The 138,045-nt window shown below is 38.2% G+C and overlaps 6 protein-coding genes and 1 non-coding gene across 9 annotated transcripts in view; 3 read left to right on the top strand and 4 right to left on the bottom strand.

Annotated features, from left to right (window-relative positions):
• The window catches only part of LOC134753577 (calcium-independent phospholipase A2-gamma-like), an 11,546-nt gene extending 2,660 nt beyond the window's left edge, over positions 1 to 8,886 (top strand). Inside the window, exons 3-11 of the mRNA XM_063689503.1 lie at positions 1,221 to 1,358; positions 1,529 to 1,618; positions 1,884 to 2,082; positions 2,405 to 2,491; positions 2,973 to 3,091; positions 3,204 to 3,398; positions 4,711 to 4,942; positions 5,289 to 5,455; positions 6,238 to 8,886. Coding sequence (XP_063545573.1) covers positions 1,221 to 1,358; positions 1,529 to 1,618; positions 1,884 to 2,082; positions 2,405 to 2,491; positions 2,973 to 3,091; positions 3,204 to 3,398; positions 4,711 to 4,942; positions 5,289 to 5,455; positions 6,238 to 6,333 — 1,323 coding nt within the window. The 3' untranslated portion in view covers positions 6,334 to 8,886. The remainder of the gene's footprint in view (positions 1 to 1,220; positions 1,359 to 1,528; positions 1,619 to 1,883; positions 2,083 to 2,404; positions 2,492 to 2,972; positions 3,092 to 3,203; positions 3,399 to 4,710; positions 4,943 to 5,288; positions 5,456 to 6,237) is intronic.
• A 1,009-nt stretch (positions 8,887 to 9,895) lies between these two features.
• Positions 9,896 to 10,985, top strand: LOC134755486 (uncharacterized). The gene is made up of 3 exons (XM_063692040.1): positions 9,896 to 10,037; positions 10,456 to 10,538; positions 10,831 to 10,985. Exons 1-3 carry the CDS (start codon positions 10,008 to 10,010, stop codon positions 10,946 to 10,948), a joined length of 231 nt encoding a protein of 76 aa, XP_063548110.1. The 5' UTR covers positions 9,896 to 10,007; the 3' UTR covers positions 10,949 to 10,985.
• A 4,560-nt stretch (positions 10,986 to 15,545) lies between these two features.
• Positions 15,546 to 16,800, bottom strand: LOC134755485 (U6 snRNA-associated Sm-like protein LSm6). Its single transcript, XM_063692039.1, has 2 exons — positions 16,595 to 16,800; positions 15,546 to 15,749 (listed from the first exon to the last, which is right to left on the bottom strand). Exons 1-2 carry the CDS (start codon positions 16,683 to 16,685, stop codon positions 15,601 to 15,603), a joined length of 240 nt encoding a protein of 79 aa, XP_063548109.1. The 5' UTR covers positions 16,686 to 16,800; the 3' UTR covers positions 15,546 to 15,600.
• A 1,787-nt stretch (positions 16,801 to 18,587) lies between these two features.
• LOC134753573 (GATA zinc finger domain-containing protein 1) lies at positions 18,588 to 20,465 on the bottom strand. The gene is made up of 3 exons (XM_063689492.1): positions 19,946 to 20,465; positions 19,251 to 19,437; positions 18,588 to 18,781 (listed from the first exon to the last, which is right to left on the bottom strand). Exons 1-3 carry the CDS (start codon positions 20,351 to 20,353, stop codon positions 18,615 to 18,617), a joined length of 762 nt encoding a protein of 253 aa, XP_063545562.1. The 5' UTR covers positions 20,354 to 20,465; the 3' UTR covers positions 18,588 to 18,614.
• Positions 20,466 to 23,484: 3,019 nt separating this feature from the next.
• On the bottom strand, positions 23,485 to 102,154 carry LOC134753553 (protein Wnt-7b). 3 transcript variants are annotated; one of them, XM_063689473.1, is made up of 9 exons: positions 102,020 to 102,154; positions 64,444 to 64,750; positions 40,895 to 41,020; positions 40,349 to 40,446; positions 30,609 to 30,720; positions 29,944 to 30,106; positions 26,281 to 26,462; positions 25,578 to 25,720; positions 23,485 to 25,467 (listed from the first exon to the last, which is right to left on the bottom strand). In XM_063689473.1, exons 2-9 carry the CDS (start codon positions 64,593 to 64,595, stop codon positions 25,316 to 25,318), a joined length of 1,128 nt encoding a protein of 375 aa, XP_063545543.1. In that variant the 5' UTR covers positions 64,596 to 64,750; positions 102,020 to 102,154; the 3' UTR covers positions 23,485 to 25,315. The 3 variants fall into 3 exon arrangements, with proteins under 3 accessions (XP_063545543.1, XP_063545534.1, XP_063545549.1); XM_063689464.1 differs by having other exon boundaries at positions 40,895 to 41,023; positions 102,020 to 102,153; XM_063689479.1 differs by having other exon boundaries at positions 29,953 to 30,106; positions 40,895 to 41,023; positions 102,020 to 102,151.
• Positions 102,155 to 103,150: 996 nt separating this feature from the next.
• On the top strand, positions 103,151 to 103,222 carry Trnaq-uug (transfer RNA glutamine (anticodon UUG)). The gene has a single exon. It is a non-coding gene; the product is annotated as a tRNA-Gln (tRNA).
• Positions 103,223 to 125,061: 21,839 nt separating this feature from the next.
• LOC134755484 (uncharacterized) lies at positions 125,062 to 129,317 on the bottom strand. Its single transcript, XM_063692038.1, has 8 exons — positions 129,191 to 129,317; positions 128,453 to 128,566; positions 127,408 to 127,507; positions 126,711 to 126,859; positions 126,332 to 126,409; positions 126,125 to 126,207; positions 125,690 to 125,812; positions 125,062 to 125,415 (listed from the first exon to the last, which is right to left on the bottom strand). The coding sequence occupies exons 1-8, from the start codon at positions 129,237 to 129,239 to the stop codon at positions 125,074 to 125,076; spliced, it is 1,038 nt and encodes a 345-aa protein (XP_063548108.1). The 5' UTR covers positions 129,240 to 129,317; the 3' UTR covers positions 125,062 to 125,073.
• Positions 129,318 to 138,045: the final 8,728 nt, after the last annotated feature.

Below are 138,045 nucleotides of genomic sequence, written 5' to 3'. Positions count from 1 at the left end.
CTTGTTGGACATGTTAGTTATATTTTGATTACCTAATTGACTAAATTTATAGTCAAACAATATTTAAATCAACAATTATGCAGTTCTGCCATTTCACAATATCGGTTATTGGCTATTATAGTCGTTATTATTCCAATTCTTCAAAACAATTATGAGTACATCAAATAAAATTAGTAGAAAATTTGCTCTCAATTTGTAACCAGCACTTTTACAAATGCAAAACAAAGAAAGAATTAAACACGGAAATCAACTGATAATTATAACATAATCTACTTTTACGTTTGCCAGGGGGTCAATTCATGATTCCTATCTAATTCGGTCTACGTAAGCCTGTGTAGCCTCAATATTTTGCGGAAAAGATAAGAAAGGCATAAAAATATATTAAGTAAGAATTTGTTTTTTTGTGGTTAACATTTCTTTAAATAACAACTTGTACATTTAATCTCAACTTTGAACCACGCAGCCTATTTAATTAGTTAAAAATAGCAAAATTAATTAGTTAAACTAATTTAAAAAAGGCTATAACGTCATACAAACAAATCAACAATAACTGTCCCATGACAATGAAACACTAAGCAACAGTCAAGCTAAATTAAATACGAGTACAACAATATTTGCGCAAAATGACTCCGTCACTTTCGTTTGCGATATTAATGATAAAGATGCAACACGAATATTTGAGCACACACGTTCTACATGTTCCAGATAAAAAGGCATTTGATATCTATGTTAACATAACAAATAAAAACGTTATCGCATCACGCGGTCTTCAATGTAATATCACGTACGTCAAGTGCATAATGTCCGCCACACGACTAAGATATATGCAAATGAATGTAAATACAATGCCCTCTGAGAGTGAACGACATGATACTGTATTGCTGACAATGCATTCGTCTAAAAGCGCAAACTATATAGCGTTTCATAAGAATCCATTTGTTTTTGTTACCGCGTTACTATAATAGGTTGTGTAGCTCAAAAATTTTACCATCCAGTTACCAAAAAAACTTATAACGGCCCGGCGGCGCCAGCGGCGAGCGGCGGCCATAGGTTGGAGCGGGACACAGCGATCGGCCTTTCGTTCTCACCTATGGCCGCCGCTCGCCGCTGCCGCCGCCGCGCGCTGTCGTGGCCGGGCCGTAACGCCAGTGTCATTTAGTTGTAACTACAACTCTTCAATAATTCTTTAGTAAAAGGCTTAAATTTTAATATTTTTACAGACTTCCATCCATTCCCGGACGGCATACGTCATATCGGCGCTTGTGACGGCGGAGACGACAGAATGCCTCATGAGGAGGACAGAGCATTTCATCGACCATTTGAAACAATATCCCGAGTCTAGAGACTATGCTATTAAGGTTAGATTTTTGAATTTGGTTTCAGAGGGTCTACCGTGAACATCGGAGTTCGTAAATTAAGGGCATTTTTCTCAATCATGACATGACAATCATTCATGCTTGGTTGACTTGACCATACTACATGCTTTTAGCTCTCTTGTATATTTAAAATGTACAATTGTATTTCGTAGGAGGGTGCAGTGCGAGCTCTTTTAAGGGTACAGCGAAGACTGAATGATGATCAACCAATAACTAAAGAGACTGCTGGCATTGTTAAAGAGGTAATCTATATTATTACTATTAAAACAGTTTGTATTATATTTTTTAGTGAGACAGCCCAAATAAAAACATTCTGAATACTATCCCTTTGACCGCCGAAGACGTCAACACACCCGGGCGGCCACAGCCCAATATCAACCTTCGTGCATTGCGACAAGGTTCATTATGACGCGCCGCACACGATAGGCGTGGCGTCCAAAGGCTTGCTTGATTTATCCCGAAATTTTAATCGAGTATAAAAAATACTAATAATTCTACCCCTTCCAGGCCCTAGCCCTAATGGGTTACACCGGCCCCACCAAAGGCCCCGGCCCCAACATCCTGTCCATCGACGGCGGCGGCATCCGGGGCCTCATCGCCATCGAAGTGTTACGTCATCTAGAAAGGCTCACCGGCAGACGGGTGCAGGACATGTTTGACTATATCATCGGAGTCAGCACTGGGGCTATTATAGCTGCTGTCATTGGTAAGTGGCCACACTATTTACTTGTTCACTCATAGCTATTGAAGTCATCTCGAGAGGCTCACTGGCAGACAGGTGCAGGACATGTTTGACATCATCATTTGCCAGAATAACACAAAGTCCCACAAATCAACATTTTGCGTTTTGACTGTGGCCTCATTCGCGGTAAGTTTCGCGAAACTTCGAGCGGTTAAAGGTGGCCAAACCGGAAAAAATATGTTGGATACAACTCATACAACAAGCTTAACAAGGATAAAACTGTTTTCATATAAAGTGTAAGTTTACAATGAAATGTAATGCTATTAATACATTTCACTTATTACAGGCGGAGGAGTGGGCACGCTTGACACTGCTAATCAAATGTACATGACGCTTTCGAAGGAAATGTTCGGGAACACTCATTGGATTGGAGGTAAAATACACACATAATACAAAAGAAATTTACACAGCATAAACATTCAATAGTTAGGTATACCACAGGAAAAAAATTAAAAGGAAAAGTTGGAGGGGCCATAGCAATAATATTTATTTCCAGCCATTCCCTTTTACTTTTGTGGGTTAACATAATTATTGAAAGTCATAATGTAATGATTGTTATATTATCATTAGTCATAATTCTGAAACCGTTAACTTTTCAGGATTTTCCTCGGGTTATCCTATAGATAGGTTAGGTTAGGTTTGTTTTATGGCAATCCTGACAAGTTACGCGTTTCTGAGAAAAACCAAATTATGACTAATGATAATAATATTATGACTTTCCATAATTATGTCAAACAATAGAGACCCACTTTTGTGTTACCTATTCACCTAACTTGCACTAGATAGGTAAGCGACCATTGGAAATTGTAAATAAAATATTTCTTAATTCAATTGTATTTATTTTGTATTAACAGGTACATCTAGGTTAGTGTGGACACATTCCTACTACGACACAGATGCGTGGGAGGCGTTATTGAAGAGGAATTTGGGAGATTGTACTCTTACGGAGTGCAATAGGAATGATACGCCTAAAGTAAGTACAGTTCATATGGTTTAACAGTAATTGTATTTTATACAATTGCTGAGTTGCCTAAGTGAGGTACGAGATTCAAAAATGATGCTAATAATTGTTATATTCTCCACAGATGGCGCTAGTATCGTGCGTAGTAAACGCCGGCTCGAAACTGTCCCCCTTCCTCTTCCGTTCATACGAATGTCCGTTCCGTGTGCGCTCCGTGTTCCCCGGCACGGCGCGCGCGCAGCTGTGGCACGCCGTGCGCGCCTCCGCCGCCGCGCCCACATACTTCAACGAGTTCCGACTGAACAATCTGTTGCATCAGGTGAGACCATTGTAGGACAGAGAGAGAGAGAGAGAGAACTATCCCGCTTCCGCTCATACGCTACACATTTCTGAGCGTTTCTTTTTTTTGCCATTTTTTTTGTGACCTTTTTTGCCACTTTTGTGTTATTTCTAGTCATGATCACGAGCCCTTTTCATCCTTATAGGAGAAAAAAAGTGTCCCAAAATTTCCATACATTTTTCAAACTTTCCTTTTTGTTACCGCCGTTGAAAGTATATGGGGAAATGGTAACACGATAGGAAATAAAATCGTGATCCAGACTAGAAATAAAAAAGTGGCAAAAAAGGTCACATAAAAAAAATGGCAGAAAAAAGAAACTCTCTTCTACTAATTCCAATTGGATAATCTATTGCATTAGGTGAGACAATAGGGTATTACACTGCATTTACTCATTTTTTTAATTTTTTTTTTTTTTCATTTAAAATAAATTACTTCACACTGCATTTTCATGTACCATATAATTATTACAAAAACATAGATAGCAGTTATTTTTAAACATAATTTCTATTGAAGTATAAAAAGTAGGTCACTTGACGGTGACGTCATTTTGTTGTTTCATATAAATTCCATGTTAACAAATCGTTTTGACAGTTCTAAAATATAAACTGATTTGACTAGTAGGAGAATATTGTGGAAGTGTGAGAGAGAGAACTCTATTCCTCTTCCACTCATACGCTACATATTTCTACGAATTCCAATTGGACAATCTATTGCATCAGGTAAGAATTCTCTAAATTAATTTCATTCCGATTCCTCTGTACTAGTTCAGTTCATTTCATAGGTAAAATTTTCGGGTAATATGTTCAGGTTCACAAGAGTTACGAGTTATCTATTCGGCGAACTAATAGCGTTGATCCTTCCTTAATATCCTTAGTCTAAAAAGATAATTGATTGTAATAGAGAGGTAAAGTCTAAGAAAAAAAACTTGCCCCTAGTTTGTCATCCAAAACAGATGGCGCTGCACTGCGCCATATGTTTTGCGGTCATTGAATTGTCAAACGTCAACTTTTGACAGTCGAGAGTTACCGCAAAATCGCAAAATGTATGGAGCTGTACAGCGCCATCTCGTTTACCTCTCAAATTCGAAGCACGAAATTGTCTTCGATTTTACGCATCTTACTCAATCAATGAATCTTTGGTCTAAGCCAAGGAATACGCTAAATGGTCACTAAATGGTGCAAATAAATGTACTGGACAGTTCGACAAAAACTAAAATGGCAGTATTGTACTAGATAGTACAATTTTATTATAAAAACTAAAACATATTACCAAAGTTAAATTTTGTTCCCAGGACGGCGGCATAATGGTCAACAACCCAACCGGCGTCGGTCTCCACGAAGCCAAACTCCTTTTCGGTGCGAAAGCTCTCCAAAACGGAACAGTCATCTCCGTTGGTACCGGCAAACCTCTTCACAACCACCTTGATTATCAAAATCTAAGCAAGGGACTGCAGAAAGAAGAACCTGGGACCAGTTGGAAGGACAAGTTTAACAAGATTTTGGACTCTGCTACCGATACCGAAGGTTGGTTTTTCTTTACATTTTTTTCTTGTAAAACGTTGAATAGGATGATGATATACGTTGACTCCGGCCTAGCTCTTCTCAAGCACCTCGACTATTAATATAAACAATACTGTAGAACGGTAAAATAGAATCGCCGGTTCTTTCGGTTCTTAAAACAGTTTCCGCCATCCATCTGCTGACTTGCTTTGGCTTTTGTTATTCCTTCTCATTATTAAGACTAATTTCAGTCACTCAAAATCCATTTAACTGGTTGATTCACAGCACAAAGCATCCATAAATCAACATATTTTAAAATCTCTCCAAGTTCAATTTACCAATGACGTGTAACCTCCCCTTTATCCAACAGGTACCCATCTAGTGTTGAACGACCTCCTGCCCCCGGGCAGCTACTACCGCTTCAACCCTCCCCTGATGGAGGAGTGCGCAATGGACGAGATCAACCCCGACAAACTGAACAATCTAGTCACCGACACACAGGCCTACATCCGCCGGAACCAGCACAAGTTCCAACAGGTACAGGAACCCCCTACCCTCACTACAACCCTCCCCTGATGGAGAAATCAAGCTAGCTGGGGAAGCCGATTGGGGGGGTGGCATGTAGGACTCTCTCCTCCCTTAACATCCTCTGCTAGCCAGAGGGAGGGGAGGAGAATACCCACTAACATACCCTGCGGCGTCACCCTCTTTCACGCTATAATTTACCCAAACTCCCGAGATTGTTAACACCTAGTTCTGATATTTATGAACTAACATTCACACACATCTCTCGACTTCGTTTGTTAAACTGTTCCTCTCTACCCTCACTATTTCTATTCTAACTTTCTACCCCCATTTTACCCCCTTAGAGGATTGCATTGCAACCTTTATGCCGAATTTTATTTAAATCTGTTTGAGATGTATTTGAAAGAAAGAAAGAAAAAGCATTTATTAGCACAATAACATAAAACTAAAACTAAGAATAATTACACAAAATGAAGTTGCGCTAATTGGTCATTACTCAGCTTGGTGTCACGGTATAAGCCACATGGCACACTCCGCGACGCTGATTTTCAGTTAGGCCCAGTGGATGGACAAGGTGGCATTCAGTAAATAGATTACAATGTAAAAAAAGAAAGGAAGGGAAATTTACTATAATCTAATTTATTATTTCGTCACTGAGCAGAGCACAAACTTTAATAAAATATTATTTTATTAGTAGAGAAGTTAAAGTTTGAATAGTCTACCACTCACAAGAATATCGACTAATGTATACTGTTTTCAAACAGATAAATAATTCTCTTCTCTTCTTTTCTCAGGCCGCCGCCATGCTGGTACGAAAGCGGACCATCGCGCAGAAGGTAATGGACTTTGTCGACTACCAGAGCCAGATAATGGGCGTCGCGGCCAAGTGACGGTTAAAGTCATCATCATCAGGTCGCTGATGAATGATGAACGAATGAGTGAATGATAGTCTAGTCCAACGAGTGGAGAGAATCTGTTGAGGGTGTTCCAGGGTTCAAAAATATGATTTTTCGATCATATGAAAAGTGCTGCTTGTTAAATGAAAGTTGATTAAATTGAAGCAAGGACTTTAATGTAAATAATCTATTGTGAGGAGTTCCAGGGTTAGAAAATATGATTTCGTGTGATTTTGTTCATACAATACATGATTTGATTCATAATTTTATCATCGGAAGAGATTAAAATATACTTAGCGAAATTAAAGTGTTTTAAACCAGATGGGTAATAAATCGCGGTTAAAATTATGGAAAATTACATAATCGAATCACACTTGTCCAATTGGAAACTTAGGTCATTCCTATTTGTCCTATCCTATATTTTACAATCATGGTCCTAATGAAGAAACGAGTGGGAAATATCCCAAAGCATTTTGTGTTGACTAATGATTGACATGGAATTGATTTGTGTTTATTGAACGAATATGTATGTATGCCAATACGGGTGTAACGGTAATAAACATGTATATACATTTTAATCTTATTGCACTGACATAGGGTGAATAAGTGTATCTTATGCTTTGGATGGTGAACTTGGCACTTATAGTGTCAACAATTTATTATTAAATTAGACGGGTGAAGATAATGGTCACTTTTATACTTTAATATGGACGCTAAAATCCATATCAAATTTAAAACGACTGTTAATATCCATACATTTTGCTACTTTCCTTTATTGTTACGACGTGCTGGTATTGGTGGACGTGGGCGTTTACTATAACCTCGTGAGGCCCGCCATACAATGTTTCTTTATCTTTAATTTGAACCTTGTTGTATAGAAGATTAGGGTGACTTTCGTTCGTTTTAGAAAACAGTGAAACAAAAGAAATGCTACTTAATTCAGTAAGATAAGCTTCAAATTAGATTGAAACAGAGTGTACATTGTAATGCACATTGGGCCTTACGAGGATAAAGTATGAAAGCGACGAATCTTGTGCCTATTTTAGTGATATACACGCTTAACTTGGCTTTATACATTCAAAAGTATAATGAAAAGTTTATGCACGGCTCCTAAGCCTATGATCCCAACCCAGATCGCTTAGCATGACATGTCATGTGCCACTTCAAGTATGGAGTCGCACGTGACAACACAAGTCATGCTAAGCGGTCAGGAGTGGTCAACCAAAACTCACTAGCAAATCTATCCCTATTCTGTGAAACGTAATACTTTACCTTTGTGTAGAAATTCAAGAAAAGAAATTGATATGTTTATGTAGGTAGGGAGACCGAGTAGCGTTTATGGAATCTATTAACAAATAACGAGCTCGCTATAGCGCGCGTTTGTTACTTCAAGTTACGAGCTAACAAACGCACTGTTGCGAGCTCGCTAACAGTTAATTAGTAGGTTCCGAAAAATCGACGATATCACAACTCTCCTCTGTCTCAATTCACCTCGGTCTCCCCTATATGATGCTTAGTGAATTTTGGTTGCCAACTGACGATTGAAAGGCTGATAAAGTATGAAGGATGTGTTAAGGAAAAGGTTTTGCAAAATTACTACGTAATTAACTATGTTTTGTAGATTATATGTCTAACCAACATTGGTTGAGAAGGTTGTATAACATTCGTACTACAAACATTCGAATATAATAATTATAAAACTAGTATAAGAAAATACCAGTTGCAATGAAAATATTATAATGCTCACTATATTGATTTATAAAAAAATATTAAAAATAAATAAAGAATACATGTATCTGTTGATGTCCACATCAAAATGTATTACTCGTTAATTTCATACAGTGCAATTTGTTTTTATAAGATTTAATAAAAATTGTTTGTAGTTTTAGTAGTTACTGATAAAGTTAAATATATTGCATTTCTATAAATATTGTTAATTAATTGTAAGTACTAAACAATGTAATTATTTTGACAAAAATATATCACGAACATTTTGCAATAATAGTTCTATAAGTACCTTTTCCGAAAAATAGTTACATTTGTTTTATATAGAAAGATTCCCAGTCCCCAGACGACCGGTCTGGCCTAGTGGGCCTGTCTACGAAGCTGATGGTCCTGGGTTCGAATCCCGGTAAGGGCATTTATGTGTGCGATGTACACAGATATTTGTTCCTGAGTGAGTGAGTGTGTTTTCTATGAATATAAGTATTTATATATTACCTATGTATATTTTTGTGTGGACCCACAACACAAGCCTTCTTGAGCTTACCGTGGGGCTTAGTCAATTTGTGTAAAAAATGTCCTATAATATTTATTTATTTATTATTTTATTTATCTATTCCCTTTTTAATCATTTCCGAGTATGTAGATTTAACATGTTATATTGTAGAATAAATCATCTAGTCAGTTAGGTACACTACCATAGTGTAGTTTTTTTATGTAGTATTTTAGATACACCATAGTGTAAAATTTTAATTGATAGCAATAAATTTAACATATTTGTTAGTTTTCCACAATGTGATAATGATAAATAAACAAAAAATTTAATCTAACATTATTATTTTTTACTTTTAATGACCCACCTATGAAACTGTAAATAATATACTAATCTCATATCTCATCTGAGTATGTCAAGAGTTGGTAATGTTTTAGTGTAACGTACAAAACTTTGTTCACGGAACACTTATGGGATCACTTCGGTCTTGAAAATCGGTTATTTGATTTAACAGATTCGAAAATCAGCATCTAAATTATAAAATAATAAGAGTTACGTCAAATATCAAATTAATATTGTATTATATAATTTAACGAATATTTACATAAAATTGCAAAATACAGGATCCTCTTTGATACAGGTAATGGATGCTACAAATACCTATAGTTCGTTTATATAGTAAAAGACACGTCAAGATCGCTTACCTTCTTTCTAATGCTAAAAAACGAACTATAGTATAACGAAACATTGTAAAGTTATGTCATAATCATAATTACTTTACGCTACTGTGCATCATGAAGTTATCTGTGCATACAATACAAACCCTACGATTAAGAGCAACAGAGAGAACTGACAATGTGACATGTGCGTGAGCAGGACAACAAACATTACGGTACCGCATACTTTCACTTTATTCGGTGGTCTACAAAGTTTTCTTTGCGCTTCGAAATGTCGCTTCTGTCGATAGTTCGAGTCATGTTCGAGTACAGTTAGTATGGGGCAATATTTAGTTCCGATTTTGGCCACAATCCTGCATAATTGTGAAGCTGCATTTGTTGGTTTTTTTTTTCTATATAGTGTACTCAATATTCATTAATAAAAAAGTTAGTACTGTATTAATAACAGGATTAAAATATTTGTTTAAATATTTGAATAAAAATTAAGTGTTTGTTTTGACTTATTTTATTTTGGTGACAATTTTAACCATTAATTTTGTAATACTTACTAGATTATCTATTCAAACTATTGTAAATGTGACAGGTTTACTAAGTAGGTGACTGTTACCTACCATCATTAAAATTCTAGAATCGCCTTTCCACCTCTCCTGACTCCTCAGTTTTGTAACCGCTACGCAGGGAATCGCACGTACGGCTGTATGTGCAGTGCCGTGGTCGAAATCTTTTTCGAAAAATTGACAACTGTTTTGGCGCGAGTTCAATAATATTAAAAAGTTATGGAGTGCCTAAGGATTGTATTGTTTACGGTGAGTGTTAAATCGTATTATTAGTAAGTGCTCATTATGCAATCTGCATAAGTGTGTTACGAAGTTATTTAGTGGGTCAGAGGATGTAATCCTTGAAGGTTACAGATAGATTTCTAATCTCATAAGAATGTAGGGAGAAGAAAGGCTATGCGTGTGTACAACAATTATTACAAAATGTCCCGCGTATATTTTCTAAATATGCGTTATCTATCGTAAAGTACTGATAATAACGGTGTTGATACGGTTCTTTTTTATATTTTAACATGTTCAATCATAAACTTTCTCTTTCCCGTGCATTTGATATTACTGCCATCTTTTTTTGTATCTAAAATCACAAGTTCTTCTACTCAACAACAGATGGCAGTACTATTGACTATTTTACTTCTTAAAATTAATCAAGGATATTATTTTTTTATAGCTCGTCCTTGTCCTCAGTCTGCTCATCTCGGCAGATTCTACGGTTCCCCAGCCAAGGGCACCTAACTTCCAGTATTTTGAGAGGTAAGTAGTTTACGCAAATACACATGTTGACACAGACATGTTGAATTTTATAACTAAATCTAGTTAAATAGATAGAAAGTGAGCAATTTGTCACAATAAATTGGAAACTTAAAAAATATATTGAAATAGTAAAAAAATACAAGACCTCAAAAGCAAGCACCAGGGTCAAAAATTCCAATTAAATGTTTGTAAGTTGTAAGCACATGCTCGTGCTCCATTTTAGACTCCACTAATCAACACAGTAGGTAAATTAGTATGAACTGTGACTTAACCACTGGATAATTTGTTCCAGGCCAAAATACCGGTATCCGTACTACGACGAGAACGGACGAGGAAAGCTTCTCTACGGCTACGGAGGCCCAGAACTGTACCAATACAAGTCCTATTCGCCCTTAGAAGGAATCCATTGATTTAAAATAACTCGTTAGTTAATAATAAGCTCCCTCCACACTCGTGCGAGTCGTGCGCGAATTGAAGTGTGGAGTCTAGTTCGCTAATCAGCGAAATCGACTCCACACTGGCGTTCGCGGCTTCGCGCCGCGTAGTCTGGAGCGGGCTTAAGGTAGAGTCTATTACTTATTCTGTGGTAGAGTCCAACCACGCTAAGCCGGTTATCAGACTGAGATGCTGTCCGCTCGCCGCGCCGCTCCGATGTGTGTTACAGCTCTATAAAAAGTATATCGCGATGTCCTGCTCGTACATCGCAGCGGCGTGCGGATCCGCATCCAATATGAAGACCGTCTAAGTTTTGACGTCAAGTGCTATATCAAGTGTGGCGCTCCCATACATTGACACTGCCAAGTCGACCCGATGCAAACTTAGCTTAGTCGGACTATAGAACCCACGATTGAACATTTACTTTTGTACCTAATTTAATTTCTATAAATTTAAATTTATTACACTAAAATGTAAAAAGATATATAGCTTTCACATCTTTTGTATCTATGTACCTAAGTATATGAATAATAGGGGGCGTTCAAATATTACGTAACGCAATTTTCGAAGATTTTTGACCCCCCCTCCCCCCGTGTAACGCGCCGTAATGTTTTCCTGTAACCCCCTCCCCCCCTACCTAAAAGTTACGTAACACCAAAGTGACAATTTTTACCTAAGTCACAATTATGTTTAGGAAAGTATAATCATAAAATTGAAGAAATGAGCGACCGTGTATTAGGAATGTTATAGCATGAAAGTAAAGGAAGCGAAAGAGGTATGTCAGGATCGTAGCAAGTGGAAATCCGTGGTCTCAGCCTACCCCTCCGGGAAATAGGCGTGATTATAATGATATTTATTTAAAAGAACATGTTACGTAACGCCTTGTTCCAAACCCCCCTCCCGCCCCTGTAACGCATCGTAACGTTTTACAAGACCGCCCCTCCCCCCCAATTGCGTTACGTAATATTTGAACGGCCCCTTACGTGTAAGTTGTATAAAGTGTTAGTAGATAATATAAGGATATAAGGAAACATGGTGTAGTTATTACCTCATTGTTAGCACTCCTTGACCGTAAACCACTGTGAATATGATCTTAGTATCTAGGTATCTACGTGTTGTCTTGGACTGAATAAAGGTATAAAAGTACAGTTGGCACGATAATCCTGATTAATTTCGGGGACAAACAGGTTTTTCGGTAACGTGGTATTCTCATGTTATTAAATACCCAATGCAAGTTAAGTAACTTTATCCTTTAGTACCCACTCTATCCTCTAGCCAAGTCATCAAAACTTGCCATAGATAAATGCAATTTTGATTCAAAATAGAACTAAAGAGAATTAAGTTGAAATAGAGTGCTCACTCCATACATCAGTTTTGTTACCAAATACTAAATAATTTTCATAGTCGACATCTAGCGTCAAGTAGCGGAATTATCAGTACTGCTACTTGATAATAGATTGCGACGAACGTAGTCTAATTCTCAACGATTTTCAGCTATTTATAACCGGATATTAGTTGTAAACTGTTGAGCGATACACTTCGTCGGTCGCGACCCAAGTGACATCTAGTGTCGAGTAGCAGTACTGATAATTCCGCTATTTGACGACTACCAACGACTACGAAAATAATAGTCTTTTTGGTAACAAAACGAATGTATGGAGTGAGCACTATGTCTACTTAATCTATTGATGCTGACTGAACGTAATTATAATTCTAGATATAACAAAAGACTTCATCTTGTAAATCGTCGCCGTAATCCAGGAATAAGCTAGACTATAGATACAAATTAAACCAAACAAAAAGTACTTAAATAGGCAAGACTATGGTTTTTATGCAACGTATTGTTTCAAGTATCTAATATCATTATGTCTGGAGTTCCAGCTAAACACAATACAATACACCTAAGTGCCCTAGCGGTTATTGTTAGGCCTAAAACAATGGGCTCGACCAACCAACCATCAACCAACCACCAACTCATGGATATATCAATATATTTGTAGCTTAAGTGGGTAGGTATTCCATTTTAGGCTAACCTTTACCAAAGAGGATATAATAAGATAGAGCGGTACTGTCATATATATCTATCTTTGGTTAAAAATAATCATTATCAAGCGATGCATCAAATATAACACTTCCACCCCGCTTCTCACCCTCTTAATCCTGTCCTTCTTAGGACTCAAACTATCTCTATACCAAATTTATTTTATTACTACTTCACTCTTCTGCGTGAAACTCCCCGTTCATATATTTTAATTGACCGAGCGTTAGCGAAGGTCTCCGTTTCAGCTTGGGCAATGCTTTCGTACCTATCTATGTTTGGATGTGATACAGGTCGCAATTCTCAACCGATTCTCGTGAAATTATGTGAGCGGGTTCGATAATTAAATAGATTATTATTGTCGATTCAGTAATTATTTTTTTCGAAACATTTATTCAATTACGAGTCCGCTCCGCCAACATTTATTCAATTACGAGTTATGCTCGCGAGGTGTACAGCACAGCTCACAGCGCCACTAGTTAAATAATAGACAACATTTGAGGCTAACGACTAAATGATAAAGACAGTCCATCTCATTCTCAGCAGTGGCGCCACTTAGCGCCGTTTAGTGACGTCTCAGGGCCATAGATTTTGTTTAGCGCCTTGGCATTCGCTGATCTCCACAATACACAGCTGATATATTTGCAGGAATTAAAAAAGATGGTGGTACTTAACAAAGGTCAAAGCGCCATACAGAGGATATATCGGGTGGAACAGTTGTTAAACAACAGGCGGTCTTATCGCTAAAAAGCGATCTCTTCCAGACAAACTAGACTGACATACTTAGATTATATTAATCTCTACTGGCAGCGACTTAGGAACAGTCAAACATTTTCGTTCAACATAAACAAAGCCAACTGTACGTACACATCAGCTAGCCTTGGCATATGTTAGCTTTTAAATAAGTCTATTTACTTACTTGCGGAATATCTCACTCGTAATCTAACATCGATGGAAACCAGTCACAAAAATGATAAAAACCTTAATATTTATATCAGCCCTAGTGGTGTGTGAGAGTCAGTTCTCTAGTTTTTGGGCGCCCCTGTTCGACCGGAGTATTTTGAACTACAGAGTGGATGCGAGTTTTGATACTAACGCGGGGAGGAGAGATAGGAATGAGTATGTGAAGAATTATGGTGTGCGTGGTGAGAAGCTTATAGCGGATTTGGGGAACGGTAGAGGGCCTAGCGGTGGTAGGGATATGGTAAGTATGTAATACTAAATAGTAAAAAAAGCGGTTAGTTCCCGATTCGCCGGATTTACTTTAGTATACGTCACACTCACAATCCGAATATACGAGAATCCGACGAAACAAGAATCCGGGGAATCGGGAACTAACCAAAAAAACTTGTAAGTTACACGAACCTAGCCGCTTTTACGCTCTCATTTTTAAAACAATATGCTTAAATTACATGAAACCGTCTTAGTACCAGTAGTAGTTTCTAAAAATTGTTACTTATACAGAGAAAATAGAGCGTGTAGAAGTTTTGTATGTAAAACGCGTAACTTAGTTATTTGTGGTATTTCCTATAAAAAGGGACCTTATTGTCGATGGCGCTTACGCCATTATAAACAATGCTCCGATATAAATACAATGCCGCGCGACGCTGTGCGGCGTAAGCGCCATCGACAATAAGGTCCCTTTTCATAGAAAATGCCCCATTTAGGTAGTAGGTGAGAAGGTGCCAAACACGGGTCGGGTGCTGGCACTTGGCTAGTTAACCCTAAATATATCAATAAATTGAATGAATTTTGTATTGTTTCAGGTATATGATGATGTAAAATTCTACTATACTTACGGAAGAAATGATGTAGACTATTAAATTATAGAAGAAACGCAGTTTTTTATTGGACGTTATGTTGGAACTAAAGTAATAGGTGATTTAACACCTCACCCTCAGCTGTGGAAAGTTAATAGTTTACATCAGATCAGGGGTCTTTGCACAGCTGAGGGGCTAATACTTTCTAATCAATGGAAACAAGACCAAAGTTTTGTACGGAATTGTACAATCTATTATATACTTAGCGTAGATCTATTATAGTGTAAATTAGGCTAAGTCTGTAAGTAGTTAAATTTGTAATTTCTTTTTTGAAATAGTAAATTTTTTTTTTAGATGAACAGTGAACAGCAGTGTTGTAGGAATATTTGGAATTATTGGGACTATAAAGTTAAAGGCTAAATTAGCTTAAATGTAGTGATTAAGTTGTGGAAGATTGACTATAAATACTCTAGATTAGTCTAGATTGACTATAAATTAACCTCTAGCTGCCCGGACATCAAAACTAGCCAACACAAAGGCTATTATGAGTATTTTGATTCGTCAAAATAAAGATTCTAATTAGACAGACCTTTTTATAGGCCTCTCGAGTGGCTAGATGGTCCCCCATCCTCCTTCTCAGCGAGTATGCGCCCACTGTTGGGCATACACCTCTCTAAATCTCCTTCAAGCAGCCTGATTTGCTGCTTCTCTCCTCCAGAATGGGCCTGCAATCTAGATGCTATCAATGGCTAGATAGTAAAGTAATAAAATATGTTTTTTATAAGAAATATTTTATTGTATCCTTACACCCTAATTAAACAAACCATGACTATATCCTTCGTTTCTGAGTGCTGATATACAGAACATTGTTTCCTCGGATAAAGGCATCGCCATACTTGTTCTTTAGCTGACCGTTGACATACTCTTCCGTTTGTTCTAAAGCTATGTTCATGTAGCCATCTAGACATGCTAGGACACCTGTAATTGTAACAGTAGTATTGAAATATTTGAAATCCCACTGTTTTAAGCCGCGTGTTTACTGAGTGTTATGAGAAAACATTTTGTTTTGAGCAAATGTTTGCTCTTCCCATTTACTATTGGAACAAGTGTTTCCATATATCAAACGAACAAACAATTGCTCGCTCAGAACTGTTTAGAACACGAAAACGAGGCTAGGTCTAGCTAAGGGTGGTATTTCACCTGTCCAATATTTGATCAAATGTGCATTGAGTCTCACTCTCTCATTAAGCAAAATGTGAGACGCAAATACAAATTTGATCAAATATTGGGCAGGTGGAATACTAACCTAAGACAAATTTGGAAATGATCTCAAGAAATATTGATGACAGCAGTAGTCTAGTTTGCTTATAATAATAATTAATTGATTAATAATAATTTATTATAAAAAACCTTACGTAAGAAAAATAATAAATAAAGAGTATATTAAATGATAATAAGTTACGCCATGATTCCAAATAACGGTGTTAAAAATGTCAAAAAAAAGGTTATTTAATAAAATAACATAACCTAGAATATGTTTTAACAATAATTTTAGTCTCCCTTTGTTTAGATCAGTAAATGGTGATGTACTAATATAATATCAATCTTATTTAAGTGTTCATAAAGGTTATTAACACGACTAATGAAGTTTTTCTGAAAGTTTGAAGTCGAAAGAATGACCGGTTTTCGAAGTGCAAAAAATGCATTTAGATTTTAAATTAAAAAATAACTTTAACTATATGTTGGCAGAACATTACTGTTCAATAGTTTTATAATCATTAACACGCTATTATTAAAATAATAAATGAATAACAATGTCTTACCTCGGTAATCAACACCGCTGTTCAGTTTAACGACCACAGGTCGCCCGTGGATTTGTTGGATGAAAGACGAAAGTGCTTCTTTACGACTCATTTTTAATTAATTGATAAAATTATTTTTGCGTTGTATTTGTTTGATTTTTACACTATTTTTCAGTATGATGCCGCGAATGTTTCTATGGAATCAATTCAACAGTGAGTGAGCAGAGCCAGTGACAGATCAAATCAGTGTTGCCAGGTGAGCGGAAGAGAATTATCGTATTTGATATGGATGGTATAGAAAGGATGCCAATCTCTTATGGCAGAATTGTTGCAAAAGTGACCGCTTTCAGCTTTAAATAATAGTTCCTAATCTCTCCGGTGGCGCTAGTTAGGCTCTGGGACATGAGTATAACATGAACCATATAAGGCAACAAATAACCCGACCAAATTACGTAGGTTGTTTTTGGTAGTATTTCGGTGTATGGTGGCGCCGCCTAATTACTGTTTTTTGATGGACACTTTTCATACATAGAGATTTGGCTCCTTTATATAGTCTCCATGGTATTTGAGTACAGTTGGTCAAACCAAATTGTCAGTAAATAAAAACAAAAAAAAAAACTATACTCACCCTTTTTTCTTGGGTGCTAGTACTAGTGTAAGACAAAGATAGTATGATTCTCTCTGTCTATGTTTGAAATGAGACAGTCCTTTGACAAAGTATATCAAAATTGTCGTACCAATGAAAAAATTATCATACGCCTATCAAAAAGCTTAGAGGATATAACCAAACGGAGACGCCTTGTCTGTAATTTTCTGTACAAAACAGTGCCGATTTTTGCGTTGAGGGGCACTTCAAATGTATATGTAACGAAAAAATAGCCATGTCAGATAAACGTCAGTCCATACATTGTGTATGCCCATTGGCCGCCTATTTTCGACAGAGGGAACCGTCTCCTATATATTATACTACTCTTTGGGGAACCGCCTGTTAATGGCTAAGATGGCTACTCCGTTTGGTTATATCCTCTTACGTCAAAAAGGCACTAGGTACGGGTACGTCTAATAAAAATTTCTTGCAAAATAAGCTCACATGTCCAATGTATAATTGAAGAAAATGCAATTTTCTTCTAAATTTCGCAAAAATCAGTTTTGTATTTGTGGTAAATTTGTGATAGATCCAAACGGTTTACAGGAAATTTCTACATTTTTGACTTACACTAAGGAGCGGAACCCCCAAATGGTGCTAAAGTATCATATTTTGCTTCAAATAGTAGAGCTGAAATTATCGTACTTTTGCGTAAGAATGCTCTCTGGAACGTACATCGTACCGGAGCCCAAATTATCGTACATTTACGATAATTATCATACGCCTGGCAACACTGGATCAAATGAAAATGACAGTCCATGGTCATGAAATAAATTAAAAAAAAATGAAAATGACAGTTGTTTATTTGCGTTTTGGTTACAAGCGAAATTATTTCTCCTCTTGGTTTTACATTGCGGTAAAAACAAAAAACTAATATTACTGAGAATATTACGACCGTTTCACTAGAATCACCAAACTTTTTTTTATGTAAGGGTCATGTATATATTCTTGCATTCGCTATAAAACGCCATGCAGACGCTTAATTTTATGTCCTTTACACATCTTGGGCTAAGGAGCGATAATTAAGGAGGAAATAATAGGGAATATTACGAAAAACTTTACGTAGAGGGTGCCACTAGCATAAACTGAGGGCCTATCGCGAAACACGTAATTTCGTTATCTGCCTCTCTATCACTTGCATATTCAAAGTTCAAACGATAGAGGCAGATTTTCGCGGTAGGTTCTCTGTAATCAAACCACCTTGACGCATCAATGTCATAATGAAAACTTGTCAAAAAACTGTTTAAGGTGTTTGGGCATAGTACTTATGTATAAGTTACTCTATGGTTTACAATTTGTGCTAGTGCTGCACTCTGGCGTCAGAACATTGCAGTAATACCCCTATTATCATGTAATAAAACCAATATAGCTAAGAAAAAAAACTTTAATTATAATCTATGTCCTTTCTCTAGGCTCAAGTGATGTCCAAATGTATCCGGAGTAGTTGTTGACCTCATTGTCGGTCAGAGGATAAGGGCTGTTACTAGCCTTATAGTAGTCTGAAGGAGCATGCATCACAAATTCCATTACATCAAGCTTCCTCGCCAGCTCTTCTTCTGGACCTAAAAACAAGAATAACACAAGTAATTATACAAAAATCATTTCCAATTTTGTATTTCATGTTTCCTTATATTTTTTACACTTCGGCATACACTTTTCTTTGGTCATGATCAGTGAATTCAGTGTTGGTTATGAATGTAGGTATTTATTGCATAGAAAAATATTTTTTTATTTTATAGATGATATCAAACTGCCATTTTAATATTCTTAGCTCCATAATTATTTACCCGTGGAGTAGTTTATTTATTTTTTTAGTTCTATATAAATTTTAATACTTTAACTCTGGCATGTTTCCTATTTTTAAAGCCAGCCAGTTATTAACAAATTCACAGACGCCTAGTGACGTCATGTGTCATAGGCCAAATGAAACAAAAAACTACATGAATTTAGTATTTGTGTCCACGAATGTGTTAAAGATATTGGAACAAGTAGGGCAGAAGGATGAAGAAAACATTACTTTTCATGTCTTACCAATAATGTAGGTAGCAGGGTCAAACCCACTCTCTGGAGGTGGGCTGGCTTTAGTTGGCAACAGCCACGTGACAACAGCACTCTTCTCACAATACTGGTCAGTCATGAAACCTCGGATCTGAGCGTAGTAGGTGTCTCCATCAATGTCGATCATTGAGACTATGTCGCCCACTTGCATGTAGTTGCCCTGTAAAGAATCTTATTAAAAAGGTAATATTAACTGGTTTTATAATGGTGTGTTATTATGGTTTAGGAATTGTATTAGAATAGTGCAAGCAATATGATAGGTATTAATTATTATTTTGAATACTTAATTGTGATTCTTATTGAAAAAATAGAAAATGCTTTTTATAATCTTTATTACAAGTAAATTAACTAGCGCTATACTGACACATATCATGTTATAGTTAGTGATTGGTAACAATGTTTTAATTTCATGGCAGCGTTGTTAAGGGAATCTGTAATGTAAAATTCAGCTAAAATTATTAATTAAGGTTAATAAACCTTAATATTTTATATGAACCTTAATTGACGTCCTGTTTCAAAATTGTTACTTTCCTATACTTTAACTTGACCAAGCTGCCATGAAATTAAAACGCTATTACCGATCACTATTCATAGTTTACCAATGTTATGTAAACTAGTACTCGATAAAGCGAATATGTATAAAGACAGAAGCCACAATCAAACTTTACCTTATAAAATACTGAATCACTGGTCACAACAGTGGCTGTGGCTGTCGGCGCCTTCAAAGGCTGTCTCTTGAAGATGCTTCTGCGGCCTCTTCCGCGAGGCGCCGTGGATTTAGGAGCCACTGACGCGGGGGTCTTTGGCTTGTATCGAGTCGCTCTTGTACTCTTCCTAGTACCTTTCCCAGTCGCTTTTGCGGGTGTAGTCTCACCCTCAGTCTTTTCATTTTTAGTTTCTGGTTCGTCTTTATCCTCGCGTTTAACTTCCACTTCAGTTTTGAACGTAAAAGGTGGACTTCCTTCTTTAGTAGTAGCGTTTGAGAGGTGACATTCGTTGCAGATCTGACCGTTTTCTGCACTCCGCCAGAGGAGAGAATCGTTTGCACCGCACTGAACACAAGTTGGTTTCGGCATATTTATAAAATCTTCTTCAATATATTGCTGATAAGAACGATAAATAATATTTATTCATAGTGCGATACGGTACGCGAAACAAGACGCCACAACAGTAGTTTTCCGTTTCACGCAGCTTGACAGATTTCACCTTGGTATAAACGCGCTCATTTTATACAATACCTAAAACTGCAAGCATGAAGATAAAACTATAAATTATGGTTGAAGTGGGTTGAATATAAGGTACTGCTTTGAATTTGATAAAATTAGTTTAAGTTGATAAGGTTTGTTATGTTTTGAGGTTTGTTTTTATTTTAGCGTGGAACGAACCATGTTTTAACTGTCAGATTAACTTTTAATACCGCCCTCTGTTGACAAGTAGCAAAAGTAAATTTATAGTGACATCTATTGAGAGTATGAGTAGTGTGTACATTGCCAATGTGACCAATAGATGTCGCTACTAGTAAATTAGTAATTGTTAGTAATTTCACTCAACTTTAACTTTTCGTGGTCAAAACAGTTAAAACGTTCGCTTATTCTGAACATTTCTTAAAAATACTGTATTGACCATTTTAAATGTGCACACAACAATCAAGATTTTTTTGGATGTTTAAAGTTATTGTCATATTTCATAATTTGTGCTCCCGTTTATATTAGTTAATTTAATCGTATGTAACCAAAACGCGACTGATCTAATAAATCAAGCAGCAACAAATTGCTGTAAACGTTGGTAATTTAGAGCGTGTGAATTTGCATGAAACGCTCGTTGGGCGCTATCAAACGGCATGTTTGGTTGAAACAGGCTTTATAGCTGCCAAATTGTCAACATCGATTCATTTTGTAAGCTTACGGGCTGGCAATAAAATGTATCCATAGCCAGAGAATAAAGTGTATAGAGTTACCAAAGACCTGTTCACGAGGAAACCGAAAGATTTTAACCACGCTTTTCTGAGGCCAAAAGAAGGAAAAAATGGAATGTTTAGGTCAAATTCACAAAAAAAAATTTTTTTTTTCTTTTTTTCAGATGTTTTTGTACATAAAAAGTTAATATTATTGGTAAACTTGTCACTTAAAATGGACTTTTACTTTTTTTTTCGTAAAACGTAGTTTTTACAAAGTGTTACTTGATGTTGCTTGATGGTCGTACAGTGGCAACATCGACATCAAAAATGCGTTTTGCACTATGTAACAATAAAAACTTGTTTTTTTTTTGGTATTCACTCTGAAACTAGGCAAATTACAGAAAAGTTTATAGGACATTTTAGTCTTAAATATGATCAGGAATACGCTGTTAAAATTATTCGGTATCCTCATGTTACACCGTGTAAGATGAATAGTCTAAGGAAAAAACCTGCCTCGGTAATCAAGAAAATTTTATTCTCGCACAGATGCCGCTACCACCAATACAAACCTTTGGCCGAACAGGCCAAAGGTGTGGCGCCATTTATCCGAGATTCTCTTTTTCTTGATTTACGAGGCATGTTTTTTCCTTAGACTTTATTTATCTTATACGGAGTTATATATATCTTTGCTATAAAACCTAATAAAAGCGTTGTTCTTGAGATCTTGAGGATCTTAAATAGCCAAGTAAAACCCAAAACTTGGCAGTGTTTGTCGTTCCATTTCGGCATAGAGTTACTTATACTAGAGCGGTACTGTCATAGTAAATTTTGTAACCCCAGTAAATTCACTGCCATCTGTCGACATACTTTAAAACTAAAAATGAAGATTTATAAAAATACGATAAAATGTATTTAAATATGGATAAATGATTTTTTTTATTTGCATTAATTATTTTTATGATTTTGACCCATGTTCTTTCACTGATATGCGTTAAAATTGTTAAATAACAAACAAAACCGTCAACGCCATCTATACGACAGTAGGCCAAAGCTAGTAGCGCCCTCTGAACGAGAATCAAACTTTCTTGATTTTCGAGGCACGTTTTTTCCTTACTGTATCCATCTATTACGGAGTTATATCTATCTTTGATTTCGGATACACGCTGCCCCTGCTGGAGGAACTTCTAATTTGGTTTATTTTTTTAAGTTAATGTAATTTTAGAAACACATGCCATATTTAAGGGTGGAGTCAAGTAAAACGTTGTTTTTAATTACTTACCACAACCCCAACCTATCGTGATAACTTTTTTTACAAAGTTACTTACCTACGAGTTTTCGCATCGTTATCCAGATAAGTATAACGAAACTCAAACTAAGCCAATTAAAACTTTAAAAATCCATACAAATGTCATTTGTAAAGATCGAATACGCTTTGACGCGAACTTTTAACGAGTGAAATCCGCTGGGAGCTCTCAGGCTCACATTCAGCGGAAAGGATTCAATTTCTTCGACATTTAGTAACTTTTGTGAGAAAAGTTTAAGCTACTTACTTATTTTTCAGCGTCGCTGTGCTTTTACTGTATATATATTTGCTGGATATTTAGATATTTACTAATTTAATATTTGAGATGAAGAACCTAGCTACCTTTAGGCACCGACATTGACGCGATGTTGTTGGGTATTTTGACGCCGCGTCAGGTTCTGTTTCCGTTCGCAAATACAAATTGGGGTAAATTCAATATTTTAAAACTATAATATAGATGTGCATCTGGTTTTTTACGTCAATTAACCTTTTGGACGCCAATGACCGATATATACGCACCGTAGGTTCAACGCCAAAGACCGATTAAGCGGTCATAGACCACAGAGCAACATAGACCTACATGCGTATGTATAAAGTTCAATTTCAGTTTTGACACTTCGGTGACGTGGCGTCTGGAAAACAGCTTTTGTGTTTGACACGGCGTCGAAAAGGTTAATAATAAGTACATATAAATTTTTTGAACTTTCTGTTAGCTACCTACCTACTTTTTAATAGGCATTGCCAAATTTAGGTAACTATTCATCAATTATTGATGCATTAGGCAGGTCGTCATCATCACTTTTCTGATCAAGACTATACATATATATATATATACCTATGTTCTGCGGGGCACAGGCCTCCTCTCATTGTGCGGGAGGGTATGGACTATAACTATACGCCCCTTTGTAGCCATCTTTAGCTCACAGTAAAGCCATTGTTATTACCAATTTACCAAACTGTGGGTCAAATGGGATAACCTTCGAAATATTAATTAAAATAAAAATACATTTCAAATGTGTCAAACTTTTATTCAAAAAAATCGCAATATTAAGTGAATAAGTTAACTTAATCTACGTGGAATGTTTAAGACGAGTTAAGTACTTATTAAATTTAAGAAACACTTAAAAATACTATTTTAAAGCCGTTGAGTCTTACTTTAAATGCATGAAAAATGGTTGTAAGGATGAAAACGTGTACATGTGAAGTTTATTTACATATTATTACAGCCAGCATCAGAAGTAGCTTGATGGGCGATATGTTTTCTAAACGATTTACACACGCGTTTATTACAGGTGCATCAACACCGCATCTAACTTTTGTCGAGCAACACTGTGTAACACGGTAACATTAGGTAATTTACCTTGTTACATAGGCACTGCTGCACAGTGTTGCTCCACAATTGCTCCACAAAAACGAACTGGCGGTGTGGATGCACCTTTAGTTTATCTATATGTCTATATATCTAGTCAACTCTTCTCTGAGAGAAGTTCTCTCTCCACCAGCCCAAGCCGAAAAGTTCACGTGATAATTGATATTGTACTCTCTTAGCAACAATGTTGTATTGAGTTTTTTTTTGGTCGCTTAGCCCGCTTAGTTACTCCTGTTGCTGACTGTACTGCAAAATAGATTACCGTAAGTGGATTTGGACGGCTCTTCGTAAGAAAATACTTTCGCACTAGCTCGCACTAGCTTCATAAGGTTCCAAACTAGTTTTTGACCCCATGCCCGAGGAAGGACATAAGAAGTAGTGTCTCACCAAAATTTTTAGTTACGGCAGGTTTCAGCAGAAAAATCATGTTTCAGCCGAAGGTTCAGTTTCGGCCAAAAGACTGCAGAACCTTTCGACCGCGCCGAAACTGTGATACAGTGATACAGTGATATGTTTCGGCCGAACGTTTGGTTTCTATTCGACAGAAACTAGAGCAAAACTGAACCTTCGGTTTCGGCAAAAAACCCAGTGTCGGGCGGACACCAATAAGTTACTATTACTTAATCCTTAGTCCTAATTGTAATACTTTACATTTCAGACCCCAAAAAACGATTTATTGTTTACAGCTTTGGACAGTTTGAAACTAACTATGCTGCCATTTGTTTGTTAAAAAAATACGTCGCGGACCTTAAAAAGCTATTGCAGTTACTGGCATAAATTTTAGTAGGTAGCGTAATCACCTACAAAAAGGAATACAAGAATAAGAAGTGCGTTCAAAACAAGAAGATACCTTCATTATGAATAGGAGGCATTTATACAGATCAATTAATAATATTTAATTAAGTATGATAATGTAGACATTATATTAATGTATGTACAAATGCTTATTAAACACCGCAGCTAAAGGGCTTGTTTTTGAGGTTTTTTGTAAAATTGTGTTTAATCATCGGTGGGGTGAATTTCAGAATATGGCAGTAGTAAGCATTGATAACAAATTGATAAGTAATGATACTAATGATAGACGAATATGTGACAGAAAATAGTGGACAAAAGGTTCTGTCATCATCGAACTGACTGAATTTGAATTGTAAACAATCGCTTTAAAACCGGGTTGCCTGAATAAGCTGATTGATTAGATATATTTAGGTACAAATTACAAAACACATTCAGATATTGTACAATGAGATAATAGTGCGATACCTACATAGTCATTAGCAATCACTCATTTCCGTTATATTTTATTTTCAAACCCAGTCAGTCAAAAAGCATAAGTAATTGGAATCGAAGGCAGAACGGATGCTTGAAGTCTCAGCCCATCGTAGCGCGGACGACGTAGTTGGCTATACACACGACAACAGCAATGGATCCAACTGCAGTACTGTTGTTAGTCGTCTCAGTTGGTTGGACGGTTATTTACATACATGCGTCTCAGTACGGACGACGCAAGTCTCACAACTGACGCGACAGCACCAGTGGAAGCGACATCGGCATTGGGTGGCTTTGACTGCCCGCACGGTGTTGTAGCCTCGGCCGCAGCAGAGTGTCTCACAGCCGTCTTCACCTGCAAAAATAATTGGTTAAACAAATCTTGACCTTATCCTGCCTTTCCAACGTTTACTTTTAGAGTCGAGCAGGCCATGCCTAGACCATGGATAGACTTGTGTATTTTACCTCTAGAGGTTCTGTTGCATACTCTTCCGTGTGTGCCAAGGGACCCCGAGACTGCATCAGGTTCGCAGTATGACGGGGATGGCTCCAGGTACACCAGCTCTGACTTTCGTGGTTGCCGGCCCACCGCCATCGTTTGCTTTGATCTGGACATTAAACAACAATTATTGAAGACTGGCGATCAAGTAAAATACTCGCATCTTCCATGATTGCAAATCTTCGTTTCACCATAGATAAATAAGTAAAGTAAGACCAAGAAAAGTCTGCAGCGATTTTGTTAGCACACGCAGTGCAAGTATAATTTATACGTCATAATTTCATAGAAGTTTGACGTTTAAAATAACACTTGCACTGCGTATGCTATCAAAATCACTGCAGACTTTTTAAGAACATCGCATAAGTTAAAAATAAGTAGGTATCTACTATTACTTGAACTATGCTTTAGCGGTGTTGTTATATTAGTGACAAAACTGCCTAACATGATTTGCCTTTCTTTCTTTGTAGCACAATACTGAAGATTTGACCCATTCTTTCAAGATACCTGCGTACGGCAAGATGCGATTGCAGTAGCTGAGTTGCGACTAATTTGGTCCTTCTGACTTCACTCGGAGCGCGGCTTTGAACTGGCAAGGCTCTGTAGCAGTTTTTCATATCCCACGAGCCAGACAGGTCTCTGTACTATTGTAGATGTGATCTCTCAAATTACCTGCGTATGACCAGATGAGACTGCGGCGGCTGAGGTGCGACCAGCTTGGCCTTTCTGTACTTTTCTCGGAGAGCGGTGGCCACGGCTTTGTACTGGGGTAGGGCTCTCCAGCAGGTCCGCATCGCGCAGGATCCAGAAACACCATGGCATTTGCACTCGCGGCGGACCAGGTCTTTCACCATCTAAGGAACAAGAAGAACTTATATACTTTTAATTTTTTTTTAATAACCAAAAAAAAGGCATACCTTAGACATACTTTTAATTGTCAAACTTTACCTTTACTTTACTTTTCTTAACTTTTTTTGTCTCTATTGAGTAATTCATAGTAGTTCTGACTGTTAATCGAACAAGGAAGTTTGTATTCGGATGTATATTCATTTCGTAATTTCTTGTTATTAATTTCTGATAGATATGACCTGAGCTATCAAAAGTGACATTTATGGTTTCTGGTTCCCTTCGAATCGAAATTCTATGGATACATATTTTTTGGTTTCATATATTTCATATGTGGGGGTGCATACGAACTTACATTTTGATATCAAAATGACTTGTCATATAGCATCAATATCATGCATCAATATCAATATGTTACACACATATATATGCACAATCATTTTGTGAACATTCTGAGGCAATCCGATAATCGCATTGGAAAAAAGGCAATGCAACAATAAGAACTTTGGCCTTATGCAATGATTTTAGGTTTTGACATTGTTTTCACTTAACACATTCTGTAAATTAGCATAATCAAGTTATCAATATCTTGCATTATTTCTGTAAAAATATACATAGAAAATCTTGGGGTTCTTCATAACATGCAGTTAGAATGCCACATAAACATTCATTCATGCAAATGTTTCTTCGCATTAGTAGAAACGGATACTACTTAACATGGCTTAACTGGTTCTAATAGATACTTAGCACTAGACCACCACGACTGACAGTGACTTTAAGCTCAAAAGACCTAAAACCACTATAATTTCCAAAGAATCTCCTGGTATATTTATTCCATTCGACTTTCCACTTTAACTTAATGAAAATTAAGCGTGTAATGCAAGAATTTTAACTTCAAGTCCATTTGTAATTAAGACTTTATTTTACAGTAGTTAAAGTCGAGAATAAAATGAAATGAAAAGATACATCAAGATTTCCAAGATGTGATACTACCTATACGTTTTGAATGCAGGCAGGTGATCGTCACTGATACTACACATTATACTCCGATTACTTCGTCTTTAATGTTAAACTTTATACCAAGGAGTTAAGACTGGTTTTTGAATAACCGGTATGCCATTTGGCTAGAGGGTGCAAATAGACATTCAGAATACCAGGACACGCATTTCAGAAAGACATTTGTCTTCAAAGAGGTTTTCAGGATTACCTGACGCATACAATACAAAGTAGCTTTACGATTGATACCTAGGTTACCTACTCTAATCAACAAAAAAAAATCAAGGCGTAAACCTTTTTTTGACTGGGTTTAATGATATTTTGTGAGATTTCAACCACAGGTTACTTCACCGGTTCATCGGTTGCTTCAACAAGCATACAATTTTAGGTATAATCAGAGCATCTTTTGTGTTGTGCTCGGGCGGATTTCTGATTTGCCAAGAATTCAACTACTATATGACTTCAGGCGTACGGCGTACACCGTAGACCGTGATGTGCAGTACCTATATCAACGGTAGATTTGGTTTACAGCTTACAGCACGAGTTGACCATGCCCATAAGACAGATGTCGTTGGCAAGTGCAGAAAGCCGGCAAATAGTCGATTGATTGAAACGGTCGTGCAACACAGTAATCGGTACCTAATGTCGCCCCCGACATTTCTCGAGCGCCTTGGGGTCCAATTACGGTATTGTGCGAAACGACCGGTTGCTGGCAATTACGCCGAGAGCGTTCGTGATTCGGTGTTTTTGAGCCGTGTGAGTGGGGTTCCGTGGGTAAGGGTGCAACATTTGTTTTCCTTATAGGAGGAATAGTTCACACCCAAGACTCGCTAAGTATTCATTAAGTATGTAATTTGGGGTGGGCCGTTTGTATGGAGAAAAATAATAATTAAATAATAATAAATAATTAATATTAAATAATTTACATAAACTTAGGGGTTTTTTTTAAATGTGGCACCCTAATGTACTTCTAAACAAAGATCGCATTGGGAAAGAAGCAAAATTAGAACACACACTGTGTATTGTATACTTATAAGAAATAATTATTTTTCTTCATGTCCTGACCTGACTGACTTTCTCATTTAGGTGTGTGCCAATATTAGATGGTGAGAAAGTCAGGGAGAGAAACTATTCCTTATAGATGATATTTGATCATGGCAAATATAATCGCGATGTGTGTGTTAAAAAAAGCAAAATATTTATACGTTACGTTTTTCAATGCATTTTTCCGTTTTCCTTTCAGTGGTGTATATCTGATGGCATAAAAATATCAAGTACGTATTTTCTAATCCTCATAAAATCAATATATTTTAATCGAAATTTTACTTTATTAACAATACAAAAACTGATATATATAACAATTTAAAAACCTAGAGACCCCTCGAGCTAAGTAATATTTGACATTTGGCAACACCATCAATACTCGTAACCGTCACATTTTCATAGAACGGACCAATGAAACTATAAGTACTAATGTTAAAACATTTTGTAATTTCTGCGGAACCTTCCACATAAACCAGCAGTTAAACAGTCATAACAACGTATAATTCGAAACAAGTGAGGTGGTACTTAAAAGAGATATTAACGCTCATCCAGAACTAGTTTTAACCATATCGACACATTAACGTTTTGTTTTTAACCGCCGTTTTGAGCGGCCGCCATTTTGCTTTCAACTTTTTTAATCGACCGCCGGCATGCGATGGCGTTTATTATGTCTTAAAACAATAATCAATAATGTCTTTGTAATGTTTGTAACATCATGCAGGTATTTTGTGTTGCGGTAATTTAATTAGTTGCATGTATACCGCTGTAAGGAAGGAATAATTAAGGAAATAAAAACAGATATATGACTATGTACGTAAGTTGAAATAAAGCAAAGCTGTTTTTGAAGCATTGAATTTTCATTTTTTTTATATATACTCTTCTTTTCTTGATGGACTTGAGGGCGGTGTTGCCCGTAGCCAATGTCACGTAAAAGGGTAGGAACAAAGTAAATGCTCTTAGAGCACGACGCTGTTCGGTGGTTGTTGTAGTTGTCTCGTAAAACCGATAGCTGGATTTTACGAGAAGCACGTGGACTACCGGCCGTTGACTCCAAAATGGTGGTTAAACACGCTTTGAGATTAATTCTCCATTCACTGCACACTACCACATTAGATTATTGTATAATAAAGCTATCGATATTACACTTTAAACAATATTAATGAGCAAAAAACAAAGGAATTAATCACGAGGCTACTATCAAGATGGCGTTCGAACCGGAAGTCCTTATATATACTCGTAAATTTTGCAAAATGAAGAAAACAATGTGTTGTTTGATACAGAAGGTCCCTCACCTCTCTGCTGATGCGATTCTAGTGCCGATACACCCGGTGCCTCCGGCGCAGATTGTGCAGCTCGGAATCTTAGATCCCTCCCACCACTGGAATTGTCTTGGCGTAGACTCTACTCAGTAGAGAATTGGGTATCCTGTCTATTACAGAAGGTGTATACCTCGCTCACCTTCCTGCCGACGCGGTTGTTGTGTAGGTTCATGCGTCCTCGCGCGTCTGCATCCAATTCTCTTGCATCGAGAAATCTACGCGCAAATCTCGCTCCGTACGCGGCTTCTCCGCACCCACCCCATTGGAACTGCTCTGTCGATGGTCGCCTCCTGCTAAAAGAAGTACTTGGTTAGTTTGGGTGTTAGCCATGAAAAATGGAAACTAGTTTTAATAATATAGAATATATCGCAGTTTCATAATTTAGGTACTTATTGTGATCAAACACTCCCTACTCTGTATTTATTCGCGTATGCAGTTGCCATTTAATACGTGAATGCATCTTTCCTCGTCACAGTATTAAAACACAATAAACCTAGTTTTCTTTTACTCGCATCGATGTATAATAGAAGTACCATCTAGCATACATTGTTACTTACCTAATGGATGCACAGCCATGCAGATTACGCGGTGCACGTTTGCTTCCTTCATCACTGTGTCAAAACATCGCCTATACTCCTTTTACTCGCATCAGCTTGTAACATAAACTAGCAACTGGCATTTCTTCCTCACCTGATGCAGATAAGCAGACAAGATACCGCGACTGCACGCGCCACACAACGCGTTCATGAAACCAGCTAATATGACGGTGTACGTGAATACAGTTTTGATCCTTACCTGTTAGCTGCACAGCCGCATGCAGGCAGGTCGCCACGCGCGCACGCCGCGCTCAGCGCATGCGTGACGCCAGCCGAAGTTATGGCGTACGTGAAAGCGGCCTCCTTAGTAGCTGTGCAAAAAATTTGAGATTAGAATTGTGGCTAAGGAACTGCAGCTGCTATGCCTGCTATGCGGTCCATCGGTCAATCAGTTAGCATTTTTAGGTATCTATCTGTATATTATGTCGGTAACTGTGTAAAATAACTCTTTGTAAAATTGTGAATTGCTTTGCTGAAATCACGATTCGCGAATTACCCTAAATGTTTATTCTAGGATATATTTTACTCTCCGTATGTTTACTTATAGTTAACTATAACTATATTTGTAACATCTAATGTGCAGTCAGCATCCTTATTACTCTTATTAGCAGATAAGCGTCAAAATCTACCATTCTCTAATTTATTCTTTACAAAAAGAAGTGTGTCTCTTTATACATGTATAACAATTAGAGTTTAGCGGTTATAAGTATATGATTTTGACTACAAACGGTAAATATAATGTCTCTATTTATAAAACAAAGAACTGATGCTGACTGTACACTGTCGCAATTTATAGGTATAGACATATTAAGTGCAAGGATCCTTTATGACTGCCTACTTAACTATAACATAAAAAAAACCCACACTTTAAGTTTTAACTTCTTAAAATAGAATAGAAACGTTAATTGAATAATGCAATTAAACGGTCGAACGCGATCACAAGTACTAACACTTAAGTCTGTAGATTAGGCGCAAATGTTTGTTTTATAATGTTTATCCGCGCGATGGCATAATTTCACAATAATATTTACATTCGTGCCCGCAGCTGTCAGCTGATTGAAATGTAGCCTCTGACTGAATAACATTAGAGATAAGAGCTGTTTCAGACTATCTTGTCTGAACTTAATCGCTTATAGTACATTGACGCGCGTTGCTCGCGAGCTTTAAGTTAGTACCGCTATGAGAAAACTTCAGCCTTTAGAATGATTTTATGATACGATGGGAATTAAGAGGGTAGGATAAGGTGTAAATGACAGATGTAAGTGAATTCCTATACAATCTGAAGCCATCAGCGTATCTTATATTTCAGGCTGCACGTGTAGAAAGTCTGACAGTAGCCTCTAAAGAGCGTCATTTTAACTGCTTCGTTGTTGTTACATCGTGCAAACCTGCGGGTGAGCATGTTACCTCTCACTGCCGTCGCCCTTCTCTCTCTTTCCAGATCTAGATCGTCCTTTAAGTCATTCGTGAGCATATGCCCCAGATACTTGACGCGATCGACAACTTTTAGGGTCTACTAATATCTACTACAAAAGCACTAGAACCCGGTAGTCCACTGAGACATAGAATTCTACGAACTCGTTAAAATCGCTGAAGAATCGCAGGCAAAATGCCAGTGTGTATATCCCCTAACGCTATCTCTCGCTGACAAGTAAAATCACTGGACAGCCTAATACGTTAATTAGTTCACTACAATCGAGGTTATTTAAATCGCAGAACTGCAGGGAATTTTCCAGGCAGGCCTGTGTGTAAGGGCCCTAACGCTATCTCCCGCTGACAAGTAGAAGCCCTGGACAGGCTAATGCGTCAATTAGTCCAGTCAGATAGACCCGCTTATTCCCTACTTTGATGTAAAAGGTTTTGAGTAATCGATGATTTGCAATGGTAAGAATGGTCATGAATAATAATCTAGTGAGAGGTGATACTCAGTTATTTGATGTATAAATGTATTAGGGTCCTCAGTTATATTAAAATATACAAGCAAATGGATCCAACAGGTATTGCTGCCACATATTATAGAATGGTGGTGGTGAAACACACTGGTTAGCCAACACATACTTAGAACAGAAAATTATACTGTGATTAACTTGATGTTATTTTTCTTATTTTTTGATATATCTGGTTAATAATTTGTATACATAATGAACAGGATATCTACAGTCATTTGGTATACAACTTGAAATAATGCATTCAGTCGTTTTCAATTCAGAGCAGTTCAAAATCAACTCTGGATTGTCAAATTTTTTAACGTTTTCCAATAATTTGTTAGACCAAGTAGTGAAAATGTTATAATATGTTATATATTTGTAATGTATTTTATAGCCCTTTCATTTCATACCCCACATGGTATGTTTAAAAGAAAATTAAAAAAACTTTGTACCGCCGATTTTATTACGTCATAGTTACTACCTCCACCATTTTCGCACTTGTCATCTCACATATTGTGTTCAGGAGATCATACTGAATGCACTGATACCAATATAACCATATCCGAGATGACTTGAACGAGTTGAACGGTAAGTAACCTAAAACCTGATTTGCCACCATATCTGGACACCTTAAAAAACAGTCAGCTGAACCTACTAAAATACCATAAATACCACGACCAGACCACGCGAAAAAGTACCTACTATTCGCTAATATCATTCTCAATGGATACATGGATACGTGAATTGTAAATCTATTAACCCTTAAATGCATAATGATGTATATATGCATCGTATATTTGATGGTCCGTGGCTCAATATGCAGCTATCCAAAATATTATTCCCTCAATCTATACAACATGACACATCTATTTCAATTTATTAAAAAGTTATACAAAAAATCATGCATTTAAGGGTTAAATTGTGACTTATACTTACCGGACTGTGCCGTGATTAATATTACCCGGATTAATGTATTAACAAAATTATAAACTAAACAAGCACAGGAAAAAAATCTGAAAACTATAAATTCGTAAAACATAAAAAAAAAAAAATTTGTACGGAACCCTCGGTGGGCGAGTCCGACTCGCACTTGGCCGGTTTTTTTGGAAGTCTGTTAGCAATAAACTTTATCGGAACTTGTAAATACTTAAAAAACCAAATAAAGAAGTAAAACAAACTAAAATTTAGTAAAGAAGCCTTGCTTCATAAACTTCCACATAAAAAAACCTCCAAATTAACACGCCTCAGCTACATTTATGACCGAATCAGACCGCACCCGTCATATAAATGTAAACAAACGAGCAACGTAAACAAACAGCCAATTAACGCCTGCCGCTATAAATAATAAATAAATAAAAAGTTAATTGACACTCCAAGGGTCTTGGAAGTGCACAATACGCTCATAGAAATAAACTTACGGAATCTTGCACATACCTATAGGCCAATTCGAGTTTTAGTTTTTTTAATAGCTTTCCCCTCTTGTGGGTTATGGCAGGAGGGAATTTGCCCATGACGACGTTCGAATGACGACGAATGTTCGGCGAATAAAATAATTTTGATTTTCTAAAAGGTATTGTGCTGGAGTTTTAGTTATTCGATCTGTTTCCGATATGATACTGATCTGTCGGTGCCAAAAGTGACGTTTTTGGTCTTCGCTTAGCGTCGCTTTGCTTTTGTTAACTGTAGTTACTTTAGGTCACACTTATTTGGAGTCGGTTTGGAATGAGAATTTTATGTATTGGAATATTTGGAATTAGATTCGAGAAGTTTATTTAATTATGGTCTCATTCTAATAAGGAATAAGAATAAAATGTTAATTGGATTGGTTTGCAGAATAATTCATACTGTGATCATATTTTGCAGTATAAAAGCACATTTTGCGGCATTTTAAGTAGGTATAACATGATCAAGATAAAATACTGCTTTTGCCGCATAGTGTAAAGGGGCCCACTGACTATCAGTCCGCCGGACGATATCGGCGTGTCAGTTGTTCGGAACTGTTAAATTTTTGTTCTAACTAACAGGCCAATATCGTCAGGCGGACTGATAGTCAGTGGGCCCCTTAACAGGCAGGCCAAATGTAGTTAGGTAGCCGGGGACCTATAATGTAGATTTGGAGGACCATTTTTATAAAGCTACACGTTTTGAGCTAAGTAGTCTTTCAAAGATACTCAGGGACCTGGGGACCGGAGAGCTGGCAGTTAGCTCGCTCAACGCATCGGTCTGGCAGTTCAGCGGGGTAACGGGTAACGCAGCCAGCATATTAGGGACCTTGCCGCAGGGGCCTTTTTTAGATTTAGTTTAGTTCAGTTTAGTTTTATTTTTATTTAGATTTATTGTAATTTTAAGTTGTTTTTATTTATTGTTTTTTCACCTTATATATTAACAAAGATAGATATAACTCCGTAATAGATGGATACAGTCTAAGGAAAAAACGTGCCTCGAAAATCAAGAAAATTTGATTCTCGTTCAGATCAGTTCAGTTTGTTGACGGTTTAGTTTGTTATTTAACAATTTTAACGATCAGTGAAAGAACATGGGTCAAAATCATAAAAACAATTAATGCAAATAAAAAAAAATCATTTATCTATATTTAAATACATTTTATCGTATTTTTATAAATCATCATTTTTAGTTTTAACAGATAACAGAACAGATGGCAGTGAATTTACTGGGGTTACAAAATTTACTATGACAGTACCGCTCTAGTATAAGTTACTCTATGATATTAATTATAAAATAAATAATACAATAAAAAGAAAAAAAAGTATAAAGCTATACACGTCAGAGGGCGTGCATCTCCGAAAATACTGACACAATACAAATCGTCGTATAGCACCATCTAGTTCGGCTTTCAAACTCGGTCACTTTTTCTTAGACTTTACACATCCTATACAATAAATCTTTACACGCGCTTAAGAGGAAAGGAGACGACGACGAAGTCTCCATACAAATGTAATGCTCATTTTCCTCTCTGGATATTGACATTATGTTTACACAATTTGATGTGCGTATAAACCATAACTATGCCCCTTCTTTTGACTTATTTCGATTTTTTTATTATTATAACAGTTAGGAGCAAAAAACAATGTCCATACAAATTTTTGAAAGCTAATTCTTATAATAATTATTTTAAGTAAGTTTTTGCCAAAAATATCATTTTTAGTACAAGCTTTTATCGCTGACTGTACTTTTTTTACCACAGGCAACTAATACTCATGAGACAATTTGAAAAACCCCAAACACAATTAAGTTGCATTGTTTCATCCCAGGGTTCCTGTCCTATGACCACCTTGTGTCTCCATCATCAGATCAGCTCGATGGTACCATAATATTGCACTGTCACCCGACTTACATCATGTAACGAAAATTTTCAGCTCAATCGGAAAATGGGAAGTGGGTCAAATTTAGCTTCCAAGATTTGACCCACTAACAAACCAACTAACGTATATAACTAACAGGGCAAATGAAAGCTTGTCAAAAGGGGCATCGCTGTGGTTAATATACACAAAATCTTATAAAAATATTTTCTATACCTAATGTTTAAGGATGGATCGCATCCGAAACACTACACTGCGCTCCAGAACAGGCATTGCTGACGTAGGGGAGAAGACCGCTAGGCTGAAGTGGGACTGGGCAGGTCACGTCTGCCGCCTGCGTCCGGATAGGCGGGCTAGTATAGCCACCAAGTGGATGCCGCAAAAGAAGCGCGGACGTGGCAGGCCCAGGCGGAGATGGCGGGACGACTTAGACACCTTCACTAATAACTGGCCGGAAACAGCTCAACAACGGGAGTCATGGAAATCAAAGGGAGAGGCCTTTGCCCAGCAGTGGGACACTACAGGTTATTAAAAAAAAATATGTTTATTTATATCCAAAGGAAAATGGGGTTACGTTTGTATGAAAATGCGGTTTGGCGTAGTCGTCCAAAGTCCGTGAAGGCTTTTTAGCGACGTATTTTTAGACTTTTAAAAGTTTAATTTGTAGTTGCTTAAACCACGGTCCTGTAGACAGACATAGTCGTATTGACACGGGCCGTCAATTAGTCCCGCCGTATAAATCACGGCGTGGGAGTGAGACGGCTGTCGTTTATTTGCCTGGTACTGAGCTTTTTATCCCGCCACGGCTGTTATGCCGGCTGCCATACACAGGAAACAAGTAAAGTCAAAATAAATTAAATTTATGAATACGTAAAGGCAGGGAATTAACTGGTACACGTACCTACGCAAGGTATGCGATGCGTATCTAATGTCAATCTGAACCGTGAATCTTGTATACTTGAAAACTTGCGTTGCGTAAGTATGACAAGTATTTCTAAGAATACAAAATTCAGGGTTCATATTTCAACCATAATGTTTGATTATTAGCAGTTACTTCACAAGTTCACACCCGAAAGGACTAAGCGCAAATTCAGAATAGCGACTCTTCAGGTGTTAGTAAACCGACTTTAAAATATATAACCAAAAAAATCATGAAATTAATATCATCATTGCTTACATGAAACTGTCCTATATGTTACATATTGAGCCTCAATACTCGTTCATCCCTTTTATTTGAATCCTTATCACTGCCCAGACTTGTTTTTGTATGGGACACTGATTTTAAACAAACTAGTCTTAATAAATAAATAGTAAAGTATCGATCGGGTTCGAAAGAATTATGTTTCTGGAAACGAGATTATCACTACCTGTTATTGACACAAAAAACCTATCTCCCACCAAACTCATTGGAAACTCAACTTTATGGAATAAGAAATAAGGTTTTAAATTTGTGTAGCACCTAGCGGGGCTTGTGACGTAATTTTGCTAGTTTAGCAAAAATAGAGCTCAAGATTTATCTGTTAAAGATTATGTAGAATTTAATTACGAGACTGCCTTAAGAACAGGATGGGAGTTATAGAAACTATGGCGGCTAGAAGTACAGTTAGGAGAAATAGAATAAACCATTTTTTTATTCTAAATGAACCCCGTTTAAGGCCTGTGCACACCGGATCCGTGCGCGTTGTAATATACAGACCCTTATGAGAGACGGCACACCGCTTGCGTGACATGTGCGTGTACGGCTCTAACATTTTAACGCACGCGCACGTATATGCACACGCAGCCGGTGTGCTCTGGCCTCAAATGTTAGTTAGTGCTTGGTCTCTATACGTGTAACAGAAAAAGCGCAAAAATAATATTAAACGACAGTAAAATCAATGTTATTTTATTTTAAGTATACTAATATGTTGTTGTTGTCAATAATGACATTGTCAAGTACTGCCATAGACAGTAGACAAGATGGCGCTGGTCGCTGCTGCAAAGGCTGCGTTCAGCTTATGGTTGGGCCGTGTCGTACGGCTGCGATCGTGACCCAAAATGGTCCCGCCGGAAGATCAGCGCTGACCTTCGGGTCAGCATTAATATGCTGAGGCGAGACCATTTCGTGGTAAACTTCAACTCCTACCTATTCTATAAGTTCCTATAGCTTTAGTTATACTTTTGTATGTAATTTTAGTTTTAAGTTTATCACGAATAAAACATTTGATTGATTGATTGATTGAATATGATAAAATAGTATTTAATTTGATGTTATTGATGAATTAATATTTGTATAATTTACATACTTAAATTACCAGTGTTTGGCACTGACCCAGTAGGTGATACCTAACAGGGTACAGAATGATCTTTAAAGCCGGGTTAAACAATAACTTTGATTAATGCAAGAAATGTTCTACGATAAAACATATAAGTATACTTAGTGTGTTATCGATATCGTAAGCAATCAATTTCTAAATCATAATTTTAGAAATTGATTCAAGACATTCGGACAATAATTATAACACTACATCATCAAACAATAACCTACATCAAATAATAATTCACTTCATTTCATTATAAATACGATTTTATATTCTTACGTCGTAATTTTGTCGACATCCTCATTATTTTGTCCTCGCACTTATTAAACGTCAAACCAAATTGCACCTGTCAAACCGGGGTATGTAAGGCAATAAAAACATTTAGTTAAATATTAATATGATAATATCTAATTGTTAATTATTAAAGCTGTCAAATGAAAATGCACAGATCAGTGTAAACATGATGACAATGGCGTAATAAACTTTAGTTTGATATTATCTTACTAAACTATTAGAATTATTTGTGAACGCGCATTAATTATCTGGTACAAGTTAAACGTTGCGGCGATTTACTGATACTGCTAATATGAGAACATCGGTTTTAAACTACGACTGATGATCGCTCAGCCAAGAGAGACTGACACGGCTGAAAAGACGATTTGGAAAAGCCAAGCGAGTAGGAGTAGGTATTTACTTCCGTATGTTCACCAAATTGAACTTACGAACAGTGTGCTCACTGCTATATTTAAGTTAAGCAATTCTTTAGGTAATGAATTATGTATTTCGTGTACACAATAGACATGCATGCACTTTAACGAACAAGTATTTTTTTTTAATAAAGGCGATTAAAAATTAATAATATGATGAAAATGTTCTACGGGTAACGTCGTTCAACTAGTTCACAATCTCGTTTCGATTGTTGTCTCTAAGCGTGCTTATTCTTTTACCTAAGATATAAATTTAAGACATGGTTAAACATATTTTGTCCAAATATAATTTTGAATGAACGGCATAAAACAGTCTTCATACTACTCCGGTGAAGTCCGGTGTGCAAGCGGGTCATCGCTATATACGTATATAAACTGATTTATAATTAAATTCCAATAATCTAACTTCACTTTTTCTCTTTTCCGTATGTTTTAAGAAACTAAGCAAAGCTAAAAGGAAACATCTATATTTATTTCAAATGCTAGAGTATGCAAAAGGGAAATTTGAGTTTACTTCTTTACATATTTTCCATTAATACGAAGAAAAAGGATCTAAGTGAGGTTAGTTTTTTGGAATTTAATTACAAATCAGAGTATAGTGCCGCTGCCGTGCCGTTTTGCTCACACACCTGACCGTATCCACATTAGTGTGATAAATAATCGCGTAGAGTCAGACCAAGCTAAGTTGGCAGCGATTTTGATAGCCCAGACGATGCAAGTGTATAATAAACGTCATAATTTCATAGAAGCTTGACGTTTAAAATAACACTTGCACCTTCTGGGCTATCAAAATCGCTGCCAACTTAGCTTGATCTGACTACGCTACGCTACGCTACGCTACCGCCTTAGCATTACACCAAACCAAACCAAACCCAGGACGGTCAAGTCGAAGTCACGAACGGCGATCTTTATTGCTCAATGATCGTTGTATCGTATTATTGTTTTGGTCATTGACATAGTCATTTATGTTGCATTAACATGACAATCGTAATTTATTACTTAGGATAGCAGGATGGTATACTGTTAGGATAGGTTGTAATTTATTATGATTGTACCTATTTTGATTTTATATCAGAATGAGATCATGAATGAAGTTGAATCTACTATAGAACCTGAGACTCATTATGACTTCTATGAATTTTAGCAATATTTATTACTAAATTCATTTAATCTCATCAAGAATGTCCCTAATCATAGTTATCATATATTGTCCAGATAAGGAGCCATACGAAAAAAAAAAAATTAGAAACTAAAATCCGTTCTGAGCCATGCCGGGTCCAAAGGTCCCCATCACACTAGCAGCGTTACCCCGCTGTATGGCGATGGAGACCTGTTGGACGAGCCATGACTCAGAACGGGGGTCACTCCCTAATATTTGATCTATGTAAATATAGGAATTTTATGTTGGTGATAGTGATGGGGTAGAATCAATCTTAGCGCTAAAATTAATGTCATCATCTTCTCTTTGAGTAAGCGATTGTTATTAATTGTTTCTTGCTTTCTCTCCGTTCTCGAAGTTCCAAGATAGTCATTGCATCTTAGAAAACTTCAGGTGATTATTCTATTTCAACTTTAATATCTTTTCTCTTACCTATTGTAGAAATTGATTGTCAATCAACACGAGATGTACGCCAATTAACATTACTAATAAATCTTGGAGATATGACAGTACGAGTACACGAACCTAAAGGCATGACGTGTCCGAAATCGTTGCCGTCGCCCACTCCAGAACAGTTCCATCGGTGCCCCGACAGCTGCTGCCGGCACTCTGCATACGCCATTCTGTGAGAAAATAGACCTTAAGGAAATTGGCATAAGGTGCAAGGTGCAACACAAGTATACATTACAAGTATTGGCTGCTAAATCGTAACACTTTCAGAAGGATATTTATTATTTATTATATATATTTGGGGTTTGGGACCATTTAAAACTTCGTCGAGGTTAAATGGCACTGTAAGTCGCTATTAGTAAAATGAAAATGTGTGTTTGCTGTTTATAAGCCAAGTCTGAATGTTCAAGATGCAGACTTAATGCTACTCCACCAGGTTTCGTGACAGCAAGGCAGCATTGGGCTTCTGTCAGTAGAGTACCTGAGTGTGACATTACCTGAGGCCATCCCCAACGGCAGCGATGGCAGCAGGTGTGGCGCGGCACATGTTGCGTTGCTGGTCGGTGAGGCCTGTGACAGTGACTGACGCCTGTGTCAGTAGGTACCTAAGTGTGACAGTACCTGAGGCCGTCCCCAACGGCGGCGATGGCGGCGGGCGTGGCGCGGCACATGTTGCGCTGCTTGTCGGTGAGGCCGGCGACGCGTGCGCACACGAGGTGCGCGCCCAGCGATACGCCGCTCCTGCTGCTTCTGTGGACAAGATTGCAACGTTATTTATGTTATTAGAGACTCGACTTGTCATATGAACGTTTGGACGTTTGGAATTTGTGCGTGTTCACGCTAAAGTCAAAACTTATCGAAAACATCATCAGGCCTTACTTAAGAGGTTTGTAATTTTTGTACAAAAGGCGATCGAAAAGTCTTTTGATATACCGAAGATGAAGAGTATCATTATATCTAGAGATGAGATACTTGAACTAAATATGATTAATACCTACGATGAAATTCATTACATAGTTAAATATTCATTATTTCACAACGAAGCGCCGGTAGCAAACATTAAAAACTTAAATATGGCCGCAATCAAGCTATGTTTAGAAAGTATCATTACTTTATTAATTAAAATACCATAAGATGAGCGGTTGTAAATTACATATATAGGTATTAATAATGTATCTTATATTGATGTTTCATACGTGGGTTGTATGTTGATTGTAGAGAAAGTAAAATAATTCATAAGTTTAACAATAATAATTTTATAAAAAACTTGGACTGGTACTTCCATGCTTGCAAAAAAATTTCCCAGAAAATAATTTCTGCGTTGAGAAAACTATTTTGTGTACCAATTTTGTGTGACTTCATGACAACTAGGTATTTGCGTTATATTTATCTCATACTTAATGTCACTAAGTTAAATAAAATAGAGTCAGACCAACCTAACTCTTCATGACACTTCGCAATGACAAAGTGTGGTAATGTCAAATTTCTATAAAACATTCCCTCACTTCGTTCTGTTCAAGGCGGTTAGTTAGCAAAGTTAGCTTACAAGGACTCCAGAACGTTACTGCGTTTAAAAACTGAAATAAAAGTCATAAATGAAAAAAAAAAAAAATTTCCATTGAAAGTAATTTAATTTGTGACCTCTAAGTATCGTTCTGGCGTTTTTTTTTTACCAAAACCCTTTACAGCTACCTTGCCTATTCTTGTCCCCGTCCCATATGATAAAGCCGATAAAGGTCTCTCTGTGTTCGCAGAAAACTTAAGGCGTCACCCTCCATTGCAGAACAGACACTAATTCACACATCCTCCAGCTGGCTGGAGCTGTATTCGAACTTAAAAAAACTCTACTCGATTTGATATTACTTGCTCTGGATGTCACTCATACTTGAGCCGATTTTTATTTCGTTGTCGATTTTTATCGTTACATTTTGATAACATTTGGTAAATGAGGAGCTGCTCAGATTGGGGTCAAAATGTATGTAATTGTCCGCTGAGTTAGGAAAATTACATACGTTTTCCTAACTCAGAGGAAGATTTAATAAGACACACACCTACGGTGAAATTGCGCTTATATTGTACAGAATAGGGAATTCGATCTACCTATTCACAAAGTTTCATCGAAATCTGAAGGGAAAACACGACAAAAAAATATTGGTCCATTCATACTACCAAATACCACTCATGGGCACATAAGTATATTTTGACCTATAGGCATACTCTGCGAGTAAACGTACCTACGTTAAACGACTTTTACCAGACACAAGAACAAATCGCGAAATAATAGTTGGCTGTCCCATAAAACATTAGTTTCGAAGTAGTTCTCACAGTCTTTCTGCCCTTCGTCCTGCTCAGTTTTCTCTATAACGAACATTATAGATTATGTGGTTCCTGTCCAGAACTTCCGAAAAAACAATCGAACCTTGGGATAACCCCGTGAGTTCCTTTGCCTTGCATGCTTGGCTTTTGCATGCGTGCATAATGAACTGCGAGAAATTACAATCCCTACTAATATTACAAATGCGAAAGTAACTCTGTCTTAAGTACCTCTTCACGTTCACGCTTAAACCGCTAAACCGATTTTGAATAAATTTGGTTTGGAGATAGTTTGAGGCCCGTGGAAGGACATAGGATTATTTTTATCAACCATCATCATCATCATCATCCCACGCAAACGAAGTCGCGGGCAGAAGCTAGTTCAATATCAAATCAAGGAGAAATTGTCAAAGTCCGAAAGCGGTCCCCGGTAAGATTTCTCAAGCAGAAAGCTTCATTAATACGGAGGCGGTAATGACGGACCAATTAACGTAGTCCCGACGACGCCCACACGCAACAGTCGCTGTCGCCACTGGGTTAGAAAAACATAACCCTCCTTTTGGCAGTCGGGTTAATAGAAATTAACTGTTCCTGAAAGTATGAGGCTTATTCTGATTGTAATAACAGATTTGAACTGGATTTGTTACATGGATATGATCTGTCAGTGTCAAAAGTGACATTTCAACCAGAAACGTTCAACGTACACGAACAGTCAGCTGCAGAGAGAGGTGACCCCCCCTGCAAACAAATTTCTATGCAGGGGGGGCAGGGGGTCACTGTCTGCAGCTGACTGACAATCAGAAAAAGCCTCGCGACTTATTTCTGCTTGTGACATGTATTTGCAAAAACTTTCTTGAAGCGATTGGTCTGTATGTAAGTATGAAATTTGTGGCTAATTGGTTTACCAGTGTTTTTAATTTTTAAGAATACAAATTCGAACTGAATGCGATTCTTCTGTAGGTATTATCACGCTTATATAATCTGCATTTGCTGGTTGTAATGTGTTACACCCAACTGCAAAAATATTAAAGAAAATTGTAAGTGTAAAAAATAGGCCAAGTTCTAAAACTATCCAATGCCATCAATCATCAATGGAGGATAAGGGGGTATTTCCCAATTGTGCCGTGGATATGTTAGGTAGATTTAACCGATAATCAATTTTTTTGCAGAAATATACAGTTATTTCGCGCAGTAGTGCACGCGCGCTGCACATCGTACTGAATATATATTATTTCCCGCACCTGAACTAGTGTTTGAACTCTGATTGGCCCGAAAATTAACTGGTAAAGAATGCCTTCAGGCATTAATGTCGCCTTTTGTACAACATTTACTGTGCAATAAAGTTTAAACAAATAATTGTCAAATATAAACTACTTGAAAAAACCCATCAATGCAATTCTATGACTTTGCACTAGAGAATGTCCCAATGTCACAACGTTGGGCCAGCACCCGTTACCCGAACAAAACGTTTGTATACCGTAGTAATTTAGGTTGTGAACTGTAATAATACAAGTAAACTTATGTTGTATGTTTTGTATATAATACCGGTGCTCATATTGACGTTGGGTCAATATTTTGGATGTTGAGTGCGAGTAACGCGCGAAGTTGTAGAAATAATATTATAGTAAGTAGTTTGACTTACTTGATGTGATTATCACTTTTGAAACTTAATTCTACGCTGAACGTTGTCATGTCGTTACTAAATATCTAAGAAAACTTGCATCACGTGCAATCAAACTTATAAAACTAATTAAATTTGAAATAACAGCATGCATAAGCTTATCTACCTACCCAAAATAACAAACAGGTACGTTTAAAGAAAATGACACTAATGTCTTAATAAATGATTATGAACACGCAAGCAATTCGGTTTACTCGTTTAAGAGCGGTTAAACTTATAGCACCCCTCTTTTTGCGTAGGGGGTTAAAAAAACTAAGTTTGTAAAAGAAATGCAAACTGGAAACACTTGAAAAAAAGTTGAGTTTTGAATTTGGAAAGAATATTGAACCAGACTTTGACGGTCATTCTGCGACACTTCACTTAAGATTCATTTGTGTCAAAGTTTCTTTGATAATGAATTTAAACTTTTCTTAAATAAATCCGACGTAAGTACATTTTTTTGCTAGATTTTATTCTATGTTACATTTCTGTCTTAACCAATACTTACCAATTACTCATTTCATTTTACATTCACTAAATACTTTAAAAAGTCTCATAAAAAAAACGGTGTCACTCTTACGTCCACTTGCAATTCGTAAAAGAGCATGTTGGTTAAGTGTTTTAAGACATTATGCCGCTCGTGCAAATTAAGAACCACCATTTATAGACAGACTGACATTTTAATACGTTTTATACTAGTTTCCAATTAACAATTTCCATTTCGAGAAGGCGGTGTTACCTACTGTATTATTGGCTGCTGTAGAACTTTTACTTCGTTAAGGTAACAACTATAGAGTTCAACCAATCTTGAAATGCACGTTCGTACACAAATGTTTTTACGCATACGCATACTGAATGTTTGCAATCCGGATATAATCGGCATGAAATTAGATAATTTCAATATCCCATCCGGATCCCAATCGGATCGGACAGATCTTTCGTACAATTTGGAACCATGTTACCAATCCTACTAAAGCCGTTACTCTGAAAACAATTGAAAAAATACAGATCTTGTACACTGTGTCTACTTGTTGCTAATTTATAATGTCGAAGCTCAAGTATCGTCCTATTACGTTTGTTCAAGTTCATGTAACAGTAGTACCTAATGTACCTATAGATGGCGTACGCAAGAGTAGTAAGTTGGGTCCATATTTTTTCATTTCTTCTAATGATGGGGTTGATATATTTAATGAAGGTAGGGAAATAGATTTATGAGCTATTATGCCACTACCTTAATAATACTCAAACTCATTTGTTTCTAAGAATGAACCAATCTGCCTGCAAGATTGACTTTGCCAGATAAGATAAGGTATAAAACAAGACAATAAATCAATACAGTTATATTCAACATTATTATCTGTTACAAAATATCGAGTTATCATAACAGGAAACATATTTTCACCTTAATCGGGTGAGCAAATCTTTTGCAACCGGTGTTACCCACTCGTCTGTCTGTTGATCTATAATTATTTGATTTATTAGTAGATAGAGGTGGCACCAGGCGTTTGTTATAATTATAATACTTATAATCGTTTTTGATATAATTATATTATATGTCATGTCATATAATTCCCGTTGTATAATGCGATTTATTTAACAATCGAATAAAACAAAATGAATATTTTAAATACAACAAGTAATTGTAGGATGCTTGTAATACTGACTTTATGGTTACAGCAATAAGATAGAAAATCGAATGTCTACCAAAATTATCTATCAATCATAAACTTAAGTTAAACGCATCACGTAGGTACATACGTGATTTATACAAGTATTTTACTGGTACTATGGTGACACTTTGGATTTTATGGCAGAGTAACTTATGTGTTTAATAGTCATCTAATCAGTAATTGAATACTAGTAATATAAGTAATCCATATCCATACTAATATTATAAATGCAAAAGTCTGTCTCTGTCTGTCTGTCTGTCTGTCTGTGTGTTACCTCTTCACGCTTAAACCGCTGAACCGATTTAGTTGAAATATGGTATACAGATAGTTTGAGTCCCGGGGAAGGCATAGGATACTTTTTATCCCAGAACTCACCCCTCAAGGGGGTGAAAAGGGGGGTGGAAATTTGTATGGGTAATCAATAACCGCTGAACCGATTTAGATGAAACTTGGTATGGGGATAGTTTGAGCTATGGGAAAGGATATAGAATAACTTTTATCCCCGAAATATGGAATAAAAATGGGGTGGAAATGTATAGTGTGGACCAATTTGGGGGTGAAAAAGGGTGGTTTAAAAAGCAGATTTGTTTAAGAATTAAGGTACCCAAATTACTAATTCCACGCGGACGAAGTCGCGGGCAAAAGCTAGTAACTAGATAATTTCAATTAATTTTCAAGGTTTAAAACGGTAATAAAATATTTAATGAAGAAATAATAATCTAGAATCCAATAATCTCGTACTATACGCCATACACATCTTCTTACGAAGTTTTTACTTACATTGTACACTGTATCTAACTATTCAATGTCAAGGATCTTGTTTCTCATTGACTATATTTTTATAAAAACTTGACCTATTAGCCGAATCAGTACGAAATTTCAATTATTAGCCGATAGTAGCAGCCGTCATTAAACAAGGTAAGTCGGTTGCAATTATTTTTAGTCACTTTTAGTATTATTCATATTTAATATCGGACTTTTTCGTGGACCTACAACGCTCGTACTCAAAGCGCTCATTAAAACGATTCCACATTGTTAAGGGATTCTAGGGTATTGGCGAAATCTACATATTTAAAGCGCTCACAGCGACATCTACCGCAAGTAGGTATAAATCTTCTTAACCGGCACCAAAATCTTACATCTTATTGAGAAATCATAAGAAATTCGGCTTGGCAGGGCACTGCCGTGCCCCCAGATAATGCGTTTTTGTTGAAAATAATATGTTAAGAACGCGCGAGGGTAACAAAATACTCTAAATATGAAAACCACGGCCAAGTCCTCAAGAAATCAATTTCCGCAATCTAATGCCAGTTAAATTGACAACATTGAAAACGTATATTAATGAGCTGGAGGTAATATTGAAAATCCAATGACTTACAATCGCCCACTCGCCGAGAGACCAATTAGTTTCTGATTTATGGTGAATGGAGGTGCTTTATTTATTTATTGGTGAAACAAATGGGGTGAGTAATTGATAAAATTGGCGACTTGGACGGCGCATTACCGAACGCGTTTATGATTGAGATTGATTAAAATAATATTTTTTTGGTTTAATTCATGTAATTTTAATCACTACGCGCGACATGTTTTGGAGAACCTAGGTCTCCAATGTGAGACCGAATCTCGAACACGAGACCTGCAGTTTGCGTTAAAAGCATTGACATATTATCTAAGGACGGGCTTTACGGGCACTAAAAATAGTGCTAGTGCAGCGGCAACGAATTAGAGCTAATCGTGCAGTACCTACTAGTTGCGACCAATCGCGCGCGTGAGGCGAACTCATCAACCAATCTCGTTGTGGCATTAGACTGCACAATTGACTGGATTTCGTGTGCGTGACACCGCTGTACTGGCCCCATTCTTATTGCCCGTAAGGGCCGTCCTTAGATATAATGTCAATGGTTTAAAATAGGTATACTATTAGGTATGCAAAATTAAATGCTAATAGTTTTATAGTTTCTGTTACTACATTACTCATAGTCATTTATTTTCAATAATATTACATATTATACGTCACAATTTGATTTACAAAATATATTTAATTCATTAAAATACATCTTTATATCATAAACATTGTATAAGAATTATTCATTAAAATAATCATCAATTAAAGTAAAATTAAACAATACAAAACTAATCAACACATTTCTAATATCCAATAATAATTAAAAATACAAAATATAAAATTATATATTACATCTCTAAATGAGTAAAGTAGCTCCAAAATAAATTATTAAGTCACAGCATTACTGACTCGTTTTTGCTATGTTTTTGTTCAGAAAATAATATCCCGACTATGGATGGTATAGAAAGGATCGCAATATCTTATGGCAGAATTGTTGTAAAAGTGACCGCGTTAAGCTTTAAATAATAGTTCCTAATCTCTCCGGTGGCGCTAGTTAGGCTCTGGGACGTGAGTATAACATGAACCATATAAGGGAACAAATAACCCGACCAAATTACGTAGGTTGTTTTTGGTAGTATTTCGGTGTATGGTGGCGCCGCCTAATTACTGTTTTTTGATGGACACTTTTCATACATAGAGATTTGGCTCCTTTATACAGTCTCCATGATCCCGACATTCCCGACAAAAAATCAACAGGGAAGACTATGGTAATCTTTAAGAAAGGAATGACGAAGACCGCTAACGAACATGTGACACTTGTGACACCTTTTATATTGGAACCATCTATGCCTTAGCTGTGCCGAGTGGTTGTGGCTACCTATAAACTAAATTTACCAAAGATAGATATAACTCCGTAATAGATGGATACAGTCTAAGGAAAAAACGTGCCTCGAAAATCATGAAAATTTGATTCTCGTTCAGAGGGCGCTACTAGTTTTGGCCTACAGTCGTATAGATGGCGTTGACGGTTTCGTTTGTTATTTAACAATTTTAACGCATATCAGTGAAAGAACATGGGTCAAAATCATCAAAATAATTAATGCAAATAAAAAAAAACATTTATCTATATTTAAATACATTTTATCGTATTTTTATAAATCTTCAATTTTAGTTTTAAAGTGTGTCGACAGATGGCAGTGAATTTACTGGGGTTACAAAATTTACTATGACAGTACCGCTCTAGTATAAGTTACTCTATGCTATTACCTACCAATACCGAGAATTTAATACAATAAAGTAAACAAGGGTCCATTTTCTCACTGCCAAGCGTTATTATAAATGCGATACGACCTCCACTTGCCCATAACCCGTTACACCGTCGGGTATTCCTTTATCTAGGCTGTAAGTAACTACATATGTTAAAGCACTTTTAGTGTAGCCCTATCTCGGACGCGGAGATAGGGTTAAGAGGCTGTCGGTTTTATTCAGGGAATTAAAGGATAAAATAATAATAAAAAGAGGAACTTCCGAGCTTCTTTGAAAGCTTAAACTATGGTACTTCCGTGAGTCTCAGAAATACGAGCATGTAAAAGTAAGTAATACTTGTAGAGAACGTGATACATAAAATAATAGCCAGTGGCTCATGGCTCCTCTGCACGATGGGCCATCATACTGGCCCACTAGGATCGGCCAGCGTGTAGAGAGGGTAGTGATGTCGGATGGCTTATGTCGCGGAGGGATGGCGATGGGATGGCCACGGTGTCGGTTTTTCGTCCGCACATCAAAGGTGGTGAGCCAGCGATGGCAGTACGCATTTACACGTGGCCCATTCCAGAACTATATCAGGTAGTTGCGTTTCAACCATCGCATGGCCATCTCGCTGGTCCAACGCCGGGCCATCGTGTAGAGGAGCCATCACCATCGCATGGCCATCTCAATGGTCCAGCGCTGGGCCATCGTGTAGAGGAGCCATCACCATCGCATGGCCATCTCAATGGTCCAGCGCTGGGCCATCGTGTAGAGGAGCCATCACCATCGCATGGCCATCTCAATGGTCCAGCGCTGGGCCATCGTGTAGAGGAGCCATCACCATCGCATGGCCATCTCGCTGGTCCAGCGTTGGGCCATTGTGTAGAGGAGCCATAACGAGGTTCAACGATCCTGACACTTTGTATATCTACTCTATTTTAATATCTTCTTATTTTTATAAAATAGGTCAATACTTGATTAATTCTTAGAACATCTGTAACACCATTGTTGCAACGAATAAATGATTTAATATTTATTTATGACTTAGGCTTTACAAAAAAAAAACGTATAAATACGGCCAAATAAAAAACTTAAACTTAAAGTTTTGATATACTTAATGGGACTTAACGAACGCTACTAAAGTTTATCTAAATTAGCGTGTAAAAGCTTTATAAAAGCATTTTTTCTGTTAGTGGCGACTGTTTACTGTAATAAAATGATTTTATTACCATTAATACAGTAAGCGCCGGTTCCTTTAATTCATTATAAGGTAAATTTGGGCCTTAATAAAATTGTAGATCAGAAACTGAGGTCTCAGTTGTTGGTATATTTTATTTCTAGATCTTAGGCCAGCCAGTATAAATAATTAGCCAATATTAACCTACTATACCCAGTAATTATGCTCGGAATGTGAGAGCTTACGGCCAAAGAAATAAACATACACTTGAAAAACATTAATCTCTCTTCATAATCCGTCGAGTAATTCATGGATTTTTGAAATAAAAACAAAGTGTTGTGATTGACATTCTCAAAGAGAATATGAAATCATTTGACTCAAATACTTTCTAATAGTTCTACGATAATTAACTAAATAGCAGGGGGTCGATCCTCATTATATAGCAAGGTCCTTGAACTTGAAACTTGACCTAATTCCCATAATTTCCATGTCAAACGTCTATAAATCATTACGGGAACTGGGTATTATATTAATGTTAGTGTACGATTGAGATAAATTTACTTGTCATAATTATAGTTATTTATTATCGTAATGCCCTGTGTTTAAGAGCTTAATTATGTTATCAGAACTTAATATTTGTAAGCGTAAAATTTGTTTAATTTTAAGTTATTAACATTATTGTGTAATACGTTTACAATGTTCGTAATATAACAGATTATGGCATTTTTAAAAGATGACAAAATAACTGTGTATGTTTGGTGTATCTATGTCTATTTTCTTCAGAAGTGGTATTATTTACATATTCGTTTTCCAGAAAAATATATATCAACGTTTGCATGAAACTAGGCATTTGAGTAATGTTAAGTAACCTACTAGGAAATTTATAAAATATAACCACTTGTATTCTGCTAAAATAACGCGTACATAATAGTAGGTACATAATGCCATTATATAATATCGCTATATACTACACTACATAGGTACATACTGTAATAAATGATTAAATTTAACATACATACATTTGTAGTTTTAGAACATAAGTACATGTAATTAATTAACTATTAAAAAAGTTGTGAGAGATCGAAACTAAAGATAGACATACAATGACCACAAAGAAACTCTAAACAAAGGTTTCTAACTAAATGAAAAATCCTAGCCCTATTAAAATACCTTTACATCACATTATTAGTCGAAAAAATGCCTAGACCTTGAACATTCCTACTAATTAAATGACCAAAAAACGGCAACTAGGTGGTCTCAAAGCTGGAACATCGAAAGTTACGTAACGGTCTGAAAATACTCCACATATCCCATATTTTATCATCAGTCGATATATTCTAAATAGCATCTCATTAACATACCATCTTGATTTATTTGGTTCTAATCTTCTACAAATTATGGAAGCGTATAATGTAATGATGTGATAATTCAGATCTCTCGTAATGTTATCTCTGATCTTCGTTATGTCAAATGGAATTATGTCTTATCCTCTTAACGTAAGGTTTATTATAGCAAGTGATATTACAAGAAATAAAGGTTTAATATGGTGTAAGATCTTCAATTACCTTTGTTAGTTGTAATGAGATTATATAAATTATGATTTAATAATATCTGTTAAGCTGTTTTAGAAAAAGTAGGATGCAATATTATCCATAGATTACTTTAGTATAATTGTCTAAAAATAACGGATTCTTTATTCTCAAGTGTGCCAGTCAGCCCTTCCAAAATGGTTTTAGCCCCGAGATTTAATAGTTTGTAATTTCGTCAAAATTGGCTCTAATTCGATTATTTGAGTCAATTTAAGACTATTATATTTTTGTCAAATTGCCGTAGATTATAGTAAGAAAAATGCCAGTTAAGTGTACCTATGGGAAATATATTTAGAGATCTCCGACATGTCTGTCCGTCTGTCCTCCTCTACAGGTCGCATTTCTTAAGCGGTTCTCGTGAAATTTTATGAATAAGTTCGATTATTACATATATCGTTTTTTTGTCTATTCAGTTATTTGAGTTGTTTGAGTTATTTGTTTCAGTTGATTTGGATATTTGACAGGTTTAAGGCTCACACACAGAGCCACTAGTTCTAATATAATTAACTCTACACATTTCTGACTTTGCTCGTCACTCGTAAACGTAAACGTCGTAAACGAGAAGGTTTTTTTTTCTTGTTTTTTTTTTTTCATTCATAAGGTATGGTAAAATTTTGTTACGGAATTATATAAGACTTTGTTCGTGACACCTCGCAAATTTTAAGACATCAAAGTGGCATACACCATATACAGTGTGTAAATCTAATACGGGCGAATCTCTTAACGGTGGTTAGTATAGAACATAAGAAATGTAATTAGATAACTTTTACTTAGAATTGAAATTAAAATTTTATCCATACAAAATAATTCAGCCCGCAATGTAATACACCACACAAGTTTCGAGATACGAGCGTTTTAAAGTAACTGTCAACGCTTGTTGGCAGTTACTATTAAAAAGCTCGTATGTCGTAATGTCATGTCATCTTATGTTTCTTAATGTTTGCAGTACATTGCTGCACGGTAAATAAAAAAAAAATTACGGGGTCATAATTAAGTGTAAATTAAAAAAAACTTCTTAAGTAATGATTAGACGAATAGACTCCCGTCACCCGTCACCCGTTGACCACGAACGCTGTAAAGGGTTCGAAACGTCGGGATGTATTATAAATTCAATATACGCGATATAATCCGTTTTCATAGTTTTATTTCATGAGTAACTATCGCGGTAACCGAAGACAATATTATATATCTGGTTTAATTTGTCGCCCGTATTAGATTTACACACTGTATACATACATTTTTACGATGCAATTTAGAATAACAAGATTAGATTGTTACGTGTTTTTAGGTAAGTACTATAAGAGCAATAATAGTCACCATGTCACGAGCGGTCATTAAAATGACTTTTGCTTTCAATACTATCTGTCATTGTTCCCATTGTCAAAAATAACGTCAAATTAGTGTAATTACGGTCAATTTAAAAAACCAACAACCGCAGAACAAACCACTGCAACATACACCAGTAACTAGACCTTACGGTAAACTAGTATTATACAAATACAAATAAAAGGGAACTTTGTGTTGATTTCGATAGGGTTCAAATTTGAAGAATAATATGGGATTCTTAGGGTAGTTTCACATGAGATGCAATAATTGCGCGTTCAATTTCGTTAATAACGCTTGTTAAGTGAGGAGTGAGAATATGTCTAAATATGGACAAATGTGATTACCATGAATTTCTACGTGTAATAGGATACACAAAAAAACCTTATTGAATTTACTGTGGGACTAGGTCGATTTGTGTAAGATTTTCCCATAACATTTATTTATTGAATGTCCACTCGACCTGCGGGGCTAAGATGGACGGCTGTCTATAATTTGTCACCATACCTGTCACGCTCTAACAAGTATGTAAGTGCGAAAGTGACGCATGATATGACAAGTGACAAAAACGCGACCATGATACCGGTGCAGGTCGTACAAAATTAGCCAGGTCGAGTGATTTACCTCTACAACGCGGTCTTCCGCTATGATATCAAGCTGTTAAGATGAAAGTGGGGGATCCGCGCGAAATCACTTTTTCATTTCGTTCAAACGTAGTACTCATGTTCCTCTCTGGATATTAACAAAATTGATAATATTTTGAGACAATTGTTGTATATCAACCACATCAGCTATGCCCTTACGTTAGATTTTTTTTCGAAATTTTAATTATCATTAGAGTTAGGAGCATAAAAAAATTTGTAAATCTGTTTTTCGCTCCTATTTTTTACCATAATCAAGAAATCGAAAAAAGTCAAACGTAGGGGCATAGCTATGGTTGATATACAACAAATTTTGTCAAAATATTTTTCAAAATATCAATATCCAGAAAGCAAAATGGAGACAACGTTTGTATAGATAAAGGACCGTCCCCTCCCGTCCCGTCCTCTTAAAGCCCGCGATTACACCTCTCATGTGTAAGCAGCCTAAGAGGCGAAACTGATTGCAGCTACTATATGCGCGAGCGCAGACCGTGTCGCATTGTGCGCGCGTCCGGTGGTTAACTAGAGCCCGTGGAACGAATGGTGCGGGTTTTTGCAAATGACACTATGAGCTAAAGCTATGGATCTGGTTATAAATAGATCATCCTTTGTCTGGGTATATGTCCTACTGCAAGGCAGGAGGCAGAAACCCTCCTTTCTTTCATCATCATCATCATCATCATGTCAGCGGATAGACGTCCACTGCTGGACATAGGCCTCCCCCAAGGCTCGCCACTCCGACCGATCCTGTGCCGCTCGCAACCACCGAATTCCCGCGACCTTCACCAGGTCGTCGCTCCATCTTGTTCGAGGCCTACCGGCAGTTCGTCTTCCAGTCTCCTATCTTTACTTATATTTTATTCAGAGATTGGAGCGTCATTCAAATTATGCTTTTTATTTTAGAATTTTGAATCTGACAAGATCTGTTGATATTTCAAATGCCTTATAGATTAAAATACATATAAATTTCATAGGTAAACATAAAACTAAACACTATTTTAGCGACAGAACGGTGGCTCCGTTGAATTGTCTGGTCTTGTGTCGGATTCGGCAGTTTTCCCCGAAACCTCCGGAGTCCGCCGCGCCTCGATAGTCCCTGTCGCGACACACGCAACACAAAATTAAGAGTTGAAGTGCACGAACTGGCGCCATCGAAGCTGGAACACCATCACACGTCGGTCTTCGGGTGGACATACTCCACAATATATACCTACTGGTACTATGAAAGAGTAGCAATACAAATTCGTTTATCACACAAAGGAAAACAGGTCACAGTTGTAATGATATATCATTAACAAGATACTCATTTCCTTTTTTTTGTCCGTTTATAAGTAGGCAGGTTGCTCTGAATAGGATTATACGTAGGTACAATTGTCACATACAAGAAATACGATATTTTAAAAAACGATTATGTTACAATTGAGCCATTAGTGCGGCTCCTTAGCCTCATCTATGATCCCATCCGGCAGAAAGCACGAAAGTTGGCATGCATATAACTTTTAGGTTTATAAGAATAAATAGAACTTTAATTTGAAAACTGTCTTAAAAATATACTTCCAAAGACAATATTGTAGAGAATTTTATGGAGAATATACTTCTCCTAGACATTTCTACGCGTAACATCATGCTCGTATAATATATTATCCGAGTCCGAGTACTACAACTTTGGTTCACAAACAAGACCGACCTAAACTATGCTGGGGCCCTTGGGCACTCAAAAATTTGGGGCCCTTTTGGAAAGTAAAGAAAGCGAATTAAGTAAAGAACACTATCACCAATAAGTTACCTAAACTTCGTTGATTATCGTATTATATTTCCCGATATTTGTCGATCGGATTTTTTTTTATTTATTTTTTTATTAACTAACATTTTTCTACTATGATCTTCTATTTATTATGGGTAATCAAATATACTGTTACTGTCTGTCCTGAGGATGGGGGCCCTGGGCACGAGGTATATCTAGGTCTGTAATAAGTTTATATAGCTCCAGTTTATAAAGCAGTCGAAATGGAGCAAAAACAAGTTTTGAATGAAAAACTTAAATTCGCTGTATTTTTTTTTACTATGGTATCTAAAGCTACATAAACTAATTACAGACCTAGATATACCTTATCTTATTGTAGGTACAAAGTTTCAGAGCAATCTAGATAGTCGTTTAAAAATGAGAGGGTAACTACGTTTGTATGGAGAACCGAGTTTGCCGGGGACTCTGAACATTCAGTTAGCGCTATTTATTTCAGGGGGCCTATTTTTTTATTCCGAGCGCTCGATTTCGTTACGAAAATCTGTGAATGCGAATTGATATTTTTTAAATACGAGCAATAGAAATTGGGAATCTAGTGGTATTGACCACTTGTTATCAATTCTATTAGTAGAATTTAAATGCCTAGTAGTGGAGATATCTTGAAGGGAGCCACACGAAATTGAGCGCGCGAAATTCAATAATCGGCCCCCTGAAATAAATAGCGCTAACTGAATCTTAAGAGTACCCGGCAAGTACTGACAATAAGATAAGGTATATCTAGGTCTGTAATTAGTTTATGTAGCTGAATACAATGGCCGCTTTTACCTTATGCCTGACAAAATATTTAATTGACATATCGATATAGTCATAGGACATCTACATCAGCCTATGTAAACAAATAATAAGCATGTTTTATGACGATTGTGCCCAGATCTGACATTTGGCCATAACTGTCAACAGGTAATGGCAAAAAGTGCTCAGTTAATGCCATAAGTACATTAGTGCGCCGTAAAGGCACTGGTTAAGTGCAGAATTATCAGATGTTGTCATCGAGGAATGTTTTTTATATATTACAATCCTGTCCTATTTATAGATGTGGCCTCTTCGGCAGTGACCCTGCCTATGAAGCAAGAGGTCGCGGGTTTGAATCCTGGTGAGGGCATTTATTTGTGTGTTTATCACAAATATTCGTTCCTGAGTTATGGATGTTTTCTATATATTTATATGTATACCTATATAACTACTAACTTAAGTCCGCGACTTCGTCTGCGTGGAATTAGTTATTTGGGTAGTTTATTGTTTATCCAATTTCCTTTTTATCGATTTTCCATACAACTTCCGCCCCCCCCTTTTCACCCCCTTATAGGATGACTTCTGGGGTAAAAACTACCATATTTCAACTAAATCGGTTCAGAGGTTTAAGCGTGAAGAGGTAACAGACAGACAGACAGACAGACACACTTTCGCATTTATAATATTATAACTATTATAAGTATAGATATGCAATGCACCCCCGATTAGGAAGATTTTTACGATGCACGTGTAAATTCTAAAAGACTGACAGAATTCTAAGGAAAAGTCATTTGGTGTGTTGAAAAGTTTTCTCTGCTAGACGTCGCTCCTAGTACCCACAACAGCTTGTTGATCTTCTGAGGGGACTATGTCAATCTGTGTACCTACAATTGTTCTATAATCAAAGAGCCTAGAGCTATAGCCTGCTTCTTTCGAACTCATGAAATGTTCATATATGATAGCTTCCCCTTTTCATACTTCTCTGTCATTCTAAACCTGTGTCTGTCAGAGAAATTTCCATATTAAACTCCCTACTTATTATTAATGATTATTATATATTACTATTATCACAGTATTTGTCATCCCTCGATACACTATCTGTTCGACTGTATACTAATAGACTGTAATCGTGTAAGTAATGTCTCCATCATGGTACAGCCAGAGCTGATTTAATAAAACGCCTCCATGACTCACGAGATAAACTATCTATTTTCATGTTGTTTAATAGACATTCTGATAAGGAAATGTACTTGTACGTGACATGCCTTATTTGTGGTTTTTCTATCGTGGATATTTTCCATTTTAGGGTTCCGTAGTCAAAAAGGAACAATTGTCGAAATCACTATTATTGACGTCACATGCCTCCATTGGCTACGGTAACCGCTTACCATCGGACGGGCGGTGTGCTTGTTTGCCACCAACATTTTAATTAAAAAAAACTCCATTATATCGCTAATAAATAAGTACCTACTTATTTTGCGAAGCTAATGACAATTGTCACAAGAAACACGATAATTGTCACGAAATTCCGACACAGAACTCATTTCCTGTCAAGAATTACCAATTTTTTTTTTAAATCTGTGACAATTGTCATCATCATCATCATAAACTTACCTGTTTTTTTGCCGATATAATAAAGTTTTTTTTAAGTGGGACTGGGCGGGACATGTCTGTCGCATGCACCCGGAAAGGTGGGCCAAAATGGTTACTGAGTGGGACCCACGGAGCACCATAGACGGTGCAGGCCGGGGTTCAGGCAGACCAAAAAGGAGATGGCGGGACGACTTGGACGCATTCTACCCCAAATAGTGGGAAAATGCCGATGACAGGGTCGAGTGGAGAAAACGAGGGGAGGCCTTTGCCCAGCAGTGGGACACCAAAGTAGGCTAATAAAATAAAATAAAAGTTTTTTGAATACAATGATGGTGGCAAACAGAAATACGGCCCGCCCGATGGTAAGCGGTGGAGCGGTGCTCATGGAGGCCTGTGACGTTAGCAATAGTGATGTCGACAATTGTCGTACCTGTCACCGTGGTAAAATAGGGGCCTGAACAATTTCAGTCTATGGAAAACACAGCACAATGACAATAATCAATATGTTTTGAATAAAAATAAATATTTAGCGTGATTCCGGTCGATAAATATCGGGAAATATAATACGATAATCAACGAAGTTCAGGTAAATTATTGGTGATAGTATTCTTTACTTTATTATATACCTACTAAAATACCGTGATATTTTTACATATCCAATAATAATTAACCGTATAAAGCTAATAAGTTTCGTGGCGGGGTTTCCACCCACATCCACAATTACAAAATAATTTGCAAGCTGAACTTTTTTTACGAACCCAGATTTTTGAAAGACCTTCGTTGGCATTATTGGAATGGCTACTGAACTAAGTCCCGGACGACGGGTAGATAGACAGAAGGACATATATTATACGGACAGAACCTTAAATAATTGAACGGGGCACTCATTAATACCTACTTAAGCGCAAAATCAAGTTGAAATTATGAATCATCAAACAAAATAAAGACAAAAAATAGAGATAAACAAGGAATCAAAATTATCAGCGAAATAGAAATATTGACTTGTGATATAAATTAATGATGCGGTTAGCTAGGTTGATTACCTGGCCTCGGATCTAGCGGTCTTGGGTTTGAATCCTGGCAAAACCTTGTGAGTTGTGACTAATGACATTTTTTTTAAAATAACCGGCCAAGTGCTAGTCGGACTCGCGCACCGAGGGTTCCGTACTTTTTATTTTTTTTATTTTTATATTATAGTTGATTGAATGAAAGGTAAATTGCGGTTTACGATTTATGACGTATTAAAAAAAACTACTTACTAGATCTCGTTCAAACCAATTTTCGGTGGAAGTTTGCATGGTAATGTACATCATATATTTTTTTTTAGTTTTATCATTTTCTTATTTTAGAAGTTACAGGGGGGGCACACATTTTACCACTTTGGAAGTGTCTCTCGCGCAAACTATTCTGTTTAGAAAAAAAATGATATCAGAAACCTCAATATCATTTTTGAAGACCTATCCATAGATACCCCACACGTTTGATGGTTTGATACTTGCCCCCCCGCCTGCGATACTTACCATCAGCATTTATAAATTATAATTTAGTTAGTATTTAGAATAAGTTTTTATTTATTTAACTCGATTACATACACATTTCATAGTGCATTTTTATATTGTTTAAACGGCATTCCATAGCTTGGTTTTAGCATTTGATTAAGCAATATTTCTTGTGGGGCTTGTTTTCCTCTTTTTAGCGTGCAGTCGGGTTTTTTGTTTTTTTTATAATACTTAATTAACATAGTGCTGACATCTGTTGTCGCTGGTTTTGACAAAGTTAATTGACTAATCTATTTATAGCCACATTGTTCAGTATGTCCAGAGGCGTTAAACGTCAATAAATTACTTTGCCAATATAAAGTTGTCCATTTATTTCCAACGCTTTAAGGTTTTTAATTTACTTTTAAATTGATCGTAAAACTCAAATGTGAAACGGACGTGTGTCCATTGTATGGTCCCACGTTATCATCTTTGGTCTGTCCGATATCAGTAAATATCGGAATTAGTCGTATATCGGACTATATATATCCCCTTTAATAAAAAGTCTTTATTGATTGCCAACGATTACATTTGGAAAATAATTTATTATTTAACGGGTTGCATTGCACAGTAATAGCGTAATACCTATCTGTTGTGAATTTAATACTGTAAGCTTGCGTTGGACGTAAATAAATAAGTAACGGGCGGTGTTGAATTGTATTTTTGATCACACTCGCTCAGTAAATGTGGAATTGCACGCAGGCTTAGCGGGAACTATAGAAAAAGCGTTTTCCCTAGGGAGTTACGAAGTTTCTAGTATTATAATTAACAGTTTTTTGTCTTTATACTTCATTTTTGTATCGCAAGTGTGATGAAAAACATAGTGTGTAACTCGGGGCGTAATAATATTACAAACTCGAGTATAAATCACTCCAGCAAGCCGTCGAGATTTAACTATACTCTTGTTTGCAATATTTAACTTACGCCCCATGTTGCACAATGTACTATTATTTACTCTGACAGTTTTGACTTAATGAAATGTTCCTTTGTTCAAATGAACGATGAGTTATAAAACTTATTAACTAAAAGCATCTTTAATTCAACCACCAAAAGTAACGCTTATTCATTGCACTTGTGTTGGACGTTAGCACAGTGGTTTAATGGAAACAATTAACTGGCCAAAATTCCATCAGAAATAAACGACGTCATTACCTTATTGTAATTTATTTTTTGTTCATTTCATCTTTAATTTCGGTGCGGTCTTCATTGCCGGTTTTTAATGAGTGTTTTGAATAAAAATAAATATTTCATTATTTAGACTGCTTGTAATTCATTAACAAATATTTGATCGCGCGATCTTTTTAGGGCTCTTCCCTTTTTTATTTTGCTTGCCGTATTATATTTCAAATAAGATTATTGAGATTATTACACAGCACAATGTTATATGTGTAGTTTGTTAATAAGCGATTTTTTATTGTTGTATTTAGAATTGGACAATTTTGTTTATTTTGAATCTTATTGTAAACTATGAGTAACCGAATTAAAAAACTACAAGTCTGGTTTTTACGACTAGAATTTAATGGCGTTATTCATAAACGCGTTACGTTACTGGCCTGAATTACCTTTGGATCGTTTGTCTTTATCTGTCATTTTGACGTCTGTATTTGTAAGAAAGGGATAAAATATAATTTAACTAAATCAGGCCCGTAAAATTTCACGAATAAGGGGGTAAGAGTATATCTCCGTTATAAAAATTAAACACTAGGTAAAACTTTGGTATATTTATGTATATGTTACGGCATGTAGTTAACATTATAAATTACATCGCAAAATGTATGAAAAAGTCGACATTCCAGTAAAATGAAAGCTCAATAGGCAGTCGATGAAGTGTGAATGGTGGTGATCACTATTAATCTTGCATGTCTGTAAAGTAATTGCGCCGTTGACAGGGACCGGTGTTGCAACAGCATACGAAGTAGCATGTCCGGAATTACGTAACTAATGTGATTTTCTTAATAAAGTTTATTTCAGAAACAAATGGCCCATTGATTTCGGCCTAAATTTGTTTTTGTATAGGTAGTGCATGTTTGCGTCAAAAATGTGTGTAAAATATGAGGATTTAATTAAAGTTTTAACTTTCAAGCAGAGTTCCATTGAACCGATCTGGCCTTTGTGTAAATTAAGATACAATCACGGGGCATTTAAGAAGAATCTAAATAGTTATACAAATATAAATAGAAATAGTCCGCATTCGCTGAATAGTTACAGCCTGCGTATGGTATTTACTATTTAGTACTTTACGATGAAAAATGACAATGATTAGCTCTCAATGGCTGATCTATGGTCAGGTTACTTAATACTGGAAAGGAAAATTACACCAAACAGATGAGTATAGACGTTTCGAGTACCAACTATCGTGACTTCACAAATTTACTACATCACTCACACGAGTCACACGCAATCGGAACCGACGGAAATTGACTGACAGCACTAATCATACACCCAATCCTTCACTAACGTTAACTTTTGCGTTTAAGTTCACCCACTGAACAAATTTCCATAATGAGAAAACGTTAACTTTTGCGTAAACGTCGAAGACGTTTACGGAATCGAAGGGCGAGTAGGCGGGGCTGTTACGATCCAAATTCAAAATGATCCGCTGTCATAACTGAAACCACTGTTAAACCAATTTGAACCTTATTTGGATTATTTTAGGGTTTAAATTCGTGTATGCAAGTAAAGATAAAGGTGATTTCACACTGTCTTTCAAGTTATAGTCCGTTGAAAGGATTGGCAGTAATGATAGGTTAGGCTGCATTAAGTTCGTTCCCAAATCAAGTAATGCGTTATTTAGTATGCCGTAAAAATCGATGTAACACGAAGTTTTACGGACTTTGACGAAGATTAGATTGAACTATTCTAAGATATTCAAATTATGGCGGTTTTACGTGTCATCGGTGGATTAAAGTAGTAAAATAAAGGTTTAATTTTATAGGCACCGCTTAAGCTTAGATTAAATTAAAAACAGCTTAAAGCTTAATGGGTCGTTTTATAACTTTAGTTTTATGGTCATAAAAGAAACGTTAGTTGAGAAAAAAACTTGTATCTATTTCTAAATTGCAAATGTTAATACTACAAATATGAATTAGTGTAGTGTGTATGTTAGAGTATCCGTTTTTTTCCCATTTAATGAAATTAAATAGCAAAAAATATCCCCCATGATTGACAACATTCACAAAATTCTTTAAAAAAACGTGTATAATAATAATTGGCCTCAGTTTCGCCATTCAGTGGCATAACAATAAACATCTTTACAATAATTCTAAGAACCCAAAAATGTTAACAAGCATTTTTTCATAAAAAAAAACATAATTGGCCCAGTGGGCGTACAAACTCTGCAAAAGGAATTATATTCTACGCACGCCTTGACGATACGTTTATTATTATATAAATAGAGATGGGATCGTGATTACGAGAAGAATAGTTACCAAATAATATTAAAAATGAGGATATTTTTGTTATTATCAATATATAAATTTGGGGTTTCTGTCGTTTTGCCAGTAGGCTTCCGGCTGCTTTGTATTACTGTTTACCCAAATATTTTTTTGGTACGTGTGTATACCTTCGTATCAATTTTGACCAAACTATACGAGTAAGTAAGTATATGTTTAATAGGTAGTAAGTATAAATAATTACCCTGTACAATTCGCAGAAACAAATAAAAACATCATACATAAAAAAAAAACTAAAATAAAGCGAAAACTCGGGCGTTACATGTTTTGAATATTGAAAACCATATAACAAATTCACGAAATTTAGGAAAAAACTTAACAACCTGCCTGCTGCTGCTGCTGCTTACTCATCGTATGTGTCTAAAACCATTAAAAAAAGCTAAAATAATCCATAAATGCTTCTATTTATCTCTTTCATACCGAAACTACACATTTTCTATTCAGCCCACGTCTTCAACAGGGCGTAGTGGTTTTTGTTTGTTTTGTGTTATTGTAAATCGGTTTTTATACCACATCGCGGATTTATTGGGCGTAATTATAGGGTACCGCATAATGCTGTTCATCCTTTTAGTTTAGGGTTCCGTTTCCGTCTTATTCAGCAAGATAATCAGTTATTTCCGAGTCATCTCAACCAATTTTTATAAATTTTCAGTTAGACTACACTGGACTCGAATTGTCTCGAATAACATCTTAAAAAAAGTTTGTACTTATTCTGAATTATTTTATTTTCATACTAATGCAGAATATAATAAAAAAACATTGCAGAATGAAACAATTCTAAATTTTTTTTTTTAGCTTTTGTTAAGGAGTTTAATATTTAATAACGAGTTCATGAGGAGACACGCCAGGTAAATCATGTAAAGAATGTAAAAATGTTTGATCAAGATAAACATTTAAGTTAAAAAAATGAATAGGTAACTACATATTAGCTTATATTCAAATAAATATATTACCTCAGACCAAGTATAATATACTCAGATTTCGAAACAAGTGTTTTTACTTCACGGAATTCTTACTATATATACTACCTCTCATATTTGACCGGTTCTTTTCATCAATCTCATGTCGATGCCTCAATAAGAATGACGTATAACTCGATAATTCGACGTTTATTGACGTTATTTATTACATTATTTCTTATAAGCTACCAATATGAATCTGCCATTATGCAATCATGATAACAAAATGATAATTTTGCTAAAATGTGTTACGTGCTTAACGTAATAATGATAATAGTGATGAAATTACGTAGAAAGGATCGTTAAGTAATTTTAAACCCGAGGGAAATTACCCTGAAAGGTAATGCAAAGATAATTTAATGTGCGACTTTAGGCAGAAAGTTCTCAAACATAAGTCTTTGGTCGTTTATGAACGAATATACCTCAATTCATTTAGGAACAAATGCCTTAGAGCACCAGAAACATCTCTTTTTCTTTTGAAAACAATGTTTTCATTTAAGAGTAAGCATTCTATCGTATTTGATTCTATAAACTATTTTTCAAGCATGTTATAGAGGCACCATGTAGCCCTTGAAGGTATTACGTGTGTGCTTTTAAACTTACAATATAGTAAAAATTCACTCACCGAACGCAAAGCAGCACGAAAAACAGTACAATCCACCAATCGAAGTTGCGCTGTGAGCTTCGTGCGCGTTGCGCACTGTGTTGCACACTGCGTTGCGCGGTGTGTCCGTCCGGCGCGCGAACCTCTCTGCCCGCCCGCACACATGCCAACATCGTTTCACATCCTAGTTATTTGCGATTTTATCCCACACACACTTTCATTTTAACATTGTTTCACTTTTTTGTCCGTGTTGTTGTTGCTTGGACCACTGTGTTGAATCAATCACATTGACATTACGTCCAGGTAGCATCAATTTTTCAATATGATCCTGTAAAAATTAAATGTTGTTATATTAAAGTGTACACACAGCCGCACATTTGCATGGTCATTTCATAATGTGTATATTGCTGGCTACTACCAACCGCTTGAGTGGAATACAAGTCATAGGAGCATGATAAGCATCTTGGTGAATTATAATAGGTATAGGCTAGCACTATATCACTAATATTAATAAAAACTGAGTCTTTCATTCCACTTTTGGCACTGAAAAGCGTCTGGTAAGCATCTAAAAATCTCTGCACTATCTAGTGATAGGCTACGAGACTCATTGAGAGCAGTGTAGCAGCCAAGGTTGATTACTCTTTAGCACCACCCGGGAGATACGTGCAAGGCAACACAGGGTAATCTTCTTGCGGACGCGAGTAATCTTCGTCTCCCAGTTGGTGTACCTTAATAGATTGCGCACCGGCCACGGTCGCTGTGCCCTATATAAATATCGTTGCGGGTAGGTGGAGTCTCCTGCATGTCACTGTGGTGCCGACGAACAGAGTATCCGACATATTTTCCAAGAGTGCCTATCTACTCGATATACTGGAGGCCCCCGGAAGACCTGATAAAACTGAACGACGAAGCTATCAAGTGGATTAATTCTCTGGAGTTAGATTTATGATTTCTCTGTATCTGTATATATTAACTAAATGCCATACGATTAATTAAAACTGAAAAGCGGATTCATGTTATTATATTCGGTATAACTGGTATAATTGTTATAGGTATAACTGCTAATCGACGATGATCAATAATTCGCCGTCATAATTTTTCGTATGCTTTTTTTTGTAACTGATTTCATTGATATTTTTTTCATTCATTGTCAACACAATTGCACTAATATACTATACCTGAATCAGACTATATTGTACAGACTGGTACAATTAAGTACTTTATATGTTCACTAGACCGATGCGAACTAATGTGACATTCATGCCATGCCGCATTGTATGACAAACAAACAGAGGTACCTACATCGTGCAAAGGCAGAAATATGTTATGACACGTTTTAGACACCGTTTTTTAGGCCTGCGAATGAATTTACTAGATGATATGTCATGTTCATGTGTTTGCTTAAATCAAAACAAATAAAAGCAACAGTTTCTTTATATTCAGTTTATAATTATATTTATCGTGCATCCTATCAATTTGAGCATCATTAGTCCATAATTGGTAAAAAAAATGCTTTGATATAGTTATGTTATGAGAAGGAGTTCACGGGATGCATGAAGCGGCGGAGGGTGTGGTCGCATCTTATGTTTTTGTTTTGTTACCTATTTATATATTAATTTAATTAGAACTCATTTGATTGAGATTAATGTAATTTTAATTTATTTTAGTTTTCCTTTCCTTTAAATAATATTCTAACATAGTTCTTAAGTAAAGAGTTACTAACCATATTATGGAACCTATGTTTTCTGAAATAAATGTTTTTTTTATTTTTTTAATATTATTTATAGGCATGCTTAAATTCTTCTAGGTAGTAGGCTTAGCAAAGGAGCGCCGTGACAGTATCTCGCCAGCGACCCGTTACTCTTTAAACAGAACCGTGACTAAATATTTATCAGTACGGTTTTCACTCACTATTATTTTTAGTCGCTTTTGGCGACATGTTTCGGATTCTTTGGGAATCCATCCTCAGGCACGAGTGTCCGCGGCGGTTGTACGTCGTGCACTGCCCGCGCCGCCCGCCCGCCTACACGACGCACAACCGCCGCGGTCACTCGTGCCTGAGGATGGATTCCCAAAGAATCCGAAACATGTCGCCAAAAGCGACTAAAAATAATAGTGAGTAAAAACCGTACTGATAAATATTTTGAAATATGTCTCACGATAGTTTAAGTGCGAGAACCGTGACTCTTTACAGTCAGAAAAAGACGGGTGTTATACTCGTCTCGCGGTGCTCCTGTGCTAAGCCCTCTGATAGGTATGAAATACCTATAGGTATTCTTACGCGTCATAGGCTTTTAATTTTCAAATCTCTGCAAATAGCAAACTTTTATATAATACTGTGTTAGTTTATGATTTAGTACTTGTATTGAAATGTGGCATATGTAAGCCCACTGTGCGTCTAATTCTTAGAATAAGCAACTACGAGTATAAGACGCATAGAAGCGCCACGCAATCGAGGGTCAAGGTCAAGATCTCTACAGCCAGGGCTGACAAATTGTTGTGTTTACGGGGGTTATTTTTAAATTGATATCGTGATTCTGAATACCCAAAAGTTGATGATTTTTCAAAAAAAAGGAAATAGTACACTTTTTTTCTGTTTAACCTCTTACTGGTAAGGATTTTTTTTACATATTTTATCATCTTGTTGAACAACCAATTTATTTGAAAATTAAAAAGAGTTTGTTTTATATATGTTATATAGGAACCATATATATAAAGCAGACGATACTGAAACAGTATGATTTTAAACAGATAACAATGTGTATGCTCCTGAAAGCCATATTGTGCAAAAGTAGCACGCGCGTCGTGTCGTGTGAGGAAATTAGGCGTATTTATAGACTGCACTAACTAGTGTTCAGTAATACTAATACAGTATTATATGATCTGTGCTAATACTAGGTTTTACGGCCTAGGATTTATGTAGGTATTTCCTTGTTTCAGTTGAGCTATTGTGACTGGAATATTGTTTGTATATTGTCAGTAAAAACTATTATGTATCTATTGTACTAACGTAGACGTACGTAGACGTACGTACGTACTAACGTACGGTCACGTAGAAGGGAAGATAAGTAGAGGAAAAGTACCTTCTCGGTGGATAGATACAGTAAAGGCAGGACCCAAAGCCCAGGCTTGCCGGCAAATGGCGCAGGATAGGAGTGCCTAGAAGAAAGTGGTGCTAAGCGTCTGTGGTAATCACGACCTTATCAATGAAGATACGACTGGAAAGAAGAGATTTTACTAACTATGGTAAGTATATTTATCATAACCTGTGAAAAGTCGCGCGGTCGCAAACATTTAACTCTATCTCTCATTTTATCAAAGTAATCTTTGCTCGATTTTTGCCGCTGGAACACTGCACCATTAAAGTTGCTGTACTTGCAACTGAAGTTTAACCTTTACTAGCCACCCGCCCCGGCTTCGCACGGGTGCAATGTTGATGTAATACATATAAACCTTCCTCTTGAATCACTCTTAACTATTTTAAAAAAACCGCATCAAAATCCGTTGCGTAGTTTTAAAGCTCTCAGCATACATAGGGACAGGCAGACAGCAGGAAGCGACTTTGTTTTATACTATGTAGAGAAGATGCTATATAAATCTTGTTAATAGATGATGTTCTTTCAATTTACCGCTAATACAAGATGCACTTTTAGATACCATAATATGAATGTACCATAAAACGTAGATGTACCTATGTATTTATCAGTTACTCACATAGAAAAGGAACAGAAAATATTAAAATAAATAAATGTAAAACTCCCAAGTTGGAACCGTTGACTCCGCGGCGTTGTTTATACAAATTAACTTGACATTAACAATCTTAATAGCATTCTCATGTACCATTAAAGAAACAAACGAATACCATCCATACCTACCAGCTCTATAAGGTTATAAACATCTTGTCCAGATAAGAATACATGGAAAGCTTTTTGAGAATAATGTATAATTAAAAGTGAACTGGGTTCTTGAAGACATTTTGCAAGTGTTTATTTATTTAACCATTATTGCACAATACAAGAAATTACTAATGGTGGAGTTAGTGCCTTAACCTCCTGACAACCGGATTTCAATATTTGCCAGCTTAAATTTATCTAATTGACAAAGAGTCAAAAGTTAATTCGGGTCTATGTACCACGTGTAGGACGCAGGTCGTCATTCGCTACCAATAAACTATTATTATTTTATTAACTTGGTCCGCGTATATTAAAAATCGCTTTAAATACATAATTATTCTTAAAGGATTAATAAGTTATTTAAAATAACTCATAGATCATCAGAGATTATCAGAGGTACCCCTAGAGTTTTAAGCGCAACACATACTTAGTATTATACAGGCAGCGATATTATTATGTGACATCAACGGTAGTACCTAAAATGCCGGCCTAACGAGAGCAAGTGAACTACTAATTCAATTTAAATTAAAAATTTGCTGTGCTGATAAGTAAAGTACGCCCATGCCCATGCTACGATATTTCCTAACATCTTAATATTCAAGTCATTAACGTAATACCTATATTTACGTAGTTAAGTTAACAAACTGTCTAACAACATAACTACCGAAATGCCTGAGGCAATAGCGGAAAATGCGGAATATAAATGGGTAGTTATAAACCATAAATAATGGTAAATGTAAACACTTGTGGTATAAAGCGATAATATGGTAAACGGATCGTAGCTAAAGACTGATTTAGGTTGATTCAGTGAATAAAAAATAATTTGAGCATAGATTCATCATCATCATCATCATGTCAGCCGATAGACGTCCACTGCTGGACATAGGCCTCCCCCAAGTCTCGCCACTCCGACCGATCCTGTGCCGCTCGCATCCACCGAATTCCCGCGACCTTCACCAGGTCGTCGCTCCATCTCGTTGGAGGCCTACCGGCAGTTCGTCTTCCGGTACGCGGACGCCACTCCAGAACCTTCCGGCCCCACCGGCCATCAGTTCTGCGAGCAATGTGCCCCGCCCACTGCCACTTAAGGTTTGCAATTCTGCGAGATATGTCGGTGACCCTAGTTCTACTGCGGATATCATCATTTCTGACTCTATCACGCAGAGAAACCCCGAGCATAGCTCTCTCCATTGCCCTTACATTATTTAAACTTAGCATAGATTATTTAAACTAAAATAATGCATGGAAATAGTCGCGTGACTTTTTGCAGCATCTGTCATCTCAATGCATTTTTAAGTACTTTTCTTTTGGCGTTTGTCGATAGACCATGGGCATCTTGGCTAGGCCTCTTGTTCATAGACAGTCTACTACTCACACCCGGATCTAACTAGTATGAAATTATCCTGATCTGTATCCGGATCCGAAAGTTATTCAGTACAATTCGAAAATGTATTACAAACTCTTGATTGCTTTTAGCCCACGTATACTCTTTGCTCGTTTAAAGACCTTGCAAATCTTGGTGTTACTGGCGCCATCTAAAACATGAAATAGTGTTTTGTTATTTACATGTCTTTGTTAAGACAAAACAATTGACGGGTCACATAGCTGGCCGCTCTGGTAATATTCACCTGTTATTCTAGAGTCGATAAGTAAACAGGTTTACGATTTAAGTACAACAAATCCACTGTCTTGGCTCAGTAATGGATCACTGCGCGATGTGAGAAGATTGGATGTGACTTGCCATTTGCAATCTAGGCCCTTGGCCCATACATTATTTGCAATCAGATCTACATACAGTACATACATGCGATGAGATACATGCGACTGATTTTAAGTGCGTCCAGATTTGTTGAATTGCCGCTCGCAAACCGACAACTAAATTGTACCTAATGATTTGGTTATTTAATTAAAAACAAAAAATGGTAACTTGGCTAGGCACCTTGGGTGCGTAGCCAACATGCCAATCGCTTGCGCTCCGACAACGAAGCGCTTTTTGTCTCTATCACTCTTACATATTAGTGTGATAGAGAGACAGATACCGTTTTACCGATAGCGTTTCGTTGTCGTAGCGCAAACGATTGGCATACCATTTATTTGTTTTTAATTTAGGTAGACCTATAAGTATAGAGTCAGACCAAGAAAAGTCTGCAACGATTTTGATAAAACACGCAGTGCAAGTGTTATTTTAAACGTCAAACTTCTATGAAATTATGACGTACAAATAACACTTGCACTGCGTATGCTATCAAAATCGTTGCAGATTTTACTTGGTCTAACTCTACCTTATACGGTACCCAGACTACATTTTTATTCGTGGAATATTATTTAGAATTAAAAATCATACTCGTATTTATTTGATTAAGAATAAGTTATTCTCATTCAATTTTTTCTCATACGAATTATTCCCGACCAAAATTATTTGAATAATTTTGACGAATTCTTATTCAAAAAATGATTTTTAATGAGTGTTCTTATTATTAATTAATCAATCAATTACTTATTATGAATTTTAATATTGGAATTTTAATCTATTAATTATACTATTAGATAACATTTTTTTTTTTTTTTTGAAAATTTGCATGTCGTTATGCGACTGAATACTGTACACCATATTTAAAAAAAACAACATCTGTATTTTAGAATTAAGTATTCTTGCAAATAAAGAATCTTTATCTTTATCTTTATCTGGTTATGACAATGTTTGATTAGCCGAAAGGATCACGGCTTTACTAACCGCTAAAAGAAATTAAATTGAAATATTTAGTCTAGTTTGAATTCAGTGCTAAGAAGAGTCCCAATTATATCAATATTTGTATAAGAGTACGTCGCGTGCTTAAAGATAGGTTGTAGCTGTAATATTATATATTATACCTATATTGAAAATGCGACGAAATTTTATTTCAACCAGTGTAAATTGGGCCAGTACAAATGTAGCTAAATTTATATTTATTAGTGTTATAAAATACTCATAAATCAGTAGCAAGTGCACTTTCATTCCATTCCAACCCCCATGTTTGAAATTTATATGCAATAAGATCGAAAACAACACCTAATTCAGTGTGATTCGAACAAGACCAAGCAAAGTCTGCCTTAAAAATGCAAGTGAAAAAGGACTTTCTGAGACATTCAAGAAAGCTCAAAATCGAACGATAAGGTGATGTATAAAATACTGATTATGGCTTGTACTGAAGCTTATTAGGCTTTAGTGTTTTCGATTACAACAACTAGAATAGGCACAATCAATTGAAGTTAGCAGAATTTACTTTCGAGGAAAATTCACCGAGGTAAGATACTTTTGGCGCGTTGTTTCATCCACTACTATTATTGCTGACTGTAGTAGATACTGTTTCGACAATAATTATAGTATATTTGCTTTCTAAGCAGGTACATTACCGCTACTTTTACAAGGTAGGTGAGATAGGTAAGCCTCTTTTTGCATAGTACATACTAAGCAAGTCCAAGTTTCAGTGCCCGAGGTCGAATTCGAACAGGCAACATCAGAAATCGCGGATGACGCCCCTAGGCCTCCCGGTGACGGCGGGATGTTAGCATCCGTCCTTATTTCCTGAGTATATAAAGGCCGACGCACAGGGATTTAAATAGCTGGAGAGTAAGCGCAAATGTCCATATTATTTTTGTACAAATTTTAAAACCCACAGGCATACCAAATGCCACAGGTAAACGGTAGACTGCCTGTGCAGTGATAACGTGAGGAACTATCACCTTAAATGTAATATCTAAGAAAAATGACGTTTATCAAGTCAAATGTACGGACTGCACGCTTGTATCTGTCAATTTCCTGGGTAAAATAAGTGACGGATTGAACGTCAAACGTAATCGAGGCAGTAATGCGGCAGGGAAGGTCACTAATTTTATCAAAGAAATTGACAGATACAGCGCCCACGTCAAGGCTACAGCAGCAGCAGTTGCTATCCGAACGTCAGACGAATCACACGATAGCTAATTTTGCAGTATAGCAGCTATGTCATATAGCTTCGTGGCCCGGTATTTCCCTCGGAATCGGACGTCGATTAGAACAAGCAACTGAGACAACGCGCTTTGGAATTATGGCTTGTAAAATAAATATATGTTGTTGTTGCAACATCCGTAATAAAGTTAAAAAATAATGTGTGTTCGCATTCCTCCTAAACAAAACCAATATGCATACATTTTCGAATTTTTCGATCCAATCTGGACACGTAAAACTCGCGCTCGCGAATACACTCGGGAATAATTTCACTGATTATTTTTTGTTGTTTTATTCCTGTTTTTAACCACGACGGACCAGGTAGCAAAGTGACGTCAGCGACGTCATAATGACGTAATAATGTGTACACTCCTTTGATACCTCCTCATACTCCTTTGATTATGGCGTCATAATGACGTCGCTGACGTCATAATGACGTATAAATGCTATTAGAGAGGCTATTGTGGACACACGAATTAATCTGTCCACTTAGGTTGGTGTCTAAAACGAATCGACCGACTTATCAGTGATTTTCTGAAAACGACGTGTGATTCTTAAATAAACATAAACTTGTTTGATGGGACTGTTGAAATGATCGTCGAACGTTTTAATTAGTTTTTAGCAATTTTTCACAAGAAGTCCACGTTTCAGTTGTGTTACAAAAACGTATAAATGCGTCAAATGACTGCAGGGGTATTCACCAGCTCCATGGAAAACGGATCAACTCACGCGCAGTGTTCGGTTCAAGTACCCGTTTTCGATTATCGAGCTTCGACTCCGGTTAATTAATATCTCGGCCCGCCCGCTAGCGTAAACATTGTTAAGGCTAAGTGTATGTATATATAGCTATTCTTGTTATATTATTAAACTAGAAGAAAGTAATTCTTATTGGACTAGAAAATCACCCCGAACAAAGATTTTGCGTCAAAACTCAAACCAGAAACCTGCATCATTCAATTAATACAAATCTACTCAGACGTGATATTAAAGATAGAACAGCATATTTTTGTTACCATTTTATACCCCTTATTCTTCTTATACTTTTAATAAAGAGCCTTCTCATGTTGAATCTTTAATATTGTAGGTACATAAATATATATAAGATACTCTTACAAACATTTGGAAGCTACAAAATATCAAACTACACTTGCTCGTCTAGGATGCCGCATAGGATGCCTTGCATCGCTCGGTCGAAAAATTTTACTTGTCGAATTGTTTAGTTTTTAGTTTTAGTTTTGTTTAAGTTTAGTTTTAAGTTTTAGTTTTAATTTGTTAAGTTTTAGTTTACCTACATTATTAGATCGCAAACTGATACTTGTTTAATTATCTGTCGTATACGTGAACGCGGATTTGTAATTAGTATTGAAAAAAAAAACAGGTGCCAAAATGATCCAAATTTTAAATATATCGGTCTGATATCATTATTGTTAATTTACCCATTATAATATCAGATAATGGAAAAGGGGTACACTTTTTATACGTATATTTATTCAAAATAATACTCTTTTATGTTTGAAATTGTACCTACTCTGTTTAGAATTACCAATTCATAAGAAATGACGACGATGCATTACCCTTAAGTGTCGGTCACGCATCGAACTCTCTTGGGAGTTAACTAAATATTTGTCGATCGGTATTCATCGAAATTATTCGGCATAGACCAATCAACGAATCTTTTTTTGTGGTATGTATAAGTATTTATGTTTATTGTTTGTAAAATTGTGACGTTTTCAATCAAAAAGTACCACATTGTCGCTTAACATAAGGACGAAATTGGATTGTATCTTTATACGAATAACCTGTCAGAGTGTCCTAATGGCAAGTAACAATGTGGTACCTTTTGATTGAAAACGACACAATTAGTGAAAGGCATATACTTTTTAAGCATGAATATAATGAAATTCTACTTTTGCAAAGCTTACTCGAAATTTTCTAATAGCTAAAACGATCTCATCAGAAGTTTAAGGTAAGACAATTTAAACCATTTTTATATAAGCTTATTTCGCTGTTTAAATTTATTTTCTTTAGTTGGCTTGGCTTGGTTGTTAAATATATTTTAAAAGCTAAGCACATTTTGTATTATTTTAAGTTTACGTGTAAGTTGAACTTTTTATTCTTATCACCGAAAAATCACATTAAAGTACATTAGATGTAAAATAAAACTATGAAAACGGATTATATCGCGTATATTGAATTTATAATACATCCCGACGTTTCGAACTCTTTACAGCGTTCGTGGTCAACGGGGGAGGGAAACGTCGGGATGTATTATAAATTCAATATACGCGATATAATCCGTTTTCATAGTTTTATTTCATGAGTAACTATCGCGGTAACCGAGGACAATATGACATTAGATGTACTTGTGATCAAACATCTTTTATTTGATGGAATTTTAATCAAGTAAAAATAAACCTCTTTGATTGCGTTACTTGAGCGACTCATGTTGGCTCAGAGCTCGACGAGAGCCCTTACTTAATGAACTTTAATTATTTACGCATAATTAGGTAACCTCACACGACTTTAATATGTACTTATTTAATTAATACTATTAATAAACATATTTATGTCGTCAAATTATTACTAAAATTTTAATAAAAATGGTAATGATATTTGTAATTAATAAAAACGAAATTGAATTCATAATAAGGTAATATTTGAGACCTCCCAGTTTGCACAACCATTATAGTCCGACAAGAAATTGTAGAAAATTATTGAGGGCGCCACTTCCTACGTAACTCTCACATTTTTGACGTAAAATGCTTAAACATGTCAACAATTTAGTATGGAATGGAACTAAAAAATGTTCCATTTTATTTAATTTTTACTATTTTATATCACACTACATTATTTTTAATGTATATATACCTATATTTTTAATGTTAATGAAATAATAAATAACCAGTAACAAAGGCTAAAATAACATTCGATCTTACAATGATCTAGTGCCCTAAAAAAGGAAAAAATATGTTATGGAACAGGTGTGAAATCAAAAATGATATGGATATCGTTGTCTGGTATACAGATGTACTGCATATTGTTTGCCTTCGTATTTTCACGGGTACGCACGAACGTTTTATGCTATTTCAGTCAGGCTCAGTACATAAGTAGAGACTACTGAGGTTGACTGAAGTAGCATGACAAATACGAACGTTTCCACGATGGCAAACAATTATGCACTACATTCTGTATTTAATATTTTTCATTGGTTCACTAACGGATACATTCAAGATCATTATGTATTTTTGTAAAACACAAATTAATTAAACAATATATTTATTTATAGCCGAAATTGTTCCAAACATTCAATGAAAGTACTTATGTAAATCACCGAAGTGCCTGTTGCTCTGACTAGATTGTAAAACAGATTTGACAAAAATATACGTCATTCGATTTCAAATAAATCACCACAGATTTACGCACGGCTCCAGTTTTACAAGTTTTACAACTGACATGCCGACAGCGCATAAAACAAAATCGCACTTACTGCGCACAAAGTATAAACTATAGACCCCCTAACATGATTCTTGGTAGTCCGATCAATCGGATCAATCGGAAAAAAAAGTTCATGTGTTCCGACCGGTAGGACAAAGGCGGTAGGACCACGTGGCCAGAGGGGATAACATTTACGTAGAGAGTCGGACCAAATCAACTCTGGCAAACTTTGCAGTTACAGTGTTGAAAGTGCCACCAAAAATGACAAATTTTACTATGAAAACACAACATATTGTCAATTCAAAGTCAGTTCAAAGTAATCTGTACTCTTGACTATAAAAACACCTGGATCAAAACTTCTATTGACCAAACAATAGTTATTTGTTTAACAAGGGGGCAAAGTTGTTGTTTGTTGTTTGTTGTTACCCGAGCAAGCGAAAAAAAAATGTACGCACTTAAAATTACCCACTGTCCAACTATGTTTACCACTACATTTTTTGGAAATAAATATATCTTATCTTAAAGATTCCAAAAGTGGAATCTTGAGCGTTACTAGGGTTTCAAGGCACGAGGGTTAAACAAATTTTGCCACCGAGTGAAACACAACATTTTTCACCATACCAACGAAAATACTAACTGTAAAACATCAAACATAATCAAACCAAATCAAATCCAAATAAACGTTATTAAATATTTATCATTCAAAATCATTATTTAAAAGTCAATTCTATCAGCCAACATGAGCAAACAACTCAAAATTTGAATCAGATTACTGTGCCTCACATGTGGATAAAATGCAACTTTCTTATCATTTTTTGTAGTACAAACTACAAAGTAAGCCTTTCTGAGCTGGTGTGGTGAACATTTTATTTTAATAGCGGTAACTGGTGTAGGTACAGGTATTGGGTAATTTTGAAAGCTGCGGGCGGGTGGCGGGGTATATTTATTGAGAGGGGATAACTTTCAGTGATATAATGTGTCATCACATAGTGTCAATCATATGGACCGTTTTTCGCAGTCTAAAGTGAAAAGAACGTCTTTAAATATTCCGTCGCTGGTTCACATGTAAATGATGTGTAGGTAACCGAAAGACAAACATTGCTTATCTAGCAATAAAGTACCGTTGACGGACGGTGATGAAGTTTAGACAGACAGCCATGCAGTATTGATTGATTGTACTGAAACCAGATCGCGATCGAATAAGGCGAGTCGTAAAACGTTATAGGTCCGCATTCAGCCGTGGAATGAGGTGCAATTTATGCGGATTATGTAGGTATACTTGGTAGTTAAAATTATCTTTTGAAAATTGTTTTTTCACAGCCCTTAGCTTAGGCTGCCTGCAATCTCTCAAAAAGTCTCAAAATTAATGATTTTTGGAAATTAGATAATTAAAAAAATTAAGTAAAGGTCCTTTATAAAAATTGATAGGTACCCAAGTGGCCGTATTGCAGGCACCATATGATTTGACCACAATACTATAGATTGTTTATCGTACTTCGCCGACTACCTGTTCTTATGCCGTGTTTTGACAAAGAAAAGAACATTTTTTATTCACCAATATAACGTTTCGTCTGCCTGCCTGATATCAATAAATTAAAAATAAAACGTTTATTTTATTTATTGCTAGTAGAATACGAATTATAGCGATACTAAAAGCTAACCGATCTTCATTACTTAACTGAAAGAATTGGCAAAAATTGCACTTTCAATTGGCCAATTGGGTTCACTGTTACACCTATGTCGCTGTTAAGTCATGAAGTACTTCAGCTCCAGCTGACTAACATGCAACTTCTCGGAGACGAAAATAAACTGACGAATATCGTCTATTCCTGGAAGTTCTGATGTTTGACCCATTGAATGGAACTAAATTTGGCACAATTAAGGAGTTTAATGCTGTTTGATTAAAAACAGCAGTTTCACGAACTCAAACTTACGTTCTAACTGTTGTAAGCATAGTTAAAAAAAACCGGCCAATTGCGAGTCGGACTCGCGCACGAGGAACCCTTAGGTACCATTACGGAAAAAACAGCAAAAAAATCACGTTTGTTGTATGGGAGCCCCATTTAAATATTTATATTATTCTGTTTTTAGTATTTGTTGTTATAGCGGCAACAGAAATACATCATCTGTGAAAATTTCAACTGTTTAGCTATCACGGTTCATGAGATACAGCCCGGTGACAGACAGACGGACAGACGGACGGACAGACGGACAGACGGACAGCGGAGTCTTAGTAATAGGGTCCCTTTGAGTACGGAACCCTAAAAACCTACAGGATATGAAATGTAAAAGCTGGTACATTAAGTGAGCATGACGATTTAAAAACTAATTGACACTAATGCGTTAAATTTTGCCTTATTTTTTAGAAACTCAATTTTTAATTATTTTTTTCAAACGTAGGCGTGTTAATATTAAAACAGACAGACGCACGAGCATGGATGTAAGTAAACCTACATCTATGCGCACGAGTGATCCTATAAGGGTTCCGTACCTGGGTTCCGTTTTTGCCTTTTGAGGTACCGAACCCTAAAAATATATGAAAGAATCACTACAATCTAAATGGTTCTTTATTGTTATTTTAATCCGTCGTTTTTATCACATCAATTCAATATTAGCACAAAAAAATGCGAATGTATTAATTATCATAAATACTGACACGACACGACTGACCGATTTGATTCAGATGTTCGTTAAGGCGATTACTGTCAATCTGTCACGAAAAACATTTTTATTTAACCACTTGACACCACAAAACCATAATGTGTGATTATTGTGATTAATTCAAAATTCTCTTTAAAATAACTTGCAAAGGTTTTATTTTAAATGTAAAAATTTTAAACTCGTTTGGTGTGATAAAGTGTGAACTTAAATACTTACAACAATTTTTATTTCTTTCAGACTACTGTAAAACTAGCTGGCACACCACCACGGAATTATTTTTCATGTCTCTTTACAACAAAACATATTGTTGCAAACTACGTTCAGGTAGCAAAGTGACGTCAGCGACGTCATAATGACGTAATCATGGCGTCATAATAACGTCGCTAACGTCATAATGACGTATAAATGCTGTTAGGGACCTATTACTTAGTAGCAGGAATTTGTTATAGGTATACAATTAATCGAAATTAAACTATCGTGAGACGGTGCACTAGAAGTACAGCCGCCGCGGACACTCGTGCCTGAGGAAGGATTCCCGACGAATCCGAAACATGTCGCCAAAAGCGACTAAAAATAATAGTGAGTGAAACCGTACTGATCTAAACATTTTGAAGTATACAATTACCAACGAAAGATAAAATAGTGCAGATCTTTATTTAGGTACTGTTTATAATTAACAGTAAGTTGTAAAAAACCGGACTATTTATTTAGGTTTTAACTTACTACGTCGAATTTTACCAAAGAGATTTATCTAAAAACAATATCTGTACGTTGATCAAATAATTATTATTATGCACTATCATACAGCTATTTAAAATCCCCTATTACACAACACAAATCGAACTGACTCCTAAAGGTTTAGAAACTTAAAGTACCGTTAACAAAAAACGGATTAGTTACGGAAGGTTTCGTAATCGAGTAGCAAAAAAGATAAAGGCACATCTTACAAAGTGGCCCAATCATTCACAATACATTTTTTCTGACCGTTTTCGACACTACTCTAATTTGAGCATCCGTTATCACTTTGTGCTATTGGAGATCTTCTAACACTGGTTTTACTGATGTGTAAGTGTTCTAATAAGATAACCAGGTTATGGGATTGGGGCCTTTCAGATGTTAAATAATGTTGTTATTCTTATGCCTTATCCTTGGTTGCAGTTTTGTCCTTTTTAGAGGTAAACAATGCGAAAGAGTTACTTAAATTAAAATGAACTGTACAGTACCACTTTTTAATTACAGGTATAAGTATTAATATAATGCTTGTGTGTTTACTTCTTTTGGCGCATTCCTTCAAGAAAAGTTAAAAAAGAAAACTACAAACAAACTACAAACTAAAAAGACGTTAGCTTAGCCAGTTCCTATACATATTATACAAATTACAAGCATAAACATAACAGTATTTTAGACAATAAACATCAAAACTATATATCAAAACCGCCTCCACTATTGCTTAATGTAATATTATAACAGCCTCATAATGGCTAATTAAAACCCAATGACATCTTTAGTGCCGTAACAGTCGTAAAATTAATAAAATTTGCTAATAAATTAGTTATTTCACCGACGTATTCGTTTTTGGGTACAATTAAATGATTGTTGCTAGTTTAGGGATAATGGCCAATTAGACGAAAACGGCTGCTTCTGTTTCGTCATAGAGTAGAGAATGATATCGAGCTAACAAAATGTATGGTAGAAATATGAAATATCGGGTCTCTGAAGTGCTTTTTTTCAAAATCTGTACATCACTTGTTTCCCACAAGAAGCTATTTCTAAAGAAAGCTGTGCTCAGTCGGTCCCGGTCTAATGACTCTTCTACACGATGGGCCATCATACTCGCCCACTAGTGGGCCAGCGATGGCAGTACGCATCTACGCGTGGCCCATTCCAGAACTATATCAGGTAGTTGCGTTTCAACCATCGCATGGCCATCTCGCTGTTCCAGCGCTGGGCCATCGTGTAGAGGAGCCATCACCATCGCATGGCCATCTCGCTGGTCCAACGCCGGGCCAAGATTTTTACCATCGACTCGAGGCTCCAGCCTTCATCAAAAAACCTAGTGGTAAATGTTAAATGATACGAAATTCATGAGTACGATTATTCTAATACCATTCTAGAGTACAGATTATACTTCAAATATGATATTGATTTAGTTAATGTTGAGCACAGGGCATCAATATCATATTCATCATCTTCATTAATCTTTTTTTAGGGTTACGTACCCAAAGGGTAAAAACGGGACCCTATTACTAAGACTCCGCTGTCCATCTGTCTGTCACCAGGCTGTATCTCATGAACCGCGATAGCTAGACAGTTGTTCACAGATGATGTATTTCTGTTGCCGCTATAACAACAAATACTAAAAAGTACGGAACCCTCGGTGGGCGAGTCCGACTCGCACTTGGCCGGTTTTTTTTAATTTGATTAGCTGGTTGGACTTTTTTTCAATTCTTTCAACCTTTCTACATTTTTAATTTAACGTGGAAATGGTGTCTAAAAATTGCTCTCAGTTTTCTATATCCGACTCATAAGTTAAATCATCTTAAATGTACTACGTTAGTCTGCCAAATCGTCGTCTGCGCAGCGCGCACTGCATCTCTGAAACCGCTCATTATATTTTATCTGTTCGTACGTGACGTGTATCGTTACTATCGTATGCGTGCTTTGCTTACGGCTATCTAGAAGCATATAGGAAGTTCTGGAAAATATATTAATATGTTTGTTTAAGTTGTAAATGCACCTAATACAAGGGCCGGTACCGACGGACTGCAATCCGATTGCAACTTGTATGGGAACTGCACCCAATCCCATTTTCACCCCCGTTTCGGGGTTGAATTACAAAATACCCGTTCTTAATGCACGTTTAAAGGGGCCCACTGACTATCAGTCCGCCGGACGATATCGGCCTGTCAGTTAGAACAAAAAAAATTACAGTTCCGAACAACTGACAGGCCGATATCGTCCGGCGGACTGATAGTCAGTTAAGTCAGTGGGCCCCTTAAAACATTCGAAAAGTTTCAAATCTTCAACGGTTTATGTTTAGATATAAATAGATAAAACGGCTATCTAATTCACTGATAAGCAATTACGCTGTCGATAGCATCCAGGGCTATCCGTATGACCTAGACTTGCAATTTACGCTGTCTAGACTTGTTACAGTATTTATGAAACTGGTCGATAGCTATTAAGTTCCAAGGTGTGTTTAAATCTAACATTTTTCACGTTTTTATTTTGACAATAAATAGAAATAAACGTCTATTATTTATTCGTATTAATAAGTTATTACCATGCTAGTAGTCCTAATAAAATGTGGCTTTCCACCAGAGAAGGGTCCTTATGCTTATTGTTCAATAAGGACCTTTTTATTAGAATTTCTGTTAGAATTTCAGATAAAAAAGGACCTTATTACACTTGAGGCATAAGGACCCTTCTGTAATGGAAAGCCACAATTAAAGTAAATCCATTTTGCAATTTAAATGCAATTTCAATTTTAATATCCTGTACGACTGTTAAGACCACTAAACAGTCCTTTGTATGGAAATGCGACGACAAAGTCCTTTAAATCCTTAAGCGCCCTATAAGTAAGTGCATGAGCTTAACACAGTCAGTGAGTACACAGGACTCATACAGTCGCCATCAGATACGGCAAAGGTGTTCACAAATATCTGAAGAAGTACTCTAACGCCTTTACAATAAAGGCGTGTTCAGATATTTGTGAGCACCTTGGCCGCTCCGATATATTTGATGGCGACTGTACAGGGTGCATTTGATCTAGAGGTAGAGGCCTATACGAATTTTACAAAAATGATTTCGTTATGAGTTATGACATACTTCGCAGTGTATCGCGATCGAACTTATTGGTTAGTTCTCATTGGTTTTAGGTTTTAGGTAAGATAGGTACATATAATACAGATATCTGCATGTTATTAGAATAGAATAGAATAGAATTATTTTATTCGTAAGGACAAACAAACGAGACATAACATAATTTAAAAGAAAACATAGAATAAGATTGAAGTGCCACGTAATGGCCTCATTTCAGCATGTTGCTGGTGGCTTCCAGCGCTGATCTTCCAATGATACCATCAAGTGAAAATAATCATGGAAGGTAGCAGACAAGAAGAAAAAAGATATAAAAAATAACATACACTTGACAAATAGTTAAATAAGAAAAAGTTACACAACAAGAAGATACAACATAACGACTAAATTAAATTAAGACTATTTATGTAAAACAATCATCGTACTCATAACACTGTATCGGTCCGGTCCAACCATACCTTGGCTGAACATTATACAGCATATGCAACTAGCGCCAACAGTAGGGCTACTCGAACGTCTCTAACTAAAAAAATAGCCACAACCGAATACAGAACCTCCTCCTTCTATGAAATTGAAGTCGGAAAATAAAAGGCAATGACAGACCAAACCAAATCGAAGCGTTCATGAAATCAATTTTATAAGATTTGTTACTAACAAGACTGTGGTTGTAGAATGTGCATCTTAGGGAAGTGCCACACAGTAAAGGATGACTCACGTTAGACCGGGCCGTGTCCGGGTCGGAGTTTCCGGCGCTTCGTTTTCTATGGAAAGAATCACGTGATCATCTGTCATGTCATAGAAAAGTAAGCGACGGAAGCTCCGGCCCGGACACGGCCCGGTCTAACGTGAGTCATCCTTAACGCCATTTAACTTTTCCATTACATTTAAAAATAAAGGAAATCAAAGCGCTTTACAAAATACTCATATATAACGAAAATAACGAACGTAGACTTCACAGACGTTAGGAGTTATTTATTTATTTAAAATTTAAATCAGGCAACAAGGCCCATATTAAGAATTACACACCAGTTGTGGAGGGAATTGACAGTCTTTGTTAACTCGTCTCTAAGTAAGGAAGACATATTAACTATTCAATACTACTAAATAACACGGGCATTAAAATAAAGCCCAGAAAATTCAACCTTATTAAAAAGACTAAGATCATGTTATTTCCAGTTTTTATATGTATTTATACAATGATCTATAATAGTGATTTAAATTAATTGGTACCGTTTTATGAATAGTAAAATGAATTATAATTTTATGGCAGCTCGTCATAGCAGTTGTTTATTAGTCTCTGGGCTTCTTCAGATTGAATGAGTATGATTTATGTTCCCTGTTGTTAAATAATCAAGATGTATAATGTATTGAATATTTAAAAGGTGCTTTAGGTTAATTCCAAACTAAAGGTTGAACAAAAAATAAGGTTTTAGGATTATTTTTCTTACTAACACGTCTTTTACGACATGTCATTAAAAATTAAAACTAAAATATTTAACTTAAAAAACCTATGATTTCAAAATATTCTCCTTTAGCTATGTTACATAAACGTTTTTTAAAATTATTCAACAATATGCCGCACCAAAAAATTCTTGTGACGTATTTTTGAGCTACCTACCGTAAATGCGAAACATTTATTTTCACCACACCAGCTAGTAAAGGCTCTCTTGATTATTCAAAAACTGATAAGAAAGTTGCATTTTATTCACATGTGAGACAAAGTAATAAAAAAGTTAGGGGGGAGGGGGTAGTAGGTACGCTCAGGTATGCGACGCTGAGCTATTGGCCAACACCCCAAGTCCATCACACACGTCCCTGTCGTCCCCCCTGGGCAATGCTAGTGGTTAGTACGGGCGTCGCTATGTTTACCAACATACCCCGGACCACTAGTAGCAGAGTGTGAGGGCCTCGCCTGGTGTGGGCCACGCCGAGTGATGTGGCATCCCCACCCGCCAGGTGTTCCTTTTCCCTTCCCTAGAATTCCCGTCTTTAACCTCTCGAACGCCGGAACGGGGATCCGCGCGGTAGGCATTGGATTCCAATTTAATTAATAATTGGAGTTCGGTGTCAGCTAGTGTGGGTCCGCGTTCCGGCTTTCGAGAGGTTAACATCCCGTGTTCCAAACAGTCATTTCCTGTCTTCACTCCTATCTTTATCCCCTCTACCCCAGTGGCATTCTGGCACGGCGTTCTGTTGGGTCTCTGTAAGTAAACGGAGGCCCAGCAGGGTGCTGGCCGGAATGCTACTGGGGTATTTTCTAATTCCTTCCCTTCTCTATCTCCCCCCTTTCTTGCTCCCTTATCTTACCCCTTTTTCCGCCAATCCAAGGTGTCATACGTACCGTGCCGATGGATGCGTGGCTGGTGGCGAGACCAGTCTCAAACGGCGTCTCTACGAAACCGGGGCGAATCGTAGCAGTATTCAGTCCTTCAGGCGGCAAGCGGGGCTCTGCCGTACTGTGACCACCATTTCCCTTGCTACTCGTGGGACGTTTTATGGAAGATACAAATATAAATACAAATCTAAATAGCTTTGACGCCATGTCCTCGGCTCTGGACGGGATCCAGGCCGAAGGTAATATCGGAGCGAGGGAGGCTGTAGAAGCCTCCAGCACGCCCGAAGTTTGCTCCCAAGGAGGGGAGGGGAAAGCTGAGGTCGACAGAGACGACATCGTCTCTGGTGCGCCTAACGACAACTCCTCTGCCAAAGAGCTGCATGTTTCTAAACGCTTGTCGGGTGCTGCTCGCAAGAGATTCCGCAGGCTGATGGGTGACGGGGTAGCCAAAGAGCAAGCCCTGTCTATGGCCCGTAAGCCCTGGGCGGAGATCACTGTGGAGAAGCCGGCCACGGAAAAAGGCCCTGTAAAAAGGGTCCGATCTGAGGACGAATCTCCGCAGGGATCAGTGAAAAAGGCCCCGAAACTCCACGTTGAAACCTCAGGGGAGTCTCGGCATCCGAGCTTTCGGGAGGTAGCGGGGTCCTCACGAGTAGGGATCCGTAATTCGGACCCTATGAGTGAGGACCAGATGAAGTTGGTCCACCGGCATCTAAATCTCGCCATGGTCCAGCAATGGGCAAATGCGAAGGGCGGTGCACCACAGTTTCTGGGCTTCATTCACAAGACAGGCTGGATACTTGTGACCTGTGTTAACCAGGTTAGCAGGGACTGGGGTGCGGGATTGGTAGACCTCCTAGTGGTGCACCCTGGGAGGGGGAGGATAGCCGCTCAGTTGCGCGTTGCTATTCTCCCTCTGCGAACTACCAGTCGGTTGTGGTCGCAGTTGAGCTTGCTCCTGCGTTGGCTTCAGTGCCGTGTTGTTGTGGTTGGCTGCTCCCGAGATGCCTCAGCTAGTCTGAGATGTCAGGGGATGCAGCCGTCTTGGAGGTGGTGCGTCTGCACCGTTTGCTTCGGGGCCCGGTGGAGGGCCAGCGGCCGCTTCGGCGGCGTGGGATGGCGAGCCTTCAAGGCTTGCGGCGCGGCGGGTCTGGCGGTCACAGTCATGTGGCTGCTGGGTGGGTTTCGGCCTCCCGTCGGGCAACCCGTAACCCGCACTGAGCGGGCCGGGAGCGCTGCTCATTGAGAGTAACGCTGCGTGGAGAAAACCACTATAATAAATCCCCAATCCCAAGGTGAGCGGATCGTGCCGATGGGATGCGTGGCTGGAGGGAGTTCAGTGCCTAGTGTGCGGGGGAGCTCACCCCCGAAAAAAAGAGATCGATGGAAGAAAAAAAAAAATGAACAAAGACGATTGCGAAAAAGTTCCCCTGGCGGGTCTCCGAAAGGAGGATGCCCGCCCGCTCACTTCGGTGGGCGGCTGCCCTTCGTATCCAGGGGTGGGCAACAATCGCCTCGTAGGCCGGCAGGGTGCCGGTCTCCGTGAACACAACCTTGGCGCAATGAATACGGACATTGATGCTACCAATAAGGATTTTGCTGATCTGGAGGTGAAGGACTGCGACCCGATGTCGCACTCTAACACCAACGACCTAGACCCGAACGCGGAAGAGTGCTCAGAGCTGGGCACCTTAAGACTGAGGGGTGGCGGTTCGCCGCCGCGAGATTCTAGGGGACGATTCACTCGTGGATCGGCCCCTAAGAAACCTGAAGAGGAAATAACGGAGTTTACGGCGCCTCCATCAGACGCTGAGTTATCGGAAACCTCCAAAAATACAGGGACCCGGGGTCGACCTAGAAGCAGGCAAAATAGGAGGAAAAAAGATAAAAAGAAGGATACAGGGGAGGGAACTGGTACAGGTGAAGAATATACGGAGGAAAGAGGGGGGAAATCTCGCTCAAACGAGGAAAACGCCAGGAAAAATTCCAGAGATGAGTCAGAAAAGGAAGGCGAAAGGGGATACATGGGAGGAGGAGGGGGGGATTCACGCTCACCCTCTCCGATTCCTTCCTCAGGGGACAGGCACCGATTCTGGATGGCAGAGGATGGCGAGAAGCTCTTGTCAGAGGCCTCCTCAACCGAGGAAATCAGCTCAAAGGTGGACGACTCGCCCATGGAAGTACAGGAGGCTAACCTGAAAAGGCCGAAACGCAACAGCGACGATGACGCTCCAGAGCGAAAGAAGAGCACTGCTCAAAAAGGCCGGTCAAAAGGGGCCTACGTTGGTCTCCAAGCGGCCGGAGCCCGCCTGCAGGAGACACAATTTGAAGACTTTGCGAGGGAGCCAGACAAGGAGGCCATCCATACTCCACACAAGAGACGTGGTGGTGCTTCACAGCTGGTGCCCTCGGACGTAACAGCCCAGGGACCCAGCGTAGACAAGGACGAGAATAATAGTGGTGGGGGAGACCCGGTGGCACGGTTGCGACGCTGCGCAAGAACGGTAATGGAGGAGGCGGCGAAAAGCAGCAACCTAAAGGAAAGTGTATGGGGCAGCATAAACAGAGCATGCAGGGAATTGATAGAAGTAGCGGACTCCTTGGGTGAGTCAGAGATTGTCCGCTCCTTAAGGGCGGACAATAAAAGGATGAGAGAGCAGCTAGCACAACTCCAGACTGAGACTAAAGCGCTGCGCAAAGCGTTCTCGGAGCGACAACCACAGGCTCCGTGTCTCCCCGTGGAGCCTACCGGGGAGATCAACATGACAAGGTTGATGCAGGAGATGACCACCAGACTGGACGCAAGCCTGGGGGAATTCAAGAGGGAGATGGTCATATCCCTAGGGGAAAAACTCAACGCTCGTATAGAGGGCATCGAACATCGCCTCCTGCCCGAAACCATCCTGCGGCCTCCACTGGCGGGAGACCGAGGAAGGGAGGAAGAGACGGTCGGTAATAAGAGAGGAACGGCGGCCAAAAAGGGGACCGCTACTTCCCAGACCCATCAGTCGCCAACAAACAACTCACCAGCTGGAGGAGACAATATGGCCAAAGAAGTAAGGCCTACACCGGCCCCAAGAAGGAAAAAAGCTCCGGCGGGTCCCTCGACGACAGTCGAGACTCCAAACGTGCCGAAGCCTACTCCGCGCAACGTGGACACCGGGAATTGGACCCAAGTGGTAAAGAAAGGAAAGAAAAAGGCCAAATCTTCCCGCTCTCAACCGGCTGCTTCAATCCCGGTGGCCTCACCCAAGAAACCGTCGGCGCCAAAGCTCAAGGCGCCTACCTCGGCGGCGGTAGTGGTTGTCCTCAAACCGGATGTTGAGGCCGACTATAAAACTGTAATGGGTAAGGCCACTACCCTAAAACTGGAAGAACTGGGGGTAGAACACTTAAAGGTGAGGAAGTCTGCTGCTGGTGCCCGGGTTATCGAAGTACCCGGGGCACAAAGTGGCCAAGCAGCAGACAATCTGGCGGATAAGCTTAGAGCCCTGGTGGGAGACGTGGCATCTGTGTACAGGCCAATAAGAATGGCGGAGATCCGTATCACCGACTTTGATGAGTCGGTGACCCCGGAGGCCATCAGAATGGAGGTTGCAGCGAAAGGAAAGTGTCCGGAGGAACTTGTTAAAGTGGGCCGAATTAGAACGGAGCGCAACGCGTCAGGGGCAGTTATCGTCAGATGCCCCGTCATTGCCGCCAAAACTCTAGCTGACGCTAGGCGCCTAATCCTGGGGTGGTCGGCAGCGCATGTGGCGGCGCTTAAACCTCTGCCAATGCGCTGCTACCGATGCATGGGACTGGGCCATACTAGGGCCATGTGCCCATCCCCAGTGGACCGAGGGCAGCTATGCTACCGCTGCGGCAAACCGGGCCATGTGCTGGGTGAGTGCATTGCTGCGGTGGCATGGTGTGCAATTTGCCATCACGCAAAGCTTCCGGCGGATCACGTGATGGGGGGCCAAGCGTGCAATCCCCCACACACTAAGGGAAAGGAGGCCCCTGCAAGGCCTACGGCGGCGCCAGCAAGAAATCTGGCGGCCCCAGAGGGAAAACCCAGGGAAGAAGGGCAACAAGCAATGGACCACTGATGCCAGCACGTCCAACGCAATCTCACTGGGAGGTCCTACAGTGCAACATCAACCACTGTGTCCCCGCCCAGGACCTGCTCATGCAGAACCTGGCGGAATGGGGTGTTGCACTGGCTGCGGTAGCGGAGCCCTACGCTATCCCTCCTAGGCCCAACTGGGTAGGGTCTAGCGACGGCCGGGTGGCGCTCGTGGCCCCGGCGCCGGGGGAGGTCCTAATGGGCGTGGAGAGAGGGGAGGGATTCGTGGCGGCTAAATGGGGGGGAATCATAGTAGTCGCGGTGTACTTTTCCCCCAACCTGCCGCTGAATGCCTTCCAGGGCTTCCTTGGCGACCTGGAGGGGGTGGTGAGAAGGGCCGGCCAGGCGCCCGTCCTGGTGTTGGGGGACTTTAACGCCAAGAGCCGAGCGTGGGGGTCCCCAAACACCGAACCGAGAGGGGCTGAGGTTGAGGTTTGGGCGGCGGCGGCGGGCTTGGTTCTTCTCAACCGCGGCGACGCGCAGACATGCGTCCGCTGGAATGGGGGGTCTATAGTTGACCTATCCTTCGCGACCCCAGACCTAGCAGCGCGCGTTGCCGAGTGGCGAGTTTTGGAGAACGAAGAGACCCTCTCGGATCATTTATATATCCGCATGAGGGTATCTCCACTGCAGAGGGCCGCGCCGACCAGTCCTTATGGCCGACGGGACGGGAGAGGGGGGTTCCAAAGATGGTCGTTGGCCCGCCTCGACAGGGAAATGGCGGAAGAGGCCGCCATCATCGAGGCGTGGAACGCTCCCCAGGCGGCCCCAAGAGCTGTAGAAGAGAGCGCCGTCCACCTCAGAAGGTCCCTGGAGACGGTTTGTGACGCCTCCATGCCCCGGGCCCGGCCTGCCCGGGGCAAAAAACAAGTCTACTGGTGGACCCCGGAGATCGCCGCTCTCCGCACGGCCTCCAATAACGCCCGGCGGGCCTACACGCGGTGCAGGAGGAGGAGGCACACCGCTGAGGAGGAGGAGCTTCTCCGCACCACATTGGTAGAAAAGAAACGGGCCCTCCAGCAGGCCATTAAGAAGGCGAAGAACGAGGGGTGGGAGGAGTTCTTGGCAACCCTCAATAGGGACCCATGGGGCCGCCCTTACAGAATGGTACGCAACAAACTGCAGAGCGCCCCCTCCATGGAGTCCATGGAGCCAGAACTCCTCCGGAGAGTGGTGGAGGGCCTGTTTCCGGAGGCACCACCGGACTTCGTCCCGCCAGCGATGGCCCCCCCAGCAGCGGACCCGGAGGAACTTCTTCTCGCCTTCCCCCCCGTTACCGATGACGAGTTGGAGTGGGCCATGGAACGGCTCAGGGCCATGCGCAAAGCGCCGGGACCGGACGGAGTGCCAGGGAAAGTACTTTTCCTGGCACTCAAGCACCTCGGGAACCGTCTCAGATCCCTCCTGAACGACTGCCTCGAGGAGGGGCGCTTCCCGGGATGCTGGAAGGAAGGGCGACTGTGCCTACTGAGGAAGGAGGGGCGCCCACCAGACTCCCCCGCTGGCTACCGCCCCATCGTGCTGCTGGATGAGGTCGGGAAGCTCTTCGAGAGAATCCTGGCCTCCCGTATACAGCGGCACCTAGTGGAAACGGGCCCGAACTTGCATGACAGCCAGTTCGGGTTCCGTAGGGGGCGGTCTACTATAGACGCGGTGGGCGCGCTGAGGGATTTCGGGGTGCTTGCGGCAGGCCAGGGGGAGGGAGTGGTGGCAGTGTCACTGGACATCGCCAACGCGTTCGGGTCCCTCCCCTATACGGTCATTGGGGAGGCACTCCGTTACCATGGAGTGCCTCATTACCTGAGGCGCGTTGTAGAGCATTACCTGACGGGGCGGGTAGTGCTCTATGAGCGGAGGGGTGTCCGGGGCGCGAGGGCCATGGCGTGCGGGGTCCCGCAGGGGTCTGTCCTGGGCCCCCTTCTGTGGAACCTCGGTTACGACTGGGTGATCCGGGGGGTGCAACTTCCACGCACGGTCACCGTGTGTTATGCGGACGACACACTGGTGGCCGTGCGGGGAAAGGAGCTGGAAGAGGTGCTCAGGAGGGCAGCGGTGGCGACCGAGCTCACGGTGCACCGCATAGGACTCCTGGGGCTTCGGGTCGCACTGCCCAAGACCGAGGCCGTTGTCTTCGGGCGAACGAGGGCATGGGGGCAGCTGCCGGTGGGCACTGCAGTGAGGGTGGGGGGCGAAGATGTCCAGGTCAAGCCCCACATCAAGTACTTGGGACTTGTCCTGGACAGAAGATGGTCCTTTAAGGAGCACTTCACGAGAATGGCTCCTCGTCTCGTGGGTGCTGCCTCGGCTCTGGGCCGCCTACTACCCAACCTAGGGGGGCCGAATGCCCCATGCAGACGGCTGTATGCGGGGGTCGTCCGGAGTATGGCGCTCTACGGAGCCCCAATCTGGGCCGGACGACTCACGGAGGCCACGAAGGCGCTGCTCCGCCGGCCGCAGAGGGTGGTGGCCCAGAGGATGGTGAGGGCCTACCGCACCACCTCTCACGCAGCGACATGCCTCCTTGCCGGCACCCCGCCTTGGGAGCTGGACGCGGGGGTGCTGGCCGAAAGATACTGGCAGAGGGCTGAGGCCAGGAGGCGCGTGGCGCCCATGGATGCGGAGGAGGAGGAGAGGTTGGCCCGAGCAGCCGCAGAGCGCCTGAAAGAAAGGTGGAGGGATGCCTTGGAGGACGGCCGTTATGGAACCCGAACCATAGAGGCTATCCTCCCAGTAATGGATGAGTGGGTAGGGAGAAGGAAGGGGGCCCTGACATTTAGGGTGACGCAGGTGGTGTCCGGACACGGCTGTTTCGGACACTACCTGCACAAGATACAGAGAGAGCCGGGGCCTCAGTGCCATGAATGTGGCGCGGTGGACGACACGGCCCAGCACACTCTGGAGGTGTGCAGTCGCTGGGCCGTGGAAAGAGCTGCCCTCAGGGCAGCGACGGGGGTGGCGGACCTCTCGCTACACATCATAATAGCGGCGATGCTGTGTAGCGAGAGGAAATGGGAAGCGGTGGCCTCCTTCTGCGAGGAGGTCATGTCACAGAAGGAGGAGGCGGAGAGGGAGCGGGAAGCGGCTGCTGACGCGCTTCCTCTCCGACGCAGGCGGCAGGGTCGAAGGCTGAGAGCATACGCTCGCCTCGAGCCCTAGGAGGGCCAGCGGGTGTCGAACCCGCATTGTACGTCTGGGGGGACCAAGCGTTTCTGATCCCCCCCATTGTGAGGGTACTCTGGCGACAAGCCGGGGATGCCGGAGGGCGCCGTGGTGGAATGTTATCGATCCCACTGCGCCCTCACGAACGGCCAAGAGGTTGAAACGCCGGAGTGGGTTTAGTGGGTAGGGCCAGTTCTCCCCCCCTCTCGCCAAGAGAGGGAAAAGGAGCGGCGAGTCCCACACACCGTGCGTAAGTGCATTCCCACTCCGACAAAAAAAAAAAAAAAAAAAAAAAAAAGGTTAGCAGGGACTGGCTTGTGAATGAGGTCCCGAACTTAAAGCCGTGGCTGGAGGCCAAACTCTCCGTCATCCCGGAGGGTGAATTACCCAAACCAGCCACGGCTATCACCTTTATTCCGGAGTCTGAGGCGGCCTCAGTGGAGGAAGCCTTGGCGCTGATCAGGGTCCAGAACTTTGGCCTGAACACAGAACTCTGGAAAGTTCTCGGGGAAAAGGCTGAGCAGGGGGGCAAGGTGGTCACCTTCGCTCTGGATGAGCCTTCCTCCGAAACTCTTAAGGCCAATCGTGGAGAGGTAGTCATTGGCTTTAAGAAAGTACTGTTCCGGCTAAAAGGGGGGCCAAACGCTCCCCCAGCACAGCAGACGGAACAGCAACCTCAGTCCCTCGCCGAATCTACTCCAGGGCCAAGTACCAAGGTACCTGGCGGCCGAACCATACCCCAGGGCTCTCGTGGCCGTGGGGGCGGGCAACCGGCAGCCAGAGGCACAAGGGGCATGACGAGGGGCATGGTACCCGGTAGGGCCAGACCCATAACCTCGGCGACAGGAGGGCCTCAAGGGACTCCTATTGCGAGAGGCAGGGGTGGGCCACAACGGGTCACCAAAAGGGCCAAATAAAAGGCCTTGGACCTACGGCACCCGCGAGGGTCCTGCAAGCGAACATCCATCATGCGGCAGCCGCCACGGCCATTGTTGAAAGCCGGCTTGCAGGACACGTCGACCTCGCACTACTTCAAGAACCTTGGGTGCGAAACTCAACCATACTAGGACTGAATTCGGTTGGTAAAGTTTTATGCAATACTAATGGAATTAAGCCTAGGGCCTGCATTGTTTTTGGCAAGAACATTGACTTTCTACCTGTTCCAGAGTTATGCACAGACGACCTGGTAGCAGCGTATGTAAATCTCAAGGGATGGAGCGGGCAGAGAATTATACTCTGCTCGGCATACCTCCCTGGAGACAGGAACGACCCCTCTGCGGATCTCACAGCCGTGGCCGAGTACGCCCGCAGACACAACGCAGAAATGCTGGTGGGATGTGACGCTAACGCCCATCACACCAACTGGGGAAGCACCGACATCAATGATAGGGGTGAGTTACTACATGACTTTCTTCTATGCAATAACTTCCAAATTCTAAACATGGGATGTACACCCACCTTTGTCACTAGGGTCAGGAAGGAGGTTTTAGACTTGACTTTTGCATCTTCAAATCTAGCCAGGCACATTCAGAACTGGAGGGTAAGTGATGCGGAATCGTTGTCAGATCATAAGCACATCTGTTTTAATATAGCTTTTTCTCTCAGCGTTCAAACGGTCACCTTCAGGGATCCCCGGAGGACGGACTGGGAAGGCTACAGGAGCAGCCTAGAAAGTAATCTGGAATCCGCAGCGAAGGTAATCAAAACGCGGGAGAGTTTAGAACTTGCGGTGGAGGTGGTCTCAAATGGCATTGTAAGTGCCTTTGAAGAAAACTGTGCTCCCAAGTTCAAATCAACCAAACGTGTGGTCCCATGGTGGAACTCCAACCTCAGGAGGCTCAGGGACAAAACACGCAAGTTATTCAATAGGGCTAAGAGGACACAGGAGTGGGAGGTCTATCGGAAAGCCCTAAATGAATACAGTAAAGAGATTAGGAAAGCTAAGAGAGCGTCATGGAGGAGGTTCTGCGAGGAAATTGAAAATACGCCTCAAGGAGCGAGACTTCACAGGATACTCTCCAAAGCTAGAAGTAATCAAGTAGGCCTTCTCAGGAGGCATGATGGCTCCTTCACTGCTAGTGAGATGGAGACTTTGGAGCTCTTGGCTGAAACTCACTTTCCGGGGGCAGGACAGTCACACGAGCCCCAGCTGGTCAGAGGCCTGCATAGGCCTCGCCCAGAGGACTGGAGGCAGGCTGCCCTCGTCATAAGACCTGGGATAGTGAGGTGGGCTATAAACTCCTTTAAACCTTACAAGACGTGCGGCCTGGACGGAGTAAGCCCTGTGCTATACAGCGAGGAGCTGAAGTCCTAATCCCGCATTTGGTCAGGATCTTCAGAGCTAGTTATGCCTGGGGACACCTACCGGAGCAGTGGAACATGGTTAAGGTATTATTTATACCGAAGGCTGGGAGGAAGGATTACGCTTTAGCCAAGTCCTTCAGACCCATCAGCCTCTCCTCGTTCCTCCTTAAAACCTTGGAAAAGGTAATTGATAAGTATATCAGGGAGAGCTGTCTTCTAAACAAACCCATACACGACACCCAACACGCTTACCGTAGGGGCAGATCTACAGAGACTGCCCTGCTGGAGCTGGTTGACAGAGTGGAAAGGGCTTTGGAAGACAAAGACATAGCCCTGTCGGCCTTCCTAGATATTGAGGGCGCTTTTGATAATACACCCACTCGGACACTGGTGGAAGGGCTCAGGGCCAAGGAGGTGGACGGCACCACTATCCGCTGGGTGCAAAGCATGCTCTCAAGCAGAATGGTTAGGCTGGACTTGCTTAACACTACACTGGAAGTGGCCACTGTGAGAGGCTGCCCGCAGGGGGGTGTCCTATCTCCCTTGCTCTGGACTCTCGCGGTGGATGGACTTCTGCATAAGATGGCGGAGCTCCGAATCGACACTCAGGGGTACGCAGACGACCTTGTTGTGACGGTGAGGGGCAACTGTCAAAGTACTTTATCAGACCTTATGCAGAGGGCTCTCAACACCATAAATACATGGTGCAGAGATAATGAATTGTCTATCAATGCGGACAAGACAATTATAGTTCCATTCACGAACAAGCGGAAACTAGACAAACTTAAGCCGCTTGTCATGAATGGTAAAACTATTCCGTTCTCAACAGAGGTCAAATATCTGGGGGTAACACTGGACCAGAAACTGACCTGGAACAAGCATGTGGACGGAACTATACAAAAGGCTAGATCAGCCTTGGCAATATGCTGTCGTTTAGCAGGCAACCGATGGGGTCTAAAACCCAAGATTGCCTTGTGGCTGTACACGGCTATAGTGAGGCCGATAGTGTCTTACGCCTCCGTAGCATGGTACAGGAAAACGACGCAGAAGGCAACAGTGACGAGGCTTGGCAGCCTGCAAAGAACTGCCTGTGTCATCGTCACTGGAGCCATGTCATCCTCCCCGACGGCATCCCTAGAGGCCATACTAAATCTACCGCCCCTTCACCTGCATCTGGAATTGGAGGCGAGATCTAGTATGCTTAGAATAGCGGGCGCGAGGAGAGGTAATTGGTTATCGCAAACTCTGAGACTGTTTAAGGAATCAGTGTACGATATTCCTGTTCTTGGGATGCCGTCCGACACTATGGCACCCAAATTTTGTCCACTCAAACTCTACTCAGTGGAACTCCCCAAAAGGGAGGACTGGTCAAACAGTCAAATTAAGTGGAAAGAAGGAAGCCTGAGGTGGTACACTGATGGCTCCAAATCCGGATCTGAAGTAGGCTGCGGAGTATATGGTGAAGCGCCCAGGAAAAGCATCAGCTTAAACCTAGGGTGTTTTTGCTCTATATTCCAGGCAGAGGTATACGCCATTATTGAATGTGCGTCAATGAATCTGCAAAGCAACTACGGCAACCATACTATCTATATCCATTCGGATAGCCAGGCGGCACTCTTAGCCCTAACCTCTGATGTCACCACATCGAGGCTGGTTGAGAACTGCAGGCAATTATTGAACAACCTTGGAGCCAGGAACAAGGTTGTTCTACGTTGGGTCCCGGGGCATGCGGGTATCGTTGGAAACGAAAAGGCCGACGAACTCGCGCGAGCAGGGGCTAAGGGGAAGAACTACAGTCCTGAGCCGTTTTGTGGGATTCCCAGAAGCCTAACGCGGCTCACCCTAAAGACCTACTGTCACTACAAAACCATTCAACTCTGGAGGGAGAAACCAGGGTTGAACCATTCCAAAGCGCTTATCAAGGCCTTCAGCAAAAAGGCGTCTTCGAGCGCCTTGGCGCTGCCTAGGAACCAACTGCGCAACTTGGTCAGGGTGCTTACCGGGCACTGCGGCCTAAATAAGCACATGCACACTATGGGGAAACGTGACATGGGGCGGTGCAGACTCTGTATGGAGGCAGAGGAGACGCCCCTACACATCCTCACAGAGTGCCCCTGCCTAATGCGCACTCGTGACTTGATCCTGGGTGGACATATATTGCGCCCGGAGGAGTTAAAGTCTCTCGAAACCAAAAAGATCCTGCAGCTGTTTGAAGTTGCAGGTTTGGATCGAGAGTTGTAGTAGGTGGCGATCACAATAGATCAGAGATGGTCGCAGTGATACATAGGCTCTGGAGCCTTACATAGCCCCTAGAAAAAGAAGAAGAAAAGAAGAAGAATAAAAAAGTTGTTTTCTTATATTTGCTGGTAGAATTGACTTTTAAATTATGATTTTGTATGTCAAATATTTAAAAACATTTATTTTGAATCGATTTGCTTTAATGTTTGATATTTTACAGTTAGTACTTTCCTTGTGTTGGTGTGGTGAAAAATTTTGTGTTTCACTTGGTGGCAATTTTTTTTAACCTTCGTGCCTTGAAACCCTCGCAACGGCAACGCTCAAGATTTCACTTTTTGATCTCGCTACGCTCGTGGTTCAATTTTGGAATCATTCGCTTGCTCGGGTATCAATATTAGCACGAGCAGTTAACCAACAGCTTTGCCCCCTTGTAACAACAACAAATACGGCTCGAGAATTTATAGTTAAAATTGTCGGACGATATCGGATACGCTATGGTGAAACGTTAGTCATCCTTTAAGCGTAGTTTCATCTGAAGTATGGATCTTATTTTTGACTTTACACTATACCACTCCAAGTGCATGAGTAACTGACTTAGCTGAGTCATACTAAAGGGAAATCTTGCAGGTGGTCGGAGCTATGAGAAAAACCGCAAGTAGGTCTAGGTTTTTAGAAATACAAGCAATTAAGAAAAACATTTCAAATTATTTGAATTCCACACAAGTGGACGTCACAATAATTCAGAACATGACTGTGTATAGTAAGCAGCAAAAATTGTTAGGCCGATATGTTCAAATGGACTGACAACTATATTCATAATCTCATAAGAGTGTTTGTAGGTCATTTTGAAAACGGCAAGGTCTTAGATATTTCGGCTGCTGTACCATTAAGGCGAAGAGGTAAGCCTAAAAGAAAGAATATTAGAGTTTATACTTACTATGTAGAGGAAGACCTTTGGAATAAGAGAAATTGGGCCAGTTGAAGGAAGGTCGTCAACGACTGTGAAGACACGAGGAATATAGTGGAGCTGTGGAGGAACCAAGACCCACAAAGAGTTCGAGCGCCACCAGGGGCCCATTTCTCGAACGGTGTAATATTATTAGTCCACGAACTGTCAAAGCATAAGGGTTACCATGGCAACAGACTAATAATATTAGACAAATACCGTTCGATAAATGGGCCCCAGAATCAAATGAGTACCTAAAGAGTAAAAACTTCCAAGTTATTTTGCATCCAAGTAAGTGACTATGAAGTAAAGTAAATTCACAGGTCACAATATTGTCGTACATAAAACATATATGACATAAAACGATTTGTGGCAAAATGCGACTACGGATAGGGAAAAAACCTATCGCTGCGAAATGCGTTCGATCCACCCAACTAACAAATTTAAGTGGATATAATATGTAGAAGCAAAACTTTCCAAGGTAGTCAGCTATTAAAAAAATGTCCGATTCTAGTCATTTGTCACGGCCTCCAAAGCGTTATATCAAATCGTACATGATTTAAAGTAAATACTAGTTAACTACACCCAATTAATAAAACGAAACGAGACGAAAATGCGATAAATGTCAACCACCAGCTTCTTTACTATCATTTCGCTTTACAAACTTAGTTTTGCGGTTATAAAAGTCTTGGAGCGAATTTCGAAGTCATGGTAGGTCTTCACAGCAACGCTTTTAAGTAGCTGACCATCGATGAACTTTATCTCGTTGCAGTTGGCTTACAAATTATCAGTTAACAGTGAAGACGATGGTACTGGCCCGCGCTAACAGTCGTCAGTGATATATTTTCAATCTAAATGATTCTACTTAAGCATTATGTGGAGACCTTTAGTTCCTCAAGTTTCAAAGGTAAGCTTGTCGAAGTATAGCAACCGATCAGCGACAAATTTATGTTTACTTTTCAATATTTCGCTGCAATCGCTCTACAGCTGCTCTACAGACGTTAATTTGAGTTTTGAGGCTGTTTAACTTTTCCCAATCGCATTTATAAATTTGTAATGCAATGGAATTAATTTTCCAGCGTCAAAACTAAAATGTTGTATCTCCATACATGTTTCATAGTGCCACAAGATTTTCTGTTTTTGGATAGAAGATGGCACCGGAGAGACACAGGTTCGACTAATCTAATCCAAATTTATGCAAATGTATAAATATGTATGAGATAGATTACGATTTCTTGTATATCGAGTATGCACTTATTTTGATGGCGGATTTGAGGTTTTCGTCGAAAAATTATGGGTGAGAAGTTTTCGTGTCGTAATTCTATGGTGAAACGAAAAGGGCTTAAGAGTCGGTGGGAAGGGAAGCGAATCTAAGCTTGAGTGCAGGTAGGTACACATAAAGTTCGGCTTTCAAAAAAATGCTAGTCTAAAACCGGCGGTCTTATAACCGTAAAACTAATGAATTTCCTATCCTTCATTCATTCTTCTTATCATTCTATCCTTCTTGCCGATATACCTATTGTAGAAAGAGAATTGTTGTTGTTAAGTGACGTAGGTACTGTTAAAGACAATTAGCACTGTTACATCAGTGGTGCATATTTATTAACAGTGCAGCACTTAATTTTATTTAAGTAAACCCTAATATTACCTAATAGAAAGTAGTTTTAAAATCCGAACGAAGCTGGCATCATTTTTGACAAGACAAATGCTGTAGAAAATTGCCTTACTTAAACTGGAATTTTTAGACACACGGAATTAATGTAAACAAACTACTGTCACTGTCAAAGTGACACTTGCAGGTAAGTCAGGGGTTCTCAAAGGGCTCGCAGGAAAACTTAAAAATAAATGTAGGTAAGAAATGAATTAACTCAAGAACTATTTATTAATGACACACTATTACATATTTGTAATATTCACGATGGACTAAATGGGGAAATAGAAAGACATTTTAGTCTTAAGTTTTCTGAGTGACGCATCACTCTGCAGGACTCGTTCCATTCTGGTCAAGACGTGTCACAAAAAAGTTTTGCGCCTCGAGTACGTTTCAAGTTTCATGAGCTGGATCTGATTTGAGGTGCTCTTTCAATTCCTCATGGATTCGATCATCAGAAGTGGGTTCTGACCAAAATGTAATCAATTTGAAATTATATGATTACATACAGAAAAAGTGGTGTGTCGTGGAACACTCGTTTGGAACGAGGTTAAGAAAGGCTCGTGACGTGTTCATGTTCATATACTCATGCTCATGCTCACTGTCATGTTATGTTCTTCGTGTCCGTGTCAGTGTCCATGTCCATGCTAATGCTCGTGTCCGTGTCTATGTCCGTGTCCATGCTCATGCTCGTGCTCGTGTCCGTGTCTGTGTCCGTGTCCGGCATCCTCATCCTCATTTTCATTATCATTCTCATTAGTATCATTACCAGGCATCGTAAACTGCAAGCGAAATCCATTGAAATGACGTATGACAACCAGTAAGACGTATCAAAACCCTAGTACTTTAATGGATTTCGCTCGCAGTTTACGATGCCTGATCATTACATATTTCGCAGTAGTATGGCTTGTGACGGCAAAAGTTGGCACTTACATATAACTTCGTTCCAATAAGTTTCTAAATCGGTCCAGAAATGACGGAGTTTTGCGCTACATACTTACAAAACAAACAATCAAATATATAATAACCTCTATTACCTTTTTTAAAAGTTGGTTTAAATTAAAGCCATTAAAAGCGATTACGGAAGCACTTAATCTCGAAAGTTAGTGAAAAATAATGTTCTCCATAGTGATTTAAGTGCAATAAATAAACTACCCGACAACAGCAGCTTTTTATTTTCCATTAATATTATACCTAAATGTTTTATGTGAAAATTTAGTTTCCTTTTAACAAAGTCATTATTTCTGTAGTAGAATATAAAAAGATTTCTAATAAATATGGAAAACATGGACAGTTTAAGTACCTTGAATGTTGCAAAAGTTTTTTTGTCACCAGCCACGCCTTTGTTGACATTAATTCCGTGTGTCTAAAAATTCCAGTATTGCCGAAACTAAAAAATTATGTGGATAAGTAGGTTTTTTTTGGTCGGTACATCACTAGAAAAATAATCTTATATTTCTACTGCATCAAATCGGCTAATACCTACTTTTAATGAATCGTCAAAACGATTTGTTACTATGGAGTTAGTATGAGACGTATAGTGTGACGTCTCTATATTATAATTGTGATAAATCCACGCTATGAGATAATGAGTTTCATTGAAAATCATTGAGTGCAAAATAAATAATTTTATGTAAAATAAATTTATTTATTTATACATTTTCAGTAGTCTAGCTACTGAAAACACAGGAAAATTCAGAAGTTGGTATGCAAAATCTTCTCGAGGCAGAGTTGTAGGATTAGAGCCGGCGTAGCTTTATTTGACGTTCATAAGCGCATTGTAATATGCCTAATTGAATAATTGTAGGATTAGAGCCGGCGTAGCTTTATTTTACGTTCATAAGCGCATTGTAATATGCCTAATTGAATAATTGTAGGATTAGAGCCGGCGTAGCTTTATTTTACGTTCATAAGCGCATTGTAATATGCCTAATTGAATAATTGTAGGATTAGAGCCGGCGTAGCTTTAGTTTACGTTCATAAGCGCATTGTAATATGCCTAATTGAATAATTGTAGGATTAGAGCCGGCGTAGCTTTATTTTACGTTCATAAGCGCATTGTAATATGCCTAATTGAATAATAAACTCTTTATCTTATATTTATCTCTTTGTCTGCAATCTGTACAATATTGTCGGTCATTCCCGCCGGCATCTACTTACTACTCAAAACCGAGGACAGAACCTGTAGTGTAAATTTTAATCGAAAGCGTGACGTGACGTGACGTACGCGTTTGCGTTAAGTCTCATTTTGTATGGGATTTTGAACAGCGCGCCAAGCGGAAACTCAAAATCCCATACAAAATAACGCGTTACGCGTACGTCACGTCACGCTATCGAATGAAATTTACACAGGTTTTAACTTTTAGGGAATTTGTATCTATTTACCGGACATTTAACGGTCGCGGTTAGTTTTAATTTATTACATGATTATTACATGATTCATGGTCCTGAAGTCCGTATCCGAATAGTCACTTGCAGAATATAACTTTGTATTCAATAAATAGTGTGTATACTGTATATTAAATAAAATAAAAATGAAATTTTTTTTGGTATGAAAGTTACTTACACGTTACTGAATGCTTTACAATAGTAGTAGACATCTAGACAATACGAGTATAGTATTTACAAGATGTTCCGCCGTAATTCTTCAGACGAAGTACAATTTTTCTCCTCAATCATGGACGTTGGATGCGCATTTTGTTTTACAATGTGAAACAATAAACCATTTATAAATATCATGTACCTATGTTATAGCGAAACTTGCAATAAATAATATATTATTTCGGTCAAATAGAGCATTTGGTTTCAACAAAAATTTATTAGCCGTTATAATGAACACCTATCATGTATTTTATAAGAATCACTTTTTAAACATTTTACCTAATATATTTTTACCTATATTAAAAATATATTAGTAAAATACATAATTTAGTAAAATAAATATAGTAAGTAAAATACATAAAAAACCTGCAAACTTATCCCACTCAAGCGAAAAGTCAGCAACTGGCAACTATTTTAACTTAAAAACTAAGAAAATTTTAGATTAAAATACCATCATAAATTAAAAAAAAAAACACAAACCTTCGCACTTAAAAAAAAAACAAAACACAGTCACCAACTGTCACTCTGCGTCGGTTTGAATTTGAAACTCGTTCGAAACGGGTGGCGCGTGCGAGTCGCGCGGTATTCCAGCCTCCACTGGCGAGTGGTCCATCCGTCGACACTGCTCTAGGTTCGCCTTAACCATGCCTTAACCGAAAATGCTGTAAGCCGACATTGGATGTCTATTATCTATGGTGCTCGAAAAAGAGCCGTCGCTCTTTTAGATATTGACGAGTAGGTATGTGAGATAACCCAAGGCTGATATGTCAAATCGATTTTTAGAGTGAATATAGAATACTAGCTTTCGTCCAAAATTTCGTTCATGTGGAATGATGATGATTGATAAAAACTACCCTATGTCCGTTCCCGGGCTTCAAACTCATTCATTTCAATCATATCCATACCATGTTATCTAAATCGTTTCAGCGGTTGAAGCGTGAAGAGGTATCAGACAGACAGACACGAGTTACTTTCAAAATTTGGGTCAAACACAAAACTGTGTTCCCGTCTTTCCTGTAAACACACCGAATAGTTAAGGGCTATAAAGGTTATAAACTTACAGTATTCTCTCCTGTGGACAATAGCAGCTTGTTAACAGCTTGTGGGCATGTAGGTATTGATTTTATCATACATATACAAATAAAAGGAGTAGTTACCTTTTCATGTGGATAAGGGACCTGTATAGCCCTTAACTTTTGTGTATGTCTACAGGAAAGACGTGAACACAGTTTTGTGTTTGATCCATTAATACCTCTAGTAGGGATTAATGAAGGCTCAAAAACTATTTGACCCATTTTACCGTGTATTCTTCGAAGCTGATTTAACCTTTTCAACCGTAGGTTCAACGCCAAAGACCGATTAATCGCTCATAGACCACAAAGCAGCATAGACCTACTTTTGTGTTTGACACGGCGTCGAAAAGATAAACGAACTCATGAAAACCAATTTAATTTATCCATAGCACTTAAGCCTTATACATATATAGGTAGGTATAGTGATGTAAATACATACTACACTAGTCAGCCTTTTGCCTTGATTACACCTGAGTAAACGTTTGGCATTCAACGCCAATATTCCCAACAATTTGTGTTTTTGGGGTGCCTGGTGTCTGGTTCCATGGTGCAATGGTTAGCACTCTGGACTTTGAATCCAGCGATCCGAGTTCAAATCTCGGTGGAACCTGTATTTTTAACACGACGCAAAAAGGGGTCAAACTTCACTATAATAAATAAATAAAAAAGCCGTTTATTCCTTAATATCGTTACAATATTATAAGAGAATTATCGCATTAATAGTGCATGCATAACTTATACTTTATATTTAAAATTCTAAATAATTTACTGTATGTCTACAAAATAATTATTTTTAATAATTTTTCATTATGTTGATTTTAATATAATTTATAACTTCACTACATAGTATAAAACAAAGTCGCTTTCCGCTGTCTGTCCGTCTGTCCCTATGTAAGCTTAGATCTTTAAAACTACGCAACGGATTTTGATAGTGATTCAAGAGGAATATTAGGTTTATATGTATAATTTGTAGTTTTTATGTAAATTAGTTGAACTACCCGTGCGAAGCCGGGGCGGGTCGCTAGTATACTATAAAGTCAAAATCATCTTATATCAGATGTACCGATATGTTGGTGTTTTTTATTATTTTAAAGCATTCCAATGGTAACCACCACCACTAAGACAGGTTTTATCAAAATCGGTTTATCCGTTTTATTGCATTAGGGGATTTCTATTGATGGTTTATCCGTTTCTATGCATTGGGGGATGATTGATCAGTGATTGATTGATAAAGAGATTATTGTATGATAAAATGATAAATTATATATGCTAATTTTTTTGCATTGTTGGTACACAACCAATAGAGACGTACGTAGAAAAAGATAAAAAAAATTCAAATGCTCAATATTTCAAAATTTTTAATTACAAAACACTATTAAATGGTTCGATCTGATTTTTTATATTTTAACGATCATAAAATGTTGCATTTTTTACAACAAAGTTAGAGGTGACATTGACTTTGACTCTTAATTCTGACATTTTTATAATTTGAATGTAGTTTATCACATAAAATTAACATTTCAATCCTTACAAAAACAAGCTAGTTGAAAAAAAGTGAAACACGCCAAGAACATTATTGTAGCACCGATTCCAAAAATCTTCAAAAGAAAATTATACCACATCGGTACTTAACGTAACTACTACATCCATGAAACACGCCGATTCATACATAAACAACGATCAGAAACTCAAGCGCAAGTCAAATCTGGTCTTGGCTCAGTTTTTACGCGCACCTTTTCTGGAGTTGTAGTTGTATTAACTAATACGTCGGGAAAGTATGTCTGTGCGTCCGGCGTGGCGATATGTCTGTAAAAACTTGGCTGCTAAATATGTTGTGACAATATTTAGCGGGGAGTAAATTAGACTTCTTTTTAGGATTCCGTAGCCTGCGTAGCCAACATTGCATAAAGGGAACCCTTATATGTAGTTTCGTCATGCCTGTATGTCATAGCTACTTATCTCAAAACTATAAGATGTTTGAATGAAATTAAGACATATGTATAGGTATATTTTGTGAGCCGCTACGTTTAGAAGTTAAAAAAATGTGGTTAGGGGGCGCTCCATACATGTAACTAAGAGTAAAAATAATCTCTTAATCTGTTGAAAATAATGTTTCCCCTCCCCTCTAACTTTTGTATAAAAAAATATGAAAAAAACAACAAGAAAATAAGACTTAATAATTACATTCTAAGAAAAGCATTTTGCACATGATCGGATGATCCATCAATGCATTATTTCCAAAAAACTCATTAAGGATGACTCAATCGCACTTAAACTATCGTGAGACATATTTCAAAATATTTATCAGTACGGTTTTACTCACTATTAATTTTAGTCGCTTTTGGCGACATGTTTCGGATCCTTTGGGAATCCATCCTCAGGCACGAGTGTCCGCGGCGGTTGTACGTCGTGCACTGCCCGCGCCGTACAACCGCCGCGGACACTCGTGCCTGAGGATGGATTCCCAAAGAATCCGAAACATGTCGCCAAAAGCGACTAAAAATAATAGTGAGTAAAAACCGTACTGATAAATATTTTGAAGGATGATGATAACGAGACCGGGCCGTGTCCAGGCTGGAGCTTCCGGCGCTTACTTTTCTATGACATGACAGGTGATCACGTGATGTCTTCCATAGAAAACGAAGCGCCGGAAGCTCCGGCCCGGACACGCCCCGGTCTAACGTGAGTCATCCTTTAACCGGAATTTTATTATTTAAGACCGAAATATCATATAATGGTACGGAACCCTCCATTATTTGTGACTTGACAGTCTTGACACGCACTTCCTCGTTCTTATACTAACACCACACAAAATAATAATATAACAGACACAATAATAATAATGTACTATGTGTGTACCCCTTATATTTCAATAAATTTTTGCAAAGCTCTACGTTTTGGCTTCAGCTCCGCGCGTGCCTCCCTAATGTTCGAAATACGATTGTTCCATTTAAGTACGGGAAAGGGATACAAAATACAATACTTACATATATTTGTGTAAAAAGATGCGATGCCACCGACAAATTTACGATGACACAATTGAATGATGATGAAATTTAAGTGTTGAAATGATTTTATGACAATTTTCGCATAGGTCAATTCGAATTATTTGTTATTTGACTAGTCATCGAAAAATAATGTGGAATTGCGTTCCTGACAAATTGAAACTGTAACTTTGTCACATAGTGTTTTGATAAGTATTTTTTCACGAAGGATTATCATAATTCATAGGCCTTAGTATATATAATCGACTATTACTTAATCCATTCAATTTGTCCTCAGAAAATAGAAACATATTTTCTCATTTTATAGCATTTAATTACATTTATATTAGAGTAGAAAGAGATTAAGTAACTTCTTAAGTTTTACTTAAACTTAAAGCCCGTTGATGTCTTTAACTCACAGCGTTCGGTTTGCGAGTATCACAACTAGAGCGGTTATAATAACATAACTACTTCCCGTAGACGAAATACGAATACTTTTGAGGTCATTAAATTTGCTAATGGTATTATAAAACTAGGGAATAGTACTAATAACTAATAAGGTGCTTTGGGGTAACTTCAACAACGGGATAATTTTGAAAATCACTAATATCTGCTAAAGTAGTTAGGTAAGTTTAGTTCTGATGTTTGGAGGGACATGTGGATGATTTTTGGCGAAAAGCACACAAAATGACATATAATAGAATTCATACTTTTGTCCCTTTAACTTCTATGGGGGTGGGGGCACGCAAATTAACTTGGTATATTCTGCAGACGAAGTCACGGGCAGATCTAGTCTTTTTGTTACTAATATATTCGACCGATTATTATCGATCGTAAGACAGGTGAATTTAAGTAATTCTAGGAATGCACCTATTTCGTAATATTACACTTATCGAATCGAATAGCAAGTAAACCGTATCTGTGTGTATGTAAGTTAAACTGGAGGCAAAGTGAGTGGCGGTATTTTATTACACTGTATTTGACGATTGGGTAGCGTCGGTAAAAACTATACCAATAATACTGACTAATACTGACATATGACTATAAAAGTTTTAGCAAAGATAGACATAACTCCGTAATAGATGGATACAGTCTAAGGAAAAAACGTGCCTCGAAAATCAAGAAAATTTGATTCTTGTTCAGAGGGCGCTACTAGCTTTGGCCAACTGTCGTATAGATGGCGTTGACGGTTTCGTTTGTTATTTAACAATTTTAACGCATATCAGTGAAAGAACATGGGACAAAATCATAAAAATAATTAATGCAAAAAAAAAAAACATTTATCCATATTTAAATACATTTTATCGTATTTTTATAAATATTTATTTTTAGTTTTAAAGTGTGTCGACAGATGGCAGTGAATTTACTGGGGTTACAAAATTTACTATGACAGTACCGCTCTAGTATAAGTTACTCTATGGTTTTAGGAAGTTGACATTTGTCATATCAATTTTTTTAAAGGTTAGTATTAACAGTAAATAATCACACACGGCTTCTGCAGCTCCACGGCTCATAATACTTATAATAATGACAAAAAAACTAACTTACAAATAACGTTATTAAGCATAGGTAGGTATTAATATCACTCGTGCCTCGATTCATCACAATTTTCAACTATAGCAAAGGCCATGTCAAGATAAGCTGCCCCCAGATAGTTTGGGTTTGAATTTTTTTTGGGTGTTGTGGCTTTACATTAGTATCAACAATGGAAATTTTATATATAATGTTTAAGAAAGAAAAATATTTTGTAAAAAATGCGTGATTATACCTTATTAACGCGCCAGTGTGACGCGCACTTTGGCCGACTTTTTTTAAATATTAAAACCTTCATAAATTCATAAATTCTTCATAAACGAAAACTTTCGTAAATATTATTTTCCTGTTTTTTAAGTCAAGTAATTTCATAAAAATTCCGATCCCAATTTATCCCACAACTTATTTTGTTGACGCTACCCAGATTAGGGAAAGCTGCGGTTGCGGCTGAAACTAACCCGCGTGGTTGCTGCTAACGGTACAACACACCGAGCGGCATTAGAATTTCAAAAGCCTAATCTTAATTTGATTTTAGTCGCAGTATATCTTGCCCGTATCAATAAAGCAGTGGGAGGGTATAATTTTTTTTTTCGCGATTTCGTGATTGGTCCCATAGTAAAAGTTGCTCAGTATAATCCCAAAACCTCCCTGGCAATGGGAATGCACTTATTTTTTTGCCACCCTGTATAATGAATGATGAATGAAGATCTTTAGACGGTGCCCTTAGATTTATGTTCACAGGTCGTGTCATGAACGAAAATTTTCCGCCTGCTTTCTCGATGCAGTTGTGGAAATTAAGAAAATCTGAGTCGTCTCACTAAACATCAAATTGAATTTTAGTTTGATATACAATCTGCGGTTTAGCATACAACCACTGCTTTATATAATTTATAAATGCTCGCATTGCAACTACCACTTCAAATGAATATCAACTCTAATTTTACGTCATTTAAGATTCAAATTTCAACCAGCTTTTAATGCAACATATGACGGTTCTTTTGAATATATAGTGGTTACTGGGTGGCACCACGTGGTTCTAAATGTTCTAATTCATTCTTAATTGGCAATTGTAATGCTAAACATAACTAACTGGGCGAGACTTTACCTGTGATCTGTGATTCGTTAATATTATTATAGTCTAAACGACGACTGGTCTGGCCTAGTAGGTTGGGTAGTGAACCTGCCTGTAAAGCCGATGGTCCAGGGTTCGAATCCCGGTAAGGGCATTTATTTGTTTTTGTTCTCGAGTCTTGGGTGTTTTCTATGTATTTATGTATTTGTATATTATACTTAAACATCGTTGTCTGAGTACCCACAACACAAGCCCTATAATATTTATTTTATTTTTAATATTTAAAATGTATATTTACAGTAGAGATAAACTAAAGATCTTTTAAATTATTTTAAATGGCAACTAAGAAAGTTTTTTTTTTTAATAAGTTTAATATATTATCATACTTAACAACTTTTAAAACGGCAACCCTTTGAACGCCAAGAACCCCTAAAGGTGTCGTCACTAGTCGTGCCCCCAGCGCCATGGACAACTATGGGTGTTATGGCGGACGCTGTCAAAGTAACCTTCACACTTTCAAGTAAAGTTTACATTCGCTCGCTTGCGCCCGTTACCTTCGCGTGAATCGCGTGACAGTGACGTTTTTGTTTATGATGTAAAGCGTTCAAAAGGTCTACCTGTAAATCGCGAAAAAATTTAATATCTATATCATAGTGACCTATTAACCCTACCCGTGGTAGCTTCAGGGTAAAACCAATCCAAGAGAAGCTAGTGGAAGGTCGACTTAGATGGTACGGGCATGTAATGTGACGCCCACCCGAACACATGACCCGACGAGTGCTCGAAATGTTTCCGGCGCCAAAAAGAGGAAGAGGAAGACCCCTCCAAACATGGATAGCTACCATAAACAAGGACATGAAAGATGCAAATGTCACATCTGAGACTACCCGGGACAGAGCGTCCTGGCGAATAAGGACTAGGAGAGCCGACCCCAAATAATGGGATAAGGCTAGGCAGAGAGAGAGAGAGAGAGAGAGAGAGAGAGAGAGAGAGAGAGAGAGAGTGACCTATTATACCTATTACAACACAAACCTTATTGACCTTTCTATGGGAATAGGTGGATTTGCGTAAGATTGTTCCATAATAAATATTTACTTATGTATATCACTTGTTGTGCTGTCGATGTATTCTACTTTGGCAACGAAAGAGTTATCAATCAGAATATCATATATCAGAAGAAATGCTCGTCACGGAAATATTTTCCCTTACCGGACTTAAACCCAGATCCGTCACCTTTGTAGTTATTATTTTTGTCTGACCGTACGAGCATAATCCATACTTCCATACTAATATTATAAATGCGAAAGTCTTTCTGTCTGTCTGTCTGTGTGTTCCCTCTTCACCCTTAAACCGCTGAACCGATTTAGATGAAATTTGGCATAGAGATAGGTTGAGTCCCTGAGAAGGACATAGGATAGTTTTTATCCCGAAAATCATTTCTTAAGAAAGTAAAAAGCGGGGTGGAATTGAGATAATTAACGAAGTGCCTGCTAATTTGTGTGCATAATATGCTCAAATTTAGATTGCTATGAGAATTTTTCCAGGCGCTATCCTTACTTTAGCTGCTGTTAAGTCCGCGCAGACGAAGTCGCGGGCAAAAGCTAGTTTAAACTATTTGTCTACGACTAATCTATGCGAAATACCTTCATGCACCGCACATGCTGACAAGGATCGATGAGGGGCTATAGATCATTGATCTGGAGCCGATGATTCGCTGCGCGTGCTCAAAGAACTAGCACTAAACATATTGTACCCATAGCTTGTAAATAATTAGGTACCTACCTCTATCTTTCTTTATATAATAGGTTTATATATAGGTATATTATACCTCTTTTCTGTCTTTAGAAAGATACAGTCATATACTTAGCTTGTTGCATAACTTGTATATAGAAACAGGGTTAAGGTTTTACTTTCCACAAAGGTTATGAATTTTTGGTACTAATATGTGGGCGTGTTTTTGACGTAACCTTTAAAAATCTAAGGAAATCTAAGAATGCAAAATTAGTTTTTAGCCTCAATGTTAAAAAATACTGACATTAAATTATACTTGTACCTACTACCTACGTTCAGTCAAATGACATCGTACTTTTATCTGTAGGAAAATTTTCTCTTGGATGAAATTAAGTTTATCTCGATACACCCAAAAACGAGGAAGAAAGAGACCAATTTTAAACCCACATGAAGCGACACCTGCTGCTGTTAGGTTATCTTACCTTACAAACCCCGGGGGTCGTGGGTTCAAACCCAAGCGCGTGTTTACGTCGTATCTCTCTGTACTAATGTAATAGGTAGGTACTAAAGATTATTTGGTATATGCCACTTGTTTTTTGGTGAAAGAAAACACCATCGTTTGTAAACCTATGGGCTGTGAAGTTCACCATCAGCTTCAGTAAATAAAACTAAGGTAGAATATGGAGAAGACCGTCTATAAGTTCTTTCGTCGCTTTTAACTCTTACTTTTGTACCCATATTCCACTTACAGAAGGTCGGTAGAGCAGAAGGAGTGAATCTCTTCCTTTGTTTTAGCAACGTACAGTGGAAGGCAAAAATATCGATCCAGACAAATGGCTCAAATATTAACACGACTTTATTGTCTTACACCTTAGAGCGTACACATATTTTTGAAACTTTGGGAATGTATATTTATTTATGCCCTGGACTGTACCTACCTACCTATACAAATACGTGAGTTCTTGCCCTATGACGGTCTTCCCAGTAATAGCTTTTATTATGCCAGTCTTCCCCACATTTATATACTTTAATGCCATTTTATATCAGACTATTTAGCGATTACTTGTCGATAGTCCAATGCAGGATCCACTCTATTTTGAAATACTTTCGCGATATAAATTCCGTGCACATAACGGTTCAGGTAACTCGATGAGTGATGGCGGCGATTACCTTGTTAAGGGGTAATCTATGCCCTGCATTAGTATGCAACATGATTTGGTTCGTATTTAAATAGAAATGTCTAGGATTTGCTTAAGTCAAATGGATCACAAACGCACAGAGAAAAATAAGTTGCGTCTTCCCATAAGTTTAGGACATTAAAATAGTCTTAAATCTAAGTAAATTGGATGCCAAAGTGCTGCGGGTGTTTCAAGAAAAGGATAATTCTCAACATGTATCGCGTCGCATCGCAGCACATGAGTATGAGTAGTATCATTTACGACGCTGATTTTCAGTGTATCAATTGACACTTAAAAGAAAGACAAAACAATACATAACATAAAAAACCGGTAAAGTGCGAGTCGGACTCGCCCACCGAGGGTTTCGTACTTTTTAGTATTTGTTGTTATAGCGGCAACAGAAATACATCTGTGAAAATGTCAACTGTCTAGCTATCACGGTTGATGAGATAGGTACACCCATGGTGACAGACGGACAGACAGACAGACAGACCCTTTGGGTACGGAACCCTAAAAACAGAATAGAAGCAGAATACCACATTGTGATTTACAGACATTTTAGTAGACATATAAATTTTTCAACTTTTCATTTATTTCTAAGCATGCAAAACAATAACAATGTTACATACCTAGCATTGTGTTTACAAACGTAGCTTTTAAGACATAGCTCCATACATCGCAGTCCATCATATCGTATGAGTAAGTCCAGTGAAGGACCTAGGTTGGCTATTCAGAGTCTGCGGCTAACGGCCCTAGACAAAACATCTAATAACTAACCTACATGTAGTCTTTACTTATTTAGATGAAGCTTTAAGGCAGATGCGGGATTTATTGTAATTTTATGATACGGAAATGGAAAATTAGTTGCGGCTACTGGTGTATCTTAGCTGTATACTTTTGGTTAGTTTACCTATATGATTCTACTAGTTTAAAGTTATTATTTTTGTTGACTCGTAGAAAAGTATTGTATACAATAGTGAAATAATCAAGCTTTTCAATCTCGTACCCAATAAGGCCACTCAGCAAGCTTCGTGGCCTTAACACGGTACTCGACTGAAAATCTCTACATTATATCACGATTGTATAAAATACTAATAGGCTATGCTTATACTCTATAGTAATAAATAACTGAAATTATCGACTCATCAAAATCTTGAAGAATAGCAGTGTCGGCAAATATCAGTCTCGGGTATATTCTTCTTTAGATCCAAGTCTATGATTTATTGGCATTAAGGCCTATGAGATCCATTAACGTGTAACTCCTAAGTATTTTGAAGGCTATGTTACCTGAGCACCGTAACGTTTGGCATATTACATTTCTAAGTTTTAATATCACAACAGTATTTTTATAGAAAAAAAAATGGATGTGCGTTTCGAGACTTAAAATAAAATTGTAACATATACACACAGACCGAAGTTTTTTTAAATATTTAAATACATACCTACTTTAAAGGGCCCACTGACTATCAGTCCGCCGTACGATATCGGCCTGTCAGTTAGAACAAAAATTGTCAGTTAGGCCGATATCGTCCGGCGGACTGTTAGTCAGTGGGCCCCTTAAAAACTTTTAAGACCCACATCTATAATTTATTCCATCTAAGGTTAAAAGTTAAGGCGCCGCGTATGTAAATAGTTACAAATCACAGCATAATGTTAAGTAATGTAATGGTTAAGTTTATTATTTCGCATACGCTGTCTTGTTAAGGCTTGTTGGCTATCTGCCGTATCGGCCTTCTTCGGGTACTTGTAGGGTCAGCAAAAATCAACGTTATCTCGTAAATAATTATGATCTTTACCTACCCCGCATTTACACATTCGAGGCAAAAAATTGTGAATTTCCAGTTCAAAGCGTTGCTGTTTGCTTTTTAGCTCGCATGAATTTATTACAAAAAGTTAAAAGTGGATTCCGCAGATTTGGTAATGAGTATTGATAAAATAAATATTTGTAGCAGACCGTCTAATATGGATTTATGACGGCTGCGTTTGATGGAATGTCAAGTATTGAAATTGTCTATGCTTGAGTGTGTTTGGCTGAGATACAGTGGCTTTTATTTGAATGACCCGAACAGTTGCTTTAATGGATTGGTTCCTGGCTGATTCTGATGACAGCCCGAAAGGGGCTGGCATCCTGAAAGGAACCCTCAGTCAGATTTGGTCACTACATTCCTATTATTTGTATTTTTATCGTTTTAGCTATGGCATTCATCGAGTATCATTAATCTTCGTCATCATTCATCTATCCCTGACATATTTATTCCAAAATAAATATGATTATTCAAGTCAGCATAAAAAATATTTTAATTACATAAACGTAGCGCAATGGCCCGGAAATCAATTTCTGGACACTGATCATTGTAGGTATTTACTTAGAGCAATAACATTTATGGCTTTTACTAATGTTTAACTTTCATGTACATTAAACATTTTAGCAATGTTTTTCTTATACCATTTTTCTGTTCCTTGTTTTTATCACCGTTTTCCTAAATAATTCATAGTTTGTATACCATTTAATATAAAAAATAATAACACGAATGCCTTTAGTATAAAAACAACTCTTTTATAACAGTTTTGAATGATTCACGGTTAGTTTCACTAGACTTATATTGGCCTTGATATGGACCGTGATTACCTTTTGTATTGTTTTCGAGCTCCCGATATTTCGACGCAGTTACATGCATCTTGTTCACGGGTAAAGGTTACCCACGGTCCATATCCCGGTCAATATAAGTCAACTTTTTTATGTCGACGGTACTTATAAGTCCCAATAGCCTATTGTTCAACTTTGCATTTCGCAATTCTCCGAATCGGGAACTATTTTGCTATCGGTACGCATCTCAATGTCAGGGGTCTGCGAGGTCGAGCGTGCCTTTCTTTTTTATCTCTTTCTCTCCTACTTGCCGACGTGCGTCAAAATATTGTCGGTGATATGAGATTAAAGTGATAATGTTGGTAGTAATGGAGCTTGTTTTGTTTTGCAGTATTTACAAACAAAATAAAGCAACGATTGGTGAATGTGCAATAGTTATTTGTTATACAAGGGTGCAAAGTTGTATTTTACCCGCGAGTGTTTCAACACACGAGAAGTAAAATACATTTGCACCCGTGTGTAACACAAAACTTTTCCCCTCACTATAGCGAGGAAAGTGCAATATCCACAGGCGTCATCATCTTCATCACTGGAATCACTATTTTTTTTAACGATAATATGATATTATAACAGAAAACTCTGAAAGTTGTGTATTTTTACGTGTCGGAATCGGTGAGAATTTTTTTGTTGACAATGTTGACATTTCTGACGATGCGCTTTGAAATTGCATCGACTCAACTTGTGCGTTCAGAATTACATTCAACATCATTAAAAAAAACTAATGTTTCTTATGGAATTTAAGGTTTATGACTTTAAATCATTAAATAAAGCTAAATTTGGTATTTTTTATTAAATTCTCAAACCATTAATTTAATGATAATTAATATGGAACGAACCATTATTATGAGCGTGTTACTAGTGGATAAAATGCGTTTTTCCCCGCTTGTTTTAAAGGATAAAAGACGGCTTTCCGAGCTAGTGAGGGGAAAACTATTTTATAGGGTATCCTTACAGTTTAGTTTGGGCTTGCGTACAGGTTTGGGATAATTGGGAGTATTGAATAGGTAAGCTAGACCGGTACTGTCAGCATCAATAGAAGCGCACAACGAACAACGCACCAAAAGTACCTATCAGCCACCCTGGAATACTTTTCCAACCAAATATAAGACTCTACAGTTTGCGTTCAAAAGTGTTAAAAACTAACTAATTGTTCTACATATAGATACAAATCTCTTTTTGTTGAGGTGTTAGATAATGAACTGTTGACGCGTGGTTGATCCGCTACTTTTGATGCTGACTCTACTCAGTCTGATATCAGAGAAATGTATCTTGTATCAAAGATAGATATAACTCCGTAATAGATGGATACAGTCTAAGGAAAAAACGTGCCTCGAAAATCAAGAAAATTTGATTCTCGTTCAGAGGGCGCTACTAGTTTTGGCCTACAGTCGTATAGATGGTGTTGACGGTTTCGTTTGTTATTTAACAATTTTAACGCATATCAGTGAAAGAACATGGGTCAAAATCATAAAAATAATTAATGCAAATAAAAAAAAAATATTTATCTATATTTAAATACATTCTATCGTATTTTTATAAATCTTTATATTTAGTTTTAAAGTGTGTCGACAGATGGCAGTGAATTTACTGAGGTTACAAAATTTACTATGACAGTAACGCTCTAGTATCAGTTACTCTATGCTTGTATCAATCATATGTGATGCTCAACTCCATACTATTTTTTGAAAGCTCTTTACATCGCTTGTTACATGGTAGCTATACCTATTACAAAATTTGACATACCTATTTAAAGTACATATTAATTAGGAATTAAACGAACTTACCTGTAAGTGAAGTACTTACATTGTATATGTTGTTAGATATAACGTTTTCTTTTGGTTTTCAAATGCACCGCCTACAATATTTTCTGCCTATCATAAGGTAATCGTAAATAGGTACCACCAAAGAAAAACAAAACTAAGTATAGGTCTCATTATCTTAGACGGTTGCTAAAAATTGCTCTGTGATTTTCTAGTAGAAGGTAGCTGAATTTTTGGAGTAAAACTAGTTTATAGGTAAATTATATTTTAACTTACAAGCAAGCCTTCAACTAGAAGCAGCTGATCCTAAAAACTTCTTACAAACCACCTGTTAGACCAACGGTAGACCTATAGTTTCTGTTATAGGTACTTCGAGATAACATTATTAAAATATTTTGTGTAATTAACTCAACGAGGGAGAGGAGTGTTAGGGTCGGCAACGCGCATGTAACTCCTCTGGAGTTGCAGGCGTACATAGGCTACGGAGATTGCTTAACATCAGGCGGGCCGTATGCTTGTTTGGCACCGACGTCGTATTAAAAAAATAACCATCTAGGCAAGTACAGATGTAGTGCATAATTGTTTGCCATTGTATTTTCTCGGAAACGTTCGTATTTGTCATGCTACTTCAGTCAACCTCAGTACTTTATGTACTGAACCTGACTGAAATAGCATAACACGTTCGTGAGTTTCCGTGAAAATACAATGGAAACAAATTATGCACTACATCTGTAAATGTATCTTTTAGGTTAAAAGCCACCATTTTTCATAAGCTTAAAACTTCTTTCACCATATTTGAGCTTCGTTTACCTGTCAATGAAACAAAAACGGTCCAAAATCCTAAAAAACCAAGGTGTCACCTACTTAATGGCGAATTAGTGAGTCGCGTCAAAAGCGATAAACGCCATCTTGGATATCGGGGGCCGTAAAACTCGTGACAGATTGCTACCGGCGGCTCCAATGAGAGCACGGCCTTTTAGGGTTCAGTATAAGGGGTACGGAGAGGAGTAAACCTTTTTTTAGGGCTAGGGAACTGCAATTTCAAGCCGGTTTTTTCCCCTGCATAACCTACATGCCATAGTTAGTCTAGTCAAGGTCTAGTCTAGTAGCTTAAGTTATAAAAGAAGCTATTTCCAGAAGTTCTATGATACGTTTTGTAAGAATAATTTTATTATTATCTCAATTTCTTAAAGAGTTACGGCGAAGTTACCGGTACCATATTGTATAGCTCAATGCGGTATGTTGTTGATACCCACATTTTATTCTACTGGCGATGTACTTACGAACTCTACTGTTCACAGTATCGTAACCAATAGGTTGGTTGAATATAAAAAAAAACAATCATGTCAAAAATATCTTTTGACTACTATAGTGAGAAAAGCACCAATCCTGTGTTCTATACTAATACGGCTATAAATCTAACCATATTCTCTGGTACCTATTGCTAAAAATATGTTATTCATTATCTTTATATCTACCTGCGGAACCCTTCAATCTTATTCTAATTTTATTCTTCCTTATCAGTTCCCTAAGGTGTTAACGCTTTTTCTACTGTCCCATTTTTTTGCCTCACTTTGTTTTGGAAATTGATATCTAATTGTGATCAACAATACTTTTTTCTATTTTTTTAGTGATCGTCGTAGTGATATTTGATTCTCACGCGGGTACACTAAATAATTCCGCATATTCTTTCATAAGAATGGATTCATGTACTGTTGGATATTTTTTTTATTTTTCGTTAAAATATTTAATGTAGAAATTTTCCCTATTTAACTAAAAATCCCTCCTAAAATTATGGAATTGACGATAGCCTACCAGTAAAGCTGGTAAGATAGCTAGGAAAATAAAAGTTAATTATGTAATTTATAGCTCCTCAGGCGCCCCTAGCAGCTCTATTGTTTCTGAATTAGTATTCAGAATTGCGATTTTAGATTTTTTGGAACTTCATAACAGCAGTGTGAGCTGCAGACCTCGAGATCCCCATGTATTAAAAAAAAAACTAAAAACAGAGTGGACTAAAAATTTGCTTAACACTCGCTCGGTTAAATAGACGATCAGTTTTTGGTATGTTCCGTTGTACGCACTGTACGCAGTTTTTCCCTACTTTGGTGTAAGAAAGACATTTTATTTTTTTAACTCAGTGCAAGATATTGCCAGTGACAACTGACAATTGTGTTGCAAGCAGGTAGAGTCCCAGGCCGTAAACTTGCTTAGCAGGCATTCCCAACAGCTCTATATCTTCCTGGCAATGCAAATATAGCTGAATATTGAGAGACCTGGATGTTGTGGTACTAGAATATCCGTATTTGATTTGTATTGTTGCTCTTTCATTGTATATATTGATAACCGATTATGTGGTTTTCTCGGGTGCACCCCTACGGTCGGTGTCGATGGTCACACTCGATGAGCGCGGCCCGAACGGTAAGACGAGGATCGCCCGCCATTACGTCGTCGGAATGTGATTTACCTAAGCTATTCCTGTTTTCCGTGTTTTTATGTATTCAATCCTTTATTGAATGATGTATGTTGTTTTCTCCTTTAACAGTTTATATAAATATATATAGTCTATACATATTGTGTCCCACTGCTGGGCACAGACCTCCCCTGTCTTCCGCCACTCGTCGCGGCTTTGTGTCGGTCGCCACAAAATATGTCTCGCCATCTCCTTTTTGGCAGATCACCCGAGGCAGAGCTGCCTGTGGTGGGCACCTCTTTCTATTGTATAAAATGTATATTTCGGTAGGTTTTCTATGTAGTGGTGCGCACGTTTGTAAGTCAATGACTTGGAAGGACAGGGGTTTATAACAAAAATATGCCTTTGACAGATACAAAAATAAGGCACATAAAAATATTGAACACCTTTCGCACTTTACAAAAAATGTAGTCCCATTTTTTATTTAATAAATATCAAGAACAACATACAGTATACTAATATTTTAGTACTACAGCAGAACTTTACAATAATCTAAGGCACCTCCAGCAAAACTAAGTTCTGAGCCGTAAAAACCATAAATATCGTTATAGAAGTCTATACTCCACAATTCAACGGTCCAACTGTAAGCATTATATGCAATTACAGTCGTCATTTATCAAGAGTTATCACCGATTTGAATAATATAATAACCGGTGAGCGAGCCAAATCAATTATGTGGGTTGGTGTGAAATGCGTGTAGTGTGGTGCCGCGCCTGTGGACGCGCGCTTGTAATACGGACAGGTTTGTGCGCTTGCGTCCGCATCGACGCGTTCCACACGGGGTGCTTTTATTACTTTCGCTCTTATCTAGTTGACACTTATGATTTAAAAGCCTGACTACCGTCTTGTTATAAATTGCGGTGTCCATGCAAGCCGCTGACTAATAGTTTGATTTAATCAGTTGTTTAGGAGTTCCTTAAGTAAATAAATTGCCTGTGATTATTTTCGCTTGTAATTGATGTAATCGAGTTTCTAAATTGTCTAACATGTATCACAAGTGACAGATTGACGTAGGTACTAGCTATATTTACGCCCTCGCTAATACTCGTGTGATTAATTATTTTTTAGTTATTATGAGGATAAACATCTATTAACAAACTGCTTACCTACCTTGTTATCTATTTATCCATTGGTTGAATTTGTAGGCAAGTCGATATCAAGATCGATTCAATCAAATGCTCATCCGAAATGACCCGCTGTACTTTATATCGGCAACTGTTACTAACTAACATAAGATAATTGAACCCTGACTCAAATGAGACATACCTACATAAATTATTTGTTAATTCGACAATTAAAATAAAGCGAGTGGTCTGTAACATGAAATTTTCTAATTTAAAAGAAAAGGAGTTAAAGAGAGACTTCTGTTTCTTAAAAGCTTTCGTTGTTACTCCATATTTATATTTATATTAGGGTTAGTTAAACATATAAAATTATTTAATTTAAACTGTAGTTACTTATTTATTAGTATTGTCGTAATCTCTGATGATCTTAAAGATTACTTTGCCCCTAAAATTGGCGTGAGCAATAACGGTCGAGAGTTTATACAAAAAGTTTACCTACTTATTACAATTATTTCATATACAATTTTATAGACATCACGAAGTCGACTTATGAGTTGTATGCGCAACAGTGGCGCCGCCTACACAATAAATAAAATAAATACACAAATCGATCTAGCCACACTGTAAGCTCAATAGGGCTTGTGTTGTGGATACTAGACGATTGAGGTGGGAAAGACGAAAACGAACAGTTGACCCTTACATTTTTGCCACTTCGACTGTCATCATCGGTTTTAGTTCCCCCACCACAATACAAAGTTGCAACGAACTAGTCAGTAGTTGTGATTCAGTTCCCGCGCCGCAATGTATTAGAGCTCATAAAACCATTTACGGGACATAACTCGTGAATGTAACTCTAAAGTCAACCAGCTTGACTTTACTACAATACAATTTTTAAAACCAGTACCGTGAAACCACCCAAATAGTTCAGTACTACAACTATGGCCCACAAGTTTAACATGTATCAATACTAATCACCTTTTAGGTTTAGAGTTTTTACTTCCTTAGTTACACCTGTACCCGTACCATGAGTCACTGACGGTGCTAAAACTGACATATACGCTAACGTCTACGTAATTTAGCTTTTACGTTCTCGATAGCGTTTATGTCAGTGCCAAACTAATGGTAGCCACTAGCCACACTGAACGCCTAGTGTAAATTTGCGTTTGCGTTATGTCTATTTTTGTATGGGATTTTGAGCAGCGCGCCAAGTGGGACGTTGTGGAAACTCAAAATCCCATACAAAATGACACTTAACGCAAACGTGTACGTCACGTCACGGTATCGAACACTAGTGGTACTACTGAACGAAGATATTCGAGTTAATAACTATCAACAATTAATAACTCTCAACATATAATACAATTGAGAGCTTTTGGACTATATTTGGGTGTTTTTACGGCACGTCGTCTCATTTGGAACTTTGTAAGTTTTCAGATTTAAGTCTTGTCATTTCAATATCATTTGTGTCTTAAATGTTGCGTTTTGATAGTAAAATATGTATAAAATAGGTTTCGATGATGACTTTTAGGTAGAGGAAAACAACACCTTGCGCGATTTAGGTCCCGTACGGCAGCTACATTAGCTGTGGTCGCGGTCAGGCATTCAAACACTGATCTTTCGGCTCCTTTGAACGTCGCATATTTTATACACAATACGAGTAATAACATAGCACAAGTTATCGTACTGCTTCTCTAGTTTCTGACTGTAGCCGCGGCCAGGTTTCAAACTGATCTATCGACTGCCTTGGAACGTCGCGTATTTCATACATTCCAAGAAATTATACAAAATAATAAAGCTATGTTTATTATCTGTTTTGACGTACAGAGTGAGGTAAAGCAGTGAGTTTAGCACGACATCTATTGTGGGATAATCGGCAATGTCACAATCAAAGAGTATTATAACTAGATGTGGACAATGAGTCGATTTTTATGCATATTTCCATACAAATTGATCTATTTTGAATGCTTTTGAGTGTAATTCTTAGGTATGACATAAAATTAAATGTATGCAAAGAAAATGGGTACGATTTTTTACTTAAATAATATCCGTAAGAGTTTATAACCACTATGCTGACTTTAAACAATTTTTTTTGTAATTTTAGACTGACATTAGTTAAAAAATACAAATACTGTCAAAAGTTTAAGTTATCATGTTCCATTTAGACCAGTAAACCACAAAAATCGAATAAACATGAAATCCTTTGCCAACACACTAGTTTTACAAGACTTATTTAAGGATCTCTTTTACTTTTACCTATTTTATCAATCTTTTATCTGTATAGAAGGTTCAACGCATAGCGGCTAAGTAAAGGAATTAGGATGTTTTTCAATAGTGTGGTATAAAGGTTCACGGCCAGCGGGACCCATAAACATGTCAACGGAGCGATTGTGCGTCTATGACGGGGTCCTTTGATTCTATTATGAGGGCTAGCATGGTATTTTGTGCATTTTCCGTTAAAGTTGACTGTATCGACTTGTTCTTCTTGTCGTAATCCAGTTGATTTTTGTTGTAATTCTAACATATCGCTGTAGTCGTAATTTTAAGACTTAAACCAATGTCTAAAAAGCTGCTAGTAAATTATAGATATGTATCAAATGTTATAATTTTTAGAACCCATCTTCGACTGGACCAGAACAGGCGTTAGGTTAATATTTTTTTCTACTCCAGCAGGCGTATTATGGATGGCTCTATCCACGTGATAAAATAACAGTGACGGACACCCTTTTATCACACTATCACGTAGACAAGAACTTCTATGACTGCCAGTGAAAACTTCATTACAAGCGCGGCGCGTGGAGCGAGCGGCATAATATGTTTATTATGTAGTAGTGTTATAATATTATGAATATTCATACATAGTACAAAAGTGCTGACGCATGCAGCGTCCCAAAGCAAGCACTTCCCTTTCTGCCAAGGCACCAACGTCATGCCATCCGGTCTCTTGCCATGGCTAAGGCCTGGGGGCTCAAGCGAGCAAGGCACATTTGCCGAGACGAGCGCTCTGCGTATTATGTCGTTTAGAGCATGATGGTGTGGGAACCTTCCTGCGCATCGGCAACAACTCAAAGCGTGATGACCGCTGCTCTATTGCTGCATAGTGCCGCAAATGCATAAATGAGGTACGCACACATCGCATCATTTTTTGAATGCTAGGCAAAGATCTACAAACTTGTTCATTATTTTAGGTATTTGCTGGTTGTCTTGGAAAAAATATTGTGTGCAACAATACATAATTATGTAGGTCATAAAATTCTTAAGAACCCTTACTACGTACCTGTTGCACAAAATACTATTTCTTGATACAACAGAGCCATAGCGGAAAAATATCTGCAGAAATGTTACGTCCATGTTAGCCATACAGCGCGTTGCGCCGCTCGGGTTGAACGTAAAAGCCATTTTAGTTTGATTTACGGACTCACGGTCTGTAAGGTCCACTTCGAGGTATTCGGTATATTCGGCCCAGACAGGACACTGCTCATGTAGGTTAAACTGCTTAAATAGTTCTTTTTTAATTGGATACACAACTAGTAATCGTTATTTGAAAATATATTAGAGAACCCGATTCAGATTGAACAACTTGTTACAGTTTTGAACTGGTTTTGATACGAACACCAATCAGCGTGAGAGATCTTCAGGGTCGTATCAAAATAAGATCAAAACCGTAACAATTTGCTAAATCTGAACCAGGCTTCTTGAGGAAAGCCAGTCTAAGCCGCCTAGCATAGTTCTCAAAACTACCTATATACTTACCATAAATAAATATTGTGAAATTTAGTGCCTAATGTCTAGTATTCTGTTCGGAATTGGTACCCATCAAACGGACCCCGGCCCCGGATTCTCTAGACTCTAAAGAACTACCGGTAAATCGATAAGATGAGCGGGTAGCTCACCTACTTATAAGATCCTATTAAAAGTATTAATGCATTTTAATTATATTGGTTTAACTAATGCGCGATTGGTTGTGTGGTCTCGAAATGTATGGACCATTGTTTAGAGCGCGTGTTTGCATTGTATCTACTCCGTCACAATTGAATTAAATTAAGAAATTATACTTGTAGATTATATATTTTACCCAAAATATTGACACAATTATTGCCATTATCGATTTATACATAGATGTATAATATGATCTTGTTTGTATTTCAGTACTTCGGCTTAATTGTAATTATTTGGCCTATAGGTATTAGGGAAAAATACACCTTGGTATCTCTGCAAATATTTTTGATATTGTGATATTTGAATCGCCATTGCCCAAAATAACATCATAAAGTATTGGATTGGATATTCATACCTTTCCCTTTCAACCAGGCCTATTACTATGTTACAGTCGCGCTTATTGCGACACAATCGCTCAATGGCAATATGACATGATTCTTGTCACTTTCTTACACCACGCGTTTAGTATAAGAGACCTACACTTACCCATCGTGTCATGATAAATCAGTCACATTTGCAGAATCGTCAGGCAGCTCTGTCAACCTACTGATCCGAAATGTCGTAGTGTTATGGAAACACACCGCCCTCAACTATCGTAACTAATACACTTGACACTTAATACTTCCTCCAGGTTTGGGATTTTGAATAACAACACAATAATGTGACCCATTTGTTTGACTTATTAGGTTTGTGTTTATTCAACCGTTTTTTGTCTACCAGCTTTTGAAACCTCCTTCGAAAACCGACCTTAAAAGAAACCATACAGAGTTGACTTTTAAGTATTGAACAGAGTTTTTGTATGCGTTTTTTAATGGATTTTTAATAGTAAGGGGTTGATGTATGATATCATAATTAACTGGCACAAAAGGATTCGGAGTCGTTATGTTAATGATTTTCTAATTGATGGGGAGAGTTTTTTGCTTCAGTAGAAACTTTAAAAGGCATTTTTTGATCTGGATGTTTCCTTTACGATAAGCACGTAATTATTCTGATGTTTTAGATTTTATTAAATATTTTTTTTCATAAGTTAGGTAACCTATGTTTCTTCTTATGTTTATTCCTAACACCTATGTCCATAATTTAGCATCATGAGCCTAACATTTTGCCGTCTTCAGTTATTATCTTTTATCGATAAAAGTTACTGTCTGTAACATTTTTTAAATATAAGTATTTTAAAACAAGTATCAGACTTAGTTCGTCCCAAACGTTTAGTTATTCTTATCTCGTTCGTGCCCCTCCTTATATGAAAAATTTAACAAGCTTACATTAATGTGTCGAATTCGAGGTTCTTGTCGGGCCGCGTTACGCGAGTAAGTTTAATGTGATGTTCAAAACCAAGCTTTGGTATAGTCGTTCGATTTCGAGCTGGCCCCGAACGGCTAATCCTTTGTCTATTGTTAAGTGAAACCGCAAGTTCCACTATCTGCAAAAAAGGGTCGTGTAATTCTAATTGGCACCTGAGCGCGGGCTAGTCCAACGATTAAAAAAACCAGTGTAGACACCTCCGATAGATAACGCGCCTTTGTTACGCATCTCAATTACATATTTTAGACTGGTTCAGTAGCGTTTGACTCACCGGCACTGTAACCGTAGAGGTACCACACAAGAAATCGCGAATTATTAATAATTATTATCTTATTGCAATTTCCAAACGAGTTGTAATTCAATAACCGGTTAAAGTGACCAAACCATTTTTAATGCAGGTAGGGCCCATTCGGGGCCAGCTACAAATCAAACGACAATAATGCTATCGATATAATCGATATGTTCATGGATAATATTTACAGGTTTTTTTCAAGTGTGTGTTTAAAAGTAACTTTGTAAAACAGATCTTGCAATAAAATATTCAATCGGATACCGGTCTTTAACTGGCAACCTAAACACGTAACATCGACAATGCAATATCATGGTACTATGGAACTGATTCGATGGTGGAAACAAAGGGTGGTCTTAAGGAAGTCTGTTAACAACGCATCCTCATTGAGATTAGGTTTGTCATCAGTCGTCCTGATGAAATAGTGGAGTGTGCAAAAATGGTGTAATTATGAAAACAAAAAACAGGATCGAAACCAAGATACGAACATTAAGCCTGTATTTTTACATAGCTTGAATTATTAAACTTCTCTGATGTGATATTACCCTGTTTCTGTACACCCAAAAGTCTTGTCACAATTCCTTTCTGCTTAAGAAATTCCCGGAAAGTCATATTAAGTGGTTTACGATCTTTTTTAAAATAGTTATTCTCTATAACGTCTGTAATGTTTTCGAGGGATAAAGCGTCGGATCTTCTGACTTTGACCTGGAAGGGGTAATCGGCGTCGAAATCCTCGATGTTAGAGGCGGAATTTATCCAGTGCAGGTAGGGGTACACGTCGATGAAGCGGGCTGGGGCTGAGCAACCGGGGCCTTGGACGCCGAATCCAACCTATACCAAACAGTTAAAAAAGTCAGGATATGATTCGGCTTTGGAACAAGCTCGCTGAATAGGTTCTTTCAAGGGACTACAGAGCCCATGAGACTGGCCGTCTATCATGTCACGGCAAGCTGATCATAAGACTGTTACAAATTGATTTGCTCAAAGCTTGTCGATCAAACCGAAGCTGACCTAACCTTTACCTAGATAAATACCCGTGGTGGAAATTACCAAACTCAAATCCACAAATACAAACATAAAAGCAATAGCATAAACCACGACTTACCAACACCCATTGACCCGACGCATTAGAAACTAATACCATCCCGTTCTCCCATTCGCAGTTTTTCATGTTGTTCACGGCGAACGCACAATTGTATAATTGCGGAGTATACATACCCCTCGCGTGCTATAAACAAATCATAAAAATATAACATTCTACTCCGTTCTTGAGAGATGGGACATAAAGATTTACATTGAACTTTTTAGAATGGGCCACTGAAAAATTAAAGCACATAGATATATAGGAAGCAAAAAGCAAACATATTTATGTCACCGTCCAAATTAAGTAAAATTGTGCATACTTAATAGAAAAATACTATAATAAGTAGCTTATACATAAAATCCACATATTTACAACGACAATTTGTCGGTTATCGACACAAATGGTGTTGTGTACCAGGGATTTTGTTCCAAACTGAATACTGAATTTAATACTTACGCCAGCTCTTTCGTAAAACTCGTCACAAAGGGCTCTTTCTACATATTCAACTTTGTATGCAATTTTTTCCAGTAATTTATTTTCTGTGAAAAAATACGCTTCGGTTAGGTACTACAGACTAAACCCGTTTCAATAAAAGGAAAAAAACATCCACACAGTTATATTAATTAAAGAACAAAGGTAATCAGCCAGGAGTACTGGACTTACCATCAGTAAATCCAATGGCATACAGTTGATTAGAGGCGTTATACATGTATTTAGGCATACAGACAGGAAGCATGGGCGCTGAGAATAAAAAAACAAGTACAACGTATAATCATTTGTCTTAATCTGTCATTTTGAGTTATGTATTCGTAAGAAAGGGATAAAACATAAATTAACTAATTGAAGCTTGTAAAGTAAACAAGGGGGTAATCCCGTAGCGCAAAAGTTTGCTTACTGGAATGCGAAGCGTATTCATTCCCCTAATCGATGGTCTGGTCAAGACTGCAAGAGCCCATTCCTCGTGCAGCGTTTTTTCTCAGGTTTTGGGGGTTTTATCACTGGAGTCGCTCGGTTACAGATTGTGTGTATCAAAATAACTGACCAGTGTTGATGAGTGACTCCATATCTAATTCTACTAAGGCGATTGTGTTGTAGGTCGCGAAATCGTACTCGGGATGTAAAGATACATCACCCAGTTTGCATGTCCACGTGCCTCTGTCTTGGGAGATGAACATGGCTTTGCTGTCTCCTCTGGAACGTGAAAAGGAAAAGAGAATTACTTACATGACCAGTAATGCCACTGGGAATTATTGGCAATTACTTTTCATTAATTTTATTGTAAACAAAGGGTTAAGCTGTCCATCCGTCTCGACATTTTAGAATTAGGTAGTTATGCATAGTCATATGGTAAAAATAAACAATATGTAAGCTATAGCGAGATACAAAATTACATGGACACATTTTGAATTCATTCAATCATAAAATGGGCATTCAATTTTGCGGCTGGGTGTATATACCTCCATGAAGGACATATGTAGCATGGGGTTGACATTTTTATTTCGCTTCAAATTATGGTGTGGGATGTCGGAAAGGTCGGGAATAACCTCAAAACCTAAACCTAACCTTAACCTTTGAATAGTGCAAATTTTTGTTAGTAATATTTAGTTGTAGCATGGATTGGTTAGATCATCTCTCTTACTGTTTCCGTAATTCAGACATGTCATCAGCATTTGCTATAGCGTGTCTGGGTTTTTGTTAGTTATAGATGTAGCATGGATTAGTTAGATCATCTCTCTTACTGTTTCCGTATTTTAGACATGTCATCAGCATTTGCTATAGCATGTCTGGGTTTTATTAATACTGCTCCAGTGACTGCTATGTGAGTTCTGCCGCCAATATCTGAAATAAGTAAATATTAAATCTTACACCGTTTTTTAAATGACCGTTATTCTCGTTTTGATCTCAGTTGGTCCTTAAATAAATGAAATTAAGTTGAATTGAAATTAAACTTAGGTGCCTGCTAAAATAAGAAAAAATCTTGCAGGCCAATTCGCTCGTACTTGTCCGTACGTACATATATTGGCACGAGTGAGACACAAGATAACTAAATGACCTAATTTCGGTATCATTCTGATATCAGTGTACGTTCGAATTGACCTGTTTGTTGCTTTCTCATAAAGCCAAATCTCCAGTTAGCCAAATTTGGAACAGAGATTTGATCGGATCTTTGATGCACTATCATAGATGTTCTCAGATGTCTTTGTTATGTTCCTCTATACACCTCTCTCTCGGATCTCCTCGAAAACTTTCGTATCTTTAGTTTACTCACGGAGATAATGTTTAATGGCTCCTATACACGATGGGCCATCCAACTGGCCCACTAGCATTAGTCAGCGTGTAGAGAGGGCAGTGGTGTCGGATGGCTTATGGCGTAGCGGGAAGGCGATGGGATGGCCACGGTGTCGGTTTTTCGTCCGCACATCAAAGGTACACATAATGGCAGTACCTAAGCCCACGTGGCCCATTCCAGAACTATATCGGGTTGTTGCGTTTCAACCATCGCATGGCCATCTCGCTGGTTCAGCGCTGGGTCATCGTGTAGAGGAGCCATTAAAGCTCGAGCAACTACAAGTATGTATATGGGATATAGGTACGTGCTGTGTTGGACAGATCTATCAGGTATAGGCGGATATGTACCATTGCCCACACTGTTAACTGTACACCTGTAAACCTTTTATTACATGTACGAGTGTTGCTGTTTGTACCTGTCGGAGATCTTTTCGTTAAACTGTATTTGTTGCACTCATGAAGATGATCTCGGGTAAATATGTTTGGTGTACTTACGAAGATGCGCTCGGATGACTCCAAGCCAGGCAAGCATTCCCGTCCGCCCCAAGTTGCCTTCATGGAATGGCTGGTGTGTCAAGCTGTCGCAAGTTAGTTCTGGCCTGTTTTCCACTAAATATAAAAAAGACAATGTGTCATTCTCAAGAAATGTAACCTTAGTACGGTAAGCGATTACTGGCAAAGGATGGATCATTATAAATAATGACACCTGCGTCCGCCACACTAAGGGTATTTTTTTCTGATAATGAAATAAGGAAAATAAATAATGATACCTAACGACAGGTGTTAGGCTGTTAGGATCAAACATTTTATCTATTCATTGGCTAAATTTTTTTTCAGTGAACTTAAATTATGCGAACGCTATATTATTTTTGTAACTTCAAAACTCAAACGCAACTCGCAAGCGAGCGTGGGTAATCAGCATACGTTCGCTATCTCGGGGCACGAATATAAAAAAGTAGAATCATACTAAAGTGCTGATTATTATTTAAGTTTACTTTATAAGAGGCTCAATATCAGACATGTTATCGAACATCTTCATAGTAAAAGAGAATTTTCAATGAGTATACACGTATAAAATCTTATTTATTCGATATCAAATCCCTAACGTGCTCTGGCCTCTGAGTTTGAACTTATTATTACGTTATCGATAGAAGCGGCTGTAAAAACAAGAAGCTAAGCCAAACTGACATTTTTGTCAAAAGTATCTCACAACTTAAAAAAAACAAGGCTTACCATGTGGAGTAATCAAAACCAAAATAAAGCTGATTAAGGGTAAAAACATTTCCAAACCTACACTTGCATGGTGTACAAATACAGATATCCTATGAAATGAACATATATTACAAGTAATTAAATTTTGATAAGGCTATTAAATAGCTCGTAAGGTTACAGATAAAACGTCTATAAACAAATTCGCATAATAAACACTTGTAAGAAACAAATGGCGTTATATAATGAACGATTACCAGGAGCATATCTTAGAAGTTTAATTATTTTCTAATTTTCATGTCTAGTTTGGACTGACGGACTGACACCTTCATTGATCAGTAACTAGCAAGAAAAAGTAAAACCACGGGAGTTGTGGAGTTGTGGAGGGCCTTTGCCCAGCAGTGGGACACTGTAACTGGCTAAGAAAAAAAAAGGACTACATACCTCATGGCTTAGTTTTATACTGTCGCCATATTATGTTATCAGTCATATCGGTCAGTATATCGAGTGACATCGTTTAGAAATAAAAATAATTATGAGAGGTTCGAAATGCAATCATGCAGAAATTGCTCAAGAAAATTACGAGTTCTTATGAGACCCATATTTCATAGTGCTCAGATTCACATGTCTAATTTGAGTAAGTATATATTTTTATTGTTTCAGCGCGTGCTTTTTTGGCACATTTTAATTTAAGATACCAGTAACATTTCCCTTCCATCTCCCTGATTATCAATAACCAACACATTAATCATACTCTCAAAGAGGCGTTAATATTTATCTCAATATTGACACTAACACTCCATATTGTCAGTTGTTGGCCATTTAATATTGTTGTTTGGCAATCCATCTACTTGTGTGCGAACCTCGTACCGTTTGCGGAGTGTTGGTTTCAAGACAATTTCCTTAATGCAGGCCTTGTACGGGCTAGATTGAAGATATGTATTTAGGCGGACGGAGCAGGGATATGTTGGATCAGCGCTGTGCACTATCGGTAGTTGTGGAAACCTTTATTGAACTATTTTATCGTCCAACTAGGGAACAAATCAAATTTTTTTTTATGAAACATTTTGATTTGGGTTTTTAAGTAGTCACACTACAATAAATTATGTAGATTTAGTAAGCTAGTGCTTTTGCCCGCGACTTCGTCTGCGTGGACTTAGTAACCGCAGCTAGAGTAAGAATAGCGCCTGGATTTTTTTTTCATAGCAATGTAAATTTGAGTATATTATGCACACAAATTAGCAGGCACTTCGTTAATTATCTCAATTCCACCCTGCTTTTTACATTCTTAAGCAATGATTTTCGGGATAAAAACTATCCTATGTCCTTCTCAGGGACTCAACCTATCTCTATGCCAAATTTCATCTAAATCGGTTCAGCGGTTTAAGCGTGAAGAGGGAACACATAGACAGACAGACAGACTTTCGCATTTATAATATTAACTAGCTTTTGCCCGCGACTTCGTCTGCGTGGAATTAGTAATTTGGATACCTTAATTCTTAAACAAATCTGCTTTTTAATACATCCTTTTTTCACCCCCAAATTGGTCCACACTATACATTTTTTACCCCCTTAAGGGATGATTTCGGGGATAAAAATTATTCTATATCCTTCCCCGCAGCTCAAACTATTCCCATACCAAGTTTCATCTAAATCGGTTCAGCGGTTATTGATTCCCCATACAAATTTCCACCCCCCTTTTCACCCCCTTGAGGGGTGAGTTCTGGGATAAAAAGTATCCTATGTCCTTCCCGGGACTCACTGTATACCAAATTTCAACTAAATCGGTTCAGCGGTTTAAGCGTGAAGAGGGAACACACAGACAGACAGACAGACAGACTTTCGCATTTATAATATTAGTACCTATATGGATTAGTATGGATAAGTATGGATATTAGTATGGATAAACTGAAATAGGGCCGGGTGGTCTATTGGTCAGGACGTTAGCCGCGTAAGCTGAAGACGGGTTCGATTGATAATACGTGCGCCAAATCTTAGTATTAAGGCTAGCTTAGCTTAGCTCGTAGCAAAGATAGATATAACTCCGTAATAGATGGATAGAGTCTAAGGAAAAAACGTGCCGTTATTATATCCTCTTTGGCTCGTAGTAAGGCTAAAGATGTCCTGTTAATATCGCATTGGATAAAAACGCTTTTAATAATCCTGATATATTGCCGATTCGATGTACCGTTCCGTTCCAGCATAGAGAAATATAAGTAAAGAAAGAGTGGTAACTCTATACATCAGTTTTCTTACCAAAACGCGAGTTATTTCGTGGTCGACATATAGCGTCAAGTAGCGGAATTTATCAGTACAATAGATGTCGCGACGAATGAAAACTAATGCTCAACAATTTTCAGCTACCGTAACCGGATAATCTATTTTCAAATCCTTCTGTTTGTAATATTAGTTGTAAATTGTTTTAGCAGTACATTTTTCGCCAGTAGCGACACTTGTGACATCTGGTGTCAAGTTCAGTAGCGGTACTGATAATTCCACTACTTGATGACTACGAAATAACTCGCGTTTTGATAAGAAAACTGATGTACGAAGTTATCACTCTCTACTTATATTTCTCTATGGTCCCAGGCATCATTACGACGCATTATAGCGTCATCGGCCTTTTCTCCTGCTTTATGTGAGAACCACGCCTACGTTTAAGGCTCTGAGTGCGCTTGGATTTTAAAGTTTTTTAGGTTATAGTATACATAACTCCTGATCATTCTGAAACTCCTGTTAGCTAAGCTAATGATAATGACACATAGATTTTTAAAAAAATCGGGTATTTTGGAATTTTACATACCCTTTTTAAAGTTCGATGATAAAACGCATAAATAGTGATACCTAGTTTAAAAAACCGGACAAGTGCGAGACGGACTAGCCCACAGAGGGGTTCCGTACTTTTTAGTATTTGTGTTTTGTATATCGCCAACAGAAATACATCATCTGTGACAATTTCAACTGTCTAGATTCTTCTAAGTTCTAAATACCTAAACTTGGTGGAACAAAGTCATTTGTTTAACCAGAAACGTCACTTTAGACTTTGAAAGATCATTACCATAACCAAAGATAGATATAACTCCGTAATAGATGGATACAGTCTAAGGAAAAAACGTGCCTCGAAAATAAAGAAAATTTGATTCTCGTTCAGAGGGCGCTACTAGTTTTGGCCTACAGTCGTATAGATGGCGTTGACGGTTTCGTTTGTTATTTAACAATTTTAACGCATATCAGTGAAAGAACATGGGTCAAAATCATAAAAATAATTAATGCAAATAAAAAAAATCATTTATCTATATTTAAATACATTCTATCGTATTTTTATAAATATTCATTTTTAGTTTTAAAGTGTGTCGACAGATGGCAGTGAATTTACTGGGGTTACAAAATTTACTATGACAGTACCGCTCTAGTATAAGTTACTCTATGCCATAACCAACTATAACAAATCCAGATCAGTTCATAAACCTTTTATTAAAATCAGAATAGGTACCTACGCCTCTCACTCACACTTTACTTTGTACTCTATTTTTTTTACTTTATTTTACCTTAACACTCATAAAAGCCTAACCAGCCAATGGAAAATGAATTTGAATTATGCGTAAAAATTAAACAATTGGTTTTTCAATGTATGTTACTGCTGTTATTTATTATGTGTACTGTAGTAGAGAAAATGTCACTTCGTATGGTGCCTGCAATACTAAACTAAGGCCAAATCCGCGAGAATCGTCTTAAGCAAGCGTCCCCTTAACAAGAGGTGTAAAGTTAAGACCATTAACTTCCATCGTGCCATCCCACAATTTGCGAAACAATTTAACATTACGGTGACAGTCGGTTCCTGGTGACTGGTTGCCCTATAAATATGGCTGTATGTTGCCGTACATTTACTTTACTTATGTTTATCGGATACGATTTTACCATATTTTTTTTATCCTAATTGTAATTTTTATTTGTAATTTTAATGTGTGTATGTTACTATGGACTTTGTCTGAAATAAAAGTATTTTATTTTTATTTATTTAATAACAGGGAGCCTAGACAAACGCCAAAGAAAAGATATATCGGTATGACAGATCCTTCTACCCTCGTAACGGTCAAGATTTCACTTTTCAAACCACTCGCTACGCTATGATTTAATTATGGAATCTTTCGTTTGCTCGAGTATAAGTATTACCAAGAGGGGTTAAATTATAATTTAAATAATAACTTCGCCCCCTTGTATAAACAAATAACTACATATTACTTATCGTAAATCTTTTCTTCTATCAAATTTTTGTTTACCTATATCACTAATGCACGTAAGATGTACGTCACTGGGTGTCAAGTCAAAACCCATCGTAAAATTGCGCTTCAGCGACAATCAATAACGTCTGTTTCCTCCTTAGATAAGTTTAGACTCAATGCAGATGGCAATAGTAGATTGTACACAATATGCATAGTTAACCTTTTGACCCCAAATTCTATTACGCTGTATGGATAAATATATCTACTACTAAAATATTTCTATGTGATTTTACATTTTGTTATTGAAATCATGAAAACGGTTTTACAAATGTTATAATTTATAATTCAATAAGTAAAGACTTATTTGAGATCAAGTGAGGTAAGATAAGAAAAATAGTTTACTTTGCCCAGTCGAGACAGTCCTCCCTTGACTACTGTCAACCATGTTTTTTTATGATCATTCCACAATTTAGTGCGAGGCAAGAAGTTTCTAGTGAAAAGCATATAGTTGAGGACTGCGACCACCTCAATGGACAATGTCAACTGGGCATAATATGTACATTTCAATGTTTTGAGTACCAGATAAACAAGATTACAAAAATAGTTATCGAATGAATACTAAAGAGCTTTTATTAAAATATCTTCAGCATGACATTTAGTGTCAGCGTGGATGTCAAACAAGAAATTTTGCCCCCAAGGCGTACCGTATATATCTTCGATTGGTTACTACTCGCGTTATGGCAGCTTGATTCGTGACCTATTAAGTAAAGGTACCGTTCGGTTTCAGATTACACCAGCATTAAGGGGCCCACTGACTATCAGTCCGCCGGACGATATTGGCCTGTCAGTTGTTCGGAACTGTCAAATTTTTGTTCTAACTGACAGGCCGATATCGTCCGGCGGACTGATAGTCAGTGGGCCCCTTTACTGCTGCAGTATTGCAAAAAAAAAAAAACGTATTATGACGCAAGAGTTTGTTAAAATTATTAACAATATTTATGCAATGTCAAAATCTTTGTCGTAGTATTTTTGGGCCACCCTGTATACTGTAATCTCTGTTTTGACATTTTGCTGGGACGTCAGTTAGCCGCGACCACGACCAGTGAAACCTGTGTCGAAACGTCGGTAAATAAAGGTAACAAAATAAATTCGCGATAGACCCGTTTCTAAATGTGATTTAATATGTGTTCAAACCGCGAAAGTATTAAATGTTACACCCTGTATACTGTTTAAATGTAATCACTTCTAAATAATCAAGCTGCTATTTCAATATCTGTTTGATTAATATAACTTTCTGACTTGCATATAAAACCAAAAGATGTAAAGAGAAACCAACGACCATAACAAGAATACATCAATGTGTTTAAAATGCAAAGCGGGCTCGATACAAAATGATTTAATCTTTTTGTTTGTGTTATCGGGAAGGTGTTAATTATATTAAGATGGCCGCGAGATACGGGATAAATATCCCATCCTTCTGGACAGGTGGCAAAGCACACAGATTCTGGTAATTTTGTATCATCATCACATATCGCCTCGCATGTAACTCCGTACGTAACTGTTTGCCACCGTCGTAATGTAAAAATAATCGGGTCTCTATTGTTTCTCATAATGTTTTAAGTGTTTAATGTATTGTTTGTCCGAATTTTCGTTAGCCATAATTTAGTTTTTCTCAGAAACGCGTAACTTTTCAGGATTGCCATAAAACAAACCTAACCCAACCTATCTCCAGGATACCCTCACGAAAATCATGAAATAACTTTCAATAATTTATGTCAAACAACGGGATCCAAAAAAAATCTCAACGTTTAATTTACAAGAGGTTCTTTACTTTTGAGGTTGAAGACCAGGTTATACAGATGTTTTGATGATATCGGATGTAGGATCCTACTTCCACAATGTTGGCCCGCGAGGTATACTTGTAACGGTGCGCCACCATGCCTGCTTCAGTAGCACAACTACAGGAAACATATACGCACACAAACAAAAATTATCGGTCCGACAACTAACGGAGAGGTCCGATATGTCTGCAATTATCGGAAGTGGCAATCCGATCTTATGTCGGGTCTAAGGAAAGAGAGATGTCAGGGAGTGCCCTATTGCATAAAGCCCGCATATTTTGAGTGAACTTTTTGCCATGCAGCTTTCTTAAATTAAAAAATAAATACCTACAGAGAAACCTATATATACATTTTACTTCTATTCGATATCGGATTGGACAATGTTAACTTTTTCTACTCCGTGTCAAACACAAAAGCAGTCATCCAGATGCCACGTCACCAAAGTGCCAAAACTGAAATTGAACTTTATGCACATGCATGTAGGTCTATGTTGCTCTGTGGTCTATTATGACCTTAATCGGTCTTTGGCGTTGAACCTACGGTGCGTATATATCGGTCATTGGCGTCCAAAAGGTTAAAACGCTTTACAGTTTCAGCTTTCCCTCTGTCTCATGTGGATGGAATAGACATGTATTACTCATAGGGCTCTATTGCACAGGCTGCCCTGCTGTTAGCAACCCATTTACTGGGCAGGTGACGACGTAGTGATATTTCAATGAATGTGAAATGAGCCGGGATGTTTATGACGTGTAGTAACTGTAATTTGTAGACCACTTGTTCTACAAGTGCTTAACTATTGGAAACTTTCGACACATACGTGCTCCAAGTGGGACGTTGAAATAGACGAAATACATGATAATGTTGACAGCGTGAGATATTGGGATTGGTTGTTTAAGCAAACCCTGTTATCAATGTTGCAGTTCATTGAAAAAAAGGCCTTAGCCTGAATTCGCCTTTGGTACATAACTTCGCCTTAATGGGCGTTTAGTAATTTAACATTTAGGATTTGGAATAACTTTTAATATAAGTAATTTTCACAATAAAAAAATAGATATGTCATGGGTAAGTCACGAGCATTTTAGAATTTTTGTTCTTCTTGGTTACGAACTTACAAATCTCTATTTATTTACCCGAAAGTCTATTTACATAGCGTAACGAATTCTCCCAAACCAAATGAAATTAGTGGAAAAAAGGTAAAAAACAAAACACAATTCCAAGTGGAATATTCATAAAAACATTACACTCACAAATGCCAAGATTTAAGAGCCAAGCAAGACTGACAGGACAACCCCCCACGCCTAACTTACCATTTGCCGCTAAATTCTAAACTGGCAAAATAATCAAAGACAATTTCTTGTCCATAATACTTTCTAGATTTGTACCCAGTATAGTTTTGCTTTACAAATTGGTTATTTATTGTAGGTAAGCAAGATCAATGTATTCGCTCTTTTGCCTATAAAAGGATAGCCTAAGAAGGTTCATGGTCTTTCTTCTGAAGTAAGTAATCGATGAACCTATGACTTAAGCTTATTTTACCTACTAATCTCAGATCTTGTTCAAACTGATTTTTTCATGGAATTCAGAGCGTCAAAGATTAGGATGACTCACGCCCTAGGCGTCCGACACTTCGGTCACCCAGCATAGAAAAAAAAGCCGGACCCCTCTAGCGTGACATCCTTAATCAGAGTAATTCAGAGGTTAGTAGATCACATTGTTATTGGAAACTTGGCAGTTTGCTATAAGTATTATGTCATCACACGACAAAGGTCCACCCAGCCAAAGGTCACTTGCGAACTCTATCCATATCACGACTTATAATTAAAACGAGTTGAATTTGACCATAAACCTTTAACAACGACGTCCAAACACGAAAAGCTCTAAATCAGTCCTGTAATGATGCCGACCGGTTGCCTTTTTCGAAATAATGACATATGTTTTGCGCGAACACCTACATTTTGACATGTCTGGCACATTGCTTTTAAAGGTACCGACAGAAAATAAATATTTTTGGAGTCTTACGTAAGTTTCACTGTTTCGAACCTTTAATTTGTATATCAAACTTCATAAATGCATTTCATAATAAATGTATGCTCATTTTATACTTCATTTTGGTTTTGTCAGAGTTTTTTCTTTTATTTATACAAATATTTTGCCTTAGAACTACGACATTCAAATAACTGACACTCCTGAACGAAGATATTCGATAGCTTGGTAGCTTTTAGATTATAGTTGAGCTGGGTGGTTTTATGGTAGATCTATTTTATCATCTTCTGTCTGGATCTGGTCTCTTTATTTACTTGTTCTGTTTTTCTGATGCTACAAGCAGACAAACAAACGGAGATAATGAATGCAGCGCTGATTTACCACCAATTGTCTTCCAGGAGCACACGGTATTTTTAGTCCACTAATTACTTGGTCGAGCTGACTTGCACGAGTTACTTGACTAGTCACTTGAACCTATAAAAAACTATAACGCCATCCGCGTTATATATATATATAGTTTGAGAGCGCATAGACAAAAACCGGCCAAGTGCGAGTCGGACTCGCGCACGAAGGGTTCCGTACAATACGCAAAAAACGGCAAAAAAATCACGTTTGTTGTATGGGAGCCCACTTAAATATTTATTTTATTCTGTTTTTAGTATTTATTGTTATAGCGGCACGCGGCAACAGAAATACATCATCTGTGAACATTTAGTCTAGCTATCACGGTTCATGAGATACAGCCTTGTGACAGACGGACAGACGGACGGACAGCGAAGTCTTAGTAATAGGGTCCCGTTTTTACCCTTTGGGTACGGAACTCTAAAAAAGA

This window comes from Cydia strobilella, chromosome 2, assembly GCF_947568885.1.
Source record: "Cydia strobilella chromosome 2, ilCydStro3.1, whole genome shotgun sequence".
Taxonomy (NCBI): domain Eukaryota; kingdom Metazoa; phylum Arthropoda; class Insecta; order Lepidoptera; family Tortricidae; genus Cydia; species Cydia strobilella.
The sequence above is the reverse complement of the archived record's forward strand: the minus strand, read 5'-3'. Positions and strand labels throughout refer to the sequence as shown.

Bases quoted from the DNA above. Each gene is read 5' to 3' on its own strand.
- LOC134753573 (XM_063689492.1), bottom strand. From the start codon at position 20,353: ATGCCGAAACCAACTTGTGTTCAGTGCGGTGCAAACGATTCTCTCCTC. The intron at 19,438-19,945 runs GTAAAGTTTGAT...GATTCTTTACAG, and splicing joins GTGATTCAGTATTTTATAAG to GGCAACTACATGCAAGTGGG. The intron at 18,782-19,250 runs GTAAGACATGAA...TCTTGTTTTTAG, and splicing joins CCCTGCTACCTACATTATTG to GTCCAGAAGAAGAGCTGGCG.
- LOC134753553 (XM_063689464.1), bottom strand. From the start codon at position 64,595: ATGTTGGCATGTGTGCGGGCGGGCAGAGAGGTTCGCGCGCCGGACGGA. The intron at 41,024-64,443 runs GTGAGTGAATTT...TCTTGTCCACAG, and splicing joins TTCGTGCTGCTTTGCGTTCG to AAGCAGCAGGAGCGGCGTAT. The intron at 30,721-40,348 runs GTTCGTGTACTC...TTTTTTGCACAG, and splicing joins CGGACACGTCATGCCTTTAG to CTACTAAGGAGGCCGCTTTC.
- LOC134755485 (XM_063692039.1), bottom strand. From the start codon at position 16,685: ATGAGTCGTAAAGAAGCACTTTCGTCTTTCATCCAACAAATCCACGGG. The intron at 15,750-16,594 runs GTAAGACATTGT...TTACAATTACAG, and splicing joins CAGCGGTGTTGATTACCGAG to GTGTCCTAGCATGTCTAGAT.
- LOC134755486 (XM_063692040.1), top strand. From the start codon at position 10,008: ATGGAGTGCCTAAGGATTGTATTGTTTACG. The intron at 10,038-10,455 runs GTGAGTGTTAAA...ATTTTTTTATAG, and splicing joins TAAGGATTGTATTGTTTACG to CTCGTCCTTGTCCTCAGTCT. The intron at 10,539-10,830 runs GTAAGTAGTTTA...AATTTGTTCCAG, and splicing joins AACTTCCAGTATTTTGAGAG to GCCAAAATACCGGTATCCGT.
- LOC134755484 (XM_063692038.1), bottom strand. From the start codon at position 129,239: ATGTTTTTACCCTTAATCAGCTTTATTTTGGTTTTGATTACTCCACAT. The intron at 127,508-128,452 runs GTAAGTACACCA...TACTTATTTCAG, and splicing joins AGTCATCCGAGCGCATCTTC to ATATTGGCGGCAGAACTCAC. The intron at 126,860-127,407 runs GTAAGAGAGATG...TTCACGTTCCAG, and splicing joins ATGTCTAAAATACGGAAACA to AGGAGACAGCAAAGCCATGT.